The 144,179-nt window shown below is 43.0% G+C and overlaps 2 protein-coding genes across 5 annotated transcripts; both read right to left on the bottom strand.

The window, feature by feature from the left end:
• Positions 1–56,245: 56,245 nt before the first annotated feature.
• ADRA2A (adrenoceptor alpha 2A) lies at positions 56,246–58,487 on the bottom strand. Its single transcript, XM_037401031.1, has one exon. The coding sequence runs from the start codon at positions 58,063–58,065 to the stop codon at positions 56,731–56,733; it is 1,335 nt and encodes a 444-aa protein (XP_037256928.1). The 5' UTR covers positions 58,066–58,487; the 3' UTR covers positions 56,246–56,730.
• Positions 58,488–72,540: 14,053 nt separating this feature from the next.
• On the bottom strand, positions 72,541–143,305 carry SHOC2 (SHOC2 leucine rich repeat scaffold protein). Of its 4 annotated transcripts, none has more exons than XM_037399928.1 (9): positions 143,283–143,305; positions 114,063–115,000; positions 99,712–99,849; positions 87,306–87,436; positions 83,483–83,671; positions 82,062–82,184; positions 79,796–79,933; positions 79,173–79,290; positions 72,541–77,234 (listed from the first exon to the last, which is right to left on the bottom strand). In XM_037399928.1, exons 2-9 carry the CDS (start codon positions 114,763–114,765, stop codon positions 77,026–77,028), a joined length of 1,749 nt encoding a protein of 582 aa, XP_037255825.1. In that variant the 5' UTR covers positions 114,766–115,000; positions 143,283–143,305; the 3' UTR covers positions 72,541–77,025. The 4 variants fall into 4 exon arrangements, with proteins under 4 accessions (XP_037255825.1, XP_037255822.1, XP_037255823.1 ...); XM_037399925.1 differs by having other exon boundaries at positions 143,203–143,291; XM_037399926.1 differs by lacking the exon at positions 143,283–143,305 and adding an exon at positions 142,445–142,541.
• Between the last annotated feature and the right edge of the window lie 874 nt (positions 143,306–144,179).

Genomic DNA, 144,179 nt, shown 5'->3' with positions numbered 1-144,179 from the left:
TGCATGTAAGTATAAAAGTATAGAAATACATCTATGTGTGTATGAATGTAAGCATGCAATAGAAGAAAATTTGGATCTCAATTTGGAGATATTAAAAAGCAACCTAGACACAGCCCTGGAAAACTGGTTCTAGGTGGCCATGCTTGAGCAATGGGGGTGGGCAATAAGACCTCCAGATGTCCCTTCCCACCTCAACCATTCCGTGACTTTGTAATTCTGTTCGTCTACCCAAAAGCAATTATCTGTGCTTAAGCCGGCTGCCTTCTAATGGTAACCACCTCTAGAGTGTATGAACAATTTAGCACCATGTTTATCCAGTTCCTAAGGTCCCAGAAGAAGTCTTTCCTTGTATTTCTTTGTTTTTCTTTTTGAGACCTGTGAAAAGCTCATTGTTTTACTGTTAGTAAATAAGCTTAGACAGGAACACTGAGCCCAATGACAAAAGTTAAATACCCCTACAGTCAACAACTTCATGGAAGATTTTAATCTCTAAAGCAAAATGCCTCTGTTGCTTTGCCCAGAATGAAAGATTCTGCAAACAAAAATTTTATAAGAAGTTTTTCTTCCACTCAGTGGTGAGTTTCTGGTCCTTACAACTGTCTCTAGGTCAAAATTAGATGGAAGAAAAATCTTTTCTAAGCTTGGCATGAGAAATGTTGTGCCCCAAGTTACCGAGAAATATTAATGAGCATACTAATGGATAGAACAAGGAGCTTTAATGTCTCACATCCAGCTAGCTGGAGCCTTACAATCTATGAAGGACAGAAGGAAAGCTCCCAGAGGGTCTCATGATGTGCTGATTCTCAAATAAATCCTTGGATGGGTTTCCTGGGAGTGCTCACAGACTTAGTAGTTTCAGGCACCAATTCAAGAAAATTGTCTTACTCACTATGTGCCATTGTAAGATATTCAAGCTTTCAGCACCCAGCAACCAAAACAAGGGAAACTCCCAATTCCTAAGAGTTTTGCAACGTGCTTAACTTCAAGAACAGGTTTTACATCCTTGGATTAGATCATATTTTTAACTACTTTCTGTAGTGTGTTTGACCATTTTCTGAACTGGGTTACAGAGCTCTAAATCTGGTATGTTCTGCTACATAACCAAGTGAAATCCAGGCTATTGCTATTCCAGCTAGGAAGAGATGCTAGGCTGATTTGGGATCCACAAAGTGCTTTATCACACAAACTGTGTTTTGTGCCCATTTAAAGTCAATTTCAGTTTTAGTTGCTTTGTAGACCTCAAATAAGATAAATAGTTGTCATTTTTTGCTCTTGACTTCTTTAGTTTTGTTGCCCTCTGGCAGTAAATACATCTGCTTAACCACAACACAAAAAGAAAGTTGCTAGTTTTTTCAAAGCCCCAAAGACTTACACAATTTCAAAAAGGATGAAGTCCAGTGGACAGAGGAAGGCCCTAAAGAAACAGCTGTGTCACTATTGTGAGGTGATTCCAGCCATTGGTGGTTTTTTACAAATAATTCTGTATGACGACTCAGTTTCACTCCAAATGAGTCATGATATTGCCACAGATTTGCCATTGCATTTTACAGGCAAACACACTTTAATTGTTTTTACTTGTAGCATTCTGCCAGACAACGCAAGATGACATCATTGCATGAAGTCTCCCAGGTTCTTACTACTGGATAAAAGTTATCTTAGGAAAGTATTAGCTGCTGATCCCCTGAGGCAGTCTGGACAGAGATGCAGCAGAGAGCAGCAGAAAGCCTGGTTCTCTCCCTACTACCTGCTCCAAGCAAAGGCAGAATGGCTCCTGGAGAATGGTGTGACCCTGCTGAGCTGAGATTGCCCTGAGCGTTGAAGCCACCTCTGCTGCAGGACTACTGTTTGTGCATCACCAGAAAACTGCAGGCTTCCTATCTCCAAGGCACCCCTCACAGCAGAGGCTGAAAGTGGCCACCAGAACATGACACTGACTTAATACAAAGTCACAATGGTGTGAAAATACCTCCTGAAGTACACCTCTCCCTGTAACTCTCTCATGTATGTGAAAGCACACCAAGTATTAAGATACATAAAAGCCTTAGATGAGCCTTACCTCCTTTCTCCTCTCCATTCGTGCCGTTTGCCTGCACTCATCTGGGCCACAATGAACTTCTCTTGTTGGCTGGTGACTGCAGTGTGCCATGACGTCCAGGTGGCTCAGCATGGAAGCAGAATATTTAAATGCCCCATTGCACACAAAGTCCCTATCTCCATGCATCCAGAAGGGCTGCACAGAAGTTTCGTAGTTAAGTCTTCTTACCCTTTTTGTAAAAGTTGGGGGTTTTTTTCCACTAAATCAAAACAGGGCCTAAAAAAGTCAACAGTTTGTGTCTTTAAATTGGGTCAGGGCTCATCCCTTCTTAGGTTGCTTATCTCACTGGCTTTCTGTTATTATCTTTTTTTCCTCTCACCTTAGACCTTGACACTTCCTGCCCTTACATGGTATTAAATATGGTGCACACAGCCGAGGAACAGAGGTGGTTAGTGATTTCAACCTCTCTGCAACGTAGCGTGGGTCACAGCACCTACAGCCCAGCCACCCACCTGGCAGGTGAATGGTGACACATGGCTCCGACCCTCATCTCTGCTGGGCATGGTGACAGCGCAGACTTCACCAAGCAGAATTCACTGCAGCCAGCCAAGGGTCTTATCTAAGCGGCTTCTGGCAAGCCTGCCCAAAGAGAGAGGGACCTCCGCTGTGACACAGATCTTTCATGACACACCCCAACACGACAGCTGGCCAAAATGGCCACCCATCACTGGACATCCTCAGGTGGCTGTGCCTCACTGTGCCCACACCACATGAGTAGGACAGTATGACCAGCAGCTCAGGAAACCTGAGGGACTTTACAGCCACTGGCCCCAGTCTTGACCTCCTCTTCATAACTTTTGAGCTTGAGCATTTTTAAATCATGCTGTCTTTTCTAAGTGTCAAGACCATTTACCTTTAGCAAAGATGGTCACATTCTGTCAGGTTGTTGATCTTCACAATGCCCTCTGAGAGATCACCTGAATGGAGGGCATCTCTCAGCTTATCTGCAGCGTCCTTCTCCTTCTTTGCTAGGCCAGAGGACCCACGGAGTCCCTCAGCAGCCCCCTCCTTCCCTGACTCTGTTTCCACCACAGTGCTGGTGCTGCACCACCCTGATGCACGCAGGCGTTATGGCCTTCACCCAGTCACCCCCTGGAGGTGCAACACCAGCGTACAACAAGCAGTGATGTTACTCCAACGTTCCACAGGTGCAGGAGGACCAGAGTTCTGCTGCGAGATTCCTGAAACCTCCAGCAAAGAGGAATGTGTGCCCTTGAGGGCCACTGGTTCCCAAGGTACATAGGTGCATAGATGTCTTAATCTTTCTCTGTCCTTATCTCTAAAAGAATGAGTAATGGCAGTCCTTGGCTTCCCAGGGTTCCTGTGAGCACAGACAGAATAAAGACTGGAAGGTGTCCCACCGCCACTGCATTATGGAGGCATGGACCTTCCTTACAGTGAGAGGCACAACCCCATCTTCTTTAGATCTAGAGCAGGGCCCAGCATTACAGTAGAGAAGGAAGAGTGACATTTTACACTTTTGGGAGTTTTTCATGTTTCATCTTGGTCATTTGAACCCCTGCTGTTCATCACCACAAAAAAGGATGTCCTGACTTCCTACAAGAAAGATACTTGAAGGTAGAAAGCCAGATAGTCCCAAATGTATTCTTGCAGCAAGTGACAAGAAACAAATTACATGGCTGAAAGGAAACCGAGATAATCTTTATGTGGTTTAAAGGATCATAAGTCTGGCGCCGACTGCCAGAGGATAGCACAATCAATGGCACTGTTGGCCTATCAAAATGGAGAGATGATTTTCATAATGCTGCATAATGGTAAAAGACTGGCTGATGGCTGGATTTGTCAATGCTTGTGGTTTCTTATACTGGAGAACAAAAGAAATGCCTTAACATTTTCAGCAGCAGCATTCCAGGTCTTGGCAGACAATAACTGAGCTAATTATGAGGAAGGTCTACAAAAAAAACTTAGGCCCCCCCTCAGCATGCCACAACTTTTCTCAGTTGGGAGTTCTGTCATCAACTAGGAGGAAGAAGCAAATTCTGCTCCCTCAAGTCCCCCTGCTGCCTAGTCCCCTTGTGTCCCTCAGCCTGAGTCTGCAGTTCTGTTAGAGGGTCAAGCTAGCTGTCAGTCACACTCCACAGCTTTCCTAAAGAGCTTTCTGTACCAAAATAAAGACATCATTCACAGTGCGAAGCTGCCAGCATCCAGCCGTTATTGCAGGTTTGCTGCAATTTCAGCACCTGGTTTGCTTTTCAGTTCCTAGAGACCAGAGTGTCACAGCCTCTGGGAGGGTCAGTGGATAGCTCAACCCCAGGTTTCCCCCTATTCCTGCTCCATATCTATAGGGAGATCAGGTGAGCCCCTTCCAGCTTCACCCTTTGGTTTGCTTTTAACTCCATGGCTCCTCTGAATTCCACCCATGCTGAAGGAGTTCTCAGTTAAATTTTCAATCAGCAGTTGAAATCTCTCAGTGTCTTTCTCCAAACCCTGAGCTATCTATTTACCAACAAAGAACCAACTCTGAAGGCTTGTACTGAGCTGAAAATCCCTCTGAATTATTCCCTCTTGCCCAAGTTGCGACATTTAATATTTTCCTTTTTCTCCCCGGAGACAGTAAAGATGAGGAAATGTTGACATGTACAGTGAAAAGAAACATACAGCAGAATATCCATGAGGTGGAATCTTTATTTTTTTTTCAGATCTGCACAGTGCAGACCAGTGGGATCATCAACAGTGACTGAGCTCCTACACGTACAGGCTATACAAGTAACAAAGACTGGAAAAAAGACTGGAGCTGCTCATTGACCAGCACATCTCCCTGACTGCAATTTAAGGACTGAGGGTATGACTCACCCTGCTTAGGCTGTGCTCCATTTAATTTTAATGTTGCGTAGTGGGGTTTGCTCTATCTGTATTCAGTTTCTGATGTTACAGATATGTCTCCAGCGGAGACCACTCTCCTGCTTTACTCCAAGTTTGTGACATTTTACCAGGCAGAATGTAGGCAATGCAGAAAAGCAGAGATTCAAGTCATCTCATGAATAGCATTGCTATACTGTCAAAGCAGTCTAAAGTGACTTTCACCCATACCAGAAAGCTAACACGGCTCGGAGCCTCCAGCATATCAGCTTAAAAGCATTTCCTGTGGTCTCCTCATTTCTTCTGAGAACATCCTGTAAGTGATGTACAACCAACGAACAAATACAATTTCTTAGTGTGCTTAGTTTTCACTTTGGCACAATCTGTAGTTGCTTTGTTCCAAAAACCTCATGGGAATTGAATTATCCCAAGTCCTACTGTCCTGGACACCTTCATCTGATTTAGCTGAAATTGGCTAATATACTCAGAAGTACAAGACATACAAACACACAGAGAAAATGAGACTGTACAAACTATACTGAACGAAGCAGCTGTAAGATTTTAAATTTAATCATGCAAACTGATATTTACATTAGCATGAATTCCCAGTCCTACCTGTGATAGTCTTCTGCTAAACCTGCCAAATGGTCTCCTGCACTGATTGTCTCTCAGTCACAGGCTTCAATCCTTTTTATTTTCTCTTTCCTCTCTTTTTTTTTCTTTTTTTTCATTTTTTTTAGATTTAATTTAATGTAACTGGTCTGTGTCTTCCTGGGATTCCTTTTAGTGGCTAAGATCATCATTGTCAAGAGCCAATCAAAATCACTAGAGAAATTCTTTCTAGAAAAACAGTAACTCCCTCTGTGCTTCCTGAGTGATCCTCAGTGTTTGCTACAACCACTCCATTGGTGAAACATCCTGACACCCTGACTTATGTGATGAACAGATCAGCACGTCCTTTGGATTAAGGCACAATACAAACTAAATGTGTTTATTCCAGCCCATAGCACCATTAATCATTAAAGTCTATTAGCATGAATCAACTTCAGCCTTCTTAACCCTTGCCAAAGTGTCACCTTCCACTGGAAGGTCCCTGTATTATCCCTGTAGGAACCACCAGGAGACAAAATATGATATCAAGAGGGTAAAACAACACACACAAAAAAAAAATGGAATAACCTTCTGAAAGCTTATGATGAGGTTGGCAACTGTTTGGGGTTGGTACTGTGACTCAACACTGGAAAAACCTCCACCAATAACCATCTGTTGCCCTTTCCCCGGCAGTCTGTCTTTTCCCAGGGGTTCTCCCAGATTTGGTAACCACCTGGATAATACAAAATATAATATCTCCACTGGTATTAGTTCAGCTGACATCTTAGTCATTTTTTGTAAAAATTGGCCAATATAAACTTGTTTCTTACTCGTTCACTTCGGTGAATTCTACCATGGAAGTAGAAAACAAATTGAGTCTCGTGCTTAATATCTTTGCAGTTCCCAGAAAGAGGGCAAGACAGAGAAAACACAATTTCATAAAGCACAATTTCCCAGCTTCCTTGCCCAATAAGCATTTTTCCTAGGAGCTAATAGAAAAACTTTTATCTGATAGCTTCCATAGCTGCACAGAATTGACCTAGATTACCATAAAGCCTGAACTCCAGAGGAAACTAGCAGTCCAGATTCTAACCCAAATAACACACACCTGGAGGTACCCTTTGGATTCTGTTTAAACACTACTGTCTATCTTCATGAATTGAAGGAATAAAGGTGTTAAGTTGACTTTTAACAGTACTGACTGCTCAGGGAAGTGTGGGAGTTTAAATGTTAGATGCTTTTGGTAAGTACATCATCACCATTCATTTCATCAGCTGCAGGAAAAATGAAAAATTTCATAGAAACCCAACAGAGATGATAGTTTAATGGTCTAGTAGGATGTGTACTACAAGAGACTGAAAACACAAGGATTATTTAAACATGGAATGATGAATATGACCTTGTCTTATTCAGGAAGTGTCAGTACAGCTGCATCCTGATGTCAAACATAAATAAAAACAAAGCAAGAGATGCAGTAAAAGATTTGGATTTGCTTCTCTGTATCCAGCAGTGGAAAGTAAAGCACAGCTGAGACTTTAGACAGTGAGGAGTCTCTAATCCTTTCCTAAAACTCTTTTCTTCTCATGACAGTTTTAGATGCACAAAGATTAAGAGCTAGTTTTGTGTTGTTCTCTTCCTACTGATTAATTTCAGTACTAGAGTTACAGCATTTGCAATAAATCTAGCCATTGCTAAAGTAACTGCAAATGCTTATCTTAGGAAATTCGTATGCATTTACCTGTCTGACACATTTCTTTTTTTTTTTTTTTTTTTCCCCTCTTATTCCTTATACAGTAGATATCTACAGGATTTGGTTTGTTGGTTAAAAGTTGAGGCAGGGTTTTGTACAGGTGGCTGTAGTTATTTACATGGTCATTTTGTAACTTGAATATATAGGGGACAATTAGAATCAATCTGATACAATATCTTCTTCAAGAAGTATAGAAAAAATACTCAAAACTCATCTCAGTTTCCCACCTTTCCTATATCTGTCACACAAACATAATAGAGCACAACCCTGTTTAAACAGCAACACAAATAGTTTGAACTTCAAGGAAGCTTAAGAGATATACTGGAGATACTCACAGGGACAGAAAACTTTGGAGGAGCCAATGTGCATTTATGTTAAATTCCACAAAAATTCCAGCTTTACAGCTTCATTCAACACTATTACATCCACAGGAGGGTACAGCTGAGAGGCAGATCCACAGATTTCAAACCCATTATAATTGTCAAGTCCAATCTCTTCATAGCTCCATTCATATCACATTCTTCAGCATATCCAGTACTCTGTCTGAATAACAGCTTTTTTCTTCTTTTTCTTTTTTTTTTTAATTTTTTTTTAAGGAAGGTCTTTAATCTTGTAAGATCTAAAGTGGAAGAGTGACATTAGTATCTCTGGTGACTGGACCATTACCGTTACTGACTATTACCAGGCAAAATATATGCTGATTCTAGACAGGGAGAAGAATGGGATTTGAATGAAAACCTGCTTCAGAGTGAAGTTTTCTTGTGCTTTGTGCAGGGACAGAAATAAATGAACTGCTTGGATTCTGTCCGTCACCTTCCCATTGTTTTTCATGGTGATCTTCGGCATGGTATAGCATAAGGATTGGGCTACAATTCCCATCTTGGAAGAATCCATTCTTGCTAGCACTTGAAAACAATCCTCAAATTCATAGCGATCTTAAATCATCCCAGGATTTCAAAGGGAATGTCATCTGTGATATAGAATGGAACAGGATTAATAGATACATGTAAAATGTTCCCCATAAACCTGCAGAGAATGATTTATTTAGAGTGCCTGAGCACTACATGGATATAGATCAGCTTTACCTGTGATGCATTGAGGTCTTCTTCCCTGGTAGGAGATACCACTAATGAACGATGTGTCCATATCAGACCAGGGCTAAACAAGATTAAAGCTTCCAGAGAGAAGGATGCAGGCAGGGAGAAGTCCATCCACTTACTGGCCTCTCTCATCAGTTAAAAGCACTGAGAATTCAGAGCTGTCTTGAATTGTCCTGATCTGGTCTAGTGGAAGGTGTCCCTGCCCATGGCAAAGGGGTTGGAACTTGATGACCTTTAAGGTCCCTTCCAACCCAAACCATTCTATGATTCTATGACCTGGAAGAGAGCTCCCTCAAGAGCAAAAGTTCCGCAATGCCACCCACACAGTGACTTTTCTAAGAAGTTCTTTTCCTATCACAAGTACAATTAAATTGTCCCCCGTTTTTCTTTTATAATTATTTATGAAAGAGTAAACTGAAAAGCAAGAAGGCCAGTGAATTCAGAATTAAATCCAAAGCATTTTAAATATAAGAAGAGCAACAAGAATATAAGCCTTTTTCAGAAGGAGGAAAGCAGAAGGAGGTAAGTTAGATGAATCCGAACATCCTAAGAAATCCTAATGGGAGAAAACAAATCAGAAAGCTCATCAAGGAATATGCTCAGGTATCAAGGAACAAGCAATGTCTTGGGGGGTCTAATGTCAGGGCACCAGCTCAGCATGTTTTCAGAGATCTCTGAATCAGGCAACAGACAATAATTGTCATTTGAGACAAGTGCTCTAGAGTCTTGAACAGAAGACATTTAGATATTGACAGGAGGTGCACACAAAAATCCTGCCACCAGCAACAGCTCCAAGGCAGGGATATTTCCTAATCAAAATGTTCAGAATACTGCCATAAGCTATGTGAGGGAACAGATTGATAGGCAGCACAGAGCCAAAGATTAATGATGAGTCTCTAACCACCTAATTGCAGCTGAATATCTGAGTGCAGCAAATCACACCAAATATAGTGAATGTAATCAAATGTACTTCCTGGGCCTTGATGTGCAGGGAAAATCTCACTCCAGGGCTCCTGTACATGCCCAGTTCCCAGATGAATCAATGTCAAATGCCCATTTCACACCACTGTCACTCGAGACCCAGCCAAAGATGCTGCCGGTATGAGGGTAATGATTCACAAAACAGCAAAGCCCATTCACCTGAAATGCTCCCACACTGGGGGTTATTTGTGCTCTTGCTGCCATGGCTGACCCCTGGCAGAAGTCCGTGTTTGCAGCGCTATACAGAATCAGAAATTGCAATGTTGGCTTTTTCAGCATAAGTTCTTCCTGCCCTGCCTCTGCACTGTTTTTTTCCAGAAATCTGATCACTACCATGAATCCACCTCTCCACCTGTGCCACCAAACCACAAGAGATAATGGTCCTGGAAATGACCCAGCCTCTATAGATGCTGCCCCTTATACAGGAAGAGTGAACGGCACCATTGACATAGCCCTGGGGAGACAGCAAAGCTCACGCAGCCTGGCAGATGAGCTATACACAGTGTAGCAAATTAAACTTGACGTGGGCTCCTATAAATCCAGCCTGCAGTTCTTATCTCAGGGCATGCAGCTGGGCAATGGAAGAGCTGGATTCAGAGCTTCTTCAGCAGTATATAGCTTCCTGGGGACCTGGCAGCCCACCTGGAGAAGGAGGAAGGCAGAGCAAGTGCTGTACAGTCTAAGTGCACGTGCACGTCCCCTTTCCTTAGGGTCAATACAGAAGTTTCAAGCACATTCCTTGTCCTGCGAAAGGTCCATGGCTGTCTGGGTGCAAACACCTATCACGGCTCGAAGGAAGACTGCATCAGCCCCTGGTCTCTCTGGAAATCATAGAATCATTTAGGTTGGAAAAGACCTTTAAGATCATCAAGTCCAACTGTTCACCCGGCACTGCCAAGCCCATCACTAAACCATGCCTATAAGCACCACTTCTACATGTTTTTCAAACACCTCCAGGGATGATGATTCCACCACCTCCCTGGGCAGCCTGTTCCAATGCTTGACCACCCTTTCAGTGAAGAATTTTTTCCTCATACCCAATCTAAACCTCCCCTGGCGCAACTTGAGACTATTCCCTCTTGCCCTATCGCTTGCTACTTGGGAGAAGAGACCGACCCCCACTTGCCTGCAACCCCCTGTCAGGGAGCTGTAGAGAGCAACAAGGTCCCCCCTGAGCCTCCTCCTGGCCAGGCTGAACAGCCCCAGTTCCCTCAGCCGCTCCTCATCAGCCTTGTGCTCCAGCCCCTTCCCCAGCTCCGTTGCCCGTCTCTGGACACGCTCCAGCACCTCTGTGTCCCCCTGGAAGTGAGGGGCCCAAAGCTGAACAGGGTGTTCCAGGTGCGGCCTCACCAGTGCCCAGTACAGGGGGACAGGCACTGCCCTGGTCCTGCTGGCCACACCGTTTTGGATATCGAGAGATTCTTATCCAGAGAGACCTTTACAGTCTTCGGGCTAAAGGAGAAAAATTGTGGGCTGGGGTAGGGTGGCTGCTACCGTCCTCTTCCAAAAAAAGGAAGGAACTTTCACATTGCACAGTTCAAGGAGTATCAGGAGGGTTACAGGCAGCTTTGTCTCCAGGGCAGCCCTTGGCTTTGGGAACAAAACTGCCTAGAAAACATAATTTTATTGCCACAGTTTGCCATATAATGGTAATGCTAAATCATGACTCTTCACATTCAGGTGCTGAGAGAGTGCTTTAGGTACAGTACCTATCAGTTCTTTTCTAGGGACCTAAGTAAAATAGATGTATTGGCAGCTACTTCTTTTAGTGCAAATATTCTCATTTGTGTTTTCCTGACCTTCAAAGCATTTTAGAGCCATGCAATGGTTAGATTTAGCCTAGAGGTATTCTGCCTAGACTGGGTAGACTCCTTGGGCGCTTCAACACATTCTGTCTTGGACTCAGACCTTCAGCTAAGGCTCATTGCATCCTGGATGATCCAGGGTGTATTATTTTCTATTTCACAATGCACATCTAAAGAGATTGTTGGCAACAATCCTCACTGTGACCCATGTGTAGCTACAAGGTAGCCATAATTATTGAAGAACTCTAGCTCCTTTCTTACAAAAATCAAGAAACATTGGATCCATCCCAGTTCCTCCCAATTCAGTCTTGTCAATATTTTAGACCACACTCAAGAAAAGTTACTGCAAGACTAATATATACAGATGCAGTGATTTCATTTGCTACTGCACTATTTTATGAGTGTGTACCGCAGAGCCTAACTTCATGGCAAGAAGATTTATGGTGTAATTACTTTAGTATATTATTGTACAATTTGCAACTAATGGAAAAGAAATTTACTGGCTACACTTCAGCTGTCAGAAAGTCTGTCTGCAGAATGTTATGAGAATGGAAGGAATATGTGCTTGCCTCCATGAGTGGGAATGTTAAATGACAGGCATAGCTTAACCTGATCAAACATTTTAAACTTGATCAGCTACCCATATCATAATAACTAAAGTTCCCTGCAAAGAAAATTAATTTTGCCTCATAATGGAAACAGAAGCATTTGATCTTAAAAAGCAAATAAAAACCTGCCCAGCACACCCACTCCCAGGAGAGTCAAGCCCAGTCAATCATCTTTCTAGCCAAGTGTAAGAATTAAGAATTCCACATCCTCTTTTAATTGCTTTAATCGGCAGTGTTTCCCAGTGGACTTTCATGTTTCACTTGGCCTTTTTTTCCCCCAAGTTGAAAAAAACACATCTGATTAATAATCATGTAATTGGATTTCCAGTTCAATGATTAATGTCTAATATCCAGTACTTGAGAAGAGGAAAAGCAGAGACTTGCCTTCACTTTTGACGTAAGACCTTTTTGATGGAGAAAACTTCATTCATATTGAATGTTTTGCAACTTGCCAGATCAGTTCAAGTTAGATCCCTGGTAGTAAACATCCCTTTCATTAGAAGCACAAAAATTAGAAGCATCAAATTGAATGGAGGAGGATGGAAGAGTTCAGTAACAGTTTTCAGAGGACCTAATACTCAAACAACTTAATTCAGTGGAAACTCAAACTCAAGTCCTTTGAAAATCAAATTAAAGTTTCCTGTTGCAGTGGAGATGAAAAAGCTGCTACAACCTGATGGGCTTTTAAGCCTGAAGTGAATTTAGCCTATATCAAATCGCAGTGAATGTGAAAAAAATTTGTTTGATCCTTATATTTGGAAGGGACAGGCAGACTGAAGCAGAGGATGCAACTGTGGCTGTATCTGTTCCTTTCCCCTGTTTCTACCCTTTGCTCAATATGTTTTAACAATCCTAGTTAATAACTCTGGACTCCTACCAGCCTGTTGTTATATAAATGGTAATATAACACATCATAAAACTTCCCCTCACACAAATAGAATTAGATCTATTAAAAAAACAAACCAATAAAAATACAGAAATACCTTTGTTCCATATTGAAAATGCAATGAAACCAACGCAAACTTGGAATGCTGATAAGTCAGACTCCCATCCAGGATCATGAACAGTGGTCAGGCCCCCATATCCTCTACTTCCATCTTCTTCCTGACCAATTTAAAGTAAATATGAGGGTAGTAGACAAATACTGAAATAAGGCAGGCTATGGAGCCCCGTGACCATGTCCATATCAGAAGGAAACAGCGGCAAAGTTTTCAATCCCAAATATATCCACAAAACCCTTCAAGTCACTTTAAATAGTCAGCTATCATGTCATCATGTGTTCAGCTAATGGGAGCTGAGAACACTTAAGCACTACCGTATTTTTATTTGAAGTGTAACGGTGATGATCTGCTCTTTGCTAAGTCCTCACCTTATACAATAGAAAGATTTTCATCGTCTTCTGCTAGTTTTCAGGAAGGACCCTTCAAAAGGCAATAAAATGTTTACCTTGATTTCTTACTGCTTGCTCACCAGTCTCCAAGTTTCTGATCTCTTCATATGGGTGGACTATCAAACAGCAATCCTCGTTCCATGCCCTGATTCGATGGACACAACTCCACAGGAATAGAGCCAGTCCAAAAACACTTATTAAGGAATTCAGTCAAAAAAATCCTAGGTAAAATAAATTAACATTGGGTCATAACCATAATGATTACAATAATAATAACAACAATAACACGGCTTTTGATTGTGTCTGGGCACAGGTTTGTGTACTCCTTTAGTATATCTTGTATATGTATTTCACTGGGATATACATAAGTGACTGTAATTCTACTACTTCTTGCCTCCTCCCATGGTAAGTGAATACAATTTCATCAATTTCATGGCATTTTTCTGGACCAGGATCATGAATCATACAGAAAAAAACCAAGGCACTACAAAGCTACGTTACCCTACAATCTGAGATGTGGAGAGGTTCAAGCATATTTTAGTGTGCACAGCATACTGCATGCATGGGCAAGCCTGTGACCCTAGACAGTCCAAAGCTGTGTAAAGGACAGCCTGTTCTTTCATGCTTGGTCCTATTCCTCTGCTGCTGAGGGATTCCAGGGTGCCCAGAACATTGGCCTCCAAGGTCACATATGCCAGCATACACTTCTCATCACTACTGTACCAGAAACCAAAATAAATTATTTAGCCTCTTCCTTCTTTGATTTTCCTTTGTATAAAAAAGGTAACGGTATTAGTGTGTCTTCCAGAATAATGAAAAAAACTTCCACTCAAATGTTTATGCAAAACAAGAAATGCGTTTTGAGGCAAAATGGAAAATATTCTGGAGCAAAGGAACTCATGTTCTATATATTTATTGCTGATGATAATTACACAGATTTATTTTTTTTCCTATAAAGGTGACCAAAAATTATATGAGCCTAGTGGCTGAAACCTGAAACAGAAAAGCCAAATAATTTCCTAACTAATTACAGTCTTAACAGTGACTTAGGGAAGGGTATTTATGGATCCATTATAAGTCCCCATGGCTCCATAAATTTAACAGTGATGAGCATTGACTAATATATGAAATTCTTGGAAGAGATTGGATTATTAATGTGGGCACCAAGCTAAGACCACATCTTTCAGCTTCCAGGTCTGTGAGACTATTATGTGCTGCTTTTCTCTGAGTTAGCTTTCACCTAAGTACTTAGGTTGGGTTTGGGAGAGGCAGTGAATCTTTTTCGTGTTCCACTGAGCTGGAGGCAGAGAAATTATAAATTAAGTTAGACCCTCCCAAAGGGTTAATTTCTTTAAAACTACAGATTGCTGAGAGGTAGCCTTTCATATGTGCAGTCTTCTCTGCTTCCTATGAATTTAAATACAGCTCTTAAAGATAATGTAGGTTTGGGGGTGAGTAGATCTAAATAATCTTGCCCTGTTGAAATTATTCACACAACATTAGTGCATTCCTGAGCATTACACTAACAAGCACTGTGCAAAGATAGGGAGTTTCTTTGTATGGCATATTGACCTGGATGCCAAATACCTGAGTCTTCTACACTAACAAGCTGATGAGTACTATTATAGCAATTATGTCGAATAAACCAAAGCTGACTTTGAAGGTCTGCCTACAAAATGAGAGCCAAGAACACAATGATTGATGAAGTCTGCTGCTGTGCTAAAGCTTACTCCTGATAAAGCTATTAAACCCCTGGCATCATTTTCTTTTGGTATGGCTTGTGTGATATCTCCAGTGTCAAAAAAAATCCTGCTCCTTCCATGATGCCAGGTGGGGGTCAGCTCAGGCTGTGGAAATGGGGAGGCAAGCAAGAGGGATCTTTGTTGTGGTCTTCACGCTGGTGTGTCTTTTGACCCAGATTTCAGGGGTGCACCATGGTTTCCCCATTTGCCCACACCTATCATTTGTAGGTCTCCACGCCTACACAGTGAAGAGCTCCACAAAGCTTTTTCATATTTTCTGCCTCCTGGACTAACCTGAGCTGTAAGACTCAGAGAGGGCATTTTCTGTCTCAAGAGGCAGAAGGACTGCCCTGTCTTCTTGAGTTCCTCCATGAGCAGGATGCCTGGGAAGCCAGTGCAGCCCTCGTAAAAGCTCCATGAGATGAAGACTGGAAAGATGAAAAGTTAATATATCTCCTGATCTGAACAGCTATAACTCTTTTGGTTATCTGTACCCACCCAGACAACACCATGCTCCAGGAGGGGCAGCTTTTTTCTATCCCATCCCTGATGCAGGCTGACTTACCAGGTACAGAATAGATCCAACGCACATGTACTGGCCTGCTTTCCTGCAGGAATGAGAGATGAAGACAAAGCTTCCCTCAGAAGTGTGTTGGTAGGACTGGAGTAATTCACAAAGAAAAGCAGGGGGTGCCAGAGACAGTTAATATACTTTACCATCCTGCATGCAATTGTATTTTCATTTCCCATCAATTATTTTATCAAGTAACTCCAGGGCAGCATATATATGCTACACAGGAAACTCAGCCTCCCATTAGATGACTGTAGCTCTGCAGTTGAAGTCTGTCAACTAAAAATTATCACTTTAATCCCTTTTTTATTATCTTGTTTTCCAGATTGCAGTACTGAAGTCCCTGCTGTTGCCTTTCTGTTTTATCTGTCCAGAGTGAGTCTGAAGTTGGCAAATGTGATGCCCATCTACAAGAAGGGCCAGAAGGAGGATCTGGGGAACCACAAGCCTGTCAGCCTTACCTCGGTGCTAGGGAGGGTTATGGAACAGATCATCACTGAGAGGTTAGAATTATTCAGTGGGAAACCCTCAAGCAATCCTTTTCCACTTCCTTTGGGCTAATGCAAATAACCAGGAACATTAATGAGTTCACATTTTTTAAGTGGATTAATAAATTATATTAGCAACTTGAATGAACAGTTTTGTTCAGAATCAATATACTTTTCACACACTGAACTTAAAGTGTTGTTTTGAAAATAGAATAGAGGCATAAGTGAAATTAAATTCAGATCTGCATAACTCTGAATTTTACTGAATTTGTATCTGCAGTTCTTTGTGTCTTCTACAGATCAGATTCTAGATTCCCTTTGCATTATTCTGCTGCTGTGCAAGAGAAATGAAGGCTGCATTATTTTCTGCATTATCTGTATTACACAGGAGAACACGATACACAGAAATGTAATTTAATATCAGGCAGAAGGAATTCTTGACTGGTATTTCATACCTCTTTTTTTGTATGTACATTGCTTCTGCAAGTCTGGATACTGTCCAGTGTTGCCAGGATCCTTGCAGATTTTCTTTACACACTTAATTGACAGAGACCAGATTCCAGCAGAAAACATATTAGCAGTATGCCATTTTTCACTGGACTCCATGAAGTACTTTGGGAAAGCAAGAGATCTGACTATATTCCCCAATAATTCAGCAAGACTTCATGATCTGCAACTTTTTCCTCTGTTTCCAAACTCCAAAGGGAGTGCCTTTCATAACTCCCTTAATAATAAAGAAGAGCTTTGTGATAGCAACAGATGTGATAGAAGACGCTGTATGAAGGGCTGGTAGCTAGTGCATTTAACTAGTTTTTATCTCCAATTTGTTTTCCTTTTTTTTTTTTAAACACTAGCCTTCCCTCCCCTTTTCCTGATGCTGAGTGATCAATATTAACATGACTGTTAATGAATCCAGAATGATCTGAGATGGTAAACTCATTCACACACACACAACTTTGCTGTTTTCCTATAGCAAAACCACTGTCAGTCACCAGCCCATTTTCCCACAAAATCCCCAAATCTCTCAACTCTCTCAAAATCCAAGGAGAAATGACATTTCCTAATGAGTTGAACTGTATGACTTAGTTTTGACAAAGTAAAAAATGCCTACAAGTCATCATCCGTTGCATGTCATCTCTCCCCATATCCCACTAAACCATTCCTTCAAGCTGTTTGAGAAGTCTGTCCCAGGAAAAAAGTATCACAGAGCTGGCAGAGAGGCATTACATTAATTTCTAATGAAAACAATGGCTCCATGACAACTTAGCTGAAGGTCTGCTGTGGTATGTTTGCACAGCACTTTGCACAGCAGAGTCATGACCTATTTTAATACTACATACTAATGTGATCAAAAGGACAGGTAGCAAGACAAAAAAATGTTTCTTGGTTTCCATAAGTTTTACAGCCTAGTAACATCCCTAATACAACAGGAAACCCCTTTTGTTTCTGTTGGTTCCACACATTATATGTATGATTATAATATCATTAATATTGTTCATCATATTGCTATGAAGCATAAAGCAGGTTCTCTGACATGTTACACACTCACCAGAAAACAGGAAAGACAATTTGTCCAATGCCTCTTTGCTCCAGCCTTGTTCAGTTCTTATTGCTTTCTCTGATTTCTTCATTACCTTTCTGTGCTACATCCCAATTGAAATTAAATTGCAGCTCCTTCAAGACAAGAAAAGGAACCTCTGGCTTTATTTCTGTATTAACTCTACTTTATACTGCTACTACTTTCCTATTCAAAACAGCTCCAAGAAAAGATGCTTCTTCACTTTACCATGCCAATAGCCCCTGTCAACCAAAGTTCTGTCTGCACTGAGTGGCCAGCGCTGGATGCCTCCGGAAAGGTTATGAAATATCCATAATTGTGTAATAATTCCCCTTAGGGAAGTTTGCTCCTAGTGACAGGATGCTAATGGTCAGCTTAGGCATTCACAAACCGAGGTAGTGGAATTAAAGACTACCCACGGTGTTTAGGAGGCAGCGGGCAGTACAGTAAAGAAGGAATCAATGAGATACTTAAAAAGCATTTTGTTCCGCAGACATATTTTCTTGGTTTTAAGCGTCCATTCTGTTCTTTTCAATAATTCATGCCAAGGTGATCAGGGTCCTCAGAATCTGCATAGCCAGAGGGGAGGAAAGTTGTAGCGTGTACAATGTGAACATCATGATCCAAGTAGATATATATATATATTTAGGTACTTAATGTCCCCATAAAAGACCATGTTTTTCTCTTCCTGAAGGCATAGTCTTCTTCTGAAGAGTGATTTTCATATTGCCAGCATGGGCCTACCCAGATCCTCTGCTTGGGAAAATGCTCAGCCAGACTAGGACCTGCTTGGCAAAGTGCTCAGCCAGACTATGACCAACCACCCAGCGGTCTGGAGAATCCTGGTGTGTTTGGGCAAAACAGAAGACAGCCAGGCAGGTTCCCTCTTAAACCAGCCATACTTGATGAAATGGAGCCATGGTTGATAGGACAATATTTTTTCGCACGGGGTGGAGGCTTGTCAGCAAGCCCTTAAACAGCCGAGCTGAGCCTGGAGGGCTCTCCAACTGCCCTATTAAAAGTACAAATCAAAGCTGCCGTATGCTGTCACATGGGCTGGCAGCCACGATACAGCACAAATATAAGTGCAGCCGAACTGGGTTGGACAAATAGTCCATCTAACACAGTAGGCTGCCACCAACAACAGCCACAACATTCCCCCAGCACACTCTCACAGCCTTTAGTAGTTTGTGTCCTGAATGTGCAAAGACTTTCAGCCTTCAACACCACCTTATAGCAGGGAGTCCAACAGCAAAACTCCCCTAAAAGTCATCACCTTCACTTAAGGTGATGGTAAGTGACTAAGCTAAGACTTCCAAAGGAAATTTGAAAAGCTCAAATTACACACAAACTATAAAGTGAGTAATATGTACTTATGCATCTTAATGGGACTGCCAATGGCCAATTTGGTGCATTTTAGACCTCCATTAATAGCCAGGTCCCATGGGCAGTTGAATAAAACACGCTCCCCTGGAGTAATATAACAGCAAGGGAGGACTGACCAGGGATGAATCCTGTTTGTCTGAGTTGCTCAGTAACATGTAACTACTCTGTAAACATAACCATTGTTGCTGCTTCATCAGTTCCTTCTGGGTTTATCTGTCACACAAAACATTAAGCATATTGACCAGGTGGTGCCTTTTGTGATACGTTTATTTTATTAGCATATGTCCTTGAACTAATGCTGCATTTGATACATACCTGCCAGATAAGCAACTGAAATGCCTCTGGGACTGAGAACTCGGGAGAGGGATGGAGGACAGGAGGAAGACAGGTGCATTTCAGTACAGATAAGAGCTGTAATTATCACGCTTACACAAAAGGCAAGAACAGAAGTTGCTCACCTTGTAGAGGACATATTTACAAAACTTTTACTCTTCAAAACTTACCTTGAAGTACCAGGCTGGAATCAGGTCCCATTTCAACATGCCCCTGTTTTATTCCTAATAATGGTACCATCTACTTTGTCCTGTGATGCTGTCTCTGTTAGGTAAGACATTTGGGGATAAAAAGGCATACCGAGCTATCTCCCAACAGCTTATCCCTAGCCCAGGAGAGGCAGATGGGTAAAACTGAGGAATTTCTCTCTGTGAACTGTCACTGACGTTACTAACCCCGGGCTGGTTCTTTCAGGCTGGTGGGTTGGTTCTGGTGTTCCCTAATGTCTATAGCCATATCGTGACCATTTCTTAAGGCACCCTGGTTTGCAGAAACCCGAAGGGTGTGCAGTCTGCTCACGCTGCCTTACACAGATTCATTGCTTCCAGAGGAGCAGCAAGCCTTCGACTGACCTGAGCTCAGGCATGTGACTAGACAAGCTGAGAGATAAAAAGTACTCTAGCACAGCAAAGGGTTAATTCAGTTCTCAGCTGCCAAATTGAAAAGTTACATAAGAGAGACACATTGAAAAGCATGTGATTGGCACTGACCTCTCTGTCCTGTGGTCCCACTTTGGGGGTCTCTGAGGCACTTCTCAGCTGTCAAGCTGCAAGGGGAAGCCAGCATCCTCCAGCAGCTGACTGGCCTGCAGGTTCAAGGCAGCAGCCAAGGGTGAGGTGGGTCCACTCCCACTCCAAGGACCCATGGGGTTCCCTCCAAGTCAGCATCTTCTTCATCTTGTTGCTCAAGACAGACTGCTCCTCTTTCTGTCCTGACTGCTCCTGGATCTTTCTTCCTTCAGGAATGCAGCTTCAGCAACCCTATATGGCAACGGAGACTGCAGCTCTCCCAGTCCTCTACTCCCTCCATGTGCATTGCAAACAGAAGCACAGCAAGGCAAACCTCATGTGATCCTCAGAGCTGTCTCTGAACTTATATTGCTGCTTTGTTCCAGAACTAGTAAATGCCTTTTATTTTAAATAGCCTTTTTGTCAAACACATATTTTAGAGGTCACTACAGCGCTTTGTAGTTGTAAATAATTCTCTTTGCATGTGCACAGTTAGCAGCCAGAGTGGTTTTCTCCATCCTACCCCTCCAGCTGCCTGCAGCTAGCAGTCTTACCCACCTTTGCTCCCACCTTTATTAGCATTGAGGACTTGGTTTCACAGCTCTCCAGCAGAAACTAAAATGGAGCTGAGGCAGAGCAGTTCAGTTGGGAACCTCATGACTTCTGGTTTTCCAGCAGCTGGCTACTGTTAGAAGATGGACACAGAGACCAGTAGCTCATTTGCCACCTATCACTAGATGTTCCCTAACAAGTGTTAAGGAACCTGTTCTTGGCTTACCTGAATGCAGCAGAAGTTGAAGTTTGATGTTTATTATAAACAAAGCACAATTAGCACACTGGCGTCAGGTCTGTAATCCTGCAACATCAGTAACTCCCCAGATTTTCTCTCGCTTCTTTTTTCTCCTCCCACCCCTCTCCAATTTTGTTTTCCTTCCACTTTCTCAAGCCATAAAAGACCTCCTGGGTTTTTTTTATTTCTACTTTGGTTTTCTTTTTGAGGGATTTGCCCTCCTCCCCTCAATTCTCTGGCTGCTCCCTATTTTCCTCCTGTGAGCCAAAAAATTGCTGACAGCTGCACTTCCCATCTTGTGTTTTGCCCTCATCATCATTTTGTCTGTGTGCATGCAGCCATGTGTGTGAGAGAGAAATCCAGCCAGCCTGGTGACACAGCTTGAATCCTGCACTAATTGGAGATGGAGTGAAACACTCCATCCCTCCTTAGGGCACCTGGTCCCCTGAGGACCAATGGCCATAGCGCAGTGGCAAAGCCCAAGTCACAGCCCCGGGAGCACCTGGGAGAACTGAGAGCTCGGTGCTTTGACATGGCCATTTACCATTGGATTTGTTGGAGCCATACAGACACACTTCTCTCCGCATGGTTCTGCTGTTGATCTGTGCAGGCTTTTAACTTTTATAGCAGGCAGCTGTGCTCTATGACGACATTGGGCAGGATTTAACAATAAATGTTAAAAAATTGTTGATTTTTTCCCTTATTCACTCTCCAGGCATACAGCATATCGTTTCCCCCTACATGCACTGGCTGGTTTTTCGGTCTCTCTCTCTCTCTCTCTTGCCCTAAGGCCTGCACCAGCAGCTCTACAGCTGGTGCTGGTGCTGTGCCAGGGTCAGATTCTGTCCCTTATTGACCAGAAATTGTCACTGACAGTGGTCTTGGACAAGCAAGAATCAATGTTGATTTAAATCACTGATTTGTAAAATTTCGTATTTATTCTTACTAAAAACTCTAGCCATAATCCATTACATCTGAAACATCCTGCTCTCTCTTTATGACTCAGCATCTGGTAGACAGTTGAATCTAAACTTCTATAACATTACATTAAACCCTTCTCCAGAATCATCTCCTCGTGAATTTCCTACAACTACAAAACCACAAGAGCAGTTGAGTAAAAAAATGCAGTAATTCATGGTGTCATAGCAACAATGGTAAAAAACGTGTTTTCTGCTTATTCATTTTGATTAAGAAAATTATTCACAAGGCATCAGATGTTAGGAAAGAAAACCATCGTGTGGTTTGTTAATCAGAAAAACAATATACTCTACACTACTGAGAGAGGTGCCTTTCAGCCTGCCAGTTATTTTCTATAGGAAGCTGATGAGACCTTACATTTGTTAGCCTGATACTTGATGCTGCCTATTAGTTAACATTCCCATACAGAAAACTCTCAAGCATTCACTTAATTTTAAGCATATGAAGAGCGGCATAAAATTCAAGATGAGTACTTGTGAACTTAAAGTTGAGTTCATGTTTAATACTTTTAATATTTTTAATTGCTGTGTTGGAACACAGCTCAGAGAAGTAACAATGTGCTTAACAGCAGAAGTGGGTTCAGTGCCTTTCCTCTCCCCACCACTTCCTTGCTCTGCATCCCACTCAATCCACCCCTGGGATCACCATCAATTCCTTCTTCCCTTGGGCTGCTTGCCATCCACTTTTCAGGACTTTCAAAGATCCTACCTTCCCATGTTTGCAGTCTCCTCATAGCACTCTGTTCCTTGGGCTTGCTCCCAGCACTGCTTCCTTACTGCTAGACACTGCATACATGCGAAGCCCGGGTGAAATTGCCCGTGTTAGCTTTTCATGCTCTACTCACACCACCACATCAACACTGCACACACCTCACCCAACAGTACACTTACTGAGTGTAAACCTGGGTGCCATCAAGGAGTGAGTAAAGTGGAAGAGGATTCAGTCGATTCCCACTAAGAGGCATAGAGAACCATGGGCTTACTGACCATGTAGCCGGTGAAGGTTGCCAGGAAACAACTGGAACCCAAATTGGGTGAGTTGTTGTTAACTGAAAAAAGCATGATGGCCACCATGCCTCAGAAATTTGGCTGGGAAGTTTTATATTGAGTCCTTTTTTTCTCACCCTCAAACATTATGCTGATACATCATCTTTATCATAAGCACATGCATGGAACATCCCCAAGCACTACAATGTCTCGCTTGAGGAACGGCTGCATTTCATCTGTCTTTGCATAGCTTATCAGTTTTGCTGTTACTCTGGGGCTCCAGGTAAAGTCGTTCCATAATGGTGTGATCATGTAAATAATCCATTATAAATTATTCTTTGCACACAGGTAAACAAGTGCCTCACACATTGCAGATGTTAGCTGTGCTGAAAAAAAAGCTAGCTGTTGATTTTAGCAGAACAATCAGTACAAAGCATCAAAAGGTGGATATGTCTCCGTCCTACCGTGTGGCTTGATCAGCATGAGGCAGATGCAATTTTTTAGGTATGTCCTTTGCTTTGCAAAACAAGACAGTTGAGGACAGGATGCAGTCCTAGAGGCATAGTGAGCAGATCAGATCTTTCTTGTACATCAGTTCTTCTTCCAGTTTCTGGGAGATCCACTGGAACACAGTATCACCAAGACACATGTTTTATAAATAAGCAGCGCCAGACAAAAAGCAATTGAATTAGATCCCCAAAGCTTTACCAAGATAGATAATCCTTGAAAGTACAGCTAGGATATTAAACATAGTGAAAGTATAATTCTGAATTTCTAGGCATCTGTGAGAATAATTACCATCCTTTGGGGACCATTGTAGTACTGTAGCTGGTAGATCTCTGAATGAGACAATATTTCCTTTTGATATCGCATCATTAAGATAACTGATTCCTATACCCAGCCAAACATTTCATATAACTCTTCTTTCTCTTTTCTTAATGGGTGCAATTGTGAGAGAGCAGCACTGTATGGATTTAGTGGTTGTATCTCTTTATGAGTCTGAACTGTCACATGGAGGACTCCATGAGTTTATTGATTTTCTTATATTTGAGATTTATCTTCTCAGCTTTTATTTAACAGCTGGGAATACTCACAGTGTTGATCTAGAAGGCTGGCTAACCAAGGGCAAATTTCAGATCTTCATTTCTTCACCTGTGCATCGATTTGTTTGTTTCTGGATGGATACCAGCTGCCAGGCTTAGATCAAGAGTGGCTAAAGGGTGCCCACTGCGAGACAGCGTTCCTCCCTCCCAGCCTCCATAGCCAGAGATGAGAGTAGCAGGGGCCTTAAGTGGATCTCCATGAACATCAGAGGGACAGACCAAGCAGGCATCCCCTCTGAAGATCCTTTGTCACTGAAACCTAGATTCTGATCCCTGAGTTGATCTGGAAACCCTGAACCACAAAACACACAGTAGGGTCTTCTACAGGGTAAAGGGATCTGAAAGACAGAGGTTTCTATCTGTGGGTGGCAGGAGATTTTCTTTTCTTTTCCAGGAAGGGAGCTGGAATGGCCATGAAAAAAAGGGAGAGAAAACTCAGTGAGACAAATGCCCTTTTCAGGCTCTTACTTTACATAAGTACCACCATCCTGCCTTGCAGTAGCAAGGAAAAGCTTCAAGAGTTGTTGGTTTCAACCAGCCTCAGCAATTCTTGGGCCATTTCAGTATAGGAAGAGTTGTTCAGCCAGGTTGATTTCCTTCCTGGAGCATTTAAGGACTAAGCTAATAAAGTGCTTTATGACCAAAAATTCACGTGGAAACAGGGAAGATGAAGAGCTATGAAACAATAGATGGAGAGTATCTGTCATCCTTTGAAGAGATGTTTTCTCCTGTGGATGCACTACTGAACTTTGGTGCCAGGAGTAACCCCTGTCAATGATTTGCTGTTCACCTTTCTCACTTAACTGCTGTTTCCCATGGCATTGTTTTTATCTTCTTCAACTTCCTGCACATTTATAGGGCAAGTATTTCTAACCTACTGTGTCTCTACATTGCAGTACACAGACGCCCAGCCACAGGCTGGACATTGCTGCAACCTTAGGTATTGCTGCCGGAGAGAATTAACGGCCGCAGGCTGCGAGGGGTAATGAACTCTAATCGTAGCTTCTCCCTTGAGTGTCTTGGTTCAGTAACACAGGGATTGATGTAAGCCTTTCTTTAAAGAGTGTGTTTCTTGCATCCTTCCTTGCCTCCTTTTGTCTGTCCCACCCTCCCTTCCTTTCAAGTCTCTCTTCCAGTACTGCCAAGCCTGGAAGGTTGTTACAGTTTTCTCCATCTTCTATTCTGAGAAAGGATCAACACCAGCCAGCTGAAGGGCAAGGCTATGTCCAAAGCCATTTTCAGCTCCCCGCTCCATGCAAACAGCCAGCACACATTCATGCCCATTATGGGTACTACAGTGGACTCATTCATGGACTCGCTTCCTTCTGTTGTGATATTCCCTTGCCCCAATGCTGTGTTTTCCTTGGCGTAGCACGTAAGACAAGAAGGAATCTCTACATGGAAATCTCTCCATCTATGGGAAATGTTTCCCCATGCACAAGTCCTAGCAAGAGATCTACTGCATCCGTAATTGCACTCAGCACTTGGAATGTGGTGACGACTCCACGTTTCATGACCAAACATAGTCTTTGCCATTGCTCAAGGGTAGAAAAGGCTCTAACAGCATTAACCTATGGTCCCTTATCTACTGCTTTCGGCACACTGTTCATTTCTATCTATTTGGAGAAAAGTTGTGTTGTCTGCTGTTCATGATGCCAAGCTGTCTAGCAAAGGAGATTTGTTGTATTTGTGATATTTCTGCTTTTCTCCTTTCAGCTGCTTAGGCAACAGCGAGTCAGTCTTTTGCTTTGTTGTTCTCTCCTTCCCGACCCTTCTGGTCTTGCACAAGCCTTTCCTAAAATCCATGAATGCTCATTGCAAGCTGATCAATAAGATGCACAGTGCTTCAGCTTTGCTTTCTTCCAGGGACCATTTAAATGAGGACAAGTCACTGTTTTATCTGATGAGAGGATAACACACAGGGGTGCAGTTCTAACATGTTGTCCTCCAGCCCAGATGTCATACCTACCTGAGACCAGTGTCACAGTATACCTATTGTCAGAGGTGCCAGAATGCACTCTTTATACAGTAGCTTCAGATTAATCCTGGTATTAATGAGTCCTGAAAACAACCACAGCATGTCTTAATCAAAGCACAATTCTCACTTAGACTGGGAGGGGAAATGATGAGGGTGATTTCATCCCTCCACATCTAATGCAGACTATGACAGATGTAGGAACCATAGGGAATACTAATAAAATGGGATAGGAAGAGATCAGAGCCTTCACTGCAGGGAATTCCTGACCACTCAGTTATCCTTCACCCCAGGTACCTCTCGGACTATTGAACAGGAGTCGCTTGCTTTTGCAGTCACGTTCACATACAGCTCCTCCCACAATCTGGTCATGCACTGACTTCTGCCCAGCTTGGTGCTTCTCACACACATATGCCTTTTCTTGGGTAAAGCTGCTTCAGACATCCCCTCCCTTAAAAGCAAGATTCCTATTTCCAATATTAGACTGGACACATTCACTGGTGATGGCTCTAACTATTACATCTGTGTGCCCACAGTGAGCAATGCCTCCTGATTAAACACAGATGCAAAGTATGATTTTAGCACTGAGATTAATAAAATTGAAAGTATGAAACAAGAGCCTTCACCCTTTTTTTTTTTTTCCCTACTCTGGATTTACTCAGGATGGCTTTTTTGGTTGCTTCCAGAAAGTGTAGCTCAGCTTGAGTTTTTGATGAACATCTTAATTGCACCCACCAGGTTAAGACTTGTCTCTGCTGATCTTCTAGAGGGGGTAAATTAGCCCTTTAGTAGCCCCATGGTAGCTTGGCTAAACTGCTTACTGTGCCGACTAAATTCATTTAAAGTTAGTTTGATAGCTCTCCACTACATCATGAAATATAAATATCTTTCAAGACAATGGAGCATCATTAGTCTTTAATGATTGCACTTGAATCAGATCATAGGTGGGCTCATGGGCTGCAGTCCAAGGGAAACAGTTTCCTTGAGGCATCTCTGCAGAGACATAGAGGCTGAATATGGGAAAAGGGGCATATAATTCTGGGAGGGTTTTCGGAGGGGCTTCAGGCAGAGGAAAGAAAAAGGTTTGGTGGCAGAGAAGCGGCACAGCTGAGGGCTGAGCAAAGAGAAAGCAACCACTGTCAGGAACATTTCCACAGCCCAGAAGTCAGGCATCCTTCTAGAATACAGCCCCAGTCCCTTTTGCCATGATCTCAAGACACTTGAGAGAAGCAGTTATTGCTGTGCCCCAACAGAGTCATTTCCCTGCTTGGATCCTGCTTGCACACGCCAAGCCCTGAACCCTCCACAGGGGCTAAGCCCTGCAATAAGCCTGGGGCAGCCCAGAGGATGGAGCAGAGGATCTGCCCTACAGGGAAGGCTTTTCCCTGCACCACTAGACCAGACCAGAGCTCATGCAGGAGGCATATTTAAAACATTGTGCATTAACAAGTAGTTGCTTAAAGAAAAAGTTAACAAACCAGCTCTGGGAGATAGAAATCTAAGAAAAATCAAACAACCCAGTGGTGCCCAGCTTGACAGACAGCCAGTCCCTTGCTATCAGATGCACACAAAAATTATGTCTGTATTTAACCACTGTTTTGCCCTTCCCAATACTTACCCTGCTGTGAATTTCTTCCACTTTCCAAGCAGCTTGCCTCCCTGAAGCCCAGCTCCATATGGTGCTGGGGAGGAAAGGTTCAGTCCTGGCTCCACCTGCAGCAACAAAAAAACCCCCCAAAATTTCCAGGCAAAGGAGACAAAAAGCATGAGGTCTATTTTGCAAGTTACCCATCTGCATCAAAAGGAAATCTAGAAGAGAATGATGCAGGAGATGAGCTAAAATTGGAGAATTAGCCCCACCCCACTACGGTAGGAGATTTCCAGCTCGCCTTTGCAAACAAAGCCAGGGGTGAGTTCAACTCACTAGCTCAGCATAAAACGAACCACTTTTTTCATGATGTACTAATTTTTCTACCAGATCAGTGACTTGAAGGAGCATAGAAAGAGTCCTACAGATGCCAGTGCTTGCACAGATAAATGGTAGGTTCTCAAAGGCTGGATTGAAGAGGAAAGAAGCTTAGTGAACAGTAATCAGCAAGGATATGATCTTACTCCATCTTATGGTACTCTTAGTCCATAAAACCGGTGAGGCAGGGATTGTACTTCAGCATTTCCGTGCACTTCTTGATTTGTACCTACATCTTTTATCAACATCTACAAATATCTTAATGGTGAGTGCCAAGAGGATGGAGCTGGGCTTTTTCCAGTGGTGCCAGCAACAGGGTAAGGGGCAACGGGCAAAAACTGCCACACAAGAATTTCCATCTAAACATGAGGAAGAACTTAATTTACCTTGAGGGTGACAGAGCACTGGCACAGGCTGCCCAGAGAGGCTGTGGGGTCTCCTTCTCTAGAGACATTCAAAACCTGCCTGGACACAACTCTGAGCAACCTGCTTTGGAAGGGTTTGGGCTAGATGAGCTGCAGAGGTGCCTTCCAACCCCAACCGTTCTGTGATTATGTGATCTGCAGAATACATAATTTATAATACAGCTGGGATAAAGTCTGGTTTATGATCTATACAATACAGTCTCAGTACAATACATAGGCATATAATACAATTTCTACAATATGGGGGGGGGGGGGTGTGCAGCCATGTAAAAATTGGTGATCAAAGATATATACAGGAGTTCCTGCAGGATCAGTGACCCTTGTTGTGGATTGCACATCGCTTCTCCCAGAAGTCCAACGCCTGCTCGGTTGTCTCTACCTGAAGGACAAGCTATTGCCATTTTCTGCTCCTTTGGTTACAGCCAAGTCTGCTGGACAGGGAGCTCCTCCAGCCTTCACAGAGGACACCTGGCCTCTCTGCGACCTGCTTAGCACCTGACTGCACCGTACTAAGCCTTGTCTCCTGCCTGCCAAGAAGGCTGGCTGGCAGAGTCCTCTGCGAATGTTCTCCCGTACTTAATGTACTTACTGTCAGTGGGAGAAAGCTCCTTCAAAGATGCACGTAGGAGAAAAGGCTGGGTCTTCAAAACCTGCTTGAGACACTCATGCTGCCAAGGAGGCTCTCCGGCGGTGCCAGGCTGGCCTGGGGTGGATGCCACAGCCACGTGGCCCGTCGCATCGTGAAACCCAGCCAGCAGCTTCCTCGGTGCCATTTAGCCTTGCTCATCCAGGAATGAGTCACAGCCTTGGCCATGGCTTTCCCATCTTCCAGACAGCCACAGCATGCACATTTGTCACTTTCTGACCATATGCTTAGAGATTTTCTTGCTTTCCCCCACCTCTTTTTTTACTAGACAGCAAAGCATGTGGTGCATCACTCTCTGATTACCTAACAGCTTCCTGGTGCCTGTGGGAATCACTGTATCCAATGCTTTTAGAGCAGGTATTTCTACTACTTTTACCTGCCATTCTCCACACTGATCAATTCCTGCTTTCGGGATTTTATTTCTACCAGATTACGAAGATCACCTTGCTTTAAATCCACTCTGTCTCCTGGATATATGTCAGCAAGAGAAGTATGGGTTGTATTGTGTTTCCTTTGACTATTATTACATATTAAAAGATGATTAATTATAATGACTCTACTTAAAATGTCATGGTGCAGTGAGAGGGCTTTCAGTTGCCTTAATTTAAGATACTTCAGGCTACTCCTCCTGTTGTGTCCTGTGTTTGCATTTTTTTTTTTTTTCCTTAAGTATTTTTTCCTGCTGGTGAAGTGTTCTGGGTGACAGCCCTGTAGCCTGCAGGCTCACATCTGCAGACAAGCTCTCCCTCAATTAGTACTCTGCAAGTGTCCCCTAGGCAGGGCGACTGCCAAAGGGTGTAGCCCCCAGAAAGAAGGCAAGGTGCTTCCTCCAGGTCCAGGACTGGGTCCCAACAGTGCCAGGCTTGGGCAGAGACACATGGGCAATTCAAGACAGGCAGGGAAATTCAAAGTGAGCCCTCTGTCAGGTAAAAAAATATACAGAACAAGGAATAAATAATCCTCTCTCAAATACAAGACTGAAGAATACCTGTGTATAATCTTGTCTAGTACTGAAATGATACAATAGAAAGTCTTATAGGCATGATACATAGGATATTTCAATGGGATTTCAGTGTCTGGAAATGAAACTTCAACAGAAGGAGAACAGTTTTGCAGTTCTTCCCATTAAGGCACATTCTTGCCCCTACAAGGTCCCCACACCTAGCATCCTAAGACGCGGTCAAAAGAATGGTGACCACTTCAAACCTTTTGCTTCTCAATACATTCTAATATTGAAATTTTCAAGCTTCTGTTCATCTTTTAAAAAAAACTAATAAAAATTTGAAAGTTGCCTAAGCACAGCCATTATTGCTTGGCTGTGTGCCACTTTAGACAGAAAGCTGTACAGAAGGGAAGATTTGAGCATTGCAGCCACACTAACAGGAGATATTTGTCCAAGGTGTAGTTCTCCCTGAAGACAACAGCAATAAATCACTGGCAAATTTAATCCATTGCATCACTAGTTTGACATTCCTAGCAGCCGCTGGAAGAGAGTTCCCAAGGACTCAGTGCTGACCCAATTTTTCTCCTGTCCACATCCGTGGTAGCATGCCGACAAAGGATGAAGTGGGAAGGAAAGCTTTGGAAAACAACAGAAAATTCCTACCTTGGGTTCATTTCAGAAGTTGTCCAAAATTCTAGTGTCAGCAAGCTTCCAGTTTCTGATGAAAAGCAAAAAAATTATTCCTAGCTCATGGAAAGAGAGTGTGTGTGTGCTCATGGAAAAATGTGTGCGTGTATATATATATATATATGTTTATATAGGTATATAGATACAGATATTAAAAAAACTGGGAAGTCACAGAGATATAGTAGCTTCCAAGTCAGTTACTGCCAATAAAGCTAGTGCTGTTGACTGCAGAGTATCCAGGATATGTTATTTTATTTGCTGATATTAAAGAAGGAAAAAAAGTCCTACAAATTAGGGGAGCATGGTGCAGAGAGAAACTTCCTGGTTCATAAAGTCCAGACTTCTAGTATCCCAGGCACCACATAATTGACTCCTTTTCATCTGAGTTATCTCCGGTCTTCTAGACTGATGTGGAAAAAATGTAGCACAGGAGAAGCAATGCTAGCAATCAGAAAGTAAAAAATTACTTCTCCTGTATCATACACGAAGCCACATTAGCAGTGGGAGCAGCTGTAAACACAGCAACCTGTAAGGCTCCAATAGATAAGGCAAAGACTGAAGTGTAGTGACAGGTCTGAACAGTTTTTGAAGAAACGTGTTGTATTCTTAATACACCTATATCACAGGAATGGTGGGAAGTCTCCCAGTCAGAGGCGCTGAAGGAGAATGCCATGGGCTGGGGGGCTGTTTGGTGACTCACTTCTGCTGTGCTCTGGGGTTTTCTCCCACTTCTGCCTGATGGGATGTGAACACCCTCCACTTATGGAAGAAATATCTTGGGTTGAGCCCATGGTGATGAAATGCTAAGCTTACTGTAACCAGAGTTACATGGACAAGATGGGAACACAGCTGTATCCTGCAGGATTAAATCACGTCTCTGGCAGAAGCTGCTCATTCACTGCTTTTATCACGTGGTTTAACATACCTCATAGCAAGCATCTGCATTCATCCTCTATTCCTTGTCTTGCAGTGTCCACTAAGTTGCAGGGTTCTGTTTCCATTCAGTCTTCCTGCCTCCGTCACCTTTAATTATTCTGTGCAAACCCAGATTTGGTCTCCTTGGGCAGAGGCAGAAATCAAAATCTGGGTCTCTCTCAACAATGAGCTGTTGGGTGTAAAAGGAAGCACTGATTATACTGTTATATGGGAAGAAGAGTCCAGTATCCTACACCAGAAGAAGATTTAAAGCTCTGAAACCCAAAGAAGAAGAGTTTCCAAACCAGAGAAGGCAGACAGGTTCTATACTTCACCCTTTGTCATGGTTACAATAGCTTGGGCAATTTCCTGGGGAGTTTCCCAAGACTGGGTGCCTGAGTCTCCAGATATATATTAAATGAACTCTAAACAGTGCTTAAGTGATGCTTATAAATAAAGTGCTGCAAAATTAAATATAAATATTGTGGGATGGTGGTGAAAGCAAAAAACAGGTCTCTTAGGATTAACCCCCAGATCACATTGTCACTCAAGAAACACCAAGAAAAGTCTTTCCAAAAATGGCCCCTGGATTTTTCTGTGAATGTACTACTCAACAGTAATGAGGACTTGATGCAGCAAAACATAGAAATATATATCTGGCCCCAAGCTGTAGATCAGTCCTGCCCACACTCAAGATCTCCCCTCCCCACTAACAGCTGGGGAGGTGCCGGGCAGCTCCTGGGACCGTGCCTGTCCCCGGCCACACCAGCCAGTCCCACGCCTGCTCTCCACCCCTCTTTCTGCTCCCTCAAACAAGACCAGCAGGCTCTTGACCACTTGATCACTGGTGTCTTGAATAACGGCCTTGATTTTCCAAAAGGACCTGCTAATGATAATATCAGCCTCTGCACCTGATAATAAGGATTTGTCTTGGATATTGCTTGACATGTTTAGAGGCAGAGAATGAAAAAGCTGATGAGTATATTAATAAACTTGATCTCTTCATCAGGAAGGAAGATGTTTATATGAAGCTTTCTGCTTCATAAAGCCTTTCCAAACCTATGCTCAGGAAAAAAGAAAAGGCCATTTTTAAATATATCATATTCTCAAAGAGGCATTTTCTCGGAATAGACTGAGCTTTAGAAATCATTCTTTAACTGCAGTTTAACAGATAAAGCATCACTTTAGGCTTTACGAAAACTGGAGTTCAGTCTCTCTGCAACAAACTTTGCGCTGCTTGGGGCTTTTGATGAGAATTCATTTCCATGAATTGTTCCTGTTAAGCTGATGGGCCCGTGTGGGAGCTGGCAGTGTCTCCATTCCAGCCCATGGGAGAGATGAGAAGCAGCCCAGCATCTTATACAGGAAGAGAAGGAAAAGGAGAAGCAATAGCAAACTACATGAGGCAGAGGGAATTGATTGCAACCAGCCAGATATAATTACATTGTGGAGGACATTTAATATTTCATCTTGATCTTTGCTGCATCAGGAGAGCAAAGAAAATCACCATATGAGGGAGAGAGGCTGCAGCTTCTCTTGATTTGAATTGTAAATTCCCACAAGCAGAACCATGAGGTACTTCCAGACAATCTGTACTGCTGTTGCCTGAATGTATGTGACCCAGATTGCAGGGAGAACCAGAAAGCCACTCCACCTGCTTGGAGACAACAGTGGCACTAAGCCATCATGGCAGGTCCCCAGCCCAGCACATATTTAATCCAATTGTACTAATGAATTTCTCTCCCCCCCTTCACTCCTGGGTAGCTACAGACATACTGGCACAGGGCACTCTGGTTAACCACTGCAAGGAGGAAAGAGCTTTACATCCTACAATATTAAACAGCTCCATCCTCAAAGCCAGACCTTTTAAACAGCACAGCATGGGTTTCGGATATGACTGGCTTAAGTAATGCACACACGTGGGAAGAGACGCTTACTGCTCAAGAAAGTTTATGATGTTGAAAGAAAAAGATGGGAAGGTAAACAGAGGCTCCAGACCAAGGTCAAACAGAAGAACAAGAGGTACACTGGAAACAAGTATGCCTGCTAGACTAAGGGTGTATACGTACTCAAGGCATGCCCATCCCATGCATATCCTCCAAGAATGCACACCAAATCCCAGTAAATCCACCCAGCCTGCACTACCTCTTACTTCTGGTGCCTGGCCCCAAAAAATGGGCCATATGTTTGCTGTGATGGGAGAAAGTCAGAAGCAGCACCTAGCAGGAACCTGAAGAAGGAGAGAGAGGACAAGGCATTACTGAGTATCCCTACACACGAAAATATCTCCTTATAACTCTGACTGGACCAACTTGTCTTTAGCTGTTTGGCCACCTACCACTGAAATGCAGCTCCCTGAGGTGGATCAGGGCTGACTCAAACCAGAGCTCATATCACAGAGGGAATAATTGCCCCAAGAGCTCCACATGTTTATCCTTCCTGCAGCCTAAAGCAGCCGAACACCTCTCCATCTGCCTTGATCACTTCCACGCTCACTCAGCCAACTGCAATCCAGCTTTACATATTAATTTTATCATAAAAGAGGGGGAGATTTACTCATTGCTTCGGATGATTAATCAGCTAGTCAGGCATAACACCACCCATGCTATTGAAACTGCAGTCATATAATAATGTTATATGCACTACAATCGTTACCATCATCAAACACCAGAGGAGTCTGGTAACACAAGCAATGTCATCTCTTCACAGCCTCCACAGCCCGAAATTATCTACAATCTGGAATAAGTTCTTAAAGACAGCTGAAGAGATCGAGGTCTCAGTACAGAGAAAAACTGGAAATAGACCAGCAATAGACTTCAAAACAAAAGAGGTTTTATGGACAGCACGTGGTGACAAGGATGTAAAACACTTTCATTTGTGCTTTTTCTGACCCAGTGCTGCATGTGTGTAGACAGAAGATGGTCTTGAGGCTGGCGCACTGTAATATGCCCTCATAAGCATTATCCCACTCCCTGCTGCCGGGACGCATCCCCTGGCCCTGAGCACCCTGTTTGCCTTGGGGTGCAAGAGGGAAAGCTGCCCCTTACCACCCAACAGAGAACAGGGAGGGAGGGCAGGGCCACGCTCATCAGCACTCCCTGTACCCAAAATCTGCTCTCGGACCAACCACTGCAAAGGGCTGGAACAGTGATCTGGAGAGAGCAGACAGATTTCCTGACCAATGGCTCTCTTAAAATAACATCTTACCATTCCTTTTGTTATCTGCTCTGGTTTTGGAGCAGCCTGTGACAAGTCAAGACAAAAAATTTGTTTAACAGAATTTACCAGCTTTGCATTCTTCTTCATAGTTCTGGTTAGCCGAGCATGTGCCCTAACCCCTAGATAACCTTCTCAGTAATTCTCCATGCACTGGCCCTCTTATCTCACTAACCTTGTCATAACTTACCGCAGTGAAATGTCTCTGCTAAATTTCCAATAGCCTTATTCAGATCTCAAACCAAAAAAATGAAAAAGATGACTATTTACTCCCTGATTGTACTCCCCAGCATCCACAATGTGCATTTTTTCCCCCGCTCTCCATTTCGTACAAGAGCAATTTCTCCTCCAACAACTAGCAAACTTCTGACAAAGGACTGGAATCCTGGATCCTGAAGCTGTGCTGCAGCCACAAGCAATTTCCCCTAGATATGTATTCGTATGAGTAGTCAAATTATGTATTTACTGGGGAAGGCAGGTGAGAATGCCCCCAATACAGATCTTGCACAACCACAGCGACTGATAGTGCTGTCCCCAAGGTCATACACATAGACATGGTAAGCAAAGGCACCCAACAGCCTCCACCCCTCAACCCCTCTCAGACTTCAAAGCTGCTTTAAAACATTTGTGCACTCATGGAAATGTCTTAAACTCATCACAAATTTAGGCCAAGCACCTGAGCTCCATCTCACCACTTGAGACATGCTAGACAAAGAATATTTGGCTATCAATCAGCCTCCTAGTACTAAATCTCACATCCTAGCACTGAAACGAAAAAGCGTAATGATGGAGCCAGAGCCCAAAAGAAAGGATATAATGTAGAAACAGCATGAGAACTTACAGTCATTACAGCAGCTGTAAAAAGGGTGTATTTCATGTTGTTGGGTTTTTTCCCAGTGCATATTTTGCCCAAGGCTGGTGGTGTTCATTTGTTGAGCAGCTCTTTGGTGGTCTGCAGAAAGCTGATCGGTCTTCTCAGTGGGGCGGTTTTAGTTCAGAATGAATGATTTAGGGCAAAGGCTATCAGCCTGTTGTCCAGCTTATGACAAGTGGCTGAGCCTGCTCAGGGGCTGCCTTCCAGTGGAATGAGTAGCTGCTTGACACAGGGATCTTTTCTCAGCCAAGTAATGAGCTGTATTGATTTTCCTCAAAAAGAAAATTGGACTTTTACAAACAATGCAACAAGCTGCTTGAGTCAGGGTGCTGCTGAAGTGTCTTGTGATCACCACAGCCTCTTGTGTTTATCATAAAATAGTAAAAAAAAAAAAAAAAAAAAAGTCAGTGGGTTTATTCTGCAAGAGCAGGTTACACCCGTAAAAAACAAATCTCCTTATACGTTGGGCAAGTACCAGCCTAACATGCCCTGCAGGCACAGTTGATATTCACCCATTTGGAAAACAGCTGCACAAACAACCCTTGCGTTTGTTCCTGTGTGTCGAGGCCCAAAGCCTGCATCAGGAGCCTGTGTCCCTCTCCACGCGGTCTCTTTGCAGGGATCACGTGAATGCTCCCACTGCTGGCTGGACACCTCCCCAGCAAGGAGCCCTGAGCTACTTCATTTGGGCCACTGAAGGCCCACCTAGTAGCTCATCACTGTCGGTCTGGACAAAACAACTCCAAAGGAAGAATCCCTGAAAATCTCTCTCCTCTTTCCCAAGCTGTTGAGCATTTTTGACCTCCAAAGGAAATCTCATCACACAGCAGAGTCTGTGGGATTGTCCTGTTCAGTTAGAACACACTATTCAGGTCTGGCCAGCATAGGTTTAGTTCTTAGGTCCTAAAGCTTAAAATGATTAGCTATAATCCCCGTTGCAATTCCCATACCTACAGCATATTCTTCAAATTGACTTGACAGGAGTAAACTATTCAGCCAATTTCTAAACTGTCAGTGGAGTACAATTCCTGCCCTGGTACCTCCCCAAAGGTCCTGGTGGCCTTGCAGCTCTTTCAACCTTTCTGCAGGACACAGAGGACACAGGTCACCAGCACCGAGGTTTTAGGGTGGCTGGGAACTGTCTCTGTTTCCTTCAGCATACAGAGAAATCCTGCCTCCACTATTGCAGTCACCGAGGTAGGACTCGAGGTGATCCCCATCCAGCATGGAGATCGTGATGCCCACACAAGGTGCTGAGCAAAGCCTTGCCTGGTGCTGAGCCCCCCACTGCCGCAGCTCACAGGGGCTCTCACCTGAGCTGCTCAGGTACAGGTGAAGACAGCATCATCCTGTGGGGCATGGGGGTGTGTGCAGGTCCCTCCCTCATTCTCTCTTTCTCACTTCCTCCTTCTCCCCACCTTCCTCCATCCACTCACTGTGGGTACTTTTGGCTGGTCTTTGCACGGTCACCTCACCGAGGGGCAGGGTCTCCCCAGTGCAGCATGCTCAAGCTGCAGGGCATTGCCTTTACAGAGCTGAACCCTGAAACTCATCCCCTGAAATGGGAACAGGCCCATGGGAATGAGATAGGAGAGCCCCAGGCCAGTTCCTACTGCTAAGCGAGGAGGTGACACAGCTACTGCCTTCTCCTTAGCTTGCTGCAATGAGGGAACAAGCGCAGGGACAGCAGCTCGGGGAGGACCTGCTCCTCAGGTAAGCACCACAGAGCTGCATGCTCACACCTTGGCTGTGTGCACCAGCACATCCAGACTTGTCCAGAGCCCTCCATGCCCTTGCTCTACTCCCCACATGTTGGGGCAGAGCATCCATCACTCTCGCAGTAGGTGCCGCTCTCTGTGTATCCTTCTAGCCAAGCCTGGGCACCCTGATTAGCAAGGATGGGTTAATAGCAAAGTAAAATTTTCCACCCTCTACTCAGAAGGGATCATTGCAGAACATCTGAAAGAAGAAACCTAACCAAGATGTGACAGATGGTTTCACGTGGTCAGGCTGCCCCCAGAAACACAAGCCCCAGCAGGGTTTGCATCATGCCCCAGCCCCATCAGGTCTGTCACACCCCCAGGCAGCAACTTCAGTGCCACCTCCAATTCCTAGCTACATGCTCACAGTCCCCGAAGAGTCACCACCAGCACCACAGCAGGCAGGAAGGCAGTGGGGGGTATTCCCCCCGACGTCCCACTCCCAAGGCTTTGCCATGCACTGCAGTTTCATGCACCCGCTACTTCCAATGGCCCCCAAGGCAGCAGGACACCCACGCAACCACCAGCTTCCCAGCAAAGCAGGAGGCATCTTGCGCTCAGCTGTGATAAGGCAATATCCAAGAGCCTGACTATTAAATGCCATGGCATCCAAGTATTCTCTACGGTTTGATTCAGAGATCAAAAGATTCCTGTCTCTGTCTTAAATGATACCTGTAGACACTGAAATTAAGCACTCCTGGGCAATAATTTCTCTGATCAGGCGTGGACACCTGTAGCAACCTACTAGGTAAAAAAATCCTGGTCGATGTTTGCAAAATTAGAAAACTAAAGAAAAAAACAACAGCAGTAAGCTCAGCAGGGACGAGGAGTGTTAATTTAGTGTTGGTAAATGGGGATTACAAGAAAATGAAAAATAAATAAAAATGCAAATTCAAAGTAATAAAAAAGCACAATTAAAAGAAGTAACTGACACACTTTCCTATGCCAGAAAGGAATGCAATTATAATCACAAAATAGGCTTTTCTAATATTTTTCATACCATGCATTTTTGTGTTTTATTTAATGCATTATAAAAACTGGATAAATATTGCAATCTCTCCATTAAACTGATGTCTTATTATTTAGTTTTACGGCATGAGTGGAAGAAAGTTTTACAAAACCTCTTGCTTATAAAGCAAGATAATATTTCCCATTCAAACGGGATAAAGAAAGATCATGCCAGTAAGTAGTGAACTTGCCAGCATCAGGAATGGTCAGCAAGATGCTCTTACTGAACATGTGGACACACTGTAAGTAGCTATATCTGACCTAAGTTTAAATAAAATAGCTTGGTGATGTGTGTAAGGAAGAGGGGCACCAAATCGTTGCAATGCACTCAGCTCCCCACTGTTCACTGACCCAGCTTCTGCACGATGCCTTTTCCCCAGAAACCAGCAGCAGTGTGCTGTGCCTGTCCCCATCGACATTAGTGGCTGAACAGCACATGGAAAGGGGGGACGAAGGCCTGAAAGGCAATCACCACCACAGGCTAAGGAATAATAATCCTATTTTCCAAAGATTTCCCATCCCTCTTCCCTTTAAAACACACTCTGCTGGCTTAATGATCAATGAGCTTCTTTTGATCCTGTTCAGGGAAGTAACAGGAGATCTCCAAAGCTCAGACTAAGACTGCTTTTTCCAAGAAAAAGAAAAAAAAAGACAAACTTTGCTCTCTGCCTTAAACATAAGATGCCTGATGTCACCTGACCATGTTTACACAACACCTGACCTCCTCCCTAAAAATGGAATAAAGGCAACAAAATACCTCTTCACCCCTTGCTATCATCCCTTCAATAATTGTGCAGAATTAGGCTGAATGTGCTGATTATTTTCCACGTGCATTAATCATGGCCAAATCATGCTAGAGGAGGAAAATGCACAGCCTGCTGTTCCCTCTCAGCACCCTCCTCTCACCCTGCTCTCAGAATAGTCTCAGCCTGGAGGGCATCCTGCCAGTGTGATTAACAGTGTGAAGTGGGGAAGGGAAGGAGATGGTGAGGTGAAGGAAAAAGACCTTTCCTTAAAACTCAGACATGACTTTTGGCTTATAAAGCAAGTCAGCAAAAACTTGAGAGCATCCTGCACTTGCAGCCATGAACTTCATTAGTTCATAAAATCCATAAAATGCATGATCAAGTGCTGTCACCATCTGAGGTCTTATTTCAGTCCCTGTCCAGAGCTCCACTCCAAACTTACATACCCAAACGTTAGGCACATGAGGAATGCCTGTCAAGCTCTTCTCTTTTTCTGTTGTGGATGTGCTTATTAAAATATTCAGTAAAGGCTTAATTATGAACAGCTGCAAATGGTCAGCCCATTGCAGTAGATTTAGGTGTAGCCCACCAGGACAAAAGGAAAGAGGAAAGCATGTTATTCCCTCCTTGACCAGACCTCTCTCTCCCAACTTTGCAGCTCTACACAGCAAGAGGAATATTCCCTTCACCACCAACCAAGAGAAAGTGAGTGCTCAGGGTGATTCAACTTGCCTTAATGCAGGTGTATAAAACAGGCTGAATCCACCGAGTCCTGGATCAGCTAGTCACAGCATCAAGGAGGTTCCTAGACCATCTTTTGGGAAGCCTTGGAAAACCATCACCTGCTTGGCCTGGATTCTGGAGACAAAATGAAATTGCATATGTCTAATTTAAAGCTGTGAATGTCACATTTCAGGCTTGATTTGGCCATCACAGCTCTCTGCAGGGAGGCAGCTTGTGCTACCAAGCAAGGAGAGAAGCACAAGCTCTGATCCTCAGCCTGTAAACTCCTCCAAAGAGGATCCCTGCTGCTGGCTCTCCTCCACAGCAGCTGCTGCTGTGTCAGAAGAATAGGTTCTGCCAGGAAGACTTTTCCATTTTCCTTTGCTTTTGCCAAAATCCTTGAGGGCACTGTCATTTTAAAAAGAAAAAAAAATACATCCAAAAGAAAGCAGATACGAAGTGGAGACGACCTGGCAGAAGGACTGGGTGACAAGGCCAGCAAGCAAGCAGTTAGTGCTGGGCTGTTTCCAGATGTGTTGCGGTCATGCCACACATTACCAAGCTGCAACAGCCATAAAGATGGGCAAACATTTGCCTACAAAGCCAGCTGCTTCATACACAGATAGTCACCGAGAAGCCCAGGAGAACACTTCTAGTCCCTGTCTTTGCAGAGCGAAGCTAGACAGCAGGCATCCAGAAGAGGGGAAACCCAGAGTTCAAATGAAAAGCCTTCAAAGGCTCTTCATGCCGCTGACCGTGCAGGAACACACATCTTTCATGTACCATGGCAAAAGAGTTAAGAAGTCAGTGCATGTTGGAGCACTTAGTGCATAGTGCTCCAGTTCTTCCCAGCCACGTGCAAAAGTCTCTCCTCCTGCTGACAGTGCCTGAGAGAGACAAAAGCAAGGCTGTGCAGAAGGGTTTTTGCTGAAGGATGCTCCTTTTCCTCCAACCTGGAAATCCGGATCTTCATGTCTTTCTACAGGAGGTTCACATTCTATATTATAGCTATAAGGATTGCAGCCAAAACCTGCCAAACATTTTGTGCTCCGAGGTGGATCAGACCAGCAGCAGGTACACAACATGGCCTGAAATCTCAGGCTTGTAATGGTTTTGTTCTCTGGGAATAGAGAGACACGCAGCAATCTGCTGTGACAGCAGGTGGCTTGAGGAGTATTTACTGAAAGATGGATTTTCCTCCCCATCGCGCCCAGAGCAACACAGTCAGGTAAAACAAAGTCATCACAAAAATCACACACAGTGACAGAACCAAAACATGCCACAAGAAAAATGCCTTCTGGTGTTGTTTTGTTGTTTTTGTGGGGGGCATCTCGGTTGGGTTCTGAAAAGCTCCCAGCACTCCTATCAGTTATTTGATGAGTTTAAAACAGCTCAAAGAAATCTTGCAGCTTTCTCCTTATGATAGTGATCAGGCATGGTTTTGGCTGAAATCGCTCTTCTCTTTGGTAATAAGGACTTCTCTTGGAGTCATCTAGTTTGCAGGACATGTGATGTTCCACCTTACGGAGTCCTTTTACGTCCCATGAAGGGTAATGTGTTCCTGGGCAAGTCGTCTTGGAGACAAGCCTGCCAGGCAAAGGCAAAGAGGATGCTCTGAGCTTGCAAGGTGAAGAACTTGCTCATCATCCTCAGCCTAAGGGACTTGGTAGACTTGACTGCCTGGCCCTCCCTGTACCACCTTACAGTTCTCTTGGTCTTAGGCATCGTACCAAAGGATTCATGCAATGGGCTAACAAAGGTCATAACAGTTGAGGTCCCTAGAAACCCCCTGGGGAAATGCAGCTGACACCTACTGACCTTCTCCATTAGATCACACATTGCTGGCTCCTGATGTGATCTTGACTTCTCGGTCCCACCGTGACATCATCTATGTTTTCACACAGGCAGAGGCAGATGAACTGAATCCCATCAAGCAGATCCAAGAGAAAATTTTCCCTCCAGAGACATACTCTGTTTCATACTTAGAAAAGCCTCCATTGCTACCCAATATAAATGTTTTGCAGGTTTGTGGCCTCAGTGCCTTCTCGTCACTGTGTTCTCCACAGGCTGTGGTCACAAAGGTAACAGGCAAGCCTTTCCCTGACGTACGTTGCACAGATGAGGTGAAACCTTCAGGCAGGGACAGAGAAGCGGGCACTCTGCAGGGTGCATCTTCCCATACCACCCCCCAGTACATTTCAAACAAAACACACTCATGTTCATGAACTCCAAAGGAAAAAAAAATCCTCCCGTAAGCTTTTAGAAGGAGGGCCAGAGGACTGACGGATCACTGTTTGGAAAGGGTAAAGTTGGAGTAGAGCTTAATATTGGATTAGTGAGAAGTTTAGATGGAAAACACTCCAAAACCACTTGTATGCTGCCTGAGTTAGTACCAAAGGGTAGCCTGAAGGTTTTCAATCATTTGCAGGGCTTTGGCACCGGCATCGATGTTCGCAACCTGAACTCGCTTTGAACACAGTGTTCCCAGCAGCCATTGCAGCTGTTGGCTTAAGAAAGAAACCGTTAGAGAGGATGAGGCAAAGACACATGTAAAAAGGAGAGAAACCTACCTCATTGCTGCTGTGAAATTCTCGGGAACAGTGCACCCGATAGGCAAAGACAGCAAAAAACAGGCCTTCAATAGTTGAACAGAAAGATAGCTCTGATATAGCCTCTCTTGCAAGGACCTTTCCTTATTTGCCCCCATCCCTTGATACTGTTCCTGCTTCTGCTTAAAAAATAAAATTAAGAAACTAGAAGTTTGCAGTGTGTGGCTCCTTTTCTTGCGTATGAAAATACCATTGCTTATGGGAAACCATGGCCATCCGCATGCCATTCTCCTGATTCTTAGAAACTCTTACATACTCTGAAAAATCTTCCCAGAATTATGCCTGACGACAGTTGTCAGCACAGCAAAGTGTGAACCTGCAATTCAGCAGCCCGTGGGCAAATGATGCTAGCTTGCATCCACATTTCCCTCCAAAGCTTTGGAATCTGCACAGACTGGTCCTGCCATGCCACCGAGAGCCTGCAAGCACACCTCCTGCCTCCAGTGAGAGGTCCCCATCCCTCCTCCTCTGAAATGACAGGCCGCGTTAGACTGTTCAGAATCACATTTGGTTCTCATTTTCTAACTGACATCTAAGATAATATTTTTAGAAGAAGCTATATTGGTATTTGCAAAAAATAGCCGCCTTTGATTTTATCCCAAATGGGGTCTTTTCCAAGTTTCTTTTCCTACTTTAGTCATATCTCTAAAGCTGTTGGCATTAAACAATCCGATTCTAGAAGCGCATTAATCAGACCCTCTTCGGGCTCCTATCGCACATGCCTTTCTCTGTGTCACAAGGCAAAAATACAATCAGCTCCGCCACAACCTAATTCTCTTCCCCAGCAGAGGAAGCCCCAACCTGAGGGGCATATATGGGTGACAGCAGGTTCATTCAGCATTTGCATGGTGATGTCCCTGCATCAGGAGGAGCAGCTTCTCAAGACCTGCCCACCACCATGGGGAGCCTGCCCTTACGGTCCCTCATAGCTAAAAATCATGGACCAGCATCCTGGTGCAATGCATCAAATGGAAAGGAGAGCCACCAGCGTGGGCTGGCTTTTCCAGGTGCTGACCTGCCCACCTCACGGCATTACTGGGGGGGGGGGGGGGGGGGCTCAGAAATCCGCTTTGGGAATGGTTCTGTGTGCTTGGCTGTTTTCAGTTCTGTTGAAAGCCTGACAGGGCAAAAGAAAAGACATCCCTGACGGCCACGGGGGCTCTGTTGCCTGCTGGCAATGAAGCTTGAGGCAATTCAGCAGCACAGAGGTGAGCCAGAGAAACAGAGACAGGTTCGTCTAGGGTTTTCCAGCAGATCCCTAGAAAAAGGACCTGGGTTTAATGAGGTGTTGCAGCAACTTCCAGAGGCAAGGCGAGCTTGAGGTGCTGGTGTCTGCAAATGGGCTGGTGCTGAGCTGTGAGCAATCTGCAGCCACAGGAACAGGAGAGCAGCATAAGACAGGGAGACCTAGGGTCTGGCTCCTTCCCCAGGCGTCTATATGTGCCCCTATGGCAATGCCGCGAGCATTGGAGATGCACCTACCCCCAGCAGGGACTGTCACTGTGGGCCCCTGTGAGCCTCGAGCCAGGGCTCCCTTCCCCGCCGCCAGCGGGGTGCAGACCTGCCTTTCCCGGGCAGCCACGGACAGCGTGGCCCCCACAAGCCCACCCAGACCAGGGGTGCCCTTCCCCCAGCAGCAGGGCTGTGTTCCTGCTGGCAGGAACCAAAGGGAAGGGCAGAAAACCAAAAGGAAAACTATTCCTGACCCTAAAAATACCAGAGGACAGACAGATCATTTCCACCACACCAAATCCACAGGCAGGCAGCAAAACCTGCAGTCCCAGCCAGTCCCTGAGAACTACAGCAGGATTAGCACATAGGTGGGCAAACACGCCTATGGAGCACAGGACCTCCCAAGAGGTCCTCAACACAGGTCTGGTTTACTCTCTGCCAAAAAGCTGGCCAGGCACTGCTTTATGCCAGGCTGAATGAGATCAGCTTTCTGGTCCTCTTAAGCTTCATCAACTGGCCCATGCTGAATTATTTAAAACCATCTTTTATTAATCTACCATGGCTTTTTTTTTTTTCAATCGACCTCTAGCAAGTCACTTAACCACTCTGAATGGACTGCACTAGCTTCATCCCCATGCAACGATGCTGGAGGTGATAAGAGGTACAAGCCACTACCTTGCTACTGCTTCTGAAATATTTCAGACGCCAGTAGACCAAAGTGGTCTGCTGGATAACTAGAGCACTGAATTTACCTGCATGCTTAATGGGAGGTCTCGTCTAAACGTACAGATGATATTGCTGGGTTATGACAATAATTTATTCAGAAAACTCCTGCTAGGATATTGTATACACTTTTAAAACAAGCCCAGCATACCCCAAAACAAGCAAACACTGGCTAAAATACTGCCAGTGCCAGCACAGAGGCCAATCACCAGCACTAAAAAATGGGACTGAAGGGAACATATCCCCAGCCCAGCCCCTTCCAGTGTCCATCATCACCCATCACCAGCCCTCTGGGTACGTGACCAGGGTTACCTACAGCACCACGCTGCCAGGAGAGGAGAGGTCTGCTCAGGAGACCCCAGGTCACCCAGACACAGCGCCAGCTGCTCTGAAGTCCTGTTCCACTGACAAGGGAGGTGGCAGAAAGCCCCTACATAGGTGCCAGGACAGTGATCTGCGCCCAGCCAGAAGCAGCGGTGCCAGGAGACGCGAGATTATGGCCCTGGGCCTCAGGCAGATCTGGGACCGAGTTGTGAGCATTTACATTTGAGACATGAACACCTAAATGAGGTTTATGCCATCAAAATTCCCTCCACACATATAGAGGATCAAAAATCTCAGGCTGAGAAGGTCTGGAAAATAATCTAATCCAGGCTTTTGCCCCAACAGTCCAGCCCTAAATCTCTGCTATCCCACCTCTGCAAAGTGTGGTCCAACATGGATGCTGGGCTTAAAGATCAGAGACTTCAGCAGGGCTTCATCAACTTACTCCTGCCGAGGAACCGGCCCCAGACATTCAAAGTCCTCTTAAGAGTTCGCACAACTTTCACAAGGTATGCACTTCCTATTACTTTTATTCCTCAATCACCTTTTGAACACCCATCTGTGCTGATCACTTGCTGTGGCACGCAAGATCTTCAGAGCAGGGACATTTCTGTCTGATATGTGATGATTTATGAGACCTCACAGACCTGGTGCTACCCAGCGTCAGTCATATGGAGGCGGCATGGCCACGAGCGTGGTACAAGCATGGCTGGACACACCACCTAGCAAAAGAAGGAGCAGACCCTTGGGACAATAAACCTATACATCACCCTCATGCTTTAAGTGGCTGGAGAGAGCCCACAACTGGCCATGCCTGCAAATCCAACATGCTTTAACTTGCATGAAAAATTCTAAATAATTTAAGTAAGTAACCTTGTGCTAGCAAATGAAACCATATATACTCCTGCAGAAACAGAGTGAATTTATTTGTCACTCTAAGTTATAAGGCAATGTCAGGGTCTTATAGATAAAGCAAGACATTGTAATATTGATAAGCTATCTGATTTGGTTTATAAATGCAACATGAACTCTGTTCTACAGGGAACTGGACCAAACCTTGCCAGCACACAGGCAGGCAGGGCTGCAGCTCCAAGCAGATCGTTGGTTTGACCAAACCAAGGGTCATTTCATCAGTCTCTACTCACTGGCAGGTGGATTTTGGCAATAAGACTACTTGTAGTTAAGTATCTATCTCCAAGGCCAAGCAGCTGATCTCTGACCGCCACATACAGCGGTTTGGCCAGGGGGAAGGGTTGGTAAAGGCAGAGAGCAAGGTCTTAATACTTCCAAAGGTGATAAACCAGCTACCAAACAAGTCAAACCCTGTCCAAAGGAGAGTTGTAGAGAACCGCAGAGGGAGAGGCAAAGCTCATTTTCACAGCAGAAGAGTAGACGATAAATAATCCAACCAGCCCAAACTGACCAGAATGATAAGTGATAGGGCAGGCTCCAAGTGGGCCATGTTTAATTTACAAGACCGTACTTGAAGTTCATAATGAAATTCTAGATATTCTGTTTTATCTGGGGTATTTAAAAGACATGTAGATGTGTCACTTAGGGACACGGTTCAGTGGTGGACTTGGCAGTGCTGGGTTAACAGTTGGATCAATGATCCTAAAGGCCTTTTCCAACCTAAATGATTACGCATTCTATAATTCTGTCTCCGACCTATTCAAACCGTGGTGCGAGTGATCAGCTGAGGGCTGAGAGCTTGGTTTTGCTGTGGCTTTTATTATCTGTTTCCTTCCCCAGTTAAGCCACCACCACCCATGAAGGGCAGAAGCCCAGCAAAGGCTCATAGGCAGATTGCTTCCTCCCTGTCAAAGCCAAGACAGGATCTCGCCTGCTTATTGCAACAGCACCTGCCCCTGCCCTGGCCAGCAGCACCGCGGTGCTGTACGGACCAGCCGAGCATCCCTGCTCCCCTCGCAGCGCTGCCCCAGCACAGCTGGCAGGAGCTGTTGCCCCTTGGTGTTGCTAACACCAGTGAGCACCCGACTCAGCACATGCACAGTGTACATCTGCTACACACAGAGACCACATTTTCTCATGTCTTTAGCTACCTGTGACTGTATTGCCATGTTCCACATGTCACCACTGATTGCATCGCCTTTCTCCTCTTGCTGCTCCTCTCACAGCCCAAAGCTGTCCACTTTTTCCCAGGGAAGTCAGGGTTGCCTCCCAGCAGCTCCAATTCACGGCTGCTCTTTGCGGCTGACAAAATCCTTCACCTCTCTGCACAGTGTGCTCCATGTGTGGGGGCTTCAGCCGTGGGATGCACCGAGCCAGGTGCAGACCTCCCCTCCTCACTGCAAAGGCAAATGCTTCATCACAGAGGCAGAGGTGGAAAGACACACTAACATAAAAAGATTTAAGTCCTAAACGATCAAAATGATCTGGTTTTAATGAGTGGGACAAACATGGAATTCCGAGCACAGGACGAGCCCCGTGCCCTTCCCCACCACTCAAATCACACAAATTACAGCGAACATTCAGCAAACGGGACTCACCTGCCAGCAGGGCTTGGGGACAGCGGTGTCACACCAGCTCTGGTGGAGGATGCATGTGGGCACCAGCTTGCACAAGTGGCTTGGAATTAGCTGCCCTCCTGCAGGCAAGATGCCATTTTTCTACAAGTTTTCTTCTTCTTCAGGAGGCAGGATGTAACGACTTTGTATAAAGCAACACTGTTTGCTTCCCAGTTTGTGTCTGCCTGCCTACAGCCCTGAGAAATGAGAAGTGTGGGAGAAAACCATTCCCCATGAAGCGTCTTTCCCAGTTGAAGTTGAACATAGCAGGGGAGCAGGGGTGACAACTCACACTGAAGTGGTACCTGAAGTCCCAGTGGATCGTGGCTGAATAAACCCAACTGAAGGATAAGCACGTTCCCATGCGCACTGACAAAGGCAAGGGTCCAGAGTAATTTAATTCCTATCCGCAGAGGATGCTCCCATGTAGCTCTGGTCTTTGAATGCTCTCTGACGTTCAGAAGATGTTCTAGCTTTACTGCCCACATAAACATCCACTGGGGCTGGTACCTGAGGGGAAGAGGGAGCTAAATATTTCATTTCAGTCTATTTCATCAAATATTTAATCTATTTAATATTAATTAAATCTTGGTCTGAATAAACAACAGCTAAAAATTCACCTCTTCCTCCAAACACGTGGTAACTTGAAAGGAGGTTGTAGCAAGGTGGGTGTCAGCCTCTTCTCCCGAGTAACAAGCAATAGGACAAGAGGGAATGGCCTCAAGTTATACCAGGGTAGGTTTAGATTGGATAGTAGGAAAAATCTCTACACCAAAAGAGCTGTCAAGCATTGGAACAGGCTGCCCAGGGAAGCAGTTGAGTCACCATCCCTGGAAGTGTTTTAAAAAAATGTAGATGCCGTGCTTGGGGACACGGTTTAGGGGTGACTTGTCAGTCCTGGGTGAATGGTTGGACTTGATGATCTTAAAGGTCTTTTCCAACCAAAATGATTATATAATTCTGTGCCAGCTTATGCCATCACAACTGAGATGGCAGTTAGTAAGGGGGACAGGTCTTATCTTTATATTCCTGGTTGCTGGCATTGCTGTGGTGGGCTGTTAGCCTCCTGTAGCCTTTTAGGCTGAATCTTCTTGCAACTGGATGTACAGTGGCATCAACCATTTCCACACCCTGCTTCACTGTCTCTCATTTCCCACAGACTTAATGTGTAGCCCCACAAGTGCGTGTCCTCATCCCACTCCCAGTCACTGTTACATCCTCAGCAGTAGGAATCCATGAAGCTAAGGTGATGAGAAAAGCTGCTTGACTAAGGGGAAATAAAACCCGAGCGCCCCATGGGTGGATGGGGCCGGCATGAATTGTCTTCCATGGCCTGGACCACCTTCCTGACACAGCTGCACATCTCGGACATCACCCAGCAGCACAGCCAGGAACAGGCATTTCTGGAGACAATGAGCAACAGCTACAATAGGAGCAGATCATTTCCACTGCAAAGGATTTAAGCCATTTAACACTGGCTATAAAGGCAGCAGCCACCATTGCATCTGCTGCTAGAACTGTCTTATTTTACTACAGGAAACCATATTTGGACCAAACCCCATTCATACCAGCCTTACTAGCCAGAACACATTTTCTAATCAGCCCCAGTAGAGCCAACAGTAATGAAAGATTGTCCCACATACAGCACTACTTACCTTGCTTTCCTCAGTGCGTGCCCAATTTAGCATTTAGCTTTCCTTTTCCTCTCTGCTGCACTGCTTTAAAGCCATCTCACCCAAACGCTGACTGGTGTTGACGAAAGTAATTATACCACGGTTCAAAATGTATCGGATGCATCTTCATTATCCTGAGAGAGCAGCACCAAAAGCCCTATGATGGCAAATCTTGCAATGTAAGCAAGTCAGATTATTCCATTTAAACTGGCCATTTTAACTCTTCTGGCCCCATAAAATGTTGAGGCTGGCTTAGAAGCCACAAGATGTTTTGAAAATAATGAACATAGGATTAGTTTTAATTAATGTCTCTGAAGTTTAAACATTTGGGTTGTGCTTAGGTTACAGATCAAATCCATAACCAAGAGAAACAGGGGTACCCTGCTCCCTTTTCACATTGGCTCCTTGGTTGGTCTGGGTCATGTCACCGCTCTGTATTTTGGGTACCCTCCTGGGGAACAGAAGGACTTAATAATGCGTTTGGAGTCCCCTGGAGAAACGTGTCCCATCTGAGTGATGGCACCGCAGATCCCACCAACTCAGAGCGCCGTGTTTGTGCCGCAGAAAGGCTGCACAGCACCAGGCACAGCATTAGCAGGAAGCTCGTTCTGGCAAAACTTGTTCAAAGAGCCATTTCAGGTCAAATATCTGCATCACGAAACCAAGAACAAACTCAGCTTTATGCAGAGAGGCCTTATCACTCAATTACCCAGGGATCAGGATCGTGGGGATAACTGCTAGGAGAGGGGGAGCTCTGGCACAGGGTGTAAATCAGCATCGCAGCAGCCAAGCTGCACGGGTCTGCCACGCTCGGGATCTAACCCTCAGGTTTTGGTCTGCAATAGGAATAGTTTGTCCAAATTTTCCTGGTGGCAAAAATTATCCTGGTAGTAAAAGGCCAGGACTTAGCATTTCACCCTTGAAAAAAAGTTTAATCAATTCAGAAAAGCAGAATATTGGATGTGGCTTAAATATTTATCTATACAATTTTTTAAATTTTTTTTTTTACTCAGGGAATTTTTCAGTAACACCTTAACATTTCAATCTTCAGATTAATGCTTTGAGTCAACTCCACAGATGCAGATGAAGGCAAAGCAGCCTTCAGCAGGAATTACTTCATCAGGGATGTCCAGTGGTGGGAAGCTCATGCCTTTTTTCTGTGGAAAGCAATGAAAAGCAAACAGGAAAAAGGCTGTAAAGTCACAGTCCAGCAAGACACAACTGTTTCAATCTGCAAAGGAGAAATCAATTATTTCATGCAGCAGCTGATTTAAAACAAATGTTTCTCATCTCTGGGAGTGAACTCTACAGCAGGTCATATACCTCTGGAGGACCTCAAGGCTGCTCCTGCGAACGCAATGCCCTGGGCTGTGCCCAATCAATATGGGCCAAAAGCTGCAAGCACCGCACACAGGAAAGCAGGGATGCTAGGAGCAGCTTGTCTCACCTCCTGATAAAACCCATTCACCCTGTTACTCTCACACAGAGCCAGTGGCTGGTTTTTGACTCAAACGCATTTTTGAAAGCCATCCAGACCTCCTGCTGCAGAGCATCACTGAAGAGAAACACATGTCAGTGGAATTTCTCCATTAATGCAAAAGGCACCGCTGGCCCCAGGAAATCCCCAAGTACCTAATGACCCCAAATCCTCCTGGGAAGGGTCCTTCCTCCCTCTATTCCCTAAAATCTGCTATAGGCCACTCTCTGAGCCGCAGAGGGAGAGCAGGACCTTAGGTCCAAGCCAGCATGGATGGTCTCTCCTGACTTAGGACAGGCTGAGAGATTTGGGGTTGTTCAGCCTGGAGAAAGGAAGGCTCTGGGGGGACCTTATAGTGGCCTTCCAGTACTTAAAGAGAGCTTATAGGAAAGATGGGGGCAGACTTGTTAGTAGGGCTGGTAGTGATAGGACAAGGGGTGATGGTTTTAAACCAAAAGAGGGTAGATTTAGATTAGACATAAGGAAGAAATTCTTAACTGGGGGGGTGATGAGGCACTGGCACAGGCTGCCCAAAGAAGCTGTGGGTGCCCCATCCCTGGCAGTGTTCAAGGCCAGGCTGGATGGGGCTCTGAGCAACCTGGTCTGGTGAAAGGTGTCCCTGCCCGTGGCAGGGGCTTGAAACTAGATGGCCTTTAAGGTCCCTTCCAACTGAAACTATTCTATGATTCTATGAATACGGAGTTTACAATCACACTAACAGACTAAACTGGAGCCAGGTTAAACAGTTTTAAGCCAGCGTAGGCCCACAAGTTTACATATTTACTGATGGACACCTATGATTAAGTGAGGGATATGCCTTCCTACTCCCTTTTATCATTTGTCCTCATGCCTCTTTGTTGGATTTGGGTGCTGGGACCCATCTCACATCCTTATACATCTGAGCATGAGATGTTGTCCTCACACACTGGGGGTTCTCTTTGGGAAATGAACAGTCCTAAGGGACAATTCAAATGGTCAAGAAGGTCCCCTGAGAAGGAAGGGATGTTGAATGACCAGCTCAAGCATCAGCATCTCCATTCAACACCTCCCAATGTCCCCTACCCCATGGCAGCAGGTGTCCTTTGCTTACAACAAACCTCCCTCCTAGGAAGGCACATATTTTGGTGCCCCCCCTCCCAGTCCTGTTCACCACCCCCTCTGCTCAGCCTTGAGGACATTTGGGAGTATGTTGTAACCTTGTGCAGCATTACTGCAGCGTGACTCCTAGCTGGAATTTCACCTGGATTTCCCAGGGCTCAGACTACAATCTATTCTGCTCAGAGGGGTCAGGATCTGGTCCCGGAGCATTTGTGAGCTGAGTACTAGTGGCTAATGCAGGGGGTGGGCTCCCTGCTAACCTTGTTCTCTCTTCATCCTGTTTCTACAGCTTGGGATAAGGCACAGCAATTGCAGCTACAAATATTTAACAAGTCACAGAGACATTCCTATAAACCAGCTGCAAAAAGCAGTTTGTAGCAGAGACGGTGAGACAGCTCCAAGTGTAGCTGTCTGCCAGGGCACTAGCTGTAACAAAGGAGCAATCGCAGCAGACTTTGAATTTTTCCAGTGGTGAAAGAACAGGGAATGTTAAGAAATAAAATAAAACAAAGAGCATCAGCTGGTAAGAGCGGCACAGGCAGTGGGGCCAGCCACTGAACCCAGGGGGAAATCCCAGGGCAGTAAGTCCAGCAAACCAGCAACCCAGGTGAGAGGATGCTAGGTGGGACTGGGGGTACTTACAGCACAGAACGGCTGATGGGCACAGGCTGAAACCCACGGAGACTCCCCCAGGCCTGAGAAACTCATTTTGTGTGAGCACGATTCCAGCCAAGCCCATCCCTCGCTGGAACATCTTGGAGAGAGGCTCCTCTGTGCGACCAGCTCCTTGTCCCCCAGAGAATGGGGACCAAAACCCCACAGAAATAAATGCACGTGTCAGTAGGCTGAGGGGGTCAGGGGCAAGCCCTGGGCAGGAGGTCACTGGTCTCTGCAGGGGCAACCCTGCTGCTGGTGCAGCTTGCCCCTGGGGACATTTTAGGACACTTGCCACCTCACCTGGGCCCCTCTTGCATGTCCTTGAGCCAGCACATTTGGGCTGTCCTTAAGGGTCCCCGCACAAGGGGTGGGGTGCAGGGTCACCCCACACCAGAAAGCCATGGAGAAACCCCTCCTGGGGCAAAGCTGGCAGCGGCATCTCTGCCCACTGTCCTGACTGCTGAGCCAGCACAGATGACCCTCACCCCGCCAGGGAGGCAGGTTCCCCCGCCTGCCCTCACACCATTAACCTTTCAGCCCCAAAATAAAAGGTTATAAAAAACAGCCAAAGTTCATTACATCCCCTAATGTGTCATTTGCATAGGAATGAGCTGGGAGCAATGAGGCAGCTTTCTCCTGCACAGGATTCAGGAGGTGGAAGGGGAAGAGCTGGGCATCAGGACCTGGCAAGGGTGGTGGGACTCAGCCCCACAGCGACATGGGGCAGGCACGGAGGTGAGCAGAGCTGGGCAGAGCTATGGCAGAGCTGGAGGGAGCATCCCAGCAAAGCCCACAGCAGCACGACCTCTGGCTCAGAGGCAGCGGGGCCAGCCCTCGCCTGCCAAAGGGAAAACGAGAATGGTTTCAGGCCAGTACCTCCACCAGACAGCCCATGGTGCCTGGAGGCTGCTGCAGCTTGGACGTGCCCATCCCCAGCAAGCGTGGAGCATCCAGGACACAGCTGAAACCAAAACACCTAACAGCTCTAGGAAAATATAAAAGCCTGAATAAGAAGGTGGCAAAGGCAGCAGGATGGTGGAAGTTCAGACACCGGCCCCAAGGACGGGCAGGCAGCTCTGCAGTGTCGGATGCAGGGAGTCACTCCCCCATGTAAAACAGTCCCTTGAGTATTTGTCTGACTGGGCTGGACCACGAGGGCATGAAGTTTTGGGAGGGACACAAACCTGGTGGCATAATTTAAATTTTTTGTACCCTACTTTTACTTTTGATGGAAAATCAGGAGCAATCAGCCATTTCAGCTGTGCAAAGCTTCACCAACTGAAAGCCCAGCAAAGCCCCAGTCCCCCAGCCCCAAACCCATCAAAACACTCTACTGTCTGTACTAGAGATTTGGCCCCAAGGACATCAGACAGCCAGAGGGATGGGGCAAGCGTAACAAATGGCTGCTGGATTACCTCCTGTCCCAGGCACTGTCCCATACATCTCCCATGGGATCTGCTTTGTGTAACACTCCAAGGCCAACAGGACCAGCTGCAACCAGAGGATGGACAGCAGGACACTGCCTGGATCAAGTTCTCCTGGCCTGCAAAGGCCACCATGAGGTGACCAAGATGCTCTTCTCTGGGTCATCACCAGGTGCCCTACACCCAGAAGCAATGCTGCTCGCCACCCCCCCGAGCATGTCCAGCTGCAACCTTGGTGGCGCTGGCAGAGTGGGGCTGTGAGACCAGCAGCTCCAGCACTGGGCTCTGGTCACTTATTTTCTCAGCAAACAAGAAGCAGTGACTCCAGGCACCCCAATAGTGGGAAGGGCAGGAGCCAGAGCTCCCGAACAGTCATATGTGCTCCCAGGCAAAACCAAGCACACACTAAAGCACCTGCAGGATCAGTGCCTTGTGACCCCCCCTGCCTTTGGAGCTCCTGGCACTCATGGCAAAGAAGGAGCCCAGCTGAAGCCAACACCAAGGAGACCCTGGCATTCTCAGGGAGGCAGGCAGCCACACAGAAGCAGCGCTCTGTTTGGTGGGAGAATGTTCCCCCGTCACCGTCCTGCAGTGAGGGTCTCGGCAGCACTGGTGCAAGGACAAGCAAGCCCACAGCTGGCTCTCGGGCTGGAAACAAAACCCCACTCAGATGGACACTCCTGCATATATTAAGAAATGTTGCCTTCCAGCCTAATCATTTCTAATCTCATTTGCAACCTAATTATTAAAAACCTTCTCAACTCAACAGCTGTAAATGCTGCACCAGCCAGACGTCCCCAGCAATAGTGCCAGGCTGCATTTCCAGGGAGCAAATCACACCCTGAAACCCTAAGCTCCTTCCTTTAAGAAACCCAGGAATGCTCTTACTGTGGCATGAAAGGGAGGGGGGACGGGGAACCCCAAGAAATCTCAAGGACTCATTTGTTATTATGCTGCTGCACAATGAACCAAACCATTGCTCCCTACCTGGGGCAACAAAGCCTTTCAGAAAACACGAGTGCTTTTCCCAATGTGTTCTTTAAAAAACGTCAAGACCAAAGCTGCCAGAGGGTCGGTGAACAGCTGGAAAAAAAACCACAATAAGACAACTAACGGATTATTCAGAGGGTTTTCACACTTGATCTGTAAACACTCTTTTATTTAATAAAAATAATCATCCATTATAGCAACTTCTGCTTGTGGGTTTGTTGGTTGTTTTGGTTTTTTTACATTAAAGCACAGTTTATTTGCTTTCCTCACCTCTTGAGGATTCAATTCTGAAAATGCAAGTGAATGTAAACATTGCTCTCCAGGTCCCAAGATGCATCTGGAGACACTTAGAGTTAATTACAAAGTCAAAAGTGAGAGCAAAATCAACAAAACACTTCCCAAAAGTAAAAAGATATTTTTTTAAGTCTCTTCCTGTGCACCATACGACTCCAGAGAAGGCAAATTCATCTTACACATGAGACTTATACAAGTTTCGCTTTCTCCAAACAATCTCTGGCTTGATTTGATAAAGCTGTTTTCATAACATTAAAAGGCTTGCAGATTCATTTACTGTGATGAATCAAAAATTTTTCCTTTTAATGTTCTCCAGAAATTTCTTCATGGCACAAGGATGTTAGATTTGTTCTGGGTTTTGTATTTTTATTTTTATTTTTTAGCTGAAAGACATTTCAGGAAAGGAGTGTAAAAGCAGTATTAACTCTCTCTCCTGCTCCAATTTCACAATATTTACAAATTTCTTACAAAAAAAAAATTAATTACACTCTAAAATACTGGAGAAACTGTCAGTTAAGTTTCTCATTTTGGAGTTCTGCCCTCTATAAGACTGAAAGAGGGATGCTTTTGTATTTCCTAGGAAAGATGAGGCTGGCAGATTAAAAACTAAACTCTTCTCCCTTAATTCAGAAAGACGGAACAGCCCCTGCACACAAACCCCCTCCTCTTCTGCAGGAAATCCTGCAGGAGTTAAACCATCACCAATCGATACAAATGCGATAACGTGATATACAGAGCCCTGCTATTCGCTTTGCAGTGTTATCTATTTACAGTTGGAGGCGGGGGAAGCAAGTTAGCATTGAACACATTTGGGTGCTGCAGTATGGTATAATACCAACCGAGATTAACTCGTGGGGAGCTTGGCCAGGTCCCAAGCCTCATGTTACACGAGAAATAGCTTGTCACTCCATCGCCCATGACGTCCCTGCCTGCACAGCAAAGCCACCACTCTGTTAGGGTCTCCTTTAATAAGCAGCGAGAGGACAGTTACCATCTCAGCTGTAGTATATCACAGGCAGCACAGAAATTAAACAGGATCAAGTACGATATAAAAAGTAACAAAAATAGCCAGTCTGGTGAGTCTGTGATCCTAAACTGTATAGCCCAAAAAAAAAAAAAAATGACAGGTCATTGGAAATTTTTATAATATTATCAAACTATCAGGTAGGGGGAATGGCTCTAGTTGTTCAGCAGTTTTGAGTGAGGGGGTTTCGGGGGGTGAGAAGAGGGAGACTTTTGATGTGTCAAAGATAATTAAAGCATTCACAGTTTCAAAGCTGCTTACCTAACAAAAATTAAGACATTCAAATTCAGGGATACAATACTGTATTTTACAAGGGGGTTAAAATCAATTACATATACAACAGGAAAAGAAAAAGATACAGCAAAATAAAAAAGCCAGCGCCTCTGGAGTGGCATACTCCCTCTTTGCTGTTCATCTTGTGGAGCTGCACGTTGCTTATCTTTAAAGAGTCAAACTGAGCAGTCGTGAAAACATCCGCTGAGAGATTCCAGCAAAAGAAGATTAAAAAAAAAAAAAACAAAACTAACAAAATAAACCAAGCAAGTCAAAGGCCATCCTCCCCTGGAAAGCCAAATGCCACGGCTCGGACTTCCACTTGCCTGCTACTCCTCACTGCTGCTGCCCGGCGTTTCCATAGGTTCATCTCGGGTTTTAAAGGCTTCCTGCTCACAAGCTGAAGGAAACCATCCCCTGCAAGCACAGCCCAAGACAGCCATGCCTTTACTCTCCTACACAGTCTTGAATTAGTCCTGCCTATAGCAAAGAGTCCTTCAAACAATCCTTTTTCTCTCTATCCTACAGAGGATCCTTTTGAAGGCCCGTCTGAAGTCATGGTTGAAAATGGTATAGATGACAGGGTTCAAGGAGCTATTGCAGTAACCGAACCAGAAGAAGAACTTGAAGAGGGTGTCGGGCACAGAACAGCTCTTGCAGACGGCCATCAGCGTGTAGGTGAAGAAGAAGGGGAACCAGCAGATGACAAAGACCCCAATCACCACTGCCAGCACAAAGGTGAAGCGCTTCTCCCGGTTCTGCCTGCCCCTCCACCGGGACCCTTTGGTGTTCCTCTCCTCCTCTGCCTTCCGGGGCAAACTGTCCCCAGGCTTAATCTGGCTCAGCTTAGTCTTGGTCTTTCCCCTCGACGGTCTCTCTGACTTCTTACACTGGTTGTTCTCCTGGTGCTCAGAGGAAGAAGTCTCCTCCATGTCTATGCCATTGACCTCTCCCTCCTGCTCACCGCCACCTCCTGCTGCCTTCTCCCCATTGAGCTGAGCCGTGGCTGGCAGGTCCTCCTTGTCGGTCAAGCCATTGTGCCTCTTCTCAGGGCGCTCTGCCCGCTTGTTCGGTGGTACTCTGGTTCGCCTCTTGGCTATCTGGTAGATGCGCATGTAGACCAGGATCATGATGAGGCAGGGGGCAAAGAAGGAGCCGATGCTAGAAGAGATGATGTACCACTTCTCATCGTTGATCTTGCACCCTGCCACCCCCTGGTCAGCCTGCTGCCCACTCTTCTTCTCGATGGAGATGAGCGGCGGGAAGGAGATGACGGCCGAGATGACCCAGACAATGAAGATGATGCACTTGATGCGGCGTGGGGTACGCTTGAGGTTGTACTCGATGGCTTGCGTGATGGACCAGTAGCGGTCCAGGCTGATGGCACACAAGTGCACAATGGAGGAGGTGCAGAACAGCACATCCAAGGCCAAGTAGATCTCACACCAGACTTTGCCAAAGTACCAGTACCCCATCACCTCGTTTGCCAGCGAGAAGGGAATGACCAGCGTGGCCACCAGGATGTCGGCCGAGGCTAAGGAGACCAGGAAAAGGTTCTGGGGGGCCTTGAGCGCCCTGCTGGTGAAGACAGCGATGATGACCAGAACGTTGCCGAAGACGGTGAACAGCATGAGCAAGCCGGCCAGGCTGATGAGGGTGACGGTGGTGTGCAGAGGGTACGGCGTGCCCCAGCCCGGCCCGGCCCCGCTGTCGTTGAGGGTCCCGTTGGTGCCGGGAGGCGGGTAGCCCTCCTCCTCCTCCAGCTGCCGCTGGTACTCCATGGAGGAGAAGAAGCGGCCCCTCTCCGTGAACGGGCGCTCCAGGTTAAACATCAACCCCGGCGGCGTGGACACCCCCGCCCTTCGCCCCCTGCCCCACCCGCGCCGCGCCCGGTGCCGCGGGGCTCCGCACGGCTCCGCGCTCCTACCGCGCCGCTGGCCAGGACGGGGCTGCGCGGCCGCCGGGGCGCTGTGTGCTGCCGCCGCTCATGCCGGGGCGCTGCCCGCGGGAGCCGCTCGGCGGGGCGCGGAGCGGTGCGGAGCGCGGAGCGGGGCCAGGGCTGCAGCCGCCGGCGGCTGCTCTGCCTCGCTCGCCGCCGAGCCGCTTTATAGCCCCGGATCAGGCCGGGGCTGCCGCGTCAGCCCCACGTGGGGAGCTGCCCCCGGTGCGCGCACACACACACACACGCACCCGCACCCGCAGACTCACCTGGCCCGGCGCACACGCACACGCTCTGTGCTCAGCCCTGCCTCTGCTTTGCGCATCCCGCGCACCGCACCCCCCGCACCCCGGCCTCATCCCCGGCCCCGCGGGCTCGCCCAGCCCGGCCCCGCGCCCAGCCCGCCGCGGGGGCGGCCCCAGCCCGCCCGCAGCCCGGAGGATCGCACCCCGGGGGGAGCCGGGCCAGAGGCAGCGGGGCCGTGGTGCGTGTTGCGGTGGAGCGAGCACCGCGCAGCCCGCGGGGCCCCGGGCGCCCACCGCGCTGCGGCCGGGGGGAAGGCAGGCGGCCGGGGGAAGGCTGCGCCCCATCCCGCCCGTACGGGGGGGCACCGACGGGCCGGGCGCCGGTCGTGCGACCGCGCTGGCCGGCGGCCCCGAAGGCGGCGCTTCCCTGGCGGTGCCGCCTGCCACCCGCGGGGCGGCCGGGCCGGGCCGGGCTCCCGGCGCTGCGGGGGGACACGGCGTGGCGGGCAGCGGCGGGGCCCCGCGGGCAGGGCGCTGCCGCCGTGGCGGCCCGGGCAGCGCGGGGGGGCAGTGGCACCTGCTGGCCGCGGCGCCTCACTGCACCCGCCGCCCGCCCCCCCCGCCGCGGGGCCGGGCAGCCCCCCGGGGAAGCCCCCTCCGCAGGCAGGGCAACGCTCCTGCCGAGGGGCGCCGGGGGCGGAGCGGCCTCGCAAAGGGATGGATGGGGCGGCAGGGCGCCCGGGGGGGAGGGGGGCAGCCCCCCCGCGCTGCCAGCGCCCAGGCAGCGCCCCCCAGGCCGGCTCAGCCCCGGCTGCCAGGGCCCCCCGCCCCGCGGCACCCAGGAGGGCTCCCATGGCACAGCGCCCGGCCCAGCACACCTGCCCTTGCGCCCCCTCCGAGCTCCCCCCGCCGGCTCCCCCGGCCCCACAGGCAGGACCGAGGTGGGCCGCGGGCCCAGGCAGGCAGCTGCCCCCCCTCCCTGCCCCACAGGGTGGCCCGGCGCTGGGCAGCATCCCCAGGTGCCCCCCCAGCAGCACAGGGGCTGGCATCACCCAGCACACTGCAACAGCAACGAGGGACCTTTTTAACAGCAAAAGAGGAACGGTGACCCTCCCGGCAGCCCGGTCAGCACCCAGATCACTCACCCACACGCACATGGACTCCAGGCCTGATCCTCTCGCTCACGGTCCCTTCTCCCTCATTTTCAGATGGCTCTAATGATGCTTACTTGGTGGCTCCAGATTCAGGCAGCTCTCAATTAATCGCTGTGCTGAACGCTCAGGCCAATGAATATATTTCCTCTGTGAGATGGAGGAAGCCCTGTCATCTTTGTCCCTATGCCACACGCCGTGTTATAAGCCAGGCCCAGGAGCGATGACGCCCAGGAGATGAGGGAGCAGGAATGGGAGAGATGGGGTCTGGGACTGGGAGAGCACAGCCTCTGGGGCTGGCATGGGGCCCAGCGAGGGAAATCAAGGGGGGAATCCCACTGTTTGAGCAAGGGAGCGCAGGACCCCATGTGCCAGCTTGCCTGGGAAAAGGGCAGTCAGCAACGGGGTGACGTAAAACCTGTAAATCAAACCCAAGATGTCTGGCATGCATGCACAAAAGCTCTCTATCTGAGAGTAAATGTGATGTACAACCACAAACTTCACTGCGAGGGGCAAGGGGAGATACAAGGGATAAAGGAACTCACCTAAATCTACAGCAAGGCCAGGCGGGAGGTGGGGATGCTGGACACTGTGAGCATCTCCTGCCTTCTGCTTGTTGCAGGGGACCTACACGCTCTGCAGCAGGACGCACAGCTCTGCCCAGCAGCCGGTCTGCCTCTCCCTCAGATGGGGGATCTGCAGGGGCTCGAGATCGCCTCTGGCAGAGGCCTCCTGGGTCACTGTTTGGATGGAAGGACCCAGAGAGAGAGATGGTGCAGGCTGTGCCCTGCCTGACATGGACAACCTCTTCTCTGACCTGTCTGACCTCAGCTGTAACAGCGCACCTGCACCAAAGCTGCCATGGACTGTCTGAGATGCTTTGCTCCAGACCCGGGCTGGTGCCTTTCTGGAAACACCCTGCGTGCCTCCACGCTCTCTGCAAAGCTGAGCCATGTTCTCAGCAGCTCAACAGTCTCAACAAAACATGACCAGCTGCCTTGATTTTCTGTCTCCTTTTGTGGCTGGACAGCCTCAACCCACCTGAAGCCAAACCCAGCCAACAACATCACTCTTGAGCCACCGTGTCAAAAAAGCAGAGCTTTGATCAGGGCTCTTTGCTGGGACAAAGAGTGCAAAGGGAACACGCAAGGCTAAAAGCCCAAAGAAAAGGGGTTGTTTCAAAAACACTGCTGGAAAGAGAGCTCTCTGCAAGCAGGGAACAGCTGGGATGGCATCACATTCGCCTCAAAGAGGGAGAAAACCTACCTCATCAAAGGCACTCTCCTTGCATCAGACACATCTCTGTGATTTTATCGACACCAGAAGCACTCGGCGCTGCCTGCAAAGTGACTTCGTAACATCAGGTCTCCCCCTTATTTTCTCTGCAGGTCATCTCACAGCTCTGCCCAATTCTTGAGATGCAAAGGTGGTCAGAAACTTCCAGGGCTGGCAAGGACCCTTAAGATCTCACAGGACAACCCATGGCACACCCCGTGGCTATAGGACAGCCATCCTTATGAGTCTATACCATGCTGGATGACAATTTGGAATGGTCATAAGCCTCAACTCCCAAGAGTCCTGAGATTAGGCAAGAAACTTGAATTTGTAGCCCCTGGAAGATAGTAGAGAAAAGCTTCAGGGGGGGGGGAAAAACCCCAGCTAGTTAATAAAATATTTATATCAATCTCCTGGCATTTTCATCCTGATGCTCAGTTTTTGCATGCGTGCTGCTGACGGCATTGATATGAGTTATTAGGACTCTGCAGTTTGAACTCAGTCAACAAGTGCCCGATGAGAACGCTCAGAAAGCGGCTGGTTCTCCGGCAGCATCGCACACGGCAGAGCGGCAGGAGCCTGCCCTTTCCCCAGGAAGCAGCCTGGTTTCTCTGCAGAGCCCTGCAAGGAGTTGGGCTCACCAAGCGAGGGGGGACAGCCTGGGTGCACGCTAATGAGCGAGGCTGAAGGCTATTGATCCTCCTCTGACAGCTCCCCCACCGCCAGGTGCCATCCCAGGCAGGCGGCAATGCCCTTTCCCAAGCATGGTGGTGAAGTTCACGTTCGGCACATGTACCTCTAGTGTGTCCCTTGCAAACAAGCTGACCTTTATGGTTGGTTTCAGGTCATTAATTAGGTATGCTGCTTTCATGTTCATACATCCCTTCTGCCCGTCAGCTCCAGCATCGCTTCCAGCGGCGTAGGGGGAGCCAGAACCACCCTCCTCCCCTGCTGCCCCTCCGGGAGAAGGAGCTGAGAAGAGTTCATGGGGTCTTGGAGCTGCTCACAGCACGAAGCAAATCACATACAGAAAGACAGTCTCTGGAAAGAATTGCTATGGTAATAAGGCTGCAAAGTGTGTTTTGAACGAGCAGCCCCAGGAATTCTCTGTTTCCAGAAGAAGTGATTCTGGCAGGGAAAAAAGTAACAAGAGCTGCTGAAGGACCGAGACCTGCTTTGTGGGCAGTTTGGTTCAGGCTTACGGAAGCTGGCCAAACCCAAAGCTAGCTCAAGGCATGGTAGCCCGGACTCCTGGGGGGAGCCACACAGAAGGGGCAGCCACTAAAACAAGGTGCAGGAATAATTTCACAGCAGCAGCTTTCAAGAGTAGCTCCGTGCTGGCCTGACACAAGCCACCAAAGAGGGGAGCGCCTTGGTCTGGAGCGGAGGGTGCTCTGTGACTGCAGGTAGGTGGCAGCCGGTTTGCTTTGTATTAGATGATCTGTGGCTTGCCCTGATCTCAATATTTGCATATCCGTGGCAGAACACCCTTGTAGCTGTGGATTTTGACCATGCTACGAAGTGTATTTGTATAAACCAAAGCAGGGCGTCTTTCAGGAAGATTTGCTTTAGTAACTGGGCTCCCTTGCGGGTAACACACTGAAATCCCATGGCTTATGACACGCTGTGGACTAGTGACTGAATAGCCTTTCACAGCAGCTGCTGGTTGGCCAGTTTTCCTCCAGGCCTAAGCAAGCTGGTGGAGATGCACCCAAGCCACCCAAAAAAAGCTTTTCCCCTTTACTGTATTAACCCCAGGAGGAAAAACACCGTAGGAACTAAGCGGGGAAGAAGCACAGACCTTCTGCCGGCAAACCTGGTATTGCTGGTTATTTGATGGTACCACTGCAAAGGGATACAAAGCAATACAGCGAGCACACCATCCATTTCTGTGGAGGCGTTTCAAATGTTGTGATTGATATTTTCCTTTTATTTTAAAAAATATTAGTATTTTTTAAATAATCAGAAGTGTGGCTGGTCTGGCCAACCCTCCAGCTGCTTTGGGACACCAGGCACTTCTCCTCCTCCACACACATTCAAAACCACAGCCCTTCCTTTTTCCCCATCCGCCGTCACACATGCAAGTTTGAGTTTTGCTCTTTTCATAGATCTCACAGCAATGGCTTCTGCAGAGCCATGTTTTTCAACAGTTTGTCCGGACTCAGCTGCTGGATGTACTTTTCCGAGTTATTTGAATAAACCAGTAGGAAACAGATAGCTGCGACAGCAGTCTGTGCTAGCACCTAATCCCCTTGTGAGCAGGGATGCTGCCATGGTATCAGATGTTCAGAGGGGAAGGAAAGGAGGCACGCTGAATATTACCTACAGCGGCAGTTCTTCACTACCCCAATCTGCAGAGAGCTGGCTCAAACCAGCACAAAATGGATCCTATGTGACCACCTGCTCCGCTGGTTTGGTTTTTTGCAAACAGCTTGCAAGCTCTGCCTGCCTTTCCTCATTAGCTGCTGTTTGGGTTGCCTGCCCTGTTTGGCAGGATTTTAACTACCAGGTTTGATTGCACAGCCCTAAACCAACAGCCAAGAAAAACATTTCCGCACTACAGATTACAGCGTGGCAGAGTCGGGGGTGAGGCTGGGACATGGGGACTGCACTTGTGCGAGCCTCTGGTTTGTTTATTCATCATCTTCCCTCTTTTGCTTCTGCCTGGTGTCACACTGGCCTCTGCAACATTAAAGGCTCGTTTTGACGCTGCAGGAGGAGCAACGCACAAGAAACCTCCCCGGCTGTCTGTGTATCACTGGCCTTGTGGCCCTCTGGCACTTCGTGCCTAGGGGAGAAGGGGAGAGAGAAATGTGCATTTTCTCTCTGTAGCACCCGTGAGTACATACACGCATGTGCTTCTCTGTGCCGAGCACAGGCGAGTGTGGGTTTATGCAGCCCTATTTTCTTTATCCAGTTCTCTGCCTGGGAATCCTCCCTCCTCACTGCATCCTGCAACATGGCCAGAACTGAACACCCACCTGCGGGGCCATCCCTCAGCACTGGGAGCAGCTCCGTTCCCCCCTCCTCAGGCTCCAAACCCACCCTGCCAGCTCACATGATGGATCCCACTGAAATTAGCCAATAATGGCAGGAACATAATAAAAAAAACCAAGTCAAACAGCCTACAGACCTTTCCTGATATATTACAGATCCATACCGCTCAGGGGACTGACTCACTGCCTCCCATAAATCCCTTTGCCAGGGTACGATGGGCATTTCCATACCTATGGGACCTATAGCCAAAACACAGCCAAGTCCCTCCAGGCCTGGCCAGAGGACGGGAAGGCAATACTCCCCACCCTACGGCACTCTGCCTCCCGGAGGCTGCCCACGCACAGCCCCTGCTGTGGGCGCTCCCCGATCTGCTCCAGCACAAAGGCAGCTGCCCCCCCCCCCCCCCCCCCCCCCGCTGCAGCAACGCCCCGGGGAGCCATAGCGGAGCCCGGAGCATCGCCCTGCTCCCGGCCAGCCACAGAGGAGCGGCTGCCAAGCCTGCACTGCAAGCAGCAGCAGCACAGAAGTGGCCAGAAGGGGTTTTCTAACCAGCTTTTCAGAGGAAAAGCAAGTAGTCCTGGGCATGCGTTCAGAGAGGAGAAAATCTGGGCACCACTAACTTTCCTTAAAACCTTCCCTAAATGAAACCAATCAAGTTTCCACAACTCAACAAGTTACCTTTCATCGGCAGAGCTGGCCTGTGTTTAAGGCAAAATTGAGGCTGCCTCACTTTAAAGCATTTAATTTCCCAGCTGGGAGAGGTTAACATTCAATTACTGAGCTCAGGAGTAACTCGTTTGTTCAAGTTCCACTCCCTAGGGCCCGAGCGCCTGTGTCTGCCCCTTCCCTCCCAGTTCTCCACCATCTCCGTCTGAGACTGGCACAGTGATGCTACCTCTGGGCCAGGGGCTGCAGTCAGCAATATTCGTTCAATCCCTCTTGAGAAGGCAGGAGCACCCATGTGAGCCGTAACTCTCCAGCTTGTTGCACATCCCCAGCAAGCTCCTTTGGCACGGCCAGAGCAAAGCTTCCAGCAAAGCACACGGCTCTGAAAAGAGAGAGTACAGCAGGGAGCAGCCAAGCAGGGACTGAAGGCTGCAGCTCCCACCTGGCAAGGTGTGGGTCTCACAGCAGGTTCAGAATATCATGGGAAAGGTGGAAGCAGATCATACGCCCCCTTCAAAAACCAAACCCAGCAAGTAGCTACAGCAGGAGACAGCTTTCCACACACACTCGCACCAGACATGTTTGCGATCTGCCTTTAACCCAGGCTGCTGCGTCTATGTGAACCCAGGGTGGCAGCACCGGAGTTAAAAAGATCAAAGAGCTGGGATGGCAGCAGCAGCAGTTCTCAAAGGCTCAGCCATATAAAAGGTCCAGTGGATAACTGCCTGAAATTGCCAGGTTCCCAGAAAGCAGAGCACGTCAGCGTGGTTTCACAGGGAGGAAGGCCACTGGGGAACGCAGCAAGACTTTGTGTTTTCCCTTATTACTTATTTCACCATCTAGTGGCAAAAGCAAATAACACCGACAAGCCATCCAGGAGCTGCAGCTGGCTCTGGAAGGAGACCTCTCTCTGCACCAGCTTCTCCTAGTTATTCCTGCGGTTAGGGATGTGGAGGACACCGGGCAGCATCCAGAGCCCTGCAAGTCTCCCAGTCCTAAATCACAGCCCTGTATAAAGACTCCTCTGCACAGGCTGACTCCCACCACAGGACCCTCTCCCCCCGTCCCCCCCTCCTGCCATGTCCCTACTGTCCCCCAAACCCAGCTGTAGCCCCACAGCTCCTGTAACTTCTCCCCCAGACACCAGCAGCCATCTCCTGCCCTCCTGCCCCCAGCCTGTCCCCAAAGCCGCCCGGCTCCCTCTGGGGAAGCCCCAGCTCCCAGGGGGATGATAAGCAAATGCCTGCAGAAGAGCAGGACGGGGTAGGGCAAACCAGGTCTCCTGGCACTTAAACCCAGCTTGGCTAAGGGCTCGGGCTGAGCTGAGCCGAGCCCCCAGGAAAAGATGTCAGGCTGATCAGAGTCCTCCTGCCTTCAGGCTTCTCCTTCCCTGCCTCAGCTGAACTGTTAGCCAGGGCGGCAGCGGGTGGAGGAAGAAGGGTGCTGGAAAGGGACACAAAAATACTTTCAAGGAAACACCTTTACCATGCCCTCAGCCAGGTGTTATGAGCACCTGGGGTGCTCAGGAGAGCTTGCCTTCATCAGCTCTCTAGAGACGCTTTCTCCCTGTGCTGCCCCTTTGCCATCAGGCCACGCAGAAGGGGAGATTCCCCCAAGGCCAGGGCCCCTTCCCACACCCCAGCCACAATCCATCCACTTGGGCATGGCAGAAACGTCTGCAGGTGAACCCGCTCCGTGGGAGGGAGGGAAGGAGCAGGGACCTGCCTCTGCAGAGGGCTTCGCGGGGAGGAGAGCTGGCCGAGGGGGTGCAGCCGTCGTGCCAGGACCAGGGGCTGCCCCACGTTCCGGCCAGCAGATGGTCCAACACCTTCCCAGCCTGCATGACGAGAGCCAGGCTAGTGGAAAGCAAATGTTCATCATCTGGTGGGCACAGGAGGAAGGGTTCTTCTCTCCAGAGCCAGGGTTTCCATCCTCGTGGTGGTTTGCAGATCCTGCATGTAATGTGCCACAGAGGAAATCCATCATCGTTACTGTGCTCATTCCCTCGTTGCCTACAATACAATTATCCCTATGCAGATTGCAAGGTACAACATGGTGGGGTTTTTCCCTGAGAGGCTCAAATTAAGTTTAAATACCAGCTTTTGATTTATATGCTTATTCAGCACCATCAGTTGCTTTCCACCAATACAAAATAGCTCTCTCCCCAGGTAACATTTATCCTACCTGGGAATACTATACCAAGGGTGCTAATGTGGAATCAGGACAAAGCACTGGAGAGACGGCAGGCTGATACACTAGATGCTGAGAGAAGAGCTGTAATACATCTCCACTTGTGCTTTTCTGATTTAGATTTTCCCTTTCCCTGGCACCATCCTAAGTAGCAAGGGAAATTCTTGCCATACAAAATTCAAGAGCAAAATAATCCATGCCTTTCCCTGAAATGTCACAGAAAACTAAGCATATACCAACAAGCACAGAAAACTAAGCATATACCAACAAGCATTAATCTCTGCTGCCACAAAGAAAACTCTTCCTTTTTCTTCCTGAGAAGTCATTTTCAACCCTGCACAGAGCAACAGCAGCAAATTCTCCTGCCACAGTTTTGTTTTTGCACTCCAGCAAAGGACATGGCAGGTCAGTGCTCTCATCAGCACAGGATGCCACCCCCACCCTCACAAGGCATGATGTCCTTAACACCCACTGCCACTCCGAGAGCATCCAGCTGTGGGGAGGGAAAGGAGAAATCTCTCCTACTTCATGTACAATTCTGCTACTCAGCCTGTCAACACCAGTTAAATGCAAGGGCAGGAGGAGTGAAAGGGAAAGCAAACTTTGTGAGAAACACCAGAGCTCCCCTAGAGATGGGGAGCCTTGAACCCACCCTGAACTCTTCTTTCCACTTGCTGAGGCCAAGACATTTGCTGGGTCACAACCGCAAAGCAGTGGAAATTGCCGTACAGCATCCAAGCATTACCAGAGGCGTAGTCCCACTGCAATCAGACACATCAACAGGAAAGCAGCACAACCAAAATCTCAAGGCTTAACAGCACCCTTTCAGTTCAGCCTGGCTAAAAATACCCCCCCAGATCCTCAGAAAGGCAGCTCATTGCAGACTGCAACTGGCTTTAACTGAGAGCCCCTCAAAACTGTTCTGTCAAGGAGATCTTCCCTGCTGGCAGGCAAGCAGGATCTATGGGATCAACCACCCAGCCAGCCAGCCAGGAACCAGGCTCAGGAGTGCTGAGGAGGGTTCCCAGTGTCTCTGAGCACTGGGACACCTTGCCAGGCCAGCAAAGTCCTCCGAGTTGAAGCCACTGAGGATCACCATTGATTCCTCACTACAATCCACTCTCAATTTTCCTTAAGCAGAGCAAGAGACAAGAGTGGTAAAAAGCAGTCGTGGCAACTTCAAAAAATATCTTAAGAAAATGTAAATTTTTTAACGTTTCTGGGGAATTAAATGTCTGTATGAAATGAGAATGTCATTTTCTCATTAATATTTCACTAACAATTTAATTGTGGGAACATGTGGGTTTTCCTAAAGCAAAAGTGATGAGTATTATTAAGCATTACACATATTTCAGAACTCTTCATGGACTACTAAGTGTTCCATATCAGTTCAAAAACTAAGACATTCATCCTTACTGCTAAACGGTTTGGAGCAAAGATGGGCCACAGAATTGTCATTTAACCATAATTCATTCCTACCCGAGTCTTGACATGTATCCCAAGGAAATCTTTCACCTGGCGAGTACTCAGACATCAAAACCCGTCACAGGGACTCTGGGACACCATGTAAAAACCTGGCTGGGCTCTGTAAACCAAGCGTCCAAGGAGCCAACAGAAGCTGTAGAGCAATGCACAGCTGTGCCATGTGCAGCAGATCCATCTTTTATACTTCCCTCTCCCAGCCATCTGTTCCCAAATCCTGGTTTTCTCCTGGTGTCTCTATTCTGCAACAGAACTAGAGAAAAGGGGCTCATAACCAATACGAAGCAAGTTCAGAACTGGACGCGCCAGCAGGCACATGGATCGGGAGCACTGCTCTGACACCGTTGTTTTGCGCTCCCTGCTCGTCTCCACTTACTTCAGCTAAGCAGTGTGGGAAGCACCGGGGTGAGATCAATGGCTGCTTGCAAAATGAGGGAAATCTGAAGTGGGGGGGACAGCAGGTGCGACCACAAGCGGAGAGGATGAGGTCAGATGCGACAGTGCAAGAGCTCATAGTGCAACTACCAGGCACGGCTGGAAAAGGCCATCCTTCCCATGGAGGATTCTGCTACTTCCAAATGCCGTTCCATTTTAATGCAACATCACACACACACCCCACACCCCATATTTCAAATGCTTCTTCACACAAAGCGGTGGCCTGGCTCCAGGACCATCCATCTGGTGGAGCCACAGACCCAAGAACCTTGGCTGTGCTCTCCTGCCCACCAGGCTGTCCCTGGAGCTGCAGCTGGCTGCGGGATGTCCACGACACCAACCAGGAGACGCTGGCCGTGGGGGACCCGCTTACCACCTTGCTCACCTTGCTTTTAGGGAATTCCCACCAGTGCCTTTCACCCCCTCCAGGCAAACCTCTGACTCCCTGGCGCTGCTGGGAATCTCTCCGGGTTCCCCACACCAGAACCAGATGGTGCTGCCTGACGCAGCTTCTTGGGAGGCTGGAAATGCCCAGTGGGCCTGCAAGGAAGTACTTCCTTTGGGAAACGATTAAAAAGCCTGAAATCAGGGCTGCCCCACTGACCTAGCTCCCTACCTAGCTGCGTTTCTTGCCCTCTGCTATTCTGGCAAGGAAAGGCGACACCAACTTCTCAGTTATAACTTCCCACTCAGTTAACGTACTTGGCAAGGACCAAAAAAAGCTGAAGGGCATCCAAAACGCTTGGGTCATATAGAGAGAAGAGTTCCACTGTGCTGTCCCTACCGTTTTCAAACGTTTTAAAGATCTTCATGGAAAAATGTATTTCCATTAAAACTGTCCACGTGAAGTTTGGAAATCACTTCAGGCAGCATAGCTGTAATAGTGCTGGACAAAAAGCAAACCAACCTACTACTAGGTCAGGAGAAGCAACTACCAAATTACAGCAAATTAAGGATTCATTATGAGTCTTAAAGAAATACTTTACTAATAGAAAGGAAAAAGAGGGTGCTGTGGAAAGAGCTTTTAAAAGGGAACACTTGTGTGCAATTTTGCAGATAGCATCTTACTCAGAGGCAGTGGGGTAGATTGATCTCTAAAGACTCTTAAAAGGTTTTGCAGTGGAAAAAAATAGTTGCAAGGCATACAGTCAGATCATTAACTGTGCAGCCCAGGCTGCCAGCTGCTCACTCAAATACTCCAGATGGCTCCTCCTCTAAAACATCATCATTGATCTTGGTAATCAAATTATCTCCCACTCTTACAATCCTAAGTGAGGCAAGGCTTATACAAAGAGATGATGTATTTTATCTGACTGAGATGGATTGCAAAAACAAAACAAATTTGCTTTCAAGGCACTCAGCCCCTTCTAGCTGTACCAAAGCCAACCACCTCCAGCATTTCAACACCTTCTTCTGCCACCACATTAGTTCAAACGTTGCCACCACATACAGTTCAAAGCACCAGCAATACTCTATAAAAGCTGCCTGGCATCCAGATTTTATGCTGTATTTCCACACTAAACACTTCAACAAACAGCAGGTATCTCACCCACAGCTTCCCCCCCCCAGTGGAAAGTAGGACCTGTCACTGGAGAGCACTGCCGGGAGGCTCAGCATCCTGAAGGACTTAGGCTGGATTAATTACACACACACGTAATCTGTTTGTCTCGCCGGAGTCACACAAGGCACCATCTGCACATTTTTGAGGCCTTTAATCCAGCCTTTAGGGGACAGGGTGCCAGAAACAAAACATTTTCTTCACTTTTCACTCAGAGCCAACACGCGTGGTTCTTCTGAGGCCAGGCTCAGCTGTGGATGCTCACTGCCAGCATCTGAACAGAAAGTTCTCATGACCAGAAGGTGCCCCCTGCGCCATCCTGGTGGCTGCCACACACTGTCCGGTTGGCACCGATTATCGGCAGGGCGCTGCTGGGGTCAGGGAAATTGCCTTTTTGTTTTGGGGGTTTTTTTGAACTGTAGGAATTTCTTACATAGCTTTCTGCAAAGGCTTCAAGGAGGAAAATAAAACCCGACCAGCACAATGTCGGTCTCCAACTTCTCTTCCAAAGAGCCAATAACACTAGAAGTTTCCCGACATTTTCAGAAAACGTTGAGCTTTGACAGTTTACAAAGACCAGCTGAAATATTCAAGAGTCACATCTTTCCAAAACTATGCATGAACAGAGTATTTTAAATCCTGGTATTTCTTAAATCAGCATACTATGGAAAAATTAGTATTAGTTTTGTTTCTCAAACCCAGTTGCAAGAGATGATGGAAGTCAGTGACAGCTAACCAGAGGAAACAACTCATTACGGCAGTGGGTGGCTTGCATCTGACAAGTCTAAAACCCAGTCTGATCATCACACAGTGGGATTATTCCCCACTGGAGTTTAGCACTACACTTTAGTTTTCGTAACGATTTTAATTTTCTATTTCACGAACTAGAAGCACACAAAGAACAAAGCAGATTGCTAAAGGCCATGAATTAGGAAAAAGAATCAGAGCTGGGACTAGAAAACTATGGGGAAAGGCAGCAAGAATTATTATCACAGAATGGAACAGGTTTTGTTTGAAGAGAAGCTGAAAAACTAGAACACTATGGCTTGGAGAAAAAACACTGCCATCTATGAAAAAAAAAATCAACAACCTCTAGAGCAGTAAAAAGCAAATGAGCAGGAAAAAGACTGTTCATAAATTTCTTAGAATATAAGAACCAAGAGTCACCGAATGAAATAAAGTGATGTGGTTTGAAACAAAAGGAAGTACTTCTTCACGCAGCACATAATTATATTGTAAAATTATTAGACACAGGATGTTGCAGAGGCCAGAAATACAAATAGATTTTGAATTTTAAAAAAAATTAAAAATAAGAAAGCACTTACTTTTGTGAATTTGCCTAATCCATCACCAGCTATTAAATGCAGTGATGCAGATACAGTTTCTTTTCCGCAAGCCCTTACAACTCTGGCTGGCGAGGTCTGGAGCCATATGCCAGAGGAACTGCACATCCCTTTTGTGCTCCGTACACATCTGCCACCCAGCGTGGTCCAACATCACGGCACGGGACAGCCACTCTTGTGATGAGACTGGCCAATTCCTTAGCTTGTTTTCAGAGTGCTGGATCACTTACAGTAACAAACATTGGCTCAACTCAAAGACAGACCTTCAGGCAGTTTGACCAGACCCTGTACTGATTTTAATCAGCAGAGATCCAATGTGAGGACAGAGGTACTCAGATTACTGTACAAGAGGCGGCTGCACACTGAGAACCTGTTCCAGTTTTTTAAAAGCCATCGGCTATAGCAAGTACACAGGTGCCCTCCTTGTCATCATCACATCCAAACGGCTGAGGTCTTTCTATCCTGACTTCAAAGGATACTAGCATTTTTTTTGTTTGTAGGACATGATGTAAGCACGACCTTCTTGAAACACTATTGTAATAAGCTTTACAGACTTAAAAGACGTCAGTTTACAGCTGTGTCATGTCAGCTTGGCAACATGTCTTTTATTAAACCAGAAGTTTAAATGCTAGCGTCTGTCTTTTAGGTGCCAGAATTCTATACCTCCTTTGTTATTGTTGAAATGCATTTTGCACAACAATTCAAGAATTATTTTCTCTTTCAGAAAGAAAGGGTTGGGTTTTTTAACTATATACCCTACTGCACTGTAACAAAATAAAAGATTTTACCACCATTTGCTTTATAAAAGGTGTCCGACACACTAAAGAAGTTGCCATCACATAGCTTTTGAAGCATCCTGTAATTGCTCTACACCAGTATCTGTATTTCACTTGAGGTCTTTTGAACAGCGATGAGTATATAATGAGAGGGCAGTTACTGATAATTTGAGGCACTGCAAAAGTATGTCTTACATCCAAGTTAATGTTAAGACTAGAAATACTAGAAAACCTTCAAAAGACTCAGTGGCAGCTTATTTACAAATATACTATTTATAATGAATGCATTGATACAGAATGACTCTTATAAAAAAGCAAGGCAATCTTTTATATAGACAAAACAATCAACATTACAATAATTCAGATTAAAGTACATTTTTGTAGACTGTTTACACTCTTGTTTAGCTTTTAACCACAAAATTAGTGTGGTCTGGTATTTTTCCACAGCAAAAGTCCTGTGCAGTCCTGGTTAAGACCTAAATATCAGAATAATAAACATAATTTTCTGACCTTTGCTAACATAAAAAAAAAAAAAAAAATTGTCCATACTATCGTTTGTAATTGTCCTTACTGTGTCTTGAAGTTTGTGTTCTGCAAATTACTGCCAACTGCACATTTCCAATTACAAGCTATTCTGGCATGCTGATTTGATACAACCAAGGTGTGATAACGACTATATGAAAATTCTTAGTTGCATCCAGATATGAAGACTCCCCTGATATGTATTTGTACTGATTCAGAAATTTATTTTTGGATTTAAAAAATAAAAAACAGGGAAAAAAATTCTCAAAGTTTTCTAACTGTTAAATAAAAGTTATTTCTCAAACTCCCAGTATTAAAGATGATACTTGAATTCCAGGTGACACAATGGGTTTAAGCACTAACCAGCTAGACAGTTTGAGTACTAATTTACGAAATCGTGTACATGAGCAAACACAACCTTCAAGAAGCCTGAACATGCACTTTCTCACACAACATCAGCAAAAAACAGACAAAACCGTAGAGAAAACCTAAATCCAAGAGAGGCACTGAAGCAGATATTCCACAACCCAGATCTCTTCCTAAAAAGAGCATATGAATTTCAAAATTTCCAATAGAATCTGGCAAACAGAAAAGTGCCAATCAGACAACTGTGTGACCCAACTTGACAAGCAGCATTTGCATTGCATTTATAGTAGACAACTTTGGTGATGAACTTAAATATGGGACAGCCAGAGACAGAACTTTAATGGGTTTACACTAAAAAGAAAACATTTTTGCCAAGAATTACCCAACAACTTTCTGTTTAGTAAATTTAAATGCAATATGTGACCAACATGAGTCACAACAGCAGTTATTCCTTCTTTTCATTATTTAACAAATCCTTAATCTGCTTTGCACCTTACTGGACTTCCATAATACTATACAGTCTATAGTACATTAATTTAGCTTGTTAAATCACGGCATGATTCAGCATAGTGTCTTTGTGGGGCACATGTCTATGTACATAATTTTATGTACACAGGCACAGACACATATAAAACTGATATTTTGTCTATGGGCAAGCAATCTAGGTCATGAGTTTCACCCGAAGTGAGGATTGTCACACTTTTCAATAACCCTTCTAAATTATTTCCCCCGCTATGGCCAGGGGGATAAATATTTAATACAAGTATCTGGGAACCACCTGTTTCTCCATCTTGTTCTCAAAGATGCCGTAAACAATTCATTTCTTCACCTTGTCTGTGCTTTCATATATACAGATCCACACATAGATATATGTATGTATGTATACGTACATTTGTCAGGATGACGTTCTTTCCATTCATACTTTAATTGATTAGGCCAAACAAAATTTTTAAACAGGTATGCCAGCACGTGTCCAAATGAATGTCATCAGGCATTAAATACAATTTAGAAACTGCACCAGATAACAATCCAGCAGTCCGGGAAATGCAAAAGTCTTATGTCAGGATGTAAGATGGATCTGTGTACAGATTTGGACATAAATCCATGTATGTACTTATATGAATTTGTTCTCATCTATTCCCAATCCATGCCACATACTTAATACCTAAAACTTCTGGATAATTCTAAAGAATTTTTCAGATTCTTCTGAATTTATTTCTGCTGTACCAGAACTTGTTTCATGCTGCTTTTATTCAAATCTCTCTTCAGACACTGAAAAAATAAGCCTTCACCTCAGAATGTATAAAATTAAACTCCTAGAAGAGGGCTCAGGATTATCTGGCATTGCAACAGCCATACTAGTACAAAGATAGTTTGAAAAAATATCCTGTTTTTAATGTAGTAATGAAGTAAAACATAGCTTTATTTATTCCTATAAGTGTAATGAAAAGAATAGTTTGTTTCTAAGCGAGTGTAACGAGAGCTATTTTGGTAGCCAACTTCTCCACAAGAATTTATGTGAGAGACCGTCAGCTCCAATCATACAGTCATTAACCATGTACCTTAACAAGGTGAATAATCAACATATTTACAAACTAAACAAATCCAATCCCGTCAACTCTTACAAAAATGGGATTGAGGAGCGGACAGGGAATGAGACTAAGACGCTTGAAAACACAAGGGGTCGCCACTTTTGTCTTAAGGAACCATATTAATCCAACCAGTTTCCCCTAGTGACCTGAGGGCACAAATACGGATTTAGCAGTATATTCAGAAGTTAGATTACAGTCTTGATACTAATCATTTCAGCATCTTCATATTTTAACACCTTAATGCTGACACAGATTAACTTCAGGCAGAACTGTAAGGAACTAGCCTTTTATAAACTAAAGTCTAAACTGAAAAGCTACAGTAGATGTAAAAAAAAAACCAACCCCCAAAAAAAAACCACACAAAAAAACCGGGGCGGGGGGGGGCACTCGATGGGACAACAGGGATGGAATGGGATCAGAGAGACAGAGCGTGTGAGAAAGAACAGAACATTACTTAGTAAAATCCAGTGACATCTACAATAGTTTTACAGCATGTTCAAGCCCTCTAAGGTTTTATATCTCCACCTGCCTTCCATTTAAAACTTACTCCTTGTTAATGAAGACATATGACAAAACAGAATGTAAATAGATCAAGGCAATACATCTAAGTAAGCATGCCTGAAAGCCAGAAATAATACTCCCCAAACTTCTGCACGTGAAATAGATTTCCCATGGCAATGGTTGATTTGATTTTGTTCAAAAGGTACAGTCCTCGAAGTCACACTATCCCAGCAGCAATTCCAATGACTATAAACCGAGTTCTTGAGTAACCGTGGAATGCAACCGCCTTGAGTTCCTACCCTCCTGAAAAAGGACAACTGGCCCTACAAGTGCAGCAATAGTGAAAATCTCCCTGAAGCATCTTCTGCCTTTTAAACAGCCAAGAAAGTAATGATAAAACTTAATGTCCACTACTTACAGTGTTTCTCTTGAGCTACCAACACCTATGCACAAATGAAAAAGGTGCCTCTTTTTTAATAGATCGGTTTAATACTGAAACAGATAGGATGAAGTTAAAAAAAGAATAATCAAGATACTGAACTGAATATTTTGAAGCAAGTGCCCCAGCTGTGGGGAAAAGTGCATTTAGTTCAGCAGCAAAACAGCACAGTGTGAAGATATTGTGCTTGGACACAGAAGTTCCATAATGGAAGGAGGTATAAGGCAAGTCAAGATATAAAACCGTAGTACATTGTTAACCAACCTTAAAACTTACATATATTGCAGTGTTTAAAAGTAAGACACATTCATTTATTGTACAAGGACTATAAGGAATCCTTAAAATTGCCTGTTGTAGTTTATGACTCAACATTGTAATAAAAATGTACATATATATTATTTCCTTGCCACTTAACTGTACTGTTAGACCTCATGGACTTGTTACTTCACAAAATGAAAAACGCTCTTCACTGAGTATACTCAACATTTTTACCAATCTGAAAAGGTTTACTTGTGCTAGAAAAGACCAACCGCAAAAGGCTCAGTTCAGATATGTTATGCCTGCAACTGATATCTCAGGGAAGCAAGACTTAAAAGGAATTCAAGCTTTTTTTTCTTTTCTTTTTCTTTTGTTTTGACTGCATCCTTTTCACCTGCCAGTTGTTCTGATGAGTATGTTTTTAGTATACAAACCAGTTGATAAAAATTCATCAGCAGAGGCATATAAATTCTAGATGATTGATTAAAACAGAGCAAATCAGAATAAAACAAAATCCAGTGATTTACTCTGACTGTAAACAATATAAAAACACCATTTGCTTCAAATCTCAAAATAAGTTAAAAGAAAATCCCAACCTCAGGACACATGACCCTTTCAGGTTTTGACACCAAAAAAAAAAAGGGGGGGGGGGGGGGGAACAGAAAAGTTCATTATATAAAGGTTATACATTTCTCTTAACTGAAAGTAAATCTAAGCAAAACTATTTTTGTCCCTTAAATTTAAACTTTGAGTTCATTGGCAATTGCTTTAAATGAACTGGCATTTCCAGATTATTCAGACATCTTCCATCAAATTCAGCAAAGAAAACTTAGACAAGCTTTTTTACAGAATAAAAAAAATCTAAATGGCTATGATTCCTCTATTAGCAGAAACACATAATGCAGTCTTAAATTTGCCTTTTTATATTATTTATATATTTATATATATATATAATATAATATAAACCACATATATTATATTATATATACATATACAGACAATTACAACATTAATGCAGTTTGTATTTTGTACAGTGTATTGGACAATCCGATTAGCATCAGACCATGGCACGATATGGTCCCTGCATTTTTAGGAACTGAATGATGAAGGAAGGTCCTCCTGCAACAATCTGAGGTGGAAGGTGGCTGAGCGGGCAGTTCTCAATACTCATTATTGACAGTTTGCTGCAAAGCGCCAGCTCAAAGGGAAGGCTGTGCAGATTGGGGTTGTCATTCAAATACAGTTCTTCCAGATTCTCCAGTGTACCTGGTTAAAATAAAATAATACAAAGTAGTTTGGCTGGGTTTTTTTGATTCATGCAGTTTATAACTTCTAGACAGAAGGTCTAAGTCCACTTGAAGATTCTTTACTATACAGACTCTTGAGTCAGTGACTCATCCAAACTCCTATTTTCAAGCACAGCAAGTTTTCTGTTCACTGGTACCTAATCGAGAAGCAATTTGCTTTAGTTTGTATGTAATATAAAAATATCCATTACTACACCTCGTTTAGATAACTACTGAACTGAGAATACACAGAGTAAGAGAACTGAGAGGGACTTCACTGTAACTGTTCAGCCAAGTGCTTTGCAATTGCAGGCAACATTGAATAGCTATCTAGTTAGAAGGGCCTAGAAAATATTTATACCACACAGTGTCTATTATCTCTTTTAAAATATCTATGCCATACCTTTTATGTAATTAGAACCCATGTATTAAAGACCTGAAGCTGTAACTGTAACGCACCACAGGAAGAAAGCATGAGAGATCTCTGCACAGCAGTGGATTTATTAAATGGAACAAACCCATGTGAATTTTTTTTTCCTGAATTCAAAGTTTACAACTTGCTTCTACTACAGATACTGCAATACAGATTAACCAGAAGCTTGAAAACAGAGTAATCTTTCTTTCCATTACTCCACAACAAATACCAAAAATCAGATCTTTGAAATACACTTCAAACATTCAAGTCCCCTCAAAACATTCCCCACTTTCCAATCTTATATACCATAATGTCTTCTATAGCCTAAAAGACCGTTTAATCTTTCACAATAGAAAGCAGTAGCTGAGGCTTAAGGTATGGAAAACCAACAAAAAGGAAAGGCTATACAAGAAATAATGAGAAATAGCTGACAGCATGAAAGATGAAGCAGTCACATCTGAGAACAGTTAACTATTCTCTAATCTGTTAAGACAACCAGCTTTAAGAATCAAAATGTACTCCTTCAATAGTATTTCAAGTGTCCTTACTGATTTTAATTCCACAGCTTGTTACCACAGCATCTGAATTCTCTCTACTAACTTACAAACTAAATTACAAAGCTCCAAATTTAGGTAAGTTTTAGGCTACTCTCACATTGAGGCACACAAGATGCGCAGAAGCTGTTAATGGCTCTTCACTAAAGATGCTGGGAGACAGACCACACCTTCCTCGTCTGCACATCACAGTTTCTGACCACATTTTGCTTTTGCATAGCTTCTCCCATCATTTTTTCTTCAATAATAATCTCTAACTTTAAGGTTTTAACTTAAGTGCTCAAAATCATACTCTGGACCTATATGCTTGTGACCACCTATAAAAGAAACATGGGCTCTGAGTGTCAGATGCTCTGAATCCCACTTACTCTGAACGTCTCAAGTAGACAAAAAGAATCTTATACTTCCCTTTCTTTCTGTAGATTTCCTCCTCTTCACTTCCTTTTCTTACCTCATCAAGGTGAAAAACAGTATGATGGTCTATAAGCAGAAGTGTGTGCCAAGGGGTTACCATCAGAAACATTTGCTTCAGCTGTCTACACCTTACACATGGTTTTTGCCTACACCATGGATTTAGAGTAGAACCAGCGTGTTTCCTTTCACCTTCCAAGAAAAGGTCTCTGAGGTTGAGTGATTGATAATACGCAAGTTGTGGGAGAATTTGGAGAGAAAAGGGATCTCACCATTCCAAGTTAATGTGTGTTCAGCAGCCTTCTGCAGAAGAACTCAAAAGAGCTAGACCATTAATTTCACTACAGTTCAGCAAGATAAAGATCATACACTATAGTGCTGTTCCTGTGGCACATGCTTCACATCATGTTGTACATATACAGAAGTTTTAAACACAATTTTGTGGCCTCGACTTATGAGCACAGTAGATGCCTATCTTACATGTCAGCAACTGCTTTGGCGCAGGCACACTGCATAAAATCAGAAAAAGGGATCTTACCAATTTCCTCAGGAAGGTGTGTGAGAAGATTCTCTCCAAGCCCAAGGTGCGTCAAATTGGTAAGGTGACCAATACCTCTGGGAAGGGTGGTCAACTGATTATTAGTCAGAACCAATTTCTAAGGGAAAAACACATTTTAAAAAATTAATGACTTTTTGCTTCGAATGACACCAAGTAACAAGATACATAGCTAATAAATTGATTCTCCAGCATTTGAACAAAAAAATTTCCACCCCTCAATAACATTTCGGACCTCTATTAAGCACCACTAAATGTAAAAATAAAACAGTGCATAGTAAAGCCTAAATATAAAAATAAATATAAAGTAATGCCTAAATATAAAAGCTTCCATGAACATGATGGAAATCAGAGACTATTCCTGTGGCAGTATTGTACTCATGCCACAACAGTTAAAAACTCCTCAGAATTTGTTTGTTCAATATTAACTGATACACTGGTGAAGAATTAGTGGGGACTGATTGTTGATGAAGTTGCACAAGATTCTTAACTTTTGATTCTATGTCCAGACCCAAATAGTTTGCCTCATCAAACTAGCTGTAATTAAATCAGCATGGTGTAAATAAAGGACGTAAGATATTTATCTTGGCCAATTATTGTTTCACCTGCAGATCCTTGAGGTAAGCTATTTCATTTGGCAAGGATTCCAGTTTGTTTTCCTCTAGATCTAACTCTCGGAGTTTCCGTAGATTTCCAATTCCATGGGGAAGTTTCTTTAGGAGATTGTTTGACAAGATAAGAACCTCAAAAAAAAAAACAAACACACAACCAAACACACAGAATTTCAGCAACACAGTAAGTACAGAATAAGATACAACAGGATCTTTTTATATTTTCAAGTAATGAAGTCCAAGATTAGCCTACATTTAAATTATGGAAGCAAACTGAAAAGATAAAAACAATAAAAAAATATTTTAATCACTGATTTTAAAGTCTTTAATGATACAAATATGACATAATTCTTCAAAATATTATTTTGCATAATAACAAATGCAAAGCAAAACCAAAGAACACCTTATTTCTTCAAATCACCAAAGAAAAACAAGTTTCTTCCTGGACTTCCCTATAATTTTGTTATGTTTCCTTATAGCAATCTCATAATCGTGTTTTGCTCTATTTGCTGTGCTTGCCAAGTCCTCCTTAAAAAGCTTAATACTTCCTCTTCTCCCTGTGTCCCTTGGTTAGGAGCAGCAGCAAGTAAACATACAGATTAGAGCCCCTAAGCAGAACACTGCATAGGCATCCACTGGCAAAAATAATATTTGAAAACAGTCTCCTATCACACACATGCCCCTACTACTGTGTTATCCTCTTGTTTTTCTCCTCCTTTCTAAGTCGAACTATAAATACCCTAGGTTCAAGAAATGTATCCTTATTTGCAATGTCAATTAACAGAGTTACTCATTATGCCACAAGCAAGTTAACAGGGGTTACACTAGTGTACCATTTTTTCCTCCAGAGAAGTCTTGCAGTCCTTAGAAGTAATCAAGCCTCATAACAACATGTGAGTAGTAAGGTAATTAATTACTGGTTAAACAATGCTACTGTCTAGTTATTTAACAAGGCACATTGAAACACAAGGCTGTGAAAGAGCACCCAGTGTGGCCCTCACGCTAGCCACACACAGCTCCCTCTACGCCAGCCAAGGTTCCAAATGCCTGGCTGCTACCAATCCCAGTTCTTGTCACTTCATGTAACACGGAAACACCAAAGGCAGGATCAGAATGAAAAACCAGGCTAAAATCTAAGAGAAAATCAAAATTAATAAAAGCCAAAGTCTTAGCATTAACACAAGCAGTATCTCGGTGGAACTTCCTTTATGCACTACGATATACACAGAATGATAAGAATAGCAACATTTTAATCATGTATCAAGAAACAAAAGCAGGAACAGAAAATACTACCTACACGCAACGCAGCTGACTTAGCACTGCTGTGGGAACCTTCACTTTTGTGTAAACACCGTGCAAATAATTCTTTCTATTTGATTCTTTAATTACAGAGAAAAACAGTGCTAACATGTCTGCGGACCACGTGGCTCTCCAGCTTCAGCAGCTGGCAGACCACCAGCAAATCCAGCTGTTAGAGGTTGCTAACTCCCAATCACATCAATCACAGCCTTAACTTAAAGGCAACTGGGCCACTAAATAGCTATTACTCTGCCATATAATTTTTGCCCCAAACTACAGGAATTATTAACTATTCAGAGCAGCAGTCGCACTGGAAATTTGCCATTTCAAATATGCCATTTGCTATTGTACTTAACAGATTTTTCCCAGCCACTCACAGCTATGAATTTCTCTCCACTGCCCAAATAAGCACCACTACTTTTATGTCCCTCCCAGGCTGTTAAGTTTGTCTCTGCTTGTACCTTGAGAAACAGGACTAGGGGACACAACAGGTTTAGTTCAGTTTCAATCTACGAGTGTGTCCTCCTCTAGGGCTGACTATTCCCACCCCACTGCCTATGAGGCTCAGTGTTACAATTCGAGCCTGGCTGTAGACCATTTCATTATGTTTTTCTGAACCCTGCTGTTTCCATGCTGGTCTCTCCAGGAATCAGACTGAGTTCAGTGCTGTTGCATTTACAACACTAACATCCTGTTGGGAAAAAAATTTTTTTCTACGTAGTTAAAAATACACAGGTACTTAGCCCTTTGTGCACAGGCACTCACTCGTCTAGAGCCTAAAGAACAACATTCAAAAAGCTGTTGACAACAACCATACACAGATGCAACACACCTAATTAAACAGCATACATACAGATATTTATTTGGCTTTATTTGACCCAAAAGTAATATTAATTAAACCTGAAGGACAGAACACCTATTTGCAGGGATTCACTTAGCTGTTCATTTACACTCTTCTCACCTCAAGAGAAACAAGCCCAGATACATCCTCAGGGATTTTTGTGAGCTGATTAGTCGCTAAATTCAGTTCTACCATACTAGTCCAAGTCCCGAAGTCCAAGGGGAGGGAGGTCAGCTGATTGTCCTGTGATTTAACATATCAAACATTTAGGGTCTGCGCTTGCAAGGAGTTGGCAAGGCATCTGAGAGATTAAACAAGCTGCTTACAAAATACTTCATAACAAAATAGTCAATTATTGTATCAGAAGAATAAAATGCTGATAATTGGCCAAAAGTTTTTTTAATTCCTCCAAACATAATAAATAAGCAGTCCCAACCTAGAGTTACAGAATTGGCTCTGTGTTAATAATACAAACTGAAATGGAAAAATTAGAATTACATAATTCTCAAGGTTTCATGACTCCCAGTAGTTAAATGTTTTTTTGTCCTTTCTTTACTGACTACAATGGAGGATGGGTAAAAAAAGAAGAGAAAATTCACCATAAACTATAAAGGTGCTATCAGCAATACTGGAATCCTAAATAGATACAGAGTTTGCTAAAAAAACAAACAAACAAAAAAACCCAAACCAAATCCAAACACACCACACAAAGGAAATAAAACTTAATGGCTCAGAGTAAAAGCTTCTGAAATGAATCTGAACATCTTACTGCTCAAAATTGCTACAAATTTTATCTAGACCAGACACTACAAAATGCAAAAAAACCCCAAACAACAAAACAACACCCCAATGCAAATATCATACAAAGTCCTGGTAAACACGCAAAGTTACAAACTATGATTAAAAGTGGTCTTAATGCAAATTGAGAATCCATTTGTGTCAAAAGATATTCTAAAACAGCAGCTGAGCTTAGCTACTGTTCAAACGTATTTTATTTTTTTTAAATAATTTGAGAACTTGAAATCAACCCATTCACAGCAAAACATCATCCCTTTTCCCCAGTTCTCTTCACTCTAAGTGTATGTAGCATAGAATTAAAGGTTCTTTTCCTGTGTTTTACTATTGCGAAAAGTCTCCAAACTTAGGTTTTGAAAGAATATATTAAATAAAGATATTTTACATAATTTTGTTTATAATCTAAACTGTGTTACAGTGTGTGGGGGAAGAAATAAGCTACTCTGCATACTCATGTCCAATGTGAATGAATATTCAAGAACGCTGCAACCAATTCTCTTATTTTCATTGTTCAAACTCAAGCAAATGTGACAACAGCTTAACTAACAAAAATAAGCACAAATTAGTAACATCTTGATAGTACATTTTTGAACTAAATACAGAATTGTTTCTATATGTGACAGCAGCAGTGTCCATTTTGGAGTGATAAATTAATTCCTTATATCATTAAGTTTGCCAGAATTCATGGAGGAGCAAACAGTGCTCCTCATTGATTTTACACACAGTAGCATGTTTCTGTGCCTCACCTTCATGTTCAGCTTACTTAATACTTTAGCTCTAGAGAAAATTCCAAAGGGGATTTTATTGATGCGGTTGTGCTCCATATTGAGAGAGTAGATTGTGGAGAACTGGGACGGGCCACCCACGGGATAGGACTGGAAGCAGTTCCTGGCCAGTGTTAAACTAGTCAGTTTGACAAGGCTGGATAAAAGACCCTGTAGAGAGAAGAAAACCACCCAGGAACTTAGGACAGATTTATTTGAATACATCTCTTTTCCCTCACGGGTCTAGTTATAAATGTTCCCCCACCGCCCCTCAAGTCCATCCCCTAAGTAAGTGTTGCAATAGGCAAACCAGCATTAAATTTGCTAAAACTTCCATCAGTGAGAATCTCTGCTCAGATCAGCCACTACCTTATTTCCCCCTTTCTCCTTACATACTGCCACACAAAAAACCCAAACACATCACATTTAAAAGCACAGGTTTGGGAGGTTTTGTAACTCTTTCCCTTCCAAGAGGATTTTTTTTTAATAACACAGTGCTCCATCTTGGGCAGCTCTGCAGGGCCCAGGGGCAGCAGCTGGCAGGCACAGTCAGCAGCGTGTCCATCCTGAACAGCAGCGTCTGCTTTGGCCAGTGCCACCCAACTGCAGCTCGCTCAGATTTGATGCCTGTTCGTAGCCGAGAGTGGGGCCCAAAGAACAAGTTATCGATGGCATGCACCCATTTTCAAACAGGCATTTGATAATTCCAGTGCAAATCTTTGTTAATTTAATAAAAATCCATATTGTGATCACATCTGGTAGAAGTTGCCTTTTAGGCTGTAAGAGTTCCAGATGATCGGACAAGACAGAGGAAAAGAATGGGAAGGGAAAGGTTTGGAAATTGCAGGGGTTTTTCTTGTTTTCAAAATATTCCTAAATAGGTACTATTCCACCTCCCCCACCACCTTAAGAAACAAAAAGCAAGAATCCTGGAGTTAAACTGGATAGCAAAGGTCACCCACTGAATCCAGAGTCTCATTACACTTTGCAATCTAATTAGATTCTAAAATTCTCAGCAGCGCAGATCTCTGAGTTTATCTGTTACTTACGTGCCAAGCACATTGCTGGAACTGTGGAGATGAATAATGAGATCTAAATTACTGCTGTAGTGTCACCTTTGCTTATTACTATGCCAACTTGATTTCAGCCCTATTTGCTCAAGTATTGCAGAAATTGGAGATTTATACATGGCGTTACATACCATAAATAATAAAACATCTGCAATCAGGAATGAGCAGTAACAAGATAATGATTCCAACCATATTCCTAATGCCAGTATTTCTGGATTGCAATTTCAGTGCTACATTTACTGTAAAAGCTTTAAGAACATGGCTTTGCTGTTTCACAAGGAAAACTTTGGCTATTTTTCTAAACAGTTCATTAACATTATTGTAAATAACACAGGATTAGACAGGGACTTGTCTACATGTCATGGTTAAAACTTTTAAGCACTGAAATAGAGTTCTGGGAGCATCTCGGCAAATACCAGTGAAGCAATTTCCCCCCTAAAGACAAAATAATGGATCTTCAAGTCAGTATTAACCTAACCTAATCATTAACTAGTATAATCTTTGATTAGGAAATACTGCTTCTAGCTATACTTTAATTAACAGATATTCTTTGTCCCAGGGTAAGGCAGTCCCTGAGCTCTGTTACAAACACACTTTATTGCTTCAAATGGATCTTGGCATTTCAAAAAGCCATTTTTGAAGTCTGCTTCCACACAAAAAAATATTAAAAATATGTTAGCTAATACACTCTAATAGCCTAGAGTAATTAAACACATTTGAAGGGAAGCAAAAGAGCTTGGCAGTACAAAGAGAACAATGCTTTTATATCTATGAGAGCTGTGGCAGTGCTGCCTTCTACCAGCCCATCCTTTTTAAGATAAAATATTTATTAGGCATTGTGTCAGCAGCTTCAGCTATGTTTTGAAATTCAGAAGTTTCTTCTACAAATACCGTTCCTTGTATTATAGCACAGAATGTTTTACTTTAAACAGATTATGGTATATACACTTCTGCAAGGTAGCAGCTTAAGTGTTAACACATCGTTGACAAATATTCATGAAGGCAGCACAGCACAAAGAGTTTTGTATTATGACTGAGCATATTTTAAAGCAAGTAATCATCTCTCACATTAGCTTTTTGAAATTATACCATAGTTGCTTTTATCTTATGTCTGGGTGGGGTGGGCTAGCTTAGCTCTTGCCTTAAAAGCAGCCTGTTGGCTTTCACTCAGTAGCATTTTCTTAAATGATAGTTTTACTCAAAAATTTATTAAATTCTTTGTTTTCAGCCTATCATTGCTGATTTCAGAAATTTATCTGAAGGAAAGTAGTTAGTTACTGCACTTCGTTACTATGAGTACTTTGCCTAATTACAAATACATTTTGGTTTTTCAATTCTATACATAGTTTCCTATATACCTCTTCAGATAATATTTTAACACAATTTACACAATTTTAAAACATTTAACAACTGGTTATTTATGCACATTGCAGGGTGGGGATGACATCTTAGGAAAGCAGTTTGGACCATCATTAAGACAGAACAGAATATAATGCTGTGTCCTGAAGCCTTCATCTCAAAAGGTCCTAAGCAACGCAAGAAATATTCAAAATAAGAATCAATCACATCGGATTTCTCTTCTGTCATCAGAACAATTCTTCCCAGACACTAATGCTTCAAGTCAAATATTTTTCTCTGAATGTTTACTAGCACCAAAAGTATAGAGTATGCGGCTGAGCATCTCACACTCTGCTGCCCTGATAGTCTCAAGAAACTAAGAAAACAAAAGGGTTTAAAAGGTATAACCCAGCAGTTTAAATCATTTCAAGATGCGCAGACATGAAAGCTGTATTTTAAAAATGGTCTGTAACCTACTAGCTATTCAGGACTGTGAAACGCAAGTCTACAGAGGCACATTTCAGACAACTCTAGAGAAGGAGTATACAAAAAATGTACAGATGCACTGGGGACTAGGACCTTCTGCCTCTTCACCCCAGAGCTAGCAAAGCTCTCTGTTCAGGGAATGTGTTAATTGTAGAGATTGACAAAGTGGCTCCAGAACTACTAACTATGGACATTTTCCTTGGTCGCACACTAAGCTTGAAGCAAGAGACACGAAGGTAAGACAATCAAGTGCAGCATCTATGAAAAGAAAAGCAAGAAAGATTTCTCTTCCCCTTTCTCCCATGGTCCTCGCAGAGTCACTGCAAACTGAAAAATTATGGAAATTTTTATTTTCTATAACTGATGGAAGGTGTGTCAATGAGTTGCCAGATGATTTTGCATTGGTGTCAACAGCACACTTCTCCACATTAAAATGAGAATGCTGAGGCCAAGTCACTGTGAAAAGCTTTACCCGCTCTCTTAAAGGTCATTCTTGCCTCAATTAGATGGAGAAAGATATTCCATTTTTCATTTTTCTGCTTTCCCACCTCCATGAAAAACTGAGAAGCACTTATCTAGCTTAAATGGTGGGAACCAGGACTCCTTATTTGAGGAAGGTTCTTCTAATGAGACAGGAGTCAATAAAACACACATGTATTGCAAATAAAATCACGTGTATTGCTCCCACTTTTGACTGTAGTTGTATGACATTCGTTCTTCTGTACTAGTTAGATACACCTAATATGTACAGAATTGCGACATTTCACGTTACACACATGTAGATTAAAACAAAGGTTATTGCTCAGAGTTACGATGCAAGATGAAATACTTTCACATGTTTCAATCCCTCTACAAAACACCAATGCCTTACAACAACATACCCACCCCAATCCACTCCCTCTAATTCTCACCTCCGGTAAAGTAGAAATGTTGTTGTTCTCCAGGTTCAGTTCATCCAGTTCACTGCATTTTGCTAAAGACTTCGGAATTGCTGACAGTCTATTGTACCTCAGGCCGAGACGACTTAGACTGGACAGATTTCCTAAAGGTAGGAAACAGGCAGTAATACATCGTTAAATTAACAGAAAGGCACAGAACTAGGTCTGCATTCTGATTCTTCTGTTGTCTCACACTATACACTTAAAACTTTTCAGATGGTGAAATGGAGCTATCATCCCAAAACAGGGGAGAGACAGATTACAGTGCTTTCCAACACTGAAGTCAACCATGCAGAAATAGATTGTGCATATTACATATTCTTCTTCAGTTGTGTGTAATACAGTAAGGGCAGTTGTCCTTCTGTCCTAATCTTTCTATCATCAAACAACTCTATCATTTTCCACAAGTCTCCAAAATGACTTTTTAAAATTACAGATAGCGTCATTCAGTGTCATGACTCATATTACCAGAACTTGGGCACACATCAAACAGCTCAGGTCCTGGCAAAACAACTTCATCTGCGGGGCGGGGGGGGGGGGGGGGGGGGACGGGACAGGACAGGGGGGGACAGACCTTTAACACCCTCCAAAAGCAACAAAGTCTTTAAAAAGTGATAGGGAAAAGAAAAAAAACTTTCCAAGTTTTCTGAATGACACTGAAGGAGAAGCCTGATGGAAGTCCACAAAAACCTGGACAACAGCGCATGTAAAAATATTTCTGCATATTGCCAGGCCAACAGTCCCAGCTGATACGTATTTCTGTCAGGAAGAAATTCTTGAGAAACTTCCAACTTGAAAATTTCTCATGTGAAGCTCCCTTTAGCTCCAACCATTACCATCTAAACAGGTATTCAAGACCAAAATCAACTGCTTAAGGATGTCTTTGAACTATATGGTGCTGAGGCATTTAGACTCTCTTGCAGATAGTAAGACCTTGATATCCACTGAAAAGTCAACTGGCAAATAGTTACGAGAACAGTGCTCAGTCTTCTGGCTCATCCCTATGATCATAAAACGTGTCTGTGCATGTGCATACATCCCACCAGTGGAGCTTGTGAACAGATTCACACAATCAATCCATTCCTTGCAAAACATTCGCTATTTTACACTCATTTCTACAACCACTCATGGTATAACACATTTGTTCTGCAAACTGAAGTACCAGAAAGACATATTAGAAAAGAAACATAAGATTTAACAAATGGCAGCAAGAATCACCAGAAATAATTTAAAAAGATGAAGGCAGCTTAATACGTACTGTATAACTACTCATTAAATAAAGGCTATATTAATGTCTAAGGATATGTACTTATACAAAGGTTATTGGAAAACAGCAAAGGAGGAAGCAAAAGTAGTGTATGAAATATGCTTGGAAGCAAAGGATAAACCAAAATAAAAATAAATGGAGATTGAAAATCAATACAAATGCTACAACGGGATCTGCTAGACAGAGGAAAAGGAAGTCACAAAATACCTCTTTCCTAAACTTGGTCAAAATATACCCTAAGACAGACCCTACATCACTGAATAGCTGCGAATGTAGCTAATAAAAAACTGGAAATTGGGAATGTTGTATGATTCACTGTAGTGACTGAAACTGAGATTCACAAGAGCAGTGAAAGTAAAAAAAACCCAAACAACCAAACACAAACAAAACCCAACAAACAAAAAAGCCTTCACAAAAAAACACCAACAAAGGATGAGTTTTCAGTGCATAGCCAATATTTCACTAACAAGCTTCGTAACAAATTTCACTTAGTATCGTCAATAACTAAACAAAAGTTAAAACGACAGGTAACCACCCAGAGTTGCCTAACTAGTAACATCTCCCATTGGAATTTTTATTTATATTTTTCAAGTGCTTTCTTTCTGAGCAAGTATACAATTATCTTTTGCAGAAGCAGCAAAGAAAGTCTTCCCTTAACCCAAAAAAAGCATTTAAAACCCAGGGCTATCAACAGCTCACAAATCTTCAACTTTTGAGGTTAAATACTATAGTGCATCTACACACTAAAAAGAACAAATAAGACCTATTTTGATCCTACAATCTACTAGTATCAAGATGCACATTTGTATGTAACGTAGCTATTTCCTGCTGTATTTGATGAGATCTGCCATTGCTGGCTGTATAGGAAACTGGCCTCACTTGACACAATAGACATCCTATTGTAAGGCACCAAGATCATTAGGATTCACTGTTCTAGGGATGAACAAAGCACATCATGACTGCATTTGTCTGAATTGTTATTTAATGCTTTACTGTCAAAACAAACAACAAACTTTACACAAGATATTGATCCACTATTCTTTTTCACTACTTGAACCCTGAGTTAGATGCTGATCTGGATTCTTCAGGCAAAGAGAATGAACAGGGAACGGCTCTAGCAGACAGCATGATGCCAACTGTTGCTTAGCAATACAACGTCGCTATGCCAATTCCCAGATTGTGAGCACAGGTTGTATGTATATGGCTCTCTTCCTACCAGCAACGTGGCATTTCAGAAAAATGAAACAAGGCAGCCATTAGAGAGAGTCAAACTGTACCGTAATTTTCCCGGAGAGAATGACACATGTTGGCTACCCTCATGGCATTATCAGAAAGGAGGCATAAATAGCAGCTCCCAGTAACTTTTTCTTATCGTAAGTAGCATTTCTCAATAGAACTTTATCACTGTTTCTCTACTAGTTATCTTCCTCCTCCTTGGGAAAGGCATGCAAAGGCATAACAAAAGACACATCCTGCATGTACCACATTCCTTGTGATTGTTTTACACACCACAGCACTACAGACAGTTACTCCTGAGAACAAAAGCAGCAAGATTTCAGCTGGAGCTTCATCAGTAGCACCTCTCCCACCGGTCCTAGAAGGGCTGTCCTGTACCCAGCTGATGCAGGCAGTATGGGCTGCCTTCTCATTTCCAGCCAGAATTTATTTATATCTCATTTATAGCCATTTACCCTTCTGTCAACAAGACTCAGATAACTTTTCGTCCTCATCAGAGCTCATACTCACACCTCATTGTGAATGCATGTGGTGAGAAACCTTTATCAGCTTTTATCTTCACATGCTGGAGAAGCTAAATCTTACTCTCCTCTTCACAGAAAAAGGATGATTTTTAGAGCTCTTCCATCTGCTCAGTGTGTTAAAACTTACCTTTTGTTTTGTTTTGTTTTGTCTTTGTTAAGGAATGCTCAGGTGTAAATATTTGCCTCCATAGTCCACAGGCCAGTATGCTCAGACCTCCCTGCCGGCTCTCTGACCACCAAGTGACAAACTCCAGTTTATAACAGAAACTGTTACAGGTTGCTAAACAGCACACCTTGTGCAGTGCATGGTCAAAAGTGATCCCATTTACAGCTCCCTGAGCTCAGGACCACCTAGCTGATACTCATATTCGGAGCTGCTTTGCAGCGCCTACGCTCTTCTCCATCTTCTCCAATTCAGCGACTGGTTTCTGAGATGACACCGTATTAGGTACTTTACTGACATGCTGTCAAGTTAAGTCAAGAAAATAAGGAGAGGAAGGTAACAACTGATCACGATCAACTCATTCAGACAGTCATCAGGATCATTTGCAGCTGTACTTTTGCCACTGAAACCATACCTCAGCGGTTCCTCTAAAAGAGCCCCTCGCAGGTAGGAGTAACTCAGAAAATTCAGCACTTGATGTTCATGAACATGACAGTGTGATAACCAAACTGAAAAGCAGCTACTAGCACAAAAAGCAACAAGCAAAATCCTTTCCAATTTGTTTTATTATGAAGCCCATTACAAAAAAAAACTTGTAAACTCAACTGCCCCATCCGATGGTACTTCTAAAAATACGATACTGAAACCTGACTAAGCCCTAAACTTATGTCAGGTCTAAGAAAGTCACTGAAAAAATTGCTTTAGTTCAATTTCTGGTGTAAACAGTCACTCTTGTAAGTCAGGTTTCACACAGCCACCTTGTTTCAGGTCCATTTTCTCAGCAGCAAAGCATTCTAACACCCATCACCGGGCTCCGCTTTGCCCAGCCCTCAGGTTTGAGGCAACATAAATGCTGAATTCATAGTAACTTCACTGGGGTGACTGAATATCTTTCTCAGGGTTAGCTGCAAGTTACACCAAAATGAATTAAAAATGCAAATCCAGAAACATTAAATTAAACCCTGTTCCTATAAAAGGGACTCTAAATAGATGGTTTAAACTGAATTCTTTATTAAAGGTACCTCAAAAATATTGTCATAGAAAGAGCAGGTGTTTGCCAATCCCAAAACAAAGGGAAGACTTAAAATAAAGCAGGAAACCATGTTTACAAAACCACGCTTTTTAGAAAGACCACCTGAAGTAGTTCCCCAAGTAGAAGCAATACATCTCTTTCTTGAATATTTCAAAATCAAAAGGAACAGATATGTTAATAATTAAAGAAATCCAAACTCTTAATTTAAAGTCCTACAAGTGCTTTCTAAAGGGAGTGGCAAATGCTTTCTTCTTCTGACATTTACCACACCTCTTCCCTTCCCTCCCTTAGTTAAAATAATCCTTCAAATTCCCTATCCTTGGATGAAGGATCATTACTTTGTATGAAATGTTACTGCATCATTACTAAAAGATGGGATGATTAGTCTGTTTTATATAACTTAGTTCATCAAGCTAGTTTGCTATAATAATCAGTTGCTTTCTCCTAAAAAACCCAGAAGTATCAGATCAATTTAAAATCTGCTCACTAGAGAAAACTCTTCTGCAGATAATGTTAGAAACACAAATTGGACTTAACAAGAGTTGTGCACATCAAAACCCCGTAAGATTTTAATCAAAAGTATATATGAACCTCAGCATGCAACAGAGATTTGCAAGTACTTCCTACAAACAACATGGCACCATTCAGTATTTCTGATGGTCTAACTTCTATAAATATTCTTAGATTTTGATTTGACTAAACTTTGCACAAAATGAGTAGCCACCTACTAAAGAACATGTTTTACATGACCACAGATTACTTCATAGCGCACGGTAACCTTAATTCACTAAGGGATCTTCTTCTAAAAAGATTAAATGCCCTTTTGCATAAAGAACATACCAAACATCACTTCTAACAAATAGAAAGCAAGAGCTACATCCAAAATTAATTTAAAAGTTTAAGAAAAAATGAAATTTAATGTCAGTCTTAAAAGTAAATACATGAATTAAGCTCAATACACCACATCACATTAATTGTAGTGAGAATAACGAAGATAATACGGAAAAAAAACCCAAAAAGAGCTTCAGTGAGTATGTTACAAAGCAGGTGGGACCTAAGGGCCTTAAGAGAGTTGAAAATTGTATAGGAGAGACTAGACAAGCTACAGATGGCCAGCTATGGACAGAGATTAAACACTGCATTCAAATATTTCAACAGTGCTCCTAGTCTAAAATAGCTGAAAGTCAAGAAGATGCCTGTATCACACTTTGTACTTACTATATATTAGTTTTTCCAGATGTCAGCCATATTCCATGACAACTGTTGAACAGTTGCACAGATTTTTAGGTGAAAGGAGCTGTTGACATGTTTAATCTAATCTCTTGTCAGCAAACCATTTCCCCTGATAGCTACAGAGTAAAATGAAAGGCTTCAGATAAACCATTTCAACCTCCAGTTGCATTCCACAAGCAAAGACAATGTCTGCCAACGTCCAGCACTGGGACAGTGCGAAGTGACTGGTCCAGCAACACATCCTGAAGGGGATCTCGGTGAGCACGTCGCAGAGGAAAGCAGAACAAAATCCCAGTCATTACTCATCTGGTCTGGGGGCACCTCCTTCCTAAACCAAAGCCTATAGATTTGTACAAACGTCAACTTGCAAAACCAATCAATCAACTGAGAGAGGTCAAATCCTTTCTACAGCCTGCAGGGCTAGAACATCCCTAACATCTAATACAAAGGCTGATGTTTTAGGAAAACTGGGAATGGGAACAGATGGGGTTGGGAAGGCAACCATTCAGGAAAACTGCAGAAGAGAAGAGATTCCCTTCTGATCATTGCTACCAACTACCAAAGCCAAAGCACGAAATGGAATTATACTCTTCCAAATATGAAGGTATCGTTGAACACAACACAAAGCTTGATTTACAAACTCTGGATGTCACCATTTTAACAGTAAAGTGCTTTTCAGTGTATTTTAATTTTTGTTTTCAACCACCAATACCTCCTGATATACCAGGCCAGCATAGGAGACAGATTCAGACTCAAAAATTACAAGGGTCAGCAGGGTCCAAGACCATAACTGTTGCCAACTGCATACACGTGAAAGATGCATGCAAGATGCTGGCAAAACATGAGTGACACAGGCTCAAGTATCTGACATGCAGCGCACAACACCTGCATAAAGCTAGAGGGCACAAACTCTTAGTGACATATTTCTGAAACTCTCTAAGCTATGAAAATTCAACTTCATTTAATATGCGTTCATCAAAATGCATGTAACTAATAGACCTTCTTGTCTTGATTCTGATGTGTTCCTTTGAATCACTCTTCCCTCACGCCTGCTTCTTACATAAAGAAAATAAGATTATGGGCTTTTTCTTTTTGCACTATACAAATCATTCTGAAAATGCTGAGCTGCAGTTATAATGTATCTGTACATATTGGTCTCTGCATCTAATTACTCTGTGATGGCATGCACATTCACTAAAATAAACTGTCCCCATCCTAGTCTTACCAGGCAGAATATCCAACCAAAATTAAAAGTATTTTCATAAATACACGCCAAATCAATACACTCAAAATGAATAAGCCAACAGAAGCTAGCCTAATTTTTAAAGAAAACCAGTACATATGTATTTAACTATATCAGGCTTGCACTGGAGATTTATTTATTAAAACAAAGGGAAGTTATGACCATCTGAAAATGATACAAAAATACAAAAACACTTCCCATTGCAGAGTCAAAAGCACTTATTTTGTGCTATCAAAGAAACCGTTGTGAAGTACGAATTGAGTAAAATGCACAGTAGCACAATGCAACTGAAATTTATTTTTTTCATTGGTAGTCTTATTTTCCTTTTCAATTGACTATTTAAAACCATTCTGTGAAATTAAAGATTTATATAAATTAAATCACACTGTAACAACAGTTTATACCTAACTGGCAATGCAGAAAAAACATTAACCTTTAAGTGATAGATGAGTTTAAGTCTGCTTTACTATATAAACTTATAAAAGGTGTAACACATGAATATACATTTATCATTTTAGCTAACTAAGGAATGTGAGAATTATTGTATGTAGACCAGAGATCCACCTAGTATCTTCTCTCCAGAAAAAAATGCCCAACAGCAGATACCAAGAGAAGAACCTAAGAAAAGGTGAAAGCACACCCTGAAACTTCCCCAAGAGCTGGGGGAAGATGCAACAGCTTGTGGCCCAGCGACTTCCCGAATTTAGAAGCAACTGACACATTTTTCTTCTGCATAATTGTCACATTGCCCTGTGAGCTTTTAGCATCTACAGCAACCTGTGCAAGCACCGAGCCCCAATGTTCCCCACCCTTTGCATGCAACACAGTCTGCTTTTTACTGGTTTAAGGTCAACACCTCACAGCTTTGCTTCATCCCTCCCATTCTGCTGTTGGAGGAGGCAGTGAGCAGTCACTTCCCACTTACCCTCTCTTGCCACTCACTGTTTTCTAGCCAATTTCACTGCTTTACATTTACTAAGTCTAGAATTGAAGCCAACAAGAACCAGAAGCTTCAATCCCTTTATGAGACCACCATGAGAACCAGCAAAGGCTTGTAATAACACAAAAATGAGAGTAAAAATGTGGGAGGCACTCCCTTCTACCATAAAAAGAAAAGGCCAGGCTTATTGCAATTACCCAGTACTAGAAGAATCTAATTAAAAATGTTTCATTAACAGCATAGCCCAAGAACAAAACCTTAGACAAAGCACTGAACGCCGATCGAATCTCCCGATGTGAGCCTACGGAAACAGGCTTGATCCTGCAAAGTACTGGATGCTCACAGACCAAAGCACTAGGTCATGTGATTAAATTTTAAGAATAAGAATATTGCCATCAAAGCTGGAACAGGAGATGCGCACTTTGCTCCATCAAAATGGTGAGTAATTAGTAAAATCAAAGTCATCAGTCACATATGAACATCACCCCCGAGCGCCAGGGGAGCTGCAGGTGCTCTGCTGGGTCTCATCAGGACCAGCACATTTGTCAGATGTTTCAGAGTAAGATTTCTCCAGCTTTTGCTAATCCTGCTAAACTTAAAATACCATTTCTACAAAAGTATCTTTACTAGGATTTCTAGAGACTTAAAGCTCTCAACCACAATTCGTATAACCTGAGATGTACCAATTACGTATGCCCAGTTCTGGTCACAACAGTTCATGTTTCATCAACTGTATGTTTTCAAAGGCGTAACAGTGCTCTCAAGAGGTACGCTAGTTAGAGGCTTAGTTCGTAGCACAATTTCAACCATCAAAAATGGCAAAGCTACTCCATGTATTTGCTTTCATAAGAGTTGTGATTTCAGCTTCTGAGCTATTGCCACAGCGAAGGGCAGAAGTATAACACAGGGCTTTGAATATGCCTCTCATTTTCCTAACCATCTCTCAGGAACAGTGCCATGTCAGACACTGGAAAGTGTGTCAGTGATGAATTTTTTGTGCTTTTAAAGTATCATTTTGGAACATTTACAACTGACTATTATTTTTCTTATTAAAACGCCAGTTGCCTTAAATGTCCATGAGTATGGCACACTTGACTACATTAAAACCCACACGTAAACACACAAAACTAGAAAATTACAAAACAGATGAAGAATCTGATTTTTTTTAAAAGCTGTAATTCTGTTTCTGTTGAATTTCTTTCTCAAATAAGTGTTTCTGTGCTTTTAAATAAGAAAATGTGAACACATTTGTACAGAATGCTAAAATTAAAAGTTCAAAGGGGGAACACACACAATGGGGTATTTGCAGCACAAAATTTTCTAAGCCAGTTTGTAATCCAAAGAAACACTTCACTCCACCCAAAATTTGCTTTCTGTCTGTCTCAGAAGTCCTATTATTTATTTTAATATAAATGGTATGTTCTTCACCTTCTTTTATATATATCTTTTGGATATATTAGTGTGCCAACTAAGTATACAGAGATAAGACACTGTGTAAACAAAAGTAGATTATAATCCCCCCCCAAAAAAAAACCCAAACATGGGGGGGGGGGGGGGCGGGGGAATCTGCAATTAAAACACTAAGCAGCTAAGATCCCGCTATAGTTTTCATTCTAGATTTGAGACTCCTGGAACTTGCTAAGCCGTTCCACAAAGCTCATTTTTCATACAGGAAGTGATCTAACATACAAAGTACTTCGCAATTTTCAATCAACAGAAATACAGATATGAATGTATTAAGCCAGTATCTATGAAGCAAGACATTAGGTCACTTCCTGACAACTAATATCTAAAATCGACATTTGTTACTGCATGAAAGTGTGCTTATACAGCGTTAGTTGAAACAAGAACTTTGTATTTTTACAGAGTGGGTATGTTGGCTCTGCTACCTCTGCAATCATTTCTGATGCATAATCCCTTCCCTGCCACTCCCCAGCATGTCACCCTCCAACATCCCTTCCTCACCGCTCCGGAACATTTCAGTACAGTATTGTTAGTCAGAAAAAAAGCTTCTTTCCCCCCCCCCCCCCCATTTTTTTTTATTATTATTATTATTTGGCAGATTCAGAAAGCTTTCTGTGGTAAAATCAAAACTTGGTTAGATAGTCCAGCCGTGAAATTAAAGAAGCATTGTGCAAGGTGTTTTGTTGAGAGACAGGGAAGGGGCAAGGGAGAAACAGAAAAGGAAGGGGGCTGTTTGTTTTTCAAAGCAAGTTGACAAAAACATCTCTCAAGGAAAAAAAAAAAAAAAAAAAAAAAAAAAGAGGCCTCCATCAAAAGAGTGTCAGTGAGGGAGGAAGGGAGAGACCTGGCAGTAATGGAAAGTCTGTTCCATAACAGGAGGCTCATAGGCTCATAATACATTAACTATTTATAATGAGCAAATATGCTTAGTCTTTTTTGTAGCCGGTCTGCAACCCCCACCCCAGTTTGACTGAACTGGGGAAACATTAACAACACTTATATATGAAGCATACTGAAACCTGGGTGTAAATGTTGCAAAAGAAAAGCCAGTTGTGCCAAACACCAGGTAGATATCCGCGAGCAGGGAAGAGAAACTGGAGTGAGAGATGGAGAGGCTGGAAAGGCCGTCCCGCAGATGCATGCCAGGCAGCCACGCGCCATTTACTTGCTGGGTTTTTCTCAGTACTCTGTGTCTCTCGCTGAACAATCCTAACCACAAAGCAAGCTGTAATCTAAAAATCAAGCCACAACTTGCTTTAATGTTGAATCAAAAACTGTGATGACTAAGAAATAAAGCCAATGTTGCTGAACTGGCTACGACTGCCTTTTCTGAAACTTGTACAAATGTAGGTTGATTATTATCATTTAAGCTGGAGTTTAAAATTTTTCCCGTCAGATTTCAATTCTGGCTGCTTGTGAATTAAGTGGCACAAATACCAATTTCTGATTTCAAGTTTTCACTCGAAAAAGACATGCTCAGCTACTACATTTTGGTCAACAGAAACAACAGGTATTTTCCAGTGGAGCAAAGACTGAACCAGTATAAAGTTAAAGACACAACAGCACACTGCTGTCTCTTGCCATTATTCATCTGTCTTTGGTGGTTTGTTGAGCTATATAGCATCGATATTCAGCTCAGATAAGCACGTAAAAAGACAGCTATTTATGTTTAAAAATAAGTAACTTCAAAACACTATAAAGACAATGCAATGGAAAAACAAAACAAAGTAGGCAGAAATCCAGTCCAACCAGGTATGAACCTGACTCAATAGAAACCACCTAAGCTTACAATAACTTTCTGAAGAAATAGATGAGTCCAAACTATCTTGATTGCATAGTCAGCAATTTCCTATCTATCAGAAATTACTTAACTACCTAAGTAACTCTGTGCCTCTGCTACTCAAAGACTTTTCCCTGTAAGCACAGTCTTGCAGCACATTGTAAGTAAGATTTTTGTGGTCCTCTGAGAAGTTCAGTGACTGCCAGTCACTCAAGAACTCAGTAAATCGTACTGCTGTTCTGCACAAGAATCAACAATAGTGGTCTATAAGCCTTGACAATGGAAATCTCACACTTGCTTAAGAGAATTTTTCCCATAATTGCAGTTTATCCAAAGATCTCACTTCCTAAATGACATATACACTACACAAGTTTTATGTAAAGCAGCTTTTAATAAGACTTACAAAATAGCTACAAAAATAAAGGCTATGCTTATGAATTGTTTAAGTTAGATGCAAATTCCAGATGGGATGGGATCTCCAGAGTTTAAAAATATCATCAATTCAGGAAGGAAGTTTAGCTCCAGTGGATACTTCATCAATGTAAACTCTGTTCAGGTCAAACTTTCTAAACAAAAAGACACAGTAATGCCACACTTAACAATTTACTACTGTAAGAAAAGCCAAAGTGGTGTTCAGTGGTGCCTCACTCTTCTGCTCATTCACTTCACTATGTGTTTAAGTACAATACTGAAATGTTCAACATTAAATAATGTTTAAGTGATAACACTCATTCTTCTGAGTATATTCTGGTAACAAGAGCTTAAAATCACAATGACCTTGGGTTTTGTCATTTTAAAATCACAGCATGCATCTTTTCCTGACATCTGTTTAATGATGTAATTAAATAGAAGTCCTATTTCGTTGTTTCATCCTATATGAGATTCTGCAACTGACCAGGACAGCGTTTATTTCAGTTCATTATTCCCAATCTAAGCTGCAAACCCTCTGTATTTTATTGTATTAGGGCATGATAACTTTGTGGACTTGGAAGGTTTTTTTCAGTTGTTCTACCAAAGAGCATAAAACATACATAATTCATTTAAAACATTTATCTTTCTAGTTCTATTTTTCTTTAGCCAAAGATGTTATTTAAAACTATCTGCCACAAGTATTACATTTCAACTACAAGTCTTTTAGCCTTTTATTCCTTTATATGCTCAGTTTCATTACAGAACGGACAGACAAGCTGTAGATATTTACTCATAACCACAGAACACCTTGAATCAGTTAGGAGTGATGGGTATTTTCCCTTGTAACTCTCATTCTTAGACCATGCTGCACTCCGCAGCATAGCTAGATTTAATAGTGTAATTCAGAAGCTAGAAATTACAGTTAAGGTAACATGCACACCTTGCTTTTAATCTCAAGTGTGAAACTGCCTTCAGCTGAACACCAGTCATTCTACAGTCACCACCTAAACACTCATTCTTAAATTTGTTCCTCTTACTGAGCATTTTCAAATAGTGATATATTTTCCTCCAGCCTCTTCACATACCTATGGTTTCTGGCAGGTCCAAGAGCTCATTGTGCTGCAAGTCAAGGTTGGTGATCTGCGTGCAGCTTCCAATCTCTTCTGGAAGATGTTCAAGCTGATTGTGCGCTACATCCAGCGTTATGAGGTTACACAACTCACCTAAAAGCACACAAGAAAACCAAAACATCAAGTTCTTTAATGTACAGCTCTAGAAAATGACTTCCACACAAAGATTAAAAGAATCAAGACAGATTTCGAGATAATCTGAGAAAAGTTATTGCTACCATGAAGTTTACATATAAAATAAGGCAGTACAGGATCATAACTTCATCATCAGATCTAAAACCCGATCAACAATTTTGAAAAACTCAGATAAAGCTTTTAAACAGGATCTCTTCAGAGAATCTATATTTATTGATTTTTTTCTGACAGTTCAAGCTGTGGAATACAAGTACAAAACCTATACCTCACACTTGTTTCAGGCTGACCAGAAGTTTAAACATCAGAGAGAGTGAACTGTATTGAATTTTGAGAAATTGAGATCTGTTTTTATACTATTCATTTCTTTAAGGCACAAAATCACCAATTAAGAAACATCAGAATCATTTGGCTGACAACCTAGATAACCCACCCAAAGTCCTGAGTGCCATTTTTAATCATTTTCATCATCACAAAAAGGCAACATATGATAATTAAACCGTGATCCTATTTACACAAAGTATTATATTTTATATATGCAAGCAAAGCTACTGCAAATAAAAGTTTGAAACAAAAGGTCTATCTTTTAAGCCTTAAAAAAAGATTTGATTTGTTTAGAGTTCAGAGCTACTTTACTCTGAACTGCTTCATTCCTGATGTTTACACATCAATTTAAAAGTACAGCTAGGCACAACTCTCTACATACAGTAGTTTCACCTATTTTAATAACAAACATACTGTGTTCTAAACAACAGCTTGTTAGGTTTAAAAAAAATAAGTGTGCATGAACACATGTGTATGCATTCACAATTTTTTTGCATCTGATGGAGATGAAATTAATGCAAATAATTTGACCAGCTTCAACTCTACCCCATAAAGATGAGGTCACTGTATTCGTGTATAAGAGAATGACTCAGTGAGTAACGAATTTGGAAAAGTAGAAAATTCCTTTTCAGGAGTGAATGTCTATTTTTAAGCTTCAGTGTTGTATCTTTGACATGGTCCTTTAAGGATTTTCCCACTGAACTGCAGGACTAGCTTGAGCAAGTTCTGATGTGTAGAGTGTCTACACATTAGATCAGCAGATAATCCCAAATGGTGATTTAATAAATCATAAAATATTTATGAATTCAGACTCTGAATTGACTTGCAGGTGTCATGTAACCACAATACTTACTATATATCATGAATCGGCTGTGAAAAGCTAGCAAGAAAAAAAAAAAGCGCCAGCCTGAACAGCATCATTATTCTGTTTTTCTTAGATTGTTAACATATAACTGATCTTACTTCCTGTGCTTACCAACCCAAATTGGGATGGTTTTTCTACAAACTAGAAAGATGGAAATGCAAAGGTGGTTCTTAAGCAGCTCCTCCATCACTGTATGTGCCCCCTCTCAAGTCAGCATTCAAGTGTATTCCAAGCAACAAGAGTCAAACAGGCTGTATCCAGCACTGCATAAGCCACACGTTTCAATGCCATTAATATGCAGCAGAAAGCAAATTTAAGAAAACACTGAGCAAGAGTTAATGTTCTGTGGTAGGAGCATCTTTCTGTTACCCATGAAAACAAGCAGGCAAAGTATAGAAGGCAATAGAAGGGTGAAGAAGAGCTTGAGGAAGTCTTCAAAATCCCTCCCTTTATTTAAAGAACCTCACAAATCTTTACTAAGATAACAAGAACCATCACGCACTTTGGGGCAGTAGCTTTCACTTTATGATTGCTATTTTCATTTGTTTTCACTTCAGACCTAAACCAATGATGTCAAATTTGAAATATGGCATAAATTTCATTTCATCACACTGATTTATATTTACTTGACTCTTCCCACTCTACATCTGCTGAAGTAAAAGACAGACTTGAGTTTTTGCAGCAACATTTGCTGCACTTCATTTTTGCACCTGCAGAAAACTTAGACAACAGCAAGCTACATGTTTGAAACAAACATCTTACTAGCTAATTCCAGGGAAGGAAAAAATGAAGAGGAATGCCTGTGTTTATTTAGACAATCAAGGGCAAGCTAACACTTTGGTTTAATTTGGGTAGTCATACCTAATATTGTTATATTAAAGATGTAGTCATTTTAAAAAGCAACACTGGTAAACATTTAATTAAAATTTTCTACGTTAAAATAGATTGAGGACTGCCTAACTACTTTTAGACTTGAGATCAGAAATGAAGCGAAAGTTAAAGCCATATCATTGAAGTACAGTGCCTTAAGGAAAGTAATTTCAAGAGATACTATAACATGCAACTTTTAGTTTATATTGCTCAGTAAAGAGTCTTGCTTTTGGATGTAATAATACTTATAGTTTGACAGCATCTCACCAAAACGTTTTTTTCCTACTAAGGGCAGAAGGAGAGGGGAGGTGGAGTGCCGTTGGAACTGAAATTCTTTTAATACTTTAACTCGGATTGCTAAGACACAACACATAGTATGCAAGTCAACAAAAAGCACTCCAGGCACACTTCCCTTGTTGTTCTCCATGACGTATGGAAAAAATTCTTAGACCAAATATGCTTAACAAGGTGACAAATGTTTAGGTGATGTGGTAGAGGCTCATCTTCACATGCAAAGGCACACAGAGGACCAGCAGTGGGTGGGAGAACCCAAATACTGGCTGCCCCAGGACAGACATCAGCCCCATGGCCTGTGAGAGACCCATCACTGAATAAAGGGAAAGGGTCTCCAGAGCATCTCACAGACTGAGGACAGTTACTGCAAATGGGGCTTGAACACCTACCATGAGGTGCAAAGATGACCAACTGGGGACAGCAAGAGTTGCTATGGGATCCTTAGGGAAAGGGAGGAATCAATGTGATTTAGGAAGGACAAGTGTGGGAAAACACAGAGGTAAGGAAATAAAAGGGTCCAGTCCTTTACAAGCCAACACTGGTCACTGTGGCCCATCAGCACCATCTGCCCTGTCTTTTTAAACTCCAACTGTTTTCCTGGGTGAGAGGTCCGAGTACCAGCAACACTGCAGTTAACATGACCAGCAGCACTGAAAGCATCCCAGTACGTGAAGCCCAGACCCAGCCTGGGTGCGGGGAGCAGCTACAGGACAGGGGTGGCTCTGCCCAGCTGACCGAGGGCAGCCAGCTACCCCCTGAATGGACACACTGTGCACCCCGCTGCTGCACAACAGCAGCACTCTTTCAGAAATTATGCCAGGATAAACACATGGCATAAACAATCAATACAACAAATAATGATCTGCCAGAACAAAGAGGCCAAACTTAAGGCCATCTGCACAATGCTTTTCCCCAGAGCCGATGTAAAGCCAGCTTGTTTCAGTGACTGAAAGAGTCCTGCTCATCGGTTCAGCAGCAGCAACTGTACTGAAGGAAACACTTCTCAAAAAAAAAGGTGAAAATTAGTTTCACCAAGATACAGCTGAAATCTGGCATTTTTCCTTGGCCAGGGCAAGAAGCATACGTCAATATAAAAAAGAAAGTTTTCCTAAAGTAAGATTTGCTCAGGTACAAAAAGAAGAACTGCTAATGAACAAGCAGCTTATGATCGTGCTCACATTAAAAGAATCAACATTTGCTCTTTCCTGGTGCACGCATAAGCCTTGCTGAAACACATTGGTATCTAAATCAATTTAACAGAAATACACCAGCTAGAAATGTACTACAGCTCAAAATAAGCCTTACCTAGAAAGCAGTTTACTAAAGAACAATCCATTCCTGTTCGCCACAAGGACAACTCCAGCATCACTTCACCAAAGGACCGTTTGAATACCCAAAATCATGGGAGTAAGGCAAGCCCTACTGTATGGAAATACCAATTACAGGTAAAATGAACTAACTGGTTTTGCCACAAGTAACGTCCAAAATAGACAAATCTTAAGCTCACAGTAGTGAATAAAGGATTCTCTCTGGACTCCTTGCAACAGCATTGAAAGAACAAGCATCTTCAGGACAATTAAAAAATAAGCTAGAAAGGAGCTATGGTTTGGGGTTAGTTGGGTTTTTGGGGGGAATTTTTTGGGAGGTGTTGTCTTTTTTTGTGTTGTCATCCCCCCCTTTTTTTTTAAAAAAAAAATATACTATATCGCATTGTAATTGCAAAGGAAGAAAAGCACTTGAAGCTCCAAGTCTGCCAAGAAAGCAGACAGAAATTTCATGTACTAGCTGGCTTGACAACAGACTTTAAAGTAGAAGTAATGCCCATATGAAATACAATGAAATACACAAAGCAGTGTCTCTACAAATAACCTTCACAAAATATTTAGTTACACCCTATCATGTAGTTCCTAAAAACCTATATTTTAAAAGGTTCAACAAGATAAAAAAAGCATTTGTCAGAGAAAATAGGTTGTAAAGACTCCCTATCACCTTCCAGTTAAAAACATAGTTAAAAACACAGCTAAGCATATATCTCAGCAATCCTTAAAAAAGGTGGGGTGAACAATCACCACGCTGTTGTTTGCATATGCACAGAGCCTAAACGTTTCAGTACGACAAAGCTAAATATACCTGCTGAAAAAAACCCAGCTTTAAGAAATGACTAATGTTTTCTGCATAATGAGGCAGAATTACAGTCCCATTATACATGGCCAACCTTGAAAGCCTGTTACGACAAGAGGCCTAAGTTACATGCCCTGACTTACATAACTCTGGAAATTCTTCTTGGCCATTTAAAAAACCGGTTCATTAAAAAAAAAAAAAAAAAGAAAGTACACACAAATTAGCAGTCATGTAGGGAGAGAGTATAGGTCAATAGCAAAAAGGCTTTGGTGTCTCCCACCACCTATACACCCACGGGGCAACACTCTTGGACAGCAAACACAATTTGTAGTATAGCCTGTTTTCCACTGGATTAACTCTGTGCCTGCCCATGCTTAAGCAGATTGAAAATTATGAAATCTTTCACGACACAATAAATCCTGGGCCAGATGACACAGCTAAAGGATCAAGACTTACAGAAAGCACAAGGAAGAGGAGAATGAAAATATTAGTGGGACTTCAGGCTGGTGTGTCAGAACACGGGTTGTGAGTGAATTTGTAAAGAAAAATTATCTGAAATCAGCAATACTGGGAGTAAGTTACAAAAAGTTCTCATAACTTTGGTAGTTATTCATCTCTCACTAGGTTCTCAACTGGAGGCTGAGAGGGAGAGAAAAAATATTTTAGTTTGCCTATAAAACTTTTGCCTATAAAAACTCTTTGGGGTAAGCGTCCTTTTGTATCTGTAAAATCACTGTAAGAAGTGATTTTGGAAAAAAATTAAACACAATTTTACAGTTTCAGAATCTTTTCTCTCTCTAAGATTTGAGTACACCACTGTAACAGACAGCCTGAACTTTTTGCTGTGCATGACCAGCTGCCCAAAAGACAGTTAAGCAGAGCTACTTTGAATTATTACTGCACAACCGTAACTTACACAGAAAAGCTACTGAGAAGAATGCAATTTTAATATGGTCACAAGTGATTTACGTACCAACGTTAAAATATTCGTATAAGTTAGAAATATGCATAGTAAAATATTTAGAATTTGCTGAATGCACAACAGTATCTAGTTATGGGAATCGGTCAAAAACACAAACTAAGCTCAACTGAAAAGAAAGTGTCAAAATCTGGTCTAAAACAAGCTTCAACAAGACACAACAGCAAAACATTTTTTATTCATTGTTTATAACTGAAAGTAACAAATATAAATAAAATTAAAAACATGTTCAAACAACATTTTAAACATGTAAAACATGTAGAAGAAACAGTCTTAGCAAGGGCTCAAGGCAGGATTTGAGCAGTAGAATAAACCAACGGGAACCTCATGAAGGGTCAAGACAAAGGTGAAGTCTTGCACCTAGGAGGGAAACAGGTTTGCAGTGAAGGACCAGGGTTCCTGGTGGAGCTGAACCTAGGGTCACATCTTGGATCTTGGCCATTCTGAGCGTGGAACAAGCGTGCTTGTTCTCAAATAGTCGATGTTAACCACCTACTGGGCTGCATTAGCAAGGGAAGCCTGAGGGAAGTGATTATTTCCCTCTGTTCAGCACTTACGAAAGCATTCAAACAGTTAAAATAATTGTAGCATTGATATTAAAAAAAAAAAAGGGAAAAAAAAAAAAGCTGGACTTTAACAGGCTGTCAGTATTTACTGGAATTACACTTGGGGCATCATCCCTATAAGCTCTGCAAGTAGATCAAAAAGGCAGAACTACTTAATCATTATCCTAAAGCCAGACTGAAGAAAATGTAATCATGAGGAATTTGACTAGATGACAAGACAAAACTGCATCCCCAACAAGAGCTTTCACAGGAATCAGAACCCAGACAGCAAAACAGAAGTCAGCCAAAAGCAAGTTCTTTACCCTTCCTGCAGCTCAAGAAAAGAACCAGAACTGCATCAAATAAGCAGGCATTTTCTCTGACTTCTAGACAACAGCACACACATCTCAATACCTATATTTACTCCACTTCTGTTCACAATTTCATGTCTTTATCACATTAGAACACAAAAATATAAAAATATTCTCAGCCACTGTGTTTGCAGACATCAGCATGCCAACTAAGCCCAGGAACACAACTTGGTTTCCTTCAAACTGCTGAAACAGAAGAAGGGGTTCTTAGATACAAATAATGTAAAGAAATGTTTCTCTATGTTGTCAGGTCTGCCACAAAAAGGGGAAATGAAATTCAGAGTATCACTGAAAAGCTTTGCAACTAACAAGTCATTTAATAAGCAGGCACTATATTCAGCATGGAGTGAGTAGACTTGAACTAATGCAGCTGCACACATCTGGTTTGCCATCTATGCTGCTGAAAACCAAACAGGTGCAAGTGTTATGAAAAAGAGTTTCAAAGTAGTAAAGAAACCACAAATGATCTAAATATTGGGTAGATGGGGGAAGGGAAGAACAGAAGAGAGTCTCAGAGACATTCCAAGTCTGGTGTAGGCAGATTCCCTGAATTACAATCTAAAAATATTTCCCTTGCAGAACAGCCCTGACCAGATTCTCCATAGAATAAGAGTTGCATTCACAGACAGAAAACACAATATTTGGAGACTTAAGAAACTTGCAGAAACTATGCAAATGTAACTTCAACTGTGTTGACAGTATTATTTCTATTTGAGCTGCATGTGCTAAGACAGAAATATCCAAAACTAGTATAAGATGCATCCTTGTCTTTGCAAAGAAAATGTTATCAATTGTACAAAACAATTTCTTCAACACAACATAGAGGAATGCAATAAAACTCTTGATACAAGAAATGCAAAAGGCTTGCTTAAGTAACAGCCTGCAAACTGAAGCATTTGCTTGGCCTCATCCCAAGACAGTTCTGGTTTTCATCCTTCTCGTGCTGACTGTCTGACTCACCAAAGCATTCACATTCTTCCATGCTAATCTTCAACTTTTTGATCTCAGTGGAATGGACAATTTACCAGATATGGCAATGAAGCTGGAGTCCACCTTGTGAACTCACTTCCACAATTATCCCTCCAGACTGTGTTCTGGCAAAGCTTCCACATGGAAACCTTTCCCTTAAGGTTTTATTCCATGGATGTCACCAGAGATTCAAAAGCCAAGTGAACAGGTAAGTTCTGCTTTTGCACTCTGTATGTATATATATGTGTGTGTGTGTGTGTGTATATATTTTCAACATCTGCATAACAGTGACCTTTTAGTCAAGAACAACGTTGAAAGCAAACTTGTGGACCTTGCTAAGGATGCAAAGCATTTATAGGAGATTAAAGTGAAAAAATGGTCAAACCCTTGGAAGAAGAGTCTACTGAGAATTACTAAAGACACAAGCTGTACCAGATTCAGAAATCCCTGATACGAAAATAGGTTAAGCTTCATATATACACTTACCTTGTTTCTATATAGACATTTCCTTAGGGCTACAGTGGAAAGCAAGACACTGGGCAAGACGCACTCTGAAAATTTAACACCACTGTTAGGTAGGATGCAATTTATAAGAAAGACTAGGTTCACAAAGAGCAACATAGGGTAGTATTACCATCAAGAAACTTGCATCAATGAATTCTCACCACTATATGTAAAAATGTAACAAAAAATTTCTTCAGGAAGGTGGGGCTGAGCCGATGCTAGCAGGACTCCAATAAGCTACATAGGGCTTTGTGGAACAAGACATCGAAACTAAGGGGAAAAGGAAGAAAAAGAGATCCTGAAAATACAATCTGATGCATTTTCAATGGTAGACAGTAATCCATCCTTCTTCAAACCACTTGCAGTACACTTCACATGCTTTTATATGACATGAGCAATCTTACTTGTGAGGTTTCACAAGTGAGCTGCAGCTGATTTAAGAGCTCAGTGCAAGCAAAAGTGGCGGTCCAGCTCTCCCTGTTCCAGTTCATGTCCTCCCACTCCTCCTCCTCCTACACCAGTTCCAGTCTTATCTGAAACTTCACTTATTTCAACTAACTAGTAGACAAAAGTAGCAAAACAATATTTTTCTGATAGTTCAGTGAGATAAAAATCAGCTTGCCAAGGAACAGCTCAGATGAAAGAGGCAGAAGTGAGCAGCTGGGCAGCTGTGAGAAGGGGAGTGGATATTGCCCCTTTCAGCATCACGAAGCAGCACTGCCATTTCATGAGAACTCTCCCTAATTCACTTGAACTCTTGAACAGAGATTTTGGCTGAACAGGCAAAAAAATAAAAGTTAAAAAAAATAAAAACAAAACTCCAAACTTCAGAATACATTTTCAGTTAAAGGGATTTTTAAGTGATTTTAGATCTTATTCAAACAAACCTATCTACATTTGAAAGTACAACAATTTATATCAAGACCTCAGCTTACTATGCAGTCTATTAAAATCATTTTAATTGCATTAGAAAATGTAGAAGCAATACATATGTTACTGGAAAAGTGTTGAGAGAAGTCCAATTACTAGTAACAATGATTTGCTAGGTACCTAGAGCCTGAATTTGCTGAATTATAAAAGACTATCTTCTTCCACAGTACAGAAAATATTTTCTTCATTATTTGGTTTATTGAGTGAGTTCAGTTGAGTAAACTACTATATAAAATTAAGCAGCCTTCTGAATATTGAAAAGACAAGAACCATTACTGTCATCATCCCACCTGTTATAAAGCAACTGGATGCAAGGGAATGAGAGGTACTGTATTCTGGGAGAAAAAAAATACCAGAACACATACATCTGTTTACTAACTATAGATAATAACACTTCCTCTTTCTCACAAAAACATTTCTTTTAAATGCAAGGCAACTTTTCCCCCACTGCAGACACCTCCTTTAAGTTTGTGTTGTTTAATGGCTAAAGGCAGTTTAAAGCCCAAAATAGAACCAAACTTCAGATTACTTCTCAGCAGCTCAGTGCTGGCACGTTCAGCTCTTCTAGGTCTTCCTCAGGACAATACACACCATAACAGGTCAGTGTTTCAAAGCATTTTCCAGGACCACTTAAAATCTGATCAACTATGTGTTCTGCAAACAGCATATTGTTAAATGTTTTACCTTCACTCAAGCTTTTACGAAATGTTTGAGTCAGTTTCAGGTTTCCCTAAAAGGCATCTAACAAGTATTAATACTGTATACTTGCACAGCAAGCTGTAGATGTCCTAGATTAGCATTTCTAGAAGCTTATTTTGAATTCATGTAGACAGTAGTACAGTTTCTACAGGTCATCTATCAGACAAGGAACACTACCATAGGATCGGAGACTATCAATCCAAAATATAAGCCAGGAGAAATAATAAGGGGAGATTCTGACAACCTCACAACCATCTAAACACTACGCAGACCAACAGAATTTGCAGGAAATGTTAACAAAAGGCAGGGAAGTAAAAGGCATGAAAACAGAGACAAAGTGATTTGAAAATACATCAGTAAAATATAAAATCAGTTTGGCATAAAGAGTTAAGAGTTTTCTACAAAAATGTGGAAGACCTAGTTTACTCAGTCAAGTAATCCATGAAGATGTCTGATGTAGCAGTGTGCAGAAAATAACTAAGAGACTCAGCTGAGCAGTAAAAGATGTGAAGATACCTGAGGAATGGACTACAACTTGCTATGGACATAACACCTGAAAGTAAAATATCAGCTTGGATGGAAGTTACCTCTCTGGACTCTTAAAACCCACCTCAAGGTTGATCTTGTACAGCATCTTCAGCAAAGACCTAGTCAGAAAGCAAAGGTTTTCTAGCAAGCTAAAAGCATTGGAAGAAACAGGTAACTAAAAATAAATGTAAACAGCGTGGAATTTAGTAGTGTAAAAAAAAAAAAAAAAAAAAAAAAGACGTATGTTTCTTGTAGGATCTCACGGTTGGCCTCTGCAGAGAGGGAGAACAGAAAAGGCAAAGAGTGCAGGTGTCTTAGGTGGTCACAAAAGCATTTGTGTGATGAAGACTAACACAGCAATATGATCCAGATGTATGGACAGAGTTATCTCCAGCACAAAGAGGGAAACTCACCTGGAACAGTACTAATCAAGCATTCGCAACATTCAAAACAAGACAACACAGAAAATGGATAGTGGGGTGACAGAAGGAATGGAGATTTTATACAAGACTAAAAACTGTGGTCTGAGTAATGACTGGGAGAAGATATGACTGCTGCCTGCACATACAGTGGGAGAGAAAATAAAAACAGGAGGAAACTGCCACGTCTAAGAACAGTCAAACATCACTGGCACAAAAACCAACGAGTCATAGACATACTGGGTTCTGGAAGAAAGGTCCCAAATATCAGAGCACTTAAGGCTCCAGGACCTACTTTCAATTTCTTTTAATGAGAGTAGAAGGAAAATAAACTTTGTTTTATAAGGCTGGAGACTAAAGATACCTAGAAAAGTAATTAAATAGGATGATTGCTTACAAATCAGGTGACCCTTTATTTTAGAGCAGCAAGGTCCTAAAGTTGGAAAGCCTTTTAAAATTCTACAGAACTGATATTTTGTGTTCAGTGGTAGTGAAAGGCATCACAAGTCTCTAGCACCAGGATAAGACTTGAATTCCATCACACTCAATGCTGGCTCTTTGAGGGAACAGTAGCAACATCCAATCTTTCAAGCTGAAATCTGGGGTTTTTTTGTCTAGGGCAACTATTTGTAGCACATCTACTTCCAAAAGACAAAGTAAAGAAAACCCAGGGTCAGTTGTGGACCAGATTAGCAACATGAACACATCATATCTAACTGCTGCAAGACTCTTCCTTGCTGGACAAGTCAGCAGGTTACATAAGCTTTGAATTTTTAAGAATACAAACAAGCACACTAGCTTACCATCAAGATACGTGAGCCTTATGCCTTAGAACAATGGGGCTTTTTTAAAAAGAATTTGAAATGCTCCACATGATATTGCTTTATAAAAGATAATGGCCTCATTTTACTTCCCGCTTTGCAGCAACAAAAATTTCTGTGTTATTTACAAGCTGATAATATAAGAGTGCTTGCTTGTATACAGTATTTAAGAACTATATTATAAACATACAAGGGATTAAAATCATTGGGACTTAAAAGGCAAATTTTTTTAAGCGCACATGTAAAATGTAGGAAATAACAGGTCTTTAAAGAAACAGACTAATTCCATCGGAAAGAAATACATTTCTCAGCAGTTTCATTTTTCAGCTGTGTTTCCAAATCCAACATTTCATCTTTGTACTAGAACAAAGATACATGAAAGTGAGTGAGTAGAAATCAATTACAAAACTGAAAATATCTTGCCTGGTTTTACTATTTGAGGAAAAAAACATTTTCAAACACCTGTTCTGTATGTCTTGGCAGTTAAAATTATTTGTGTTAATTTAACTTAAAATCCTTTCTTTTTCAGCCGATTCATTGCAGGCAACCTAGTCAGAGAAATTTACTTGGAATAAAAAAGGGTGATGTTGAACATAGCAATTTCCCTTCAGAATTCTTCGTAAGGGTGACAGTTGTCTTACATTTCATTTATGCTTTTAAAATGCATTCCACAATGAGGTGCTGACCCGTAACAAGAAACACCGGCATTACCACAATACAAATAAAGGCACAACTAACTGCTGGATACAAAGACAGAAGTGGTTAACGTTCTTGAGCTAGGGTTTGATAGAGAAGTGAGAACACTGCCTGTGTGGGTATTAAGAATTAAAAAAATACAAAAGAAAAGACATATTTCTTCATGATACATGTCTACTAAATTTCTCCATTGAACTGTTACATATGATCTCTTTGAAGACAATTGTGAACAAACACATACAGAAATTACATACTTTAACATAAACTTAACCATATGAATTCAACACAAAAAACAGTTAAGAGACAAAGAGGTTCCAGCAGCAACATCTGCAGAATCAAACACCCCCACAAAAAGTTTCTAAAAGGCAACACCAAACACCAGAATGCAACATCTCGCAACAGTTTTTTCTTCACTCACTAGTATTAATTTAAACTTATGCAGTACTATCCCCAGCTGAACCTCAGAAGCTGACCCTTTGCTAGATTATGTTTAATAACTGAGCCACAAACAGACCCAGGTGAAGTACCGACAACTGTGTAATACAGCTCAACCAGCTAAATGGGCCACAATTCCTTCAACAGGTATACAAACATGCAGTATGTTGGGGGTTTTTTGCAAACATCAGCCCCACAGTTTCCAGTATGATTCTTTGATTAGCAGAAGATCCGAATTGGCTGTTGGACTTAAACTAAACTGAAGTGTCAAAACAGGTCAAAATTACAAATCCTTAATTCTCTCAGGGAAATTCCCCGGATTGGCAAAATGCTCGTACCAATTCAAAAATCACGTTGGTCAGAAAACATGCCACATTAGCCATCTAATTTTCACCTAGCAAAAAGTGTTTCTGTGGCTATAGCAGAATCCATTCCAAAAACTGCTACAGAGAGCTGAATGTTATGACAGCCTCACTATGCTTCTTCACTCCTGTCATCACATACAGAAGCTGTTTGTACAGGACGTTGCCAGTAACGTAATTAGCAGTTTCAGACATACCCAGGAGTTTCTGCCATCAAGAACAAGTTATCTTATGTATTTTTCATATCGGGGTGAAGGAGAAAGAAGCAAACACTGCTGGTTTGAAAAAGATCTATCAGGGATCCAAACAAGAGCATTTCCCCAGCTTTGCAAAATTAGCGAGTGTAAGGGCCAATTTCAGTAACACTTAGCATACTCACACGCTGGTTTGGTCAACAGGAAAAAGTTCCGCATCAGCTTTTAAAAACAGGGCACAGGAATTATTACTCGGTGTTACAAGGGCTTTTACAAGTTTTTTTTCCACACTTGAAGAAAGTCAAAGCAGTTTCTTAACTGCATGAATTTATGTTCCCCCTAAAGGGACTAAGCTATGCTTACATTTTAAAATCTGGTGATACATAGAAAAAAAATCACCAATGACAGAATCTCCCTTTTATGAGGCCCGCTGTTCAAATATTGCTTCAGGACAGTGTGATAAAGAGATGTTTTCCATAAAGCAGAACGTATTAAGAAAAACTTAAGAGGTTCTTGATATACAGCTATTCCAGCCCATTTTTTGTAATAAATTATTTAAATTAATAAGCCACTTTCATACTATTTCAATGTCTTTCAAACTTCTGTCACAATGTTTGGAAAAACAAATATTATTCATTAAAAAGTCAAAAGACTCATCAGCCATGCATACAACATCTGGTCACTTTATATTACGATTCCATGTATTAATATATTCATGACTTATAAAAGGTAGGGGCTTTCATGAATCACTAACTTACATTATTAACTCTTACAGCATCCAACAGCTTGCTCATGGTAATAGCATGTAGCTACCTATTCTACTGTGTATTACCACAGTCACACTCCTCTGCTACATGCCCGTAATGTGTTTATACTTTGCAACAGTTCGTAAATGATTTATAAAGAAATCTTAAGATGAAATATGCCCCTGTATTTATTTTTTTTAAAACCATCTGGGCTCTGAAGGCACAATTTCTGAAAGCACAAGGCAAAGATGAAAACAATATACATCTGATTTTAAAATGACAGATGAAGAAAAAGAGCTTTTGTTGTTTACAATAATATACATATCCAAAGTATTGATTACTCTCAATGTAAACTAACATTGCAACAGTATGATCAAGAGCATAATTTTATGAAGTTTTAAATGAAGAAGGGCAGCTGGAAAGCTGGCGATTTATGTACACGTAACTGAACTGCAAAATGAACATAAGCATAGAATTAAACTTGCAATCTGTAACTGCTTACCAATTTCAGCAGGTAGTTGCTTGATTTTGTTCTCTCGTATGCTAAGCATGGTGAGTTTCGACAAGGTTTTGATATCCTTTTCCACAGTAGTTATACGATTAAAGCGTAGGTAAAGAGTGGCGAGAGAGCTTAGCCTATACACCACCGAAGGGATTTCTCTAAGTTTATTATGCCGCAGGTCAAGCATGCGCAGTTTCTTCAAGTTATCAAGAGAGTCAGGCAAACTGGTAAGTGAGTTTTCACTCAGGGCCAGTGTCATCAGGTTCACAAGACAGCCCACCTCTGCTGGTAGGGACTGCAGTTTGTTACTGTATAAATAAAGTTCTGTTAACTGCGTTAGCTCTTTGATAGCCGATGGAAGCATGTGTATAGACCTCTTGGACAAGTCCAAGCGCATTGAATTCTCTTCCCGGCATTTATTTAGCTCTTTGATCACTTCAGCATTGCTGGATTTTTTGCGGGTACCTGTGGCTGGATTAGGTCTTTTTATTGTATTGTCCACTGAAAAAGCTACCCCAGGCTGCGTGCTACTGGAGTCCTTCTTCCCATCTTTGGCATCTTTCCCTTTGGTCTTAGGCTCCTTTTCTTTGCTCTCTTTCCCAAATCCTCCAGAGGCTTTGGCCTCCTTCTCCCTTTCTTTTGACGATGGGACTTTTGGATCCTTCTCCTTACAGTCCTTTTCTTTGCCTAAATTACTACTCATGGTGACTCAAAGTTTAGCAAGCACCACATGAAATCCGTTTCTGAAGTTCACAAGAACAATTCACTGCTGAAGTGACAAGGATCCTTAAAACATGCAAACGTTGAACCAAGGGAGGAGCTTCGGAGGTGTGATACCCATTTGCTACATATTGGTTCTGAAGGCACTCTTTCCTTATCCTGGTATCAGGAGATTCAGCTGTAGAGATCAGAAGGTCAAATGCTCGGTATTAGTATTTCTGGAACACAGAGAGAAGAGAAGCCAAAGTCAGTGTAAATATAAAAAACTTCCAGTTAAATGTTGAATGTTTCTACCATCAAGCCTGTGCTCAATAACACAGGCTAATGATTTGTCCTTCTCTTCAAATGTCAATGAAAAACCCAGCACTAAAGCAAAAATACTACACATACTGCTCAGAAGACCCACCCTGGTAGAAGAGCTATACTAATGAGTACACACAAGGAAAGAAAAAGTACAGTTCTTAAACATAATACTGCCCTAAGTACTACATTTGAGTCACTGTCTTAGATCTTATCTAGTTCTTAGCATAACACTCTGGTCGTCAACATGAGTATTCTCTCTCCCCTCCCATGCCTAATCAGTCAATAAAGTCCTGCTATAATTTTGGGTGCCTGCCTCTTCAAACCAACCTGTACAGGCTGTTCAGCACAAAAGAGTCTCAAATTTGATCTACTGTGAAATCTAATACATCACTGTAACACGAACGCTTTGCCTCAAGACCTCCCTTATGACCAGCTCTGACTCGCAGTTCTCTGCTTTTAATGTGGAGCAGAACGCTGTTACCAGCTTCACATGCTCTGGAGATGCAAACACGAGGATTTTTAAAATAAACCTATCAAAAAGTCAACTGAAAGCTCAGAAATAATTTATTATGATTCAAGACAAGCACAATTATGGAGGAATTTCTCATGAGAGTAGGATATAACATATCTTTAGACAGCATCTTGAAATTTTCTCCCCTCAGTTACTATAATGGAGCCCAATAAGTGAACAGATGTCTGAAACCTATACAGCCCCAGTTACATTTTTACAAAATCATCATGCATCACAGAAAGTAGCTTTGCTTCATGTTTCAATTCAAAACTCGACATGCCCAAGATCTTTGATATTCTGAATACTCTGGAGAGGTTTTTGAATGTGTCCTTGTGGAAGAAAATAAATGGTCAAACAATGGCAACAATAATTTCATGTCTCCATGTTACTCCACCTTTTAGCCTAGAACCAACTTTCCTTTGTTATGCAACATTCACTGATGAAGAAAGTTTGTTTGCATCTCAGAAGAGCACCTTGTTTCCCCAGCCACCTGAGCTATGTTAAAATACCCTTAAAACCTCCACAGGAGCTGGGTCGCTGTCCTGGCATTCCAGCTTCTGCACAAGTTCATAACGCTCGTAATCAAAACTAATTAAATAATATTTTGCATACTTAAGCCATCAGCAAGTACTCAAAACACAAACGTTTTTTAGCAAAGCTCAAGTAACTATTTTTAATTGCAGTTATGCTATGTATGCTTGCCCTCAAGTATAAACATGTGCTCAGAGAACAAAGGAGCTCACTTTGCTCAATATATTTGCTCACCTTTGAAAAAAAAAAAAAGCCAACAAAGAAAATCTAGTTAAGGACAGCAAGAAGGGCAAGCCACATTACCTCTGCTGCAAATCAAGCTGTTTAGTAACAAAGCTCAAAAGAGAACCTTCCCCAGGAGGTGGCCTCCAGTCCTTCACCCGGATTCATTACTGCTGCACTATCACAAAGCATGTGCTACAAACCCCATAATATCAAAAACCCTACTGCCTCCAGCTACTGTGTTCTGGACAACTCTGTTGTAAAGGACCACAGCCATTTGCTAGCAGCAGCAAGCAACTACAGCTTTTAACTTGGAAATTTTCTCTAACACAGAGTTCTCTGAAGGAGCACAAGCCAGTGTTCCTGACTGCATCCTTAAGATTGCCACCCAGCTTTTACACCATCCATTACCCCGACTACCCTCAAGATTACCAACCTCACTACATTATATTTTAAAAACTTGTTCTCAGCACTGTATAATCTACATGCTTGTAAAATTCCAGCAATAGGAAATGTAATGACTCCAAATGCAAAACCACAGCTGACTAAAGGGTGGGAGCCTGAAATGTCTGACAACTTGTTTTCAGTACGAAAGGTAACACAAAGAACCGAGAACTAACAGTTTCTAAATTCTGGTAATACACAGAAAACTCATCCATGTAGCACTGCCAGACAGCTACTGCACCACATCAAGCCCCTGAAGTGCAAAACACTCCAAGCGCTGCTGCTCCCATGAGCTTTCAATTTAATCAAATTTAGGACCCACCAAGAGATTCGTTTCATTTCTTATGTGCACTGCTGCTGAAGGAGGTTTTGAAAGAGCCTCAGAAAGGAAAGATGGCCAGAGATTAGTACTGCTGAAAGCGGCTTGGTAGTGCAAATGCTCCAAATAATCTGCACACATTACACTGTCTTCGTTAGCAATCACTGTAATTGTACCAAAAAAAAAAAAAAAAGGGGGGGGGGTGTGGCAGCGGCTCCCTGTTTCAATATACCAGTTTAACGTTTCATTTTCTGGTAAGGAACAAAAATCTTTTGCCTATACAAAAGGATAAAAAAAATCGAAAAGCCACTAAAAACATCATCTGAAACATGTAAAGACAATTCAGAGCAATTCAAAGGGTCATGACCAGACCAGAGACTTCAAGGTCACCTCGCAGTTAAAGAGGTTGGGAGGCAGGCAACTGGCAGGCAAGCCACAGGCAGCCATCCTTTTCTAACACATGGAAACTGAGGCCAAGTTCACAGTGCAGCATGCCTTCAAAATATACTCCTTGTTCAGAGTGACAAAAGGTTAACAGTTAAATGTACTGCACATATGTCATTTTTATCTCTTTACTGAGCATTTTAATTACTGCCCGAGACTGCAAAATTTATTTAAAATACTTTGAGAAGGTTTAGCCTCTCTCTTTCCAAACAAAGTAATTCTCTAACACCTAGAATGACTACAACTAGCACTTACAAGAAGAAAAAGCTTATGATGAAACAGTTACCAGATGAAACACGATAAAATCCAGTGCAGGGGGAAATCACATCAAAGAAAATGCCTCGACTGGAACAGCCTCACCTCTCCAGAGTTCGAGACACCCCTAAGACACCAGCATCTCCCATTTCCCCAGCCTGCTCACCAGGGCTGAAATTCCCAACAGCAGAAGGTCCCACCATGCAGCAGGTACCAGACAGTTTCACTCAGTTACTTTGTGAAGCAGTGAATTCCTCTGCCACAAGGCAACATTTGCACCCCAGTGATTCCCATTACTGCAACCCTTCTTCCCCTCTTTGTTTTATTTCAGGAGGAAAAAGCTCCAGCAGGTACAAGAGCCAGGGCAGAACTGTAATTCCTGAGACAACCCCTTCTCTTCCTACAAGCCTCTCTGTCACCACACATCACCAACTTCCCAAGTGAAAGATGTCCGAGCAAGAAGTCTTCCTAGCTAAATAACGCTGACTTAACGCCCAGATTGACCAAATCTGTGAAACAACTGTTCCATGCTATCCTGTAAGTAGAGTATGCAGCACAAGACCTAAACAACTAAATGAAACTCATCCTATTTCTAGTATTTTGTAACTTTTACTATTTGCCATTGCAACCTATCTAAAATTATTGACATATTTGCATGCAGTATAAATGAGAATACGTATTTGATGCTGTATGCTTTCGGTTAGCAGGATTAAAATCTTGCCATTTCATATATTAATGACCACGTGTTGAAACAAAACTCAATAGGGAATCGTACTAAGAACTCTTTAATCCTACCAACACGTATACAAACGAAATGCTCAACTTCACATAAGCAGCCCTACAGAACTTTTCTTTCTATTGCAGATCATTCAAGCTGACGGGGTTACTTGCATGTATCAAAGTTAAGCATGTATGTAAACTTTTGGCAGACATGAGCATAATTACATATACTACAGAGGAAGCTAAATATGTTTCAAAAGGTTATTCATATTTTTAAAGCCCTTTTGGTTAAAGGACAAGAGTCACCATCAATTCTAAACTGCAGTCAAACAAGCATTCATTGTCTCTCAAAAGGAGAGCCTCTTTTAGAGGTATTTTTAGCAAAAGGAAATTCAGTGAAATTAGCCAGTTCTGCCAACTGCTTCCATTTTCCAATGCTGTTCAAACTGACTTCCTGTCAATATTAATTGACATAAAAACATTTGACTACTATGTCCTGGAGAACTTGGAAAACTTATTAAGACTTGCTCGGCCCAGTATATGGAAGAAAATAAAACTTTCAGAGAAGTTAAGGAAACTAATCTCTTCCCTGTTCCAAATATAGGGGTTTTGAAGCAAAATATTTGTAAATAGCTATAAATAACCAGCATCAGAGTTCTGGTTCACTCCTCCTGACGTCTGGTAAACATAATGAATTTATTTTCTTCTGTCAACTGTAACTGACAAAACTTCAGAAACACAAACAACTTCAGTGGTATCACCTTCTGTAGCTGCCTGGAAAAAGAGTAACATATTGGTCTTGTACATTTTACTGATATTTTTTGTTAAGGATGTAGAAGTAATTGAAGAGAGATTTTAGTTACTCTGAGCAAAACAACCCAAAACATTTATGCAATAAACGCTTTATAAAAGAAGGGGTAACATAGGAAAATTCATGTCTGTGATTCTGGGAATAATACTAATCACCTGCAACTTAGTAATACGAATACTGATGCTTCCTGGTTATTATCTAATACAATATGAGGCTTGAGATGAAGGATTTCACCCAACTGCTATTCAAAGGAGGCTGTGAAAAACTTAACTGTCTCTTGCCCACTACTGCAGAGCAATTTTACTACCCCACCCCCAAAAAATTAATCCACTACCAGTATTACTTCACAGCTTAGTAAAGACTTCCCCTCCAGTTACATCTTTCAAGTTTGATTTTATATGAACAAACTTTTGAACAGTTTGCATGCAGATCTCTAATGAAATGCCGCATCAGATGGCTGGCACCAGGGTGGCCAAACCCCAGGTGCAGGAGGAAGCCAGCCAGCAGGAATGGCCAAAGCTCTCCTCACTGACTGCACCAAGGTCCCACTGCAAGTCTCGCTGCTGCTGCCCCAGGGTGGTGGGACCCCTCCAGAAGAGGCCTGAGTTACTCTCAGCAGTCCCACAGTTCTCAGAGGATGCATTACATGCCTCGTGACTGCAAGTATATGAAAGTTCCCTGTAGTTCACAGACATGGCTTGAAGAAGAAATCATTAATTGAAATGAAGTATTCTCCCACTGCTGAAGTACTTCCCTTTCAAGTGATGAGGCTAACCAACTGCAGTCTTCTGCCAAGGGAAAAACATCGTGGTACATCACCTTACAAAATGGTCACTTTACAGCTCTGCTTAAACACTTACTGGTTCCTGTTCCATGTTTCAGTTGACAAAACAGGCACATCAAACATTTCTAATATTCTGAGCACATGATATCTAAGGCATCATTTTCACTGAAGCCCAATGCATTACACTCAAATGAAACAGAATTTTACTACTTCTGTAATGTAGCAGGAAACCTGCAGGCTTGCATTTCAAAAGAAAATTCTTTACTACGTGTATAATTTTATATCACAGAATAGGAATGATTTTTCTCTTTGTTCCGTGTTTGTACTAAACAAAGGGCACACACCATGGCTAGGGCTTTTCAAACCAAATAACAGAAGAAGATAGTTCTGAACATTAACACATCAAAGTAGTAAGAAATACACTCACACTTGACACTCCAGGGTAAGCAGACAATGATTCCACTGAATTAGAAAAAAGAAAATGTTTTGAGATTGCAATTCTGATCTAGGAAGTTTTGCTTAGTCAGACCTAAGTGGCTTTTAACAACAAGACAGAGCTCAAATGCTATCTAGTAATTGCAGCAACGCCTGCTCACAAACAGGAAAAAATTTGCCTTCTTAGAAGTATTTACCTTTTACTTAGAATAGCATGGGATATATCAAAAACATTTCATATTCCGCTATACCACAAACATGAACACATCAGTAAGCAATCAAACATGAACACATCAGTAAGCAATAGATGAAATTTATAGTTTAGCAGAAGTGGCTACAATGACTTTCCATTCTCAATACCACATATGCAAAAAAAAAAAAAAGTCACTGCTTTCATTTCAAAACCCAAATAGCTTCAGCCAACAAGTCACTTGCAAACAAAGCACATTTTCTCCTACAATTTGCTAGCTTCAAACATCTGACCTACAAAGTTTTCATCTGCGTAAGTGCATTTCAGCTTCTGCCGCTGCAGCCACCACAGACCAGCTGGGAGCAAACTGCTGAATCAGGCACCAGGCGGTTGCACGGCTCCTCTAAACACAAAACCTCATTCAGAGGTATGGAGACAGCATGGGAACAACCAGCCGTTGCACCACCATAGGTCAAAAACGTCACCTAACCTATTTCGACAAAAGTAATGCTCCTGAAATATGCCAGCTAGCCAGCTTCTCTTCCTTGGGAAGAAAACTCCTCTATTTCAGAGTACAGGACAGTTGATGGTAGCAGCATAATACTGTAATGGTTCTTAGTGTTCTTAGTGCCAGCTGTGATGGCTGGCTTGTTCAACAGAGAAGGCTGACCATTAAATTCATCTCGGTCCCGTAAGTGAATTGTGAGCAGATGGTAGTTTACAGACTGCCAGCGTAGCCTGATTTCAGTGTATCTGGATATGACCCCACTTTCCCCCCTAATCCCCTCTCACACTGAGGGAGCAACTTGTTGCTTCCCTGCCTGCACAGCCGAGCCTGTGGAGCTGGCTAAGTGAGGAGGCCTGGGCCCTGACAGCCTGCTAAGCCCTTTAGGATATTGTCATCTGCCAAAGGACTGCAGCCAAGACTGTTCCCTGCTTGCTGCTTCCACGGCTGCAGAACAGCTGAGCGCAACCCAGTCTCACGTTCGAGCAAAACCTGGAGGTTGAGGGAACGACTGAACAAACATCAGACCAAGGGGACAACAACTAGACAGCTTTTGAAGGCTTGCTTACGCTTCACTTGTGGTTTCTTGAATCTGCAGACACATCTGTAACTGTAGGCACCTAATTATGAACTACACACAATTAAAGATGAAGTTACTATAAATAACCAATCAGTTTCAAAAGGTGTTTGGAGGTTGATTGCTTTGCGCTTGCAGAACCAGTCGTATCTCCCAGGACATCCCATCCCGGCTTCCAACACAATCATTTCCTTCCACAGCAAACACACAGCATGTGGACATCACTGCCTCTTTTGAAGCTTTCAAATCTATCTTTTCATTCACTGGTTATCACATTTGCTGCTCTCGAAGTACTTCACTGCACTAAATGCCAGGTCACATACCAGAGTCCAGATCTATCATGACAAAAAGCCTCCATGCTAGCAGACAACGTCACTTACACCTTAAACTCCTAGGGGGTAGAAATTATCTTTTGTGCCCTGTCTTTGAACTCCTCTAGCAAGTACAAAAATATACATACTGTGATTCGTTCTATGTGCTCCCACATTATTTTTATGAAGCATTTTCTCTTTTTCTCCTTTACAGGGAAAAAACCCACTACTTTTTGGCCAAGTTCTAAAATACTGTTTCATGTTTTTGTAGAAATAGACTCTAACAGCAAGTACAAAGAATTCTGCTAACTCCATGTGGCAGCTTATTTTAATATGTAAAAAGGTACTTTCAGCATGTGTGGCCCCCCAGCATGTACCTTTTGAGCTGCGTGTCTCCATTTCCATGGTAACTCATTGTATCAGCAGGCTGTATAATCCTGCATAATACATACAATTTGAAAATCTTAACTTGCTAGATGAAACAAATTTCCCGGCCTTAGTACAGGTCCTAATAACTAGATATGCCTAAGAAAAGGCTATCCTAAATCGACTATTCTAAATTAGTCTAGGAAAATCCAGTTAGCTCATTTTTGTGACTATACAAATTCTGCACCTATAGTGGTATACAACCTTCCACAAAAACAAGTGCTCCCAATCCACCCAATATCCTCCTCTGAATAAAGATCACCCTGTTGTAGCAAAAAACTTACTTTCCACCATAAAAACAAAAAAATAAATCACTCCTACCACTACACAGCACCTAGGCCCCACCATTCAGATCCCCCAACAGTTCTATAAACAAAGGATGCAGCCAGCTTTGTTACAAACTTGATAGAAAATGGCATTGGTCCTCGCAAAGGTGATGATGCACACTTTAAGCGAGCATCAAATATTTTTCTTTTATTCATCACTTCCTCTGAGCAATAAAAACATGTCAAAACAAAATAAACCAAACAGGAGACAAAACAAGAATGACGGGCAGGAGAGAAAGTAAACACACAAAGCAACAATAGAGTAATATATTATCTACTAAATCAACAACTTAAGTTATGTGAATCCTACAGAAATTGGGATGAACTGCATGCTAAATCTCATCTCAGCTAAATGAAACACTGCTGTATTACTATCTAGAGTAGCATCCTACTCTGGCTCCTACCAGCAACATAAAATTATCTAGTGATTTTCACCTTATATTTTTGTAGTATTTCTCTTTGTTTCTTTGTCTCAATTTGATGCAGTAAGTTTGCTCATCTTTCAACATGCTTTTATGTAATAATTATGACCATTTCACAAAGTTCAGTGCTGGATGACTCTCAGACCCTTGAATTTTCTGACCATAATTAGTGACTGTCTAAGTCACAAGATCCCTTTGCAAAGGGTTACTATGCTAGGAAAAAAGACTATCTAAAAATCAACTTCAAATGCACTTTTAACATAATTCTGAACATGAAAAGGAGTGATGACTCTTTGCCTTCTATGTTCTAGCACACAAAGCCACAATAACTACATATGGCAGCTCAGCACTGCACAAAATTTGGCCCCTGTTCAATTTTTTTTCCTAGCTAAGATTATTCACAATTCTTGATCTTCAGCTAAGATGAGAAAAGCTTGGATATATTTATTTCATTGAACACCTAGTTTATATATAATGCATTTAAATGGACAGATACAATAAGATTTACTTTCCAACTAACATACATAAGTTTGAAAGACATACAAGGGTCTGGTAAAGTCAAAAAAACCCCCCATATTTACCCACAAATTTCCGATCATAAATCTCCTCACTTTTAGAAGTCCTTAACATATTTTGCATCTGATCTACTCTCAGGACATAAGTATCTCCTTGAACAGATCAGCATTCTTCACAGAGAAAACATCTCCCTAAATGTGATGTGATGGACCACTGCTGCCCTCCAAGTATTCTTATTCAGATGCAAGAACTACAAACTGCCAAAGAGGAATGGTATTTTTCCTGTAGTACCTGTGTCCACTCCAGCTACGTTCTCACTATTAACCGCTACATTTCTAAGGTCAGTTGCATTCTGCCCACCCAGACTCTCCCTGCAGTTTCAACTGGATTTTGCACTATTTCCTCCCTGCCCTTACCCTCTTGTGCTGCATTACTGCACGTGGTTAAGCAGCTTCCACGTTCCAAAAGAGTGACCACTGTTCCATGCCACTGCTTGAAACCTTGACATTGATGCTCAGCCTCCACTGGAGAAGCCAAAGCAACTCAGAAATACTTTGGGGAACTTTGTAAATTAACAGCACCGTCAAAATGTAGGCTCGTTATAAGTCTTAATAAGGGGATGAAGCTTTCAACTGTTTTCCCTCATGAGCAAAACAGAATTAAACATAGTGATGTAAAGCAGTGAAATATTATTTAAGCAAACAGATGCATACTATAGGTGATTCAGGTAGCACTGTATACAACTATATACATGCAATGCTCTGTGGCAAAGGCTTCTTCAATTATGTTGAACTTTTTTACCCTTCAGTCCTCAAAGCTGATGTTTAGCAGCCACTGCCTGCCAGCCACTGGGGTTTTTGGGGTTCTTTTAGGGTTGGTGAAAGGGGCCTTGAGGGGACATGAGAACAGAGGGAAAAGGTAAGATAATTTGTTTCAGCTGTTTATAAGACTGACAGCTGGTAAAAGCATGTTGCTTTATTCACGCTAAAGGTAACCTTAACACTGACTTGATAACAACTACGGCATTTTTGGTTTAGATTAGGGACTCCAAATCTATTTAAGGTGATGTCTGGTGCCACAGTGAATCTCACTACATAGCCACTCCTGGCCACTCTGAAACCTCTAATAAGAAAACTGCAAGACATTCCTCTGGCACCAAAGAGCTGGGTATTTCATAAACCCTGAGCCTGTTTCACCTCCTCAACTCCTACACACCAACTTTGATACAAGGCATTCCCACAGAGCAAGTCAAATGCACAGTGGCTGAACAGGCCTTTCCTATCCAGCTGGGACTCCCTCCCACCGTCCTCCCCATATTCCAAGGAGCCACAGCGGCCACACAGAGGAGAAAAGCTCCTCTCTGGAGCATGGGCAAGCTGAGAAATACAGGGAAGGGAGAAACAGGCAGGAGCTGGAAAAAGAACAGGGATGGGAGGCCGGCGGCATGGGTGGTGGGCAAGAAGCAGCTGGTAAGAAACTCCATGTAAGAGAATATCACAGATATAAAAATACTGAGACAGTAATCAGCCAACAAGCACCACTCCTGCTCCTACACACTGCATGGAGAAGGGGTCTTAAAGGCAGCAAAAGTATGTAGTAATTGGAGATGTACAAAACACATATCTAACAAGCATGGTCACCTCAAGTGCTAGAAGGCATCGCTTTCACATCTAATATTGACTGCTTTATATTGCAGACTTAATTTTCATAACTTCTTGGAGTATTAGTTTTTACATGTTAGGTTTTTCCCCCAATCAACATTTAATGCATTAGCATTACAAAAAAAACAAGAATGACAATATTTGAATTTCTTTCAAGTTCATCCACATTCTTACAGATTCCAGAGACAATCCCAGAGATTTCTTTCCCAGGATAGAAGATAAAACTGAAACAAACATGGACAAGAAAGCAAGCTTTGTTCACTTTCCTATGAAGAACCATGTAAAGTCCAGACACGCTATACAAATACTCCTCATGCTCACTCCTGCTGTCAAGGAGCCTTACCCACACAACACCTTAAGCCCCAGCCTGACACCCAAAAGTCTCCAAACGACACTGAATACTATTCTGCTCATAACTAGGAGCTTGATTAAAAGATTATTTCACATACGTTAACAATTTTGGAAAATGCATGATAAATCGGGTCTCTTCACAGGAACAACATGTTTTCCTTCAAAAGGAAAAAAAAGAAAAAAAGAAAACCACTCCGATCCCTTCCAAGCAGATTCTTCAAAATCTGTTCAGATGATGCATCTTTTTTTTTTTCTCCTTCTAAAAAACCGAAAGGTCTTCAATGACATTTTTACTAGAAACAGTGAAAAACATGATTTCTGCTTGCCAGAAATCAACAGGATGATATACTCTTTAGCACGCTTGAAAGACTTGTGTATTGTAAAAGCAGAAAGTAGCAGCAATGTTAATCTGAAAAAAGTCATGGGAAAAATTTAGACACAAACTGATTTAAACAACACTGTACAAATATGATGCAGTAATAGGTCTTTTACCTCACCACTTTCTAATAAATAAGATCATGGAAAACTGAACAAAATTATGACAAAGCAGGCTAGCTTAGAGCTACACAAAATTTCATAACACTACCCTAGAAAAATAAAAAAAAAATTTTGTGTACTGTATGCCTATTTATAATGAATGACATTCTTGTACCTTATTGCCCTTTATTTTAGACAAAAAACAAAAAACAGATGTCATTTATAAATGTCCAGCTAACTCGGCAAGGAATCATCTGATCTGTTTGTGAATATTTAGAAGTTGTAAGATGAATTATTAAGAGAAATGCAACCTCTACACTAGCTCAGCCACAACACAGTGCCTCACTGGACCTGCTAGTCTCCAGATTCTTGTACCTTACAAAATCTGTACATAATAAATAAATAGACCAGAGAACTGCACTATACAGTGCGAGCTAAGAATAGGTGATTCACTGCATTCAGATTGCCCACTTGGGACTGCATGGAGGTGAGGGCTGCTCTCAGCTCCTTGCAGCGCATCCCTGTACTGCACCCAACCTTCACTGTGGATGTCACCAAAGTGATGGAGCCTAGATTTTTTGCTTTGAGGCACAGGGCAGGAGATGGAATGTCACCACCTAAGCAACATTCACACGAGCAGTACAGGTTGAAGAAATCCAGATTAAAAGAGAATTAGCCTTTTTCAAAACCAGTGTAATCAAAAAAGTATTGGACATACGCAGAAAGCAGTCACAAAAGGTACACAGACTCACAAACTGACTAGAAGGACTGAACAAGTTGTAGTACGACAATGTGCTCCAGAATGATATGTTCAAAATCAGGGTACTATATTTATATACAAACAGTATGAGGATACAAGGAAAATATCTGACGAAGTAAGAAAAGAGCTCCTGAACAGAAGGAAAAAGAAGAAACAAACACTGTAGAGGTACCCGAACCTCTAAAAATAAAAAATAAATAAAAATTAGTTTAACGAGGAAGTTTATTAACTAATGTTAACAAACACTTGCTACCTATTTGTTCCTTTTTCACTCAAACATTCACAAAATAGTGGGAAGGGAAGAAAAAACACAAAATGACACTTCCAAAGAAAAGAGAAAGGATCCAAAAGACAGAACAAGCACAGGTACAGGTAAAAGAGAGATGACAACCACCAGTGTTTACCTGAAGTGAAACATGAGTACTGGGTACAGACTACAAGGAACTGTAAGTACGACAATGTATAGGAATAAGAACCAGAGAGCCACAGCAGACTGACAAGCAGGACAATGGAACTAGAGAAGTTGTGCAGAGCAGGACCTGAACTGGTGTGTCCCCTACAATGGGGCATGGCCAATGCCACCTTCTCAGCACACACTCCCTTTGCAAGCAAGGCACAACATGCCAGGGCTGTATTCCTCCATCCTGTCCCAAGCCTTTCTCCATCCTTCCCTTTGCTGCAAAGCACAAAACAGGCAAATTACATCAAGTCTTTCATTCCTACATGGAGCTGAAGAATTGGCATGTGCCTGATGAAACCTTCTCCTCCCTACCAGCCTCCAGCTCCTGTAATTTTTGGACATAATGCTGCGCAAACGGGGGCAGCTTCTCTCCCCCACAATTCCTCCTTCCTTCCTTTCTTCCATTCTCTGACAATATTCTTCAAACAGAAGGTGGATAAGAAGTTGCAATATGAAAACCTTATATCACTTGTCTTTATCACACAAATTCCTACCAAACCAAAGGCTTCCTAAATTCTTACATGGACAGTAACATAACTAGTCTGACAATTGTCAGTATTGGGTTACTATTAAAGTATAATTAAATGCTATAAATGTGCACTTAAAATTTCTTTTTTAAAAAATGAAGATACATATAAAATCACTCTATATTAAACCAGCATCCTATGGGAATCAAATTCAGACATAATGCAAAGAAAGAAATTTTAATTTAAAATTATTCTTGCTTGCTAAGGCTAAATTTGATCTGTGGTTGTGAGGACTACCAGTTGGAAGCACGACAGAGAAAGGTTTTAATCACGGCCTCTGTTGTTTGACACATTGTGCTCTGTCCTCGAACTCCAAAATTCCTCACGTCAGATCTGTGCAGACAATACTATTTCACTGCTCACTTCTCTCACAACCAACCTCTAGCTTATTTTACAAAGCAAATAACATTACCACTAAATCCAGACCAGATGATTCCTGCCATAGTCAGGCTCATTACTGCAGGCTGCTTGATCTTACACAGTACCATCTCTTTCCTACTTCCAGCATTCATTAATAAACTATCATTTTAATTCAAGAGCTCTTAATCTCTCCCCAGAAGATACGCTATCTTCAAGGGATACTTTTGTGTGTCCACTTCCTCTCTGGTATTTACAATCACACCATAATTCTGTGGGAGTCTGCCAGAAAACTGCCTATCCCCTCCATCCTTTGGCCATTGTACTGGCACATCTAAATGAGGCTACAAAGTGTTATCTAAGAAAGAGTTCAGTGCTCAAAGGATTTGTTGCCCAAATAGCTCTTCCACCCGTCCTTCAGAAAAAGGAATCAAATCATGGCCCTGCAAGTCAGTTCTGGCCTGTGGAGTGCTACCAAGCTATGCTGCCCTGCATGCTCCAACGTAATATTCTTCATGCTTGCATACATGATATATGAAGCTGCTAATATACAAAAACTCGAACATTAAATAGAAACAAAAGTCTGTAGAATGCAACAGAACTTACTAACATTCATCATTTACTAAATGACATTTTTCCATATGAATGAGAGGAAGTCAAAGAAATGCAAGATAACCTCAAAAATAACTGCAGCAGAAATGAAACCAAAAAACTAAGCTTAAAAGGCTTGGGGTTTTGCTTAAGAACAAGCCTTAGAGTTCACGTGACCACAAATCAAGACTTCGGATATCTGCACACGGCACTATAAATGTGGTATTTTCAGTGCCTGGGAAAGACCAGAAAAAGCAAGAAGGAAAAGGCTGTTTCACTCTCCACACTACATTAGATCACCAAAATAAAGCACCTGGGATCTATGAAAAAGGCAGGCATCAGTTAATTAGTTTGATCTTTCTCCAAATTTGAGATTCAGTTATCAACTATCAGCAAGCAATTTAAATAGTACTACAAATCCAGTATACTGTAAAACTGGAACTGTTACACACTCCTATGGCAAAGCAAGATCCCTACAGGTTCTACCTACATGGGTTTCCCCTCTGGGATCAGAAATAATTGCAAATAGTAATTGGGTTTAATCACTGGTTTTGGGATCTGTATTCATATACCAACAAACAGTTCCCAAACACAACAGAACTAGGGATCAACACTCAAAAAAAAAAAAAAAAAAAAGAAAACAAAACCAAAAAAACCTACCACACCAGCAACTTAAACAGCAGTGAAATTAGATTATTTTTCAATTAAATCCTTATGTAGTGAAATGCAAAAGTAAAATGAGAACATAAAATTTTACTATTTCAGATAAGTGACACAGTGTTTTTATCTTTTACAAGAAGGTTCAAAAACTTGCACAAGTCCTTACATTCAAAAAGCAAACATGAAGCCAACAGAGAAAACCTGTATCTTTCCATTAAAAAAACTACAGTAGAAAGACCAGCTGTTCACCTCAAGGTAAGCACTGAAGTTTGAGACTGCCACAAGAAAATACAATCATGGCTGGTTAAGTGCGCTTTCTGAGACGTTAAAATCTGTGCTTTCACTGAAATTTTACTAGTAAGAACACAGCAACTAAAATGTCATCTTAGAGGAATTAACACAAACACTTAAACAAGAAGTAGAAGCTATAGCCATACCCCAACATCGACGCAGCATCTCCTGGATTTTCCTTTTAAATAGTTTTTCAAACACTGAATCAACAGAATACTGCTTAAGGGATACACCAAGCCCAAAGAAAGTAATTTCCCTAAACACGGGGCAGGGGGGTGGTGTACATAAATCACATATTTCTAGAGAGCAAGACTATTACAATGAGCATGCTTAAGTCTTGAAGTCTTATTTAAAATAAATAAAAAATAAGAGATAAAACAGCAAATCTAAATTGAGCCGAAAAAAAATACCATCTGTTCCAGTTAAAATTCCTCCCTCACCTATATGATCATCAGGAGCTCTTGATATTGTTTCAAATATTAAAAGACATGCATAAAGGCCACATTACTTCTGCAAGAACCACTACATGCCATCAAAAGTACCAAAATAAACCCAGGAGTGATCCACAAGTGAATTTAGTGAACTTCACAAACAGTGCAAAGTAATTCCCACCTCCTCTTCTTTTTTTTTTTTTTTTTTAATTTAAATATATGGCTCCCTTATAATAGTACAATTACAATGGTGTCAGCATAACAGAACACCTCATACTGAAAAGTGAACCTTACAGGCAAATGAAAAGCTTGACTTAAAAGAACTAAATTCCTTGCACTGGCTAATTAGTCTGCTCTGTGATCACTTATCACAGCTTTTCAAGCTGGGATATTTTATTTACATTAGGCTGCAAGCACTAGGCAGTGTTAAAAGCTGCATATTAATCATAATCAAAACCAGACAGTACTCTCAGATGCAAAGTGCCCATGGTCACATTAGATGAAGAAAAAGGGCCATACAACCAGACCCCCATCTGACTGGTAACAGAACTCACATTGCCCACTAGCTGTAATTAAGAGTTTTGGCATCACAGAAAATCAGAACCCAAATGAATCCTAAGTGTTGGGATTCTGGAATTATCATCTCTATAATGGATCATTGTAAACCTCATAGTAGAGCAGCCACCTGAAAAGTGACCAAAAACTGGGCAAAAAGTAACATTTGCAGCATCGATTCCATTTTATTAATCAACTTCTGCCCATTTACTTTTGGTAACTGAAAAGCAGCACGTTTGTACTGAATGAATATATACACACACCGGCACTACATGTGGAAGAGCCAAAGTACAACCCCACAAATGTAAACCTGTTACCTAGTTCCTTAGTTTCTCATTTAGTTCATAAACCAGGTTATACAACACTGAAATTATACAAAAATCATAATTAAAAATAGATATCCAAAGCTGCTGCCCATCTCGCCCTCTACTGCTTGAGAAAGCTGCTTAGAAAAAAACTCACTCCTGACAGGAAGAAAAGGGTCTGAGCAGTGATTTTACACTCTGCACTTAGACAACTTGAAATTCAGTCCACAAGCTTTTACAACCACACACAACCCATGCAGAGCTCTCTCTATAGCTCATCATCTCCAAACACGACAAACAAGTCATTGCTGTATCATTGAAAAAGCGCACAAGAAAAGTTCAAATCATTATTAGATTTCTATTCGGAAAAAGCATTAGAGAACAATAAGCAGCATTTTGAAAGTAACACACATACAAGCTTTCCATGCTCTCTCCCTCTACTTTTATTTGCAAGCTTTATACCTGTAGATAAACTTTCAAACAGAGTAACTCAGTGGTTGAAGCATACCAGTTACTTGCAGAAAGTTCGGGCATGCACACATACTCTTGGTTACGATGTGCAGAGGCAGTGTACCCCATGTTACCCTGGGGTAAGGGAACCCAGACAAGCAGTCGCGATGAGGAGCTTTCATACGCTATACGCCCTTTTGCCTTGCATTAACTTGTTCCCGTGCCACAAAATAAGAAATTTACAGCAAAGGTTACAGAAACTTTTTCTGATGCATTTTTTTTTTTGTGGGCACTGAGTGAAATTTATGTTCACTATTAATTTCCACTGTGGGGAAAAGAAGGTTATCAGGAGTAGTCAGCATGGATATACCAAGGGGAGATCATGCCTGACCAACCTGATAGCCTTCTGTGATGGAATGAACGACTGGCTGGGTAGACAAGGGGAGACTGGTGGACGTTGTCTACCTTGACATCAGCAAGGTTTTTGACATGGTCTCCCACAACATCATGTGTAAACTCAGGAAGTGTGGACTAGATGAGGCCCGTGAGGTGGATTGAGAACTGGCTGAATGGCAGAGCTCAGAGTTGTGACCAGCGGTGCAGAGTCCAGCTGGCGATCTGTAGCCAGTGGTGTTCCCCAGGGGTCAGCACTGGGTCCAGTCCTGGTGAACTCTGTTATCAATGTCCTGGATGAACAGACTAGGCGTACTTTTGGCAAGTTTGTTGATGAAACAAAACTGGGAGAAGGCAGCTGTGCTGCTCTTCAGAGAGACCTGAACAGGCTGGAGAGTTAGTTGGGTGGAGAGGAACATAATGGAGTTCCGTAAGGGCAAGTTTAAGTTCCTGCACCTTGGAAGGAACAACCCACTGCACTAGTACAGCTGCTGGGGGGCAGCTCGGCAGAGAAGGACCTGGGGGTTCTGGTGGACAGCAAATTGCCCATGGGCCAGCAGTGTGCCCTGGTGGCCAAGAAGGCCAGTGGGAGGCTGGGGTGCATTAGGAGGAACGTGGCCAGCAGGTCGAGGGGGATGATCCTGCCCCTCTGCTCTGCCCTGGTGAGGTCGCACCTGGAGTGCTGTGGCCAGTGCTGGGCTCCCCAGTTCGGGAGAGATGGGGAGCTACTGGGGAAGGTCTAGAGAAGGGCTGCAAAGATGGTCAAGGGACCAGAGCATCTCCCTAGTGAGGAAAGGCTGAGAGAGCTGGGCCTTTTCAGCCTGGAGAAGAGAAGACTGAGAGGGGATCTTACCCGTGCCCACAAATATCTTACGGGCGAGTGTCAGAGGACGGGGCCAGGCTCTTTTCAGTTGTGCCCAGCGACAGGACAAGGGGCAACGGGCACAAACTGCAGCATAGGCAGCTCCAGCTGAACATGGGGAAGAACTTCTTTACGTTGAGGGTGACAGAGCACTGGCCCAGGCTGCCCAGAGAGGCTGTGGGGTCTCCTCTGGAGACATTCAACACCTGCCTGGATGCGACTCTGCAACCTGATCTAGGTGAACCTGCTTTAGCCAGGAGTAGGACTAGATTATCTCCAGAGGTTCCTTCCAACCCTGACCATTCTATTACTCAGTGGCTTCAAAGATGAAAAAGTACAAAAAATGACATAGTAAAAGTACAAAACAATGGGAAAAATCAGCAGAAGCAGCTCTAAAGCATACTTTCAGATTAGCATGGTACACAACTGATCAGTTTATATTAAATTTTTGACAGACAGCCAACAAGCTGGCCGAAAGAACCAACAGTGTGCAAACCATGGAAAGTCTCCCTGTTAACATGAAGCATGTTTAAATGAAAAAAACATTTTCAGTAGACATTGGAAATCACAGGAATGAAAGCTGTGAGAAACACAGATTTCTCATTCCAAGACTTTACATGTCGAGTATAACGTATAAACATTTGCCTAAAGAGACCGAAGTCCATAGTTTATATAAAGCATAAGCTTTGAAACTAAGGTGACAGCAGCTTTCTTTTAGTATTATAATACAGAGGATCATTAAAGAAACAAGAGGTCATATACAGACTACAACCATCTCGGGATCCTTTCAAGCAACACCACTACTTCTGATCATACCAAAATGTTCAAAGATCTAATATGCTACTCTCCACAAGTTTCACTACCAACAAAATAATCACAGCAGTAACGGGTTTGCACCCATTTGCCTTGCTGTGCCTTTCACCTGTCTGGAAAGAGTGAGAAGTTTGGGGCTGGGATCCACCTCCACTCCTTACTCGTGGTGAGCTTGGCACAGGTCACCTGGCCAGGCAGGCTCTCCAAGGCACATGCTGCAACTGGGTTTCAGCTCCTACAACTGGCTCACAGCAAGGGAAGGCAGAGCAATCCCATTGCCATTACTGCTGTTAAAAATCTTCCCTGTAATTTCTGTGCCTTAGTTCCTCTACTGTAATGCAAAAGGGATAGTGCATATCACATAAAAAGGCCAGAAGGTTAATTCAAAGCTATAAAAGGCTACAAGGTCTTTTTTACACTGTAACAGCAAGTTTAGAAATTACTACTATTTTCTCAAGGCTTTTGAAGCAGAACACTTCACCAAAAGCAAACGTCCATCTTGAGAGATGTGAGCAGCTGCTCCACAAGAAAAAAAACAAGTTCCCTATTCTCCTCTCTTTCTCTTTTATTTCTACACAACCTGATTTTGAGAAAAATGTTTAGGTTTTTGTTACCACAGGAGGGCAGGAGCATGTAATGCTAGTGCTGATTTCTTCTGAGAGAGTGCAGAACAAACAGTGGGAGCTGGAATACAGAAAGAGCCAAGTCAGAGACCCAGAGCGTGATGAAAATTCAGTCATAGCAGCAGAGTTAACTGCTTGTTAATGAAGGCGTATGCATCCCATCTGCCAGCTACAAAAGAGCTGGAATGGTTTCAAAAACATTCCAAGACAGACATACCATCAAATATATGATGTGAACATGTGATCCACACTCAAAAGTTTACTCCACTCATTTCAGCAGGACCACATATAAACACAAACAGACACACATGGGCACCAAGGTTGCAGGATACAAACCATGTCCTTGTCAAACATTAACTGTCACTGCCCATTGAGAATAGAAATCCTTCCAGTGTAATTTGTTTATTCATTAATTCTGATTTCAGGAGAAAGTTCTGGCTTGCCCCCAACAGCTAATTGGTTCAATAAACAGCATCTCAGTTTAGAAGAAGAAAACATGATACTACAGTGAAAGCGTGTAACTGAAACCTCAGTATCTGTTTGGGTATGACTTAGGGCTTTCTCAAAAGAGCTGGACTGCAAAGAGCTGGATTGCAAAGAGCCAGTTTTAAAAGACAAGACAGTATACAGTTTAAATGCAAGAAATAACTACCAATATTTATCTGAAGACTTCTTATGGGGAAGAAAGAAGAGAAATCACTGCTGTAAAAAAGTGCCTAGCGATGACCTAAAACACTGAGAATAAATTTATGGATGAAGTCATGGAAAAAAAAAAATCCAGGTTGTTGTATTCATTATGTGAATTATAACTCATGGCTATAATACTTAAACTTTTGTTTCCTTCCTAACTAGGCCTGCCACACACAATATGCTATCAAAAAAGCTGCCAAACAATTGTTTCAATCTTCCAAAAAGCAAGTATGTAGCCCACCATGAAAAACAAATATGATAACCTGAAATCTGCCATCGCCTGCACACTGTCCAAGAATTCAAAAGAGTTAGAGGGAATTACCAGAAGAAAATTTGCTGCACAAAGACAAGTTCCCAGGTATCTTAATTCATATTATTTACTAACATGAATTTAGCTTCTCATGAAAAAAACAATCATCTAGAATCTTAAATTCAATATAGTTCATGTAATTGCCAGTATTATAGATTTCTCTTTAATAAGAAGTATCTCAGGTTTTGCGACTGTACATAACCATTAGATTTTTTAAATCTATTAGGAAAGTAATTGTCACAGATATAGTATGTTAATAGGAACATTTGAACTGAGGCTTCATTTAACCCATCCATCCCTTCAATAAGAAAATTGTGCAAGTCACTCCAAATTATGCATATTTTATAGGATTTTTCTTGGCTTAAAACCTTTCGACTGTACAATCATTTCTCTACAAGAAACATTTTTAAAAGTCACATGCTGTAAGTGCTATGTCAGAAGCAACAGCAAAATGGGTTTTCACATTAAGTCCTTCATTCTGCTATGATCAGCATTTTGCAGGACTACACAGATGGATTCTATGGTAGCCCTTCACTTCCTTGTTTAGGAGGTCACTTTTTTGCACTATTTCTTTTTATAAAGATCTATTTTTGACTGCTGTGGACTTGTGTTTACATATTAATCCACCTGATGCCTCCAGGAGCCATATAGTTTGCTAGTGAAATCATTTTCTCTCTGCTACACACAGCGTCTCCATGTAACTAAATGCTTCTGAACAGGACTTGGTATTTACGGCGATGTGAAGACGACTCCTCTCTGCGTGGTTATCCCTTAGAAATAAAAGAAACTCACGGTTCTGCTTTTCTGCAGTGGCTAACTCAAGGAGAAGGGGGGGGGAAGGGGAATGGGAATATAAAAGGGCACAAAACTAACATCACAATTTCAGAAATACATCAGTTGATCTAATTAGGAGAATAAGGATTACTCAATTATTTCCTTGCCTTGGATAGCTGAGGGTTGATTTGGGGGTGGGGGGTGTTGAGCTGGAGGGGAAGCATTGAGAGAGATTATAGGATTTTTTAATTATTTTTTTATATATATAAGAATGGAATAAACTCCAGTATTTTGCTGGATTATTTTTAACATGAAGGAAAAATAAGACTGAAGCTAAGAACCTAAACCCTTCCTCAGCACAAAGCACTTCACTCAGCACCTGCAGTTGCACTGTATGTATAGCTTTAGCCAATTATCTACAAATTTACCAAGACCTTCACTGCTGTGCTATACAAGCTTGAAGTTACAGTAACACACTGAATTGCCTTCTTTTGTTTTAAAAAGATAAAATAAATCTATGCAACAGTTGGAACAGTAAAAAAGGGGGTTTTGCTTTAAGTATTTTGACACAACATGAGTATTTCCTCTCAGGACAATTATCAATAAAAACAATTAATGCTGTGTATTACAAAACAGATTATAACCTAACTTTCAGCATCAAAAAAATAAAAAACCAACAGTGAGAAATCTTATACAGAAGACTGGACTGTCCACACGCTACAATTACACAGGTTACCACTACTGCCAGTCACAGGAGAGAAGCCTCGTACCAAGAAAGGGCAAAATCCCCTATTTGCCAAGATTTAGCTGACTGGGACACGGCTGAGAGAAAGGAAGAGGAAAAGAGAAAAGTCTGGCTCCCCACAATCATTGCTGCACCTCAGCTAAAAGTAAGTATTGGCCCTGGTCTTTTTGGCTGCCAGTCAGGTATTTCTTCATAAAAGTAGTATGTTTATTTTTCTTCCCAGTCATCACAACATGCCAGGCCAATGGGTCATTCTGACCATTCAAACTGTCACGAAACACCTCGTCAATTTCTGATTTAATACTCATTCCTATTAAGATGGGAACATCGAAAACATAGATCTAAATAAAACAGCAAATCCTAAAGTGGTTTTGCCATATTCTTACAGGTACTAAACCAACATTACTTGTAATATCTAATGGATAATTAAAATCCAAGTACACATGAAGTATAAATATACTACAGCTAAAGGTTCTCAGGTGTCAGGCTTTCAAGATTATTTTTGTTTTTTCACATAACATTATTTAACCTTATATTTTTATTCCCATCACTATAAATATTATTCAAAACATCTGGTATACATAATGTAAGTTTTTGATAGGACAAGTGTTAAAAATACTGTATTATAGTAATATGTATGTTGTTCACAGGACTACACAGAATACTTCATATATAAGCCAATCATCATATAGAAGTTCTAAGTAAATTTATGGTTCCTGCAATAATATCACTTACTGTTTCAGAAAACTGTTTTCATAACTTTACTTCCAACCACAAGGTCATTCATCATACTCTCAACCTGAACAACTACTACCACTTCAATATGTGCAAACATGTGCAGGAGTGACAAACTACTAACAACAGATATATATTATCATTGTTTAAAAGAACATTTGATTTAAACATATCTTTCTTGCTCCAGTTTTCACCAGCTAAACCGTGTAAGCCAGAGAAAACCCTAGGATTACAACTGATTAGCCAAAAAATATAAGTAACAGTTTAATATATTACTATTCCCAAAATTTGACACAATACATTAACAACAAGGCTGTAGCTACAAGAACTTAATTCAAACCTTTAAAAGATGGCATTCTGTGATGATTTGAAAGTCTCTATGCATCTACTAATCACTAAGAGTCAAGTAAGTGATACTAATCACTGTTCTGTTTAACAACTTTGTAAAGCAAACTTCTGACAGATAGGTTATGGCAACTTGCCACCAGTTCCCAAAAAGAGTGTCTGCTTTCAGTCACATCACTGTATCGACACTTCCAAAGGAAATTCGGGGTGCTTCTGGTAAAATTAGTCATAAGTCATCAAATGTTTCAGCACCAAAACAGTGGTGGCACAATATTTCACGTTCCTTATGCATAAAATATTCCCACAGACATCTATAGGATTTCTGGAAATAAATGCAAAACCAAGTCTCAAGCAAACATGTTCTGCAACACCAAATATAGCAAGTTTGGAAATAGTTGGTGAAAAACTGCACAAGCTTCAATTTTTTTTTCTTCCAAGAGCCTGTATCAACCTGTGGGCTGAAAGGAGTGGGAGACTAGAACATGGGTAAGTTAAAATTGCACCTCATCGCAAACAGGCTTCACTATTTAATAAAGATGCACTTCAGAACCCCCCTCCAAAGCAATACCAACCACGAACAAGATCCGCGCTACAGAGAGAACCTATTTTAAAGTCTAGCAGTCAAAGCAGTGAGAGAGTGAACTGAGATGTGCTGCAATATTTATGCAGCCATTATAATGCAAATGCATAAGGTATTAGAAAGGCTATTTGCATTGGTGCACAGCCCCTTCAGTCTATGTACAATGCCAACAGAAAGAACAATTAGGATGCATGCATAACAAAAAGCCTCTGACCACAGCGTAGGCAGGTCCACTGAACCGGATACAATATCTATGGGATCAACAGGGCTCCATGGAAATACTGTCTGCTGGATCGCTCCATACATCTTGCTCATACATAGAATATGAAGCACTTTAAGACACAAAAGCACGTAGGGGATTAGTATGGTGAAGGTAAGAGCAAGCTACAACCAGTTTACTGCGAGCACCAGTCGCATGTTTCTCAAGATGAACAACGGGGCTGGAGCACTGCTCGCCTCCCCAGGGCTGCTCCTCTGCAAAACCCCAACACTACTAACAGGCAAGTAGCAAACTTTCAAGTGTGCTAAAAATTAATACATTTTAAAAAAAAAACAGCTGCATACTTTCCTGTGGCAAAAACCAATTATTTCCCAGCACTTTTTGTAACAGAAAGGGAGGCAGGTGTGCAAATTAGGATCTAATGTACATCCACTCTGAGAACACACTGTGCTTTTGTAAAGAAATCAAAGAGCAGACAAATAAAAAAAACCCCAAACTTGCATGTCTTTCTTTCTTTTTACACGTATAACTTAATGATAAAACAATACTAGAAGAACCAAGTATGCCAAATTGTTTTTAAGATGTTTCTTTGACTTCGTAACCTACCATTTATCTACACCAATTCACAGCCTCTTAACATATTCTATGCTAGTCAGCATGTCTACAATTATATGACAGGCTCTGTTGTCTCCTGTATTTCTCTTGTAGAACAACACACATAAAGTACTACTTAAACTGCAATGATCTTAAAACAGTCTAAATTTAACTATGTTGTATAGAATTACTTTTTTAAAAGAAATTCTAAACCTCGCATAATTTCTGTACCAAATATATCCATTACCTAGAGGCTAATGATGGAAAAATTCTTAGTAATTAAAATTCCCTTTTTATCCAGAGACCAGTTTTTTGCTATACTGAAAATGCCTTTATTGAACCAAATCTGGTGTCAGAGAATGCACAGATTTAACAGTACGTTACGCGTATTTCACAACACAGTCAAGCCCAAGCAATGCAGCAAAAACCAAGCAAATTAAGGTCAATGGCTAATACCGCAATCATTACCTGCTTATTATACAACCTGTTACATTTTATCCCAGTACATTTTGTAACATAGCAAGGCTACTGTATCAAACAGACTACACGACCATGTCAGCGAGTACAATTTTAATGTAAACAAGGGTTCTATTTATCTTTACAATCTATTTACAACAGGCTGTTTAATCTTCACTACTATGTCCTCCACAGCCTTCTCACACACACACACAAACCCCCACCAGAAAGAGAGGGACAGAAGCATCGCCTCTGAGATGCACTCGCTTGCAGTAAAACCAAATAGAAGGTATTACAACAAGAGAGGAAACGCAAGCCTTGCTACAATTAAAAAAGCATCCACAAAGGAGCCACACAAAAAAAAAAAAAAAAATAAAAAGCAATGAGCCTCAAAGCACTTTGGATGGGAAATGCCACTAGCCAAGCTGAGCAAGAAGGTATGGCAGGCTGGGCGTGGGTACGTGGTACGGGCCACGGGCTACCCTGCACGCAGGCAAAGCACAGAGTCACCTGAACCCACCCGCTGAGGAGGGCAGGGGCGAGGTGGAATGAGGGGTGAGCCATCCCGGGGGCTGTGGCGGGCAAGGGGAAGGGGCAAGCGCTGCCTTCCCCTCCCTCCATGCACACAAGTTTTCACCTTTCTTCAGACACGAAGGAGAACCTGCTGCTAGAGAGAAACAGCTTCTTTTAGCACCCACCCAAATTCTCCACGATGGTATTTTGGAACATCTGAGATCTCTTCATGCAGTTTTATTTCATCATCATCATAGTACACCTTTCCGAAAGGGAGATCAGTTATTTGCAGGGCTTCCTCAGGAAGGGATCACAAAATGTGATCCTTCTCATTTGTAACAAGCAGAAGACACTTTTACAGCCTTAATTCAGTTAACATGCATGAGCCCCATGCACACATGCAAGCACACACAACCACCTATTTCATGGGTGCTGTATGCGGGTCGGCAGCAGCCGCCTCGCACAGTGACAAGCCAGGACCGCCACGCACCGCTTCAGCAGAAACATTGTTTTCTAGAAAGCCACAGCCAAGTAACAATTCATCCAAGGGTTTCCTAAAAGGCACACACAGAGCGAGCTTCAAGCAATTAATTTCTGTACACAGGCTAAGAGTGCAGGAAGACAGCTGGAGAAAACACTCATCTTCTGAAGGAATCCCTTCAATCGCGCAAAATTCCTGGAGGAGAATACACCCGTCAGTGCGATTTAAGTGTCAACATAACAAAGGAACGCCCCTCCCAGCACCTCCTGCCTTACAGATATGTCACGCTGGAAAGGAAAAACTAGACCGGGAAGACAGCTATTCGCAATCAGCACTGTTTATCGACCCTACCCTTGCCATCACCCCCCAAAAAAAACGCTGGGGATTGTTTAAGGTTTCTAGAAAGAACAGAATAAAGGGACATGGCAGAAGACAGCGTCCTCTTTGAGGATTCCTCAGTATTCCTCAAAGGAAAGCTGTGGATACAAGGAGAGCTTTGTCTGGAATCATCTTTCTATATTACAAGATTCCACATAAAATTAGTTTTGCCCAATGTATGTGTTCTGCCTTGCCACATGTACAGAAATCCTGATGGCTGACAAACATTAGCCTAAATTAACAGGAATCCAGCTTCAAATTAGTAAAACAATCTCCCATTTCACTCATCCAGAGCAAAGAATAATTACACAGAAAACCAAAACAGTCAAACCCAAATCATTCAACAGGAATTAAGAGGATAAGGGTGTTACTAAAATTAAAATGTATGCACAACAGTGTAATAACAAATTCATAGGATACAGTAAATCTTTCCCAAAACCAGGCTAGAATTATATCAAGATCACCATACAACATATGCCTGAAATATGGCTGTAAGTAAGTGTGACTTAATTTGACCACCACCTACTTTAAGCCCTTGATTTTATAAATAGAAGCATCCAATAATGACTAGTGATTAAAAAAAAAAAAAAAAAAAAAAAACACAACACAGTTTAGAAGGTAAAAAGAAGAAACAATACATACAAAGTCAAGCACGCAAACAAAAAACAGCAGAAAATTAAGACCCTGAAGGTAATTACTAAAACCATTTTAATTTCTATTTTGATAGTCCAAAAAAATCCCGACCAAGGACTGCAGACATGACAATAAGCACAATTACAATTCCTTAATCATGAATATTCTGCCTCAAAAGTGTCTGCACATGTGCAGAGCTGAATAAAACAGATGCTTCCATAATCCCATCTCAAAATCGTGAGTTGAAAATTACCAGTACAGTTTCAGTACTTTGTAATTGTTTTCTCACACATGGTAACTTCTTATTCCACATCCATACCTGCTCCTAAATAAACCGGTAAAGTCAAGCAGCCACACAGTTTCACCAAACTTCACTTCTGCTGAATTTCTGTACAGCTCACGCCCAGTTGCAATTTTAGTCAACACACACGGCCGTTCAGCTTACAGAAGGTTACTACAGCTTTTTAACCATTTCCTAGAGAAAGATACGTACAACTCGGTGGAAACACCTTCTACAGCCACGAATACAGGCGGGAAGCTGTCACACCACCCTCTGTGTGACATCTGTTTTAAATACCGGGAAAATCACCTGGCTAGACGGGAAGGCGAGGAGTTTTGAAACGAGATTCTGCCTCTCCGGCTCCATCACCACTGCCACAATAAATACATCGGGTGAAACAGGAAAAGAGGCTCACGCCTATACGAGAGGGTGGGGGACAGCACTCACACACACGACAGCAGATGTAATCATTACCCTGAACGCCGGTAATCATTACCCCGAGCGTCAGTGCCACTACACACACGCGAAGTCCCTCAAAATTTCCCTCGCCAGCTCTCGGTGCCGGGAGCGGGCGGGGAGGAGGAGAGGTGAGGCTGTGAAACGGAGCTTCCTCCTTTCTTTTTGTGGTGGTGGTGTTGTGGCGGTGGCTGGTCGATGCCATCGCCCGGCAGCGCGGAGGAGCGGGGCAGCCCCGCCGCCCGGCCCAGCGGGGCGATCGGCCGCCCCCGCCCCGCCGCACGCAGCGGGCGGCCCCCGGCCCGCCCCACCTGCCCCGGGCCCCGCGGCTGCCGGGCGGGGCGGCCCCCGCCGGGGCACACGCACACACGGAGCCGCCGGTACCGGTGCGCGCAGCCCGGGCGGGCCGCCCCGCCGCCTCCCGCCGCCCACCCCCCCGCGGCTACCTGCCGCCCAGGCCCTCCCCGCCTTTGTGCCCGCGGCCTCCCGCCTCCTCCGCCGTTGCCCCCGGCCGCCGCCAGGCCCACCCCGCCCGCTGTCAGCCGCCGCCTCAGCGCGCCCCGCCGCCGCCCCCCGGCCCGCCGCGGCCCCCGAGCCCGGCCGCCCCGTACCGTGCGGCTCCGCCATCCTCCCGAGGCGCGCTCGGCACCCCCCTCCCCGCCCGCCCCTGCCGGCCACCGTCTCTGCGCACCGAGCCGTCACGGGACACCCCGCCCACAGACCTCCCGCGGCACCACAGGGGCGGGCCCGCCGAGGCGCGGGGCGACCGACCGCTTCCAGGTTACGGCGCCGCCACCATCTTGGCGGCGGGCGGAAGTGGCCCGGTTGCCCCTGGCGACGGCGAGGCGGCGGGGGGGGGGGGGCGCCGTGGCGGGAGGTGCCGGGCCGTCCGCGGCGGGGCCCCCCGCTGCCTCTGCCGTTCCCGCGGGGGCCCGCAAGCCCTGCGGGGCCCGGGCCGCCCCGAGCAGGTGGCCAGTGCCGCGCTGCCTCACCGGCCACCCCTCCCGCTGAAAGCCGGGGGAAACCTGTGCCGAGATTCCCCTGAGGGCGCAGGACAGCCCGTAGCCCCGGCGGTCGCTGGCTGCGGCCCGTTAGAGTATCCCAAGGAGCGGGCACTGTTTTCCCGCCAGTCCCACTGTTTGACCGGAGCGTTTGCCCCCCGGGACCGACGGCACCAGAAATTCCGGTGTCCTGAGGCCCTGTGGAGCGGCTCTCCTCAGCGCCCAGCCACCCCGCTCCTGCTGCAGGCCACCTCCGGCTACTGAGGTGTCATGAAAGAGATGGGCCAGGGGATTGCGGCCTTCCCGCCTTCCCTGTTTCTACAAAAGCGGGACCGTCCCACTTGGCACCTCCTATGACCTTGAACCAACACGCCGAGATACCACAAGCTAGGCGCAACCAAGCCACTCTGGCAAGGAATACACATGGGAGCTGCAAGAAACTGCGGCAGCCGTTCAGAAGGTGGCAACCACACCTCTGCATAGGCGAATATGCTCAAGTGTGACGGAGCATCTACCATTGGTTGTTGTTTGATTTCGGATGGGATTTTAAAGCGAGTTCTTTGATGACTTGTTGCAACAGACCTTTC

This window comes from Falco rusticolus, chromosome 9, assembly GCF_015220075.1.
Source record: "Falco rusticolus isolate bFalRus1 chromosome 9, bFalRus1.pri, whole genome shotgun sequence".
In the NCBI taxonomy this organism is placed as follows: domain Eukaryota; kingdom Metazoa; phylum Chordata; class Aves; order Falconiformes; family Falconidae; genus Falco; species Falco rusticolus.
The sequence above is the reverse complement of the archived record's forward strand: the minus strand, read 5'-3'. Positions and strand labels throughout refer to the sequence as shown.

Coding starts and splice junctions, on each gene's coding strand:
- SHOC2 (XM_037399928.1), bottom strand. CDS start 114,765: ATGAGTAGTAATTTAGGCAAAGAAAAGGACTGTAAGGAGAAGGATCCA. Junction 82,185..83,482: donor TAAGTAAGCTGAACATGAAG/GTGAGGCACAGA, acceptor GTTAAATCACAG/GACAATCAGCTGACCTCCCT. Junction 79,934..82,061: donor CTGGGCTTGTTTCTCTTGAG/GTGAGAAGAGTG, acceptor TTTTTTTTTGAG/GTTCTTATCTTGTCAAACAA.
- ADRA2A (XM_037401031.1), bottom strand. CDS start 58,065: ATGTTTAACCTGGAGCGCCCGTTCACGGAGAGGGGCCGCTTCTTCTCC.